This window comes from Saccostrea cucullata, unplaced genomic scaffold (assembly GCF_032062105.1).
Source record: "Saccostrea cucullata isolate Sc308-1 unplaced genomic scaffold, CSIRO_AGI_Scuc_v1 ctg632, whole genome shotgun sequence".
In the NCBI taxonomy this organism is placed as follows: domain Eukaryota; kingdom Metazoa; phylum Mollusca; class Bivalvia; order Ostreida; family Ostreidae; genus Saccostrea; species Saccostrea cuccullata.
The window spans coordinates 281,977-396,711 of record NW_026929605.1 but is presented as its reverse complement, the minus strand read 5'-3'; the positions used below and the strand labels follow the sequence as shown (position 1 = coordinate 396,711).

General features: G+C 33.1%; 5 protein-coding genes and 2 long non-coding RNA genes across 7 annotated transcripts; 3 read left to right on the top strand and 4 right to left on the bottom strand.

Moving 5' to 3' along the window:
- Window positions 1-15,845: 15,845 nt before the first annotated feature.
- LOC134281391 (uncharacterized) lies at window positions 15,846-19,801 on the bottom strand. The gene is made up of 3 exons (XR_009995081.1): window positions 19,641-19,801; window positions 19,430-19,505; window positions 15,846-15,961 (listed from the first exon to the last, which is right to left on the bottom strand). It is a non-coding gene; the product is annotated as an uncharacterized LOC134281391 (long non-coding RNA).
- Window positions 19,802-22,238: 2,437 nt separating this feature from the next.
- On the bottom strand, window positions 22,239-24,022 carry LOC134281390 (carcinoembryonic antigen-related cell adhesion molecule 6-like). The gene is made up of 4 exons (XM_062763856.1): window positions 23,920-24,022; window positions 23,355-23,759; window positions 22,905-23,255; window positions 22,239-22,580 (listed from the first exon to the last, which is right to left on the bottom strand). Exons 1-4 carry the CDS (start codon window positions 23,972-23,974, stop codon window positions 22,258-22,260), a joined length of 1,134 nt encoding a protein of 377 aa, XP_062619840.1. The 5' UTR covers window positions 23,975-24,022; the 3' UTR covers window positions 22,239-22,257.
- A 4,849-nt stretch (window positions 24,023-28,871) lies between these two features.
- On the bottom strand, window positions 28,872-89,317 carry LOC134281393 (collagen alpha-1(XXII) chain-like). The gene is made up of 38 exons (XM_062763859.1): window positions 88,613-89,317; window positions 69,976-70,505; window positions 69,281-69,349; window positions 68,939-69,010; window positions 67,448-67,568; window positions 67,080-67,123; window positions 66,872-66,943; window positions 65,994-66,236; window positions 65,356-65,605; window positions 65,117-65,202; window positions 63,451-63,513; window positions 62,961-63,170; window positions 62,525-62,725; window positions 62,230-62,346; window positions 61,927-62,094; window positions 60,732-60,866; window positions 60,519-60,611; window positions 60,211-60,318; window positions 59,797-59,937; window positions 59,656-59,707; window positions 59,427-59,479; window positions 58,705-58,815; window positions 58,283-58,414; window positions 58,115-58,129; window positions 55,778-55,813; window positions 54,349-54,417; window positions 53,963-54,154; window positions 53,592-53,704; window positions 53,209-53,406; window positions 39,694-39,862; window positions 39,452-39,543; window positions 39,034-39,163; window positions 38,338-38,480; window positions 37,932-38,014; window positions 36,874-36,931; window positions 36,447-36,558; window positions 36,142-36,301; window positions 28,872-30,676 (listed from the first exon to the last, which is right to left on the bottom strand). The coding sequence occupies exons 1-38, from the start codon at window positions 88,692-88,694 to the stop codon at window positions 30,603-30,605; spliced, it is 4,797 nt and encodes a 1,598-aa protein (XP_062619843.1). The 5' UTR covers window positions 88,695-89,317; the 3' UTR covers window positions 28,872-30,602.
- Window positions 33,153-34,955, top strand: LOC134281401 (uncharacterized). Its single transcript, XR_009995082.1, has 3 exons — window positions 33,153-33,422; window positions 34,108-34,205; window positions 34,314-34,955. It is a non-coding gene; the product is annotated as an uncharacterized LOC134281401 (long non-coding RNA).
- LOC134281389 (uncharacterized) lies at window positions 40,915-46,662 on the top strand. Its single transcript, XM_062763855.1, has 4 exons — window positions 40,915-41,031; window positions 42,961-43,473; window positions 45,772-45,845; window positions 46,126-46,662. The coding sequence occupies exons 1-4, from the start codon at window positions 41,010-41,012 to the stop codon at window positions 46,660-46,662; spliced, it is 1,146 nt and encodes a 381-aa protein (XP_062619839.1). The 5' UTR covers window positions 40,915-41,009.
- LOC134281398 (uncharacterized) lies at window positions 47,822-50,142 on the top strand. Its single transcript, XM_062763864.1, has 5 exons — window positions 47,822-47,909; window positions 48,033-48,104; window positions 48,199-48,381; window positions 48,792-49,034; window positions 49,134-50,142. The coding sequence occupies exons 1-5, from the start codon at window positions 47,858-47,860 to the stop codon at window positions 49,793-49,795; spliced, it is 1,212 nt and encodes a 403-aa protein (XP_062619848.1). The 5' UTR covers window positions 47,822-47,857; the 3' UTR covers window positions 49,796-50,142.
- An 11,442-nt stretch (window positions 89,318-100,759) lies between the features above and the next one.
- Window positions 100,760-102,351, bottom strand: LOC134281392 (uncharacterized). Its single transcript, XM_062763857.1, has one exon. The coding sequence runs from the start codon at window positions 102,311-102,313 to the stop codon at window positions 100,760-100,762; it is 1,554 nt and encodes a 517-aa protein (XP_062619841.1). The 5' UTR covers window positions 102,314-102,351.
- Window positions 102,352-114,735: the final 12,384 nt, after the last annotated feature.

The window sequence follows — 114,735 nt, the reverse complement described above, 5'->3', positions numbered from 1 at the left end:
CTTAGTCATTGGGAGATCTTTTTATTCCAAAAACTCAAGAAAACAATCAAAGTAAGAATTTACAATTTAAGGTGTGTCAAGGAGAGTGCAATTCATCAGTGTCTTTAGAGCATCTGTTGAAAAGGCCATCGTAATTGATTCATTCAATCATTTTACTGTAGATTTTTGTTTCATTTCTGTTATATCCAACAAAATCTCCAAAAATAACCTGTCGATCTTCAAATGTATGGGTACATATAAGGCATGGATTTTACACCGGAAATCCTCCTACAATATTACTGTGAAATATACATGGAAATGTCAATGTAATTGACCTAACATGTCTCATACAAAACAAGGGAAACTGAGAAAAAACGTAATCTAATTGACCTCAACACTTATCTCTGTTACTTTAGCCCTTCTGTTCCCCAGAGGAATACAATCAGCCTCACCCCAAGGCCATCTGCCCAAGTTAAGGGTTTCTGTTTATGTTGAGCGGAGTGGATCAGAAACCCTTGACTTGGGAAGATGCCCATACGCCCGAATCTTTGAAGATTAACTTCACATTTCGTATCGGTAACGTAGCATCGTTTTTGAAAGAGGGGGGGGGGGCAGCCAAGAAAAAAATACTTACCTGAAAAAGTTTAACAGCCAAAAAAAAAAAGGAGAATTGCCACTTTTTGACGTACAACACTACATTTCCCTTGTATCATTTTACTGTGGTAAGAAGGGGGGGGGCAACCAGCCTTTCAATGAACATTTTCAATAGTAATGTTGGGGGAAAAAAGTGCCCCCCCCCCCCCCCCCCCCCCCCCGTTGCTACGTGCCTGCGTATGTAGGTCGCTAATTTAATCATTCCAAAATATTTCTTCTGGAAATTTTCGGACATTGGACCATCTAAGACCCATACCAGGACTTAAAGGGCAATTTTACAATATTGAGAAATAGACATGTATTTTCACTGCCATCATGCAAACAGTAAACCACTGTCAGCCCCAGTCTTTCAAGATGTGAAAGAAAATTCAAAAAAACTTTTCATATGTGTATTTGAATTTCATTATAAATCCAACTTCCCATCAAGGACCTACATTTAACCTGATGTTATGACGTTTAAATAAAAACAAAATTATAGCAATTTTCTATCTAGATGAGACAAAATTCCATCCTTGAGAAAAGTAATGATGGATGAGGGGGTGTGAATTCTATGACATTTGTAAAGGACTTGGTGTTAATTATTGACATTTATCCCAACAGTTCGTCTGTACATACAACAGTAAAGTAGATGTGTGTTGTTTTTTAAATACGTTACATTGTACATATATATCAAATTAATCCTTCCCAGGATCACGAATCCTAAGTAAAGAACTTCATAATTTCCCGCGGGACCTATGGCTTTCAATCATGTGATATTTTGATGCAAAGAATATAATTTTTTCTAATACATGTATCCATTTTTTTTAATTCGTCGAAATTAGCATACCTTGTAGCCTGAACGAAAGGAGCATGAATTTTTCATTGTACATAAAGGGATCGTTGCTTATAATACAGGTAATTTAGCAAAGTTTGATTTATTGATGTCGATAAATATTTGCACTTATGTTTGTTTTTTTAAAATCATATTTCTTAGTTTTCAGCAAAACCATGATCATTTTTTCTCCTTCTGCCCATAATCTATATTTATACCCCTGCTTGAAAAGCAAGAGGGTATAATGCGATCGGGATGTCCGTCTGTCTGTACGTCCGTCTTTTATGCTTTGGGGTACACATCCCTTATCCGCAACTCTTCTTTTACCGCTGAATGAAATTTAATGAGACTTTCATAAAATCTTTTGTTATGTAGTGCCATTGCTACCTTTTATTTTACTTTTGATCGGACACATATTTTGGGTTTCCAAGAACAAAACATAGACACTGCCATTCTTTCTATAATATTGAAGGGTACCCATCTCTTATCCCCAACTCCTCCTATACCACTGAATAAAATTTAATGATACTTTCACAGATTCTTTATTACTTAGTGCAATTGTACACCTTTTTTAATTTTTGATCAGAAACACATTTCGGGTTTCCCATAGCAAAACATTGACACTGCCATTTGTGGTAACGCACTTTGAAAAAATTACGCAGTTTGAAAAATTTTTTCAAAGTGCGTTAAAATTGGGACAAAATCAACGCACTTTGAAAAATTTTTTTCAAAGTGCGTTAAATTTGGGAACAACTCAATGCACTTTGGAAAAAATTTTCAAAGTGCGTTAAGAGTTTACATAAATATATTTTACAATGGAAAAACTTAACCGCACTTTGAAAAAAAATATGTAAAAAACAATTTTCTGAATTCAGATTTAAGAAATGGAAAGCTTTGATTTTTAGTTATCTATCAAAAACTTATGCATTGATTTACTACCGTCGGGAAGAGCGGAAGACGGGTAGAAGTTCTCTGAGCCCAGCAATTTATCTCTTCATTATACAAGCGTCGGTAGCAAATAAAACAGGGAGGGGAGTAATAAACCCCAGAAAGGGTAAGCTAAATTTTCAATGCCTATACGATGTATATTTTTCCAAAATAAATGGGGGACTTAGGTTTCGATGCCTATGCTATTACATTAACATGTATATACCTAGTATGGCGTTGACAATTTCAACGAATGAGTTATCTTTAAATAGATGAAACCTAGAAATTTTTAAGTACATTAAAACGTTTCATAGAGAAAGAATTTTCATTGTTTCGAAAAATCAAATTGTCCACTTTTCTTATGAAAAAATGCGATACTTTAAGTTGTTTACATCTACAGCCTCATACAAATATACTTTTTAAGAAAAAGAAAGGATTCAAAATAATGATATCAAACAATCATCTTTCCATTTTTCTAAAAGACCCATTATCTATTATAACATTAATCAAAACCTACAATATTTAAAAGGTCAATATTTCATGACCTGAAGTGACCTTGTCATAAAATAAGTTAGTCAACCAGGATCGATTATTTATCATACCGATTATTTGTTAGAATATTTATCAAGATTTGCATTTTTTTTCAAAGTGCGTAAATATGGTCGATATCAACGCACTTTGAAAAAAAAAATTAATTTTTTCAAAGTGCATTAGCTTGGTCCCAAATTTAACGCACTTTGAAAATTCTTTTCAAAGTGCGTTGTAACACCATATTTTCTATAACACTGAAGGGTACCCATCTCTTATCCGCAACTCCTCCTTTACCACTGAATAAAATTTAATGATACTTTTCACAGATCCTAATATTACAAAATGCCTGCCATTGTGCACGTTCTATTTTACTTTTCGATCTGATACTTATTTCGGGTCTCCCAGTGCAAAACATGGCCTTTACCATAATAATCATTCGGAGGCGAGGGGTATCATTTAGTGAGCTCAGTGCTCACAGTACCTCTTAGTCTAGTTTATTTCGTATGCTTAAAAATTTGCATGTTTATACAATATTTTAATTTAAATATATGATGAATATTTTGGGGTTTTTCATCAAGATTATTTCAAAAGTTATATTGATTTGAAATTTTGACTTAAGTCTGTTGATGGACTTGGGGCCTGATTTACTCCTGAGACTTTTAAAGAAGGTCACAAAAGACGTCATACAAATAAACTGAAAATTTCTAACATTTACACTGAGATTCTCTTCAAGTTCATAGCACAGTTAAGAGTTTTATTGAAGAACTTCAACAAATGAAAAATCATTTAGATAAAAGACAAGATTAAAGAAATTCTTATCAACATATTATATCTACAAGAAGGGCATCAAAAAGCAGAACCATGGCAAAATATTCATATAACATTAAAAGTTAGGATTACAACATGGAGTTATTTGGATTTTTCCTGTAAGCATCAACTCATCTTTGTTTTGTCTTAGGAGTCATTGATTTTTTTTCTTTAAGAATCATGCATCTCTGTTTTGGAGTTACTGTATCAGATGTATCTTGTGAATGAAAATCTCAGAAAGGCAAGTTTGTGTTCTACGTTTCCCGAAGTGAAAAGTATCTCAAATTTGAGGACATTCTACCAGAATTGAGTTCTGATTTTTTACATCAAATAAGGGGCCAGATTGGGCCGCTACCATACCTTGTCCTTTACCCACATCGTTAAGCTTTGATTTCTTTTTTCATCTAAGGTCATGCTCACCAACAATTTTAGTAGCAAATGAGGCCATACAGCCTTAAATTAGTATTCCACCGTGTTGTATTCCAACATCGTTAGGCACGTACACACAGACGACTTATACCATACAACTATCCCCTTGCAATTTGTTTATTACAATAAATGTTCTATTAATGGTCTGAAAAGCAATAATACCGAAAAATTATTTTTCTCTACAGAATTTTACTTTAAATAAATTGACTCCTAAATCTTCTGTAAAATTATATTTCCTTGACAAGAAACACATATGGAATAACTTAATGGCCATATTTCCTCGACTTTATATCTTAAAAACAACCGGATTTATTCAGCACATAGGAAACTCATGGCACATTAATTTCAGCGATAGCTACGGACAATCTTTAAACGAAGCTTATTTGTTTAAATTAAATTTATCAACTTGTAAAAAACATGAATATTCTAATCCTCAGAGAAACATTCTAAAAAAATAAGCTTATTGTGTTGAGTGCGCGCAGTCTTTGAGATAATGGAGACAGCTTCACTGAACATGTAAAAACATGTGAATATGGAAATTTGGGTGATTAAGAAAAATCCTAACCTTAGAATTTTCATAACGTAATTTTAAAATTAACACATCAGATAAAGACAGGAAACTGGAACATTGTGATATATAAAATCTTGTCAGATTTTATTACTATCATAGATGTTCAGAAAATATCATGAATCGATTAGAAGAATTCATATTAAATTTTAAATATTTTCATTTCTTTTGACATTATTGAATGAAAAATATGTTATTCTAATTTTTACGCCCTTTGTCCCACAGGCACCTGAAGTATGGATAATATCACCCCTTTTTTATTAAAAAACAATGTAAGAGTATATAATACATGTACCTCAAAAATATATAATTACCCCGTCAAACACATCTATATGTCGATATATGCAAGCAGATTGTACTTTTTCTCACGTTTAAAGAATGGCCCTATTCGGTATAATAAAAATAAACCCGTGTGTATTTTTATTATACCGAATAGAGCCATTCTTTAAACGTGAGAAAAAGTACAATCTGCTTGCATATAACGACATATAGATGTGTTTGACGGGGAAATTTTATATTTTTGAGATATTAGACACTCTTACATTGTTTTTTAATTTAAAAAAGGGGTTAATTATCCACATTTCAGGTGCCTGTGCTTTGTCCTGGTGATTGTTATTTACGATGAGTTCAGAAAGGTACAATAACAGTTTTCCTTTTAAGGACAGATGAGATAAACATTTTTTTTTCTTTGGAAGAGACTTAGTTTAGAAAAGTGGATAATTCTTAGAATTTTTTCTCCTAAGAACTGGAAAATGAAATAGACTTGGAAAATATTAGTAGTACAATGTATTTCAATGAAATTACAAATATGGACAAAACACACTAAAGGTTTACAGATGAAAACAAATTTTACCTTGGTGCTAAAAGTGTAATATAAACTTTTGAAAAGTATACCAAGTCAGGTGAATTTTATCAGGAAAAACAAAATGACAAAAAATCAGCAGTATCATATGGGCTGATTTTTACCATTTTGCTTTTCCTGTTAAATTTCACGATTTTATTGGTCGATTTGTTCTAGAGTCGCGAAGTAAGGAGTTGATCCTTCCGTTGCGGGTTCGAATCCCACTGTGGAACGTGGAGACCGGACCTTCGAATAAGACCGAATAAACCGAGGTCCCGTGTCGCAGTAGGTGCTTTGTGATTAGTGAAAAATTCTTGAGAGAATACAATCAATCAAATCAATCGAATTGTTCAATAGCGGTCTTCACGTAGGCTTATGACGTCCTGCTCCTGTCTTTTCTTTTCATCTTCATTTTTCTATCCTATCGGATAACCAGTCAAGTCTACCCAAAACCCCTTCAACTAGAGATAAACCTGTTTCCCAAAGTTATGTTTGTTTTTTTATGCCCCCATAAACGAAGTCTCGGGGGTATATAGTTTTTTGTTTCGTTTCTTGCCCATAACTTTCTGGGTGGGGCTATGTCTGTTTTTCACAGGTGTATTCAATGTGACAAAACATTTCCTTGCCCATAACTTTTGACCTTGACCTTGGGCTACCTGCTTTTACATAAAATTCACTTTAACTTTGGCCATAACTTTTGAATGGTTGGAGCTAGGACTTTCGTACTTGATATATGTATTCCTTGTGGCAAAACCTTCCATTGGATACCAACAACTTTGACCTTTTGACCTTGACAATTTACTTACTTTTAAATAAAACTTTAACCTTAGTCATAACTTTTTAAGGTTGGTGTTAGGACTTTCACTTGATATTTTTAATCCTTGTAACAAGACTTTTCATTGGATTTCAACAACTTTGACCCTTTTGACCTTGACCTTGGAGTTTGACCTACTTTTAAAGAACTTTAATTTTGGCAATTACTATTGAACGGTTGGTGCTATGACTTTCATAGTTCACTTATGTATTCTTTGTGACAGGACCTTCCATAGGATACCAACTAATTTAATCTTTTGACCATCACCATGGATACTGACCTACTTTTAAAAAAAATTAACCTTTGTCTTAACTTTTGAACGGTAAGGGCTAGGGCTTTCATATTTCGCATATAAAATCCTTGTGACAAGAACGTTCATTGGAAGCCACCAACTTTGAGCCTTTGACCTTGACCTTGGAGTGAAACTAACTTTTAACAAACTTTAACTTTGGCAACAACTTTTGAACGGTTAGGGCTAAGGCTTTCATACTTCCCATAAATAATCTTTGTGACAAGGCCTTTCTTTAGAAACCAATAGCCTTGACCCTTTGACCTTGACCCCGGAGTTTGAACAGGTGGTACTAAGGTTTTATATTTTTTATATTTAAATTTCATTTGTATTTCTTGTGACAAGACCTTTCCTTGGGTATTAACATGTTTGAATTGCATTTGAGAAAATTTAACCTTCGGTATGTTGCCATACGGGGGCATCAGTGTTTCACAAACGTAGGCTTGTTTTTGATAAGAAATTGAACCGATATTTTATTGTGATATTTAAAATAAATTGTAATGTCTAACTTTATGACAAATCCTTGATTTCATATGATACAAATTGTGTAATGAGTGGTGGTAACAAAGGTAACCTTTGACAGGTGTTGCGCACTGGATTCAGGATAATAAGAAATTAGAATTGACTAAGTATGGATTTGCATGTATGCACGTAGTAAAATTCTTTTTAATAAACGAGTTAGCATAGAAAACAATAGAAAACACTGTACATGTATATATAAATAGAGAAATCAACAACAGTTAATGAAAAAGATTAAGGAAACGTACAGTGATCGAACTCAGAAATCTACAAACAATACAAAACTGTGAACAGGGCATAAAACACGGGATCTGATTGGATATTCCAGAGGTGGGATCACGTGCCTAGGCGGAGTAAGTACTTTCTGTTAACAGGTCACATCACTTGCATTGATCAGATTGATACACCATTCATTCCGTAGACATATTATCGCCTATAGGTGTTGTTTCTATCGAAGGTGGCTTTTGGTTTTTGGGGGTTGGTTAACTAAAAATATATTAAAAAATTAGACCGTAAAAGGAGTTGTTTTCAAACCGAGAAAAAGTGAAGAAAACAAACAGTGATTGATCTCATAAAAGTGACACAAACAATTCAAATCTGTGAATATGACATAAATACGGACCCCCGGAAAATCTTACAAATAGTGTATGAACCAAAAATATGTAAAACCAGCCTCCAAAATGGATTATGAAACACTTTATAGATTATAACAAATATTGTGGAAAGTCCTTACACTGCTTATTCGGAAAATAAGCTATTTCTCTAAATATCTCTCAAGAGTAAAGGGATATTTTTTTGTATGAAATAAAAAGAGATACCGGGGTATTCGTGTTTAAAGACATAGCTCTTTTTCAAGTTTATTAGATTTATATACTTATTAGATTCATGTACTAAAGCGAGAAAAAAGTTACCTTGGACCCACCTCTGAAAACGCAGCCCCCCCCCCCCCTGGTAAACGCGAATATGTGTTAAATAACATTTGAAGAATTAGGAGTCATCGACCCCCCCCCCCCCCCGAAATAGGTTTTTAGCTCACCTGACCCGAAGGTGAACCAATGGGCCAATTTTAACCAAACTTGGTACAAGGCATCCTTGGGTGAAGTGGAGTTTAGGTTGTTAAAATGAAGGGCCAAGTCCCCTTACAAGGGAGATAATCAAGAAAAGAGAAAAATAGGGTGGGGTCATTAAAAAATCTTTTCAAGAACCATTGGGCCAGGAAAGGTGAAACTTGTGTGGAAGCATCTTTGGGTAGTGTAGATTTTAAATTGTTAAAATCATGACCCCCGGGGTAGGGCGGGGCCACAATAGGGAATCCAAGTTTTAATAGAAATATATAGAAAAAATCTTTAAAAATCTTCTTCTCAAGAACCACTGGGTCAGGAAAGCTGAAACTTATGTGAAAGCATCCTTGGGTAGTGTAAATTTTAAATTGTTAAAGTCATGACCCCCAGGGGTAGGGCGGGGCCACAATAGGGAATCCATGTTTTACATAGAAATATTTAGGAAAAATCTTTAAGAATATTTTTCTCAAAAACCACTGGGCCAGGAAAGCTGAAACTTATGTGGAAGCATCCTTAGATAGTGTAGATTCTAAAGTTTTAAAATCATTACAGGGGAGGGGAAGGGGGCCATGATAGGTATAACAAGAGGGGGAATCTGGTAAAGATTATCACTCAACTCAGGTTTTTGTTTTGTTTTTTGTTTTCCGTTTTTTGTTTTTTTTTTTTTGTTTTTTTTTTTTTTTTGTTTTTTTTTTTTTTTTTTTGTTTGTTTTGTTTTTTAGCTTCAAGAAATTTCTTGGTTGCATTTTTTTTTGGACTGGGGTGGATCCCCCCCCCTCCTGGGAAAAATTTCTGAATCCGCGCCTGGGAGTTTGAAACATAACCCTGTAAGTAAAGTGGGATCTCTTTTTGTAGTCTAAGTTCAAGAGATATATCATTTTATATTGTTTTTGTCCTGTCTGTTTGTCTCTTTATCTGTTTGCCCGGATCGATAGATCCGAGGCATATATCGTTTTTGTCCTGTCTGTTTGTCTCTTTATCTGTTTGTCTGTCTGTTGTCAACTTTAACCTTCGCCATTACTTTTGAACCACGAGAGATAGATACTTTATAGTTTTTGGTAACTTTTGGTAATTATTGGTAACTTTTGAACCATGAGAGATAGAGACCTCATATTTGGTATGCATGCAACACTAATTAAGCTCTTTCAAATGGCACCAAGATCAATGACCTTGTGATCTTTACTGTAACCTATATGCTAAAATTAGTTTTCGGAACTTTGTTGCCACCGGGCGCATAGTGTTTCACAAACAATATGTATTTGTGAAACACTGATGCCCCCGTGGCAGCTTTTGGCGAAGGTTATAGTTTCTCAAATGCAAGTCAAACACCAAAGGTCATTTAGGTCAAGGTCAAAATTATTGGTATCCAAAGGAAGGGCTTGTCACAAGGAATACATCTTGTGTAGGAAAGGGGGGGTCAAACCTTAAGGTCAAGGTCAAAAGGAAAAAAAAATAACAAGAGGCCCATGGACCGTGCATCGCTCCTCTGAGCACTGTGGCCAAGAAAAAAGCAGAAATTAGTTGAGTATCGAAAAGTTCAAGTCCAATTGTGGTCCCAACCTACCCTTTAAAGTGAGGGGGCCACAGTGTATGTTTTAAACAAACTTGAATCTACACTAGTAAGCTTTGACTAAATGCGGCTTTTTTGCCCTTATAGTTTGAATTTGAACTTACTTCCCCCATGTCATGATTTGAGCAAGTTTATGTCTATGCTACCTATGCAAAAGTTTTAGTTTGGTATTTTTTTTTTGTGTGTAAAAGTGGGTCACACTTCATGGTGAATAGGTCAGATTTGATTGTAACTAACGAAATGTTTTTTCACAACAAAATACACTTGTGAAATATGAAAACCATGGCCTACCCACTCAAAATTTATAGGCAAGGTTAAAGTTTTTGCAGACTAAAAACAGAGAGACAGACGTACGGACGGGCAGGGCAAAAACTATACACCCCTGAATCTTCAATTACGAAGGAATAAAAAGCGTCCAACGTCAGTAACCAATAAGTTGATATTGTTAGCTACTGTTGTTAATTTGAGCATTTGTTAATTGATTGAGCTAATTAATTTTCGGTGGATCTATTTTTGTATTCGTGTGAAGCAGAATTGTTCAGGTTCCTTTGCGTGAATCGAGGGAGGTATTTGCTGTTGTCATTAATTTGACTTTGATATAAATTATATCGACGACGTATTGTCAGTAACAATGGATATTTCTGTTCTTACGTCGATACGATATATCCCGGTGATATTTAAATGGGGGTGCCTCGGAGTCTGACACATCTGTTTAATATTTGAATATTTAGCTAGAAAGGAACGTTGATGGTGGTCTGACGACAAAGCTTTATCATAAACGTGATGGATTTGACTTTTAAATCGTTGGCTTCCTTGCTTTTGATGCAGTATACAGTACATTTGTCACATGCATGCGGTTTTTCTATCAGTTGATTCAATGCGCAAAAGCTTGATCTATGAACAGTTTCTTAAATGTGGTAATTAGGCTGTTGAAAAACAAGTTGATAAAACAAGAATACATGTATCAACAGTCTCGCTTATGGCGTGTAAACTTTGCTTTATTCGATAATCTTGTGATGTATATCCAAAATCTTGTGATGTATGTTCTACAATCTTGTGATGTATGTGCAATATCTTGTTATGTATATTCAAAAATCTTGTGATGTATGTTCAATATCTTGTGATGTACATTCTATAATCTTGTGATATATGTTCGAAATCTTGTGATGTATATTCAATGTCTTGTGATGTGTATTCGAAATCTTGTGATGTATATTCAAAATCTTGTGATGTGTGGTCTATAATCTAGTGATGCGTGCAATAATATTGCATTATGGGTAATATGACGCAACAGTATTCTAAGAAAGTGAGGACAATTTTCATTGGTTAGAAATAATGAGCGTAGCCTTAGCGGTGGTTCTACTAAACAGAGTACGCTAGAGTACGTTAGCATACGCAGGACAAAATGTTTTAATTTAATACAATTGGATTGTTGATTTATGTAAATACAACTTCATTTAACATTATTATTAAATAATATTGTAATATTTATCTCCAATATTTGTTTTTTACCGATATTTTGACAAGAAACAATATTCATGATTCAGTGCATTAAAGATTATTAACACCCCTAGATTACTATTTTGTTTTAGACTTAGTAATTTCAACTAAAAATTTAATTCATAAAAAATTATATTAATTGCATTACGTACACTAAATATTTTTCACATTAAATACATTAAATAAGATCGGTATCGGTATCAAACGATAAACCGTGACCTGGAATCAAAAATTGAAATAACTCATAAAATAAGGAAACATACACATTTTATTTAATATACATTTATTATGTTAAACTAAAGAAGAAAAACATACAAAAAGCAGCTTAATTGCATTAAATTATAATTAATTTACTAGCGTACTCTAAAGTACTCTATCGTGCAAGTGTACTCTGTTTAGTAGGACCGCCGCTCCGGCTACTTTCATTTTTCCTAACTAATAAAATTGTCTTTACTTTCTTAGAATACTGTTGCGTAATATTACCCATAATGCAATATTATTGCACGCATCAGTAGATTGTAGAACATACATCACAAGATTTTGAATATACATCATAAGATTATCGAATAAACATCACAAGATATTGAATATGCATCACAAGATTTTGAACATATATCATAAGATTATAGAATATACATCACAAGATTTCGAATATACATCACAAGATATTGAACATAAATCACAAGATTATAGAATATACATCACAAGATTTTGAATATACATCACAAGATTTTGAATACACTTCACAAGCTTATCGAATAAAGCAACGTTTAACAGGCCATACTCGCTTTAAGTCGTCATTTTCTTTGTTGTTATGTTGTTTTAAGTTCCTCTCTTGGACGCTTTACTCATATGAAGACGCCACTACTTGCCGGTGAAGAGTTGCAAATGCTGACCTTTACTCGGCACTCAGGACCATTGAACATCTTTTGATAATCTTTTTTGTGCGTTTACTGCCACATTGTACTTCAACCGAGGGACCGATCTCCACGTCCCACTGTAGGATTCGAACTATGACGTAAGGATAAACTCTTACGCTGCGACTCTTAGAAACTTAGAGGTTCTACCATTGAGCCACGCTAGCGACCACAATTTCATAAATTCTATGATCGATATAATGACGTTGTCAACAAATACAATCTATCATTAAGTCAATTGATGTTTTATGTTTTTCATACTAAGTATTAGACCATCATTTTCACACTGAATTGTACACGTGTTTTTTTTAATTATTCCCTGATCATGACAAGGATCATACGGCGAATGTGACTGGTGGGAAGGGATGCTTACTCTTCCATGGCACCTGATCCCACCTCTGATAGAAGCCCGTGTTTGCCTTGCTCCAGCTTTTTATTGTTTTATAGACTTTTGAGCTTGAATATTGTTTGTTATCTCCGTTTTTTTTAATTGACTCTCGGGTTTATATACAAAATTTGACTGACAGTTACCAGATTTAATATAAATTACATGACAAGATTTTTTTAACATATTAAAAAACCCACAAGAGCAAGTAACCATTGATTTAATGCAAAATGAAGATTACGATTAGTAAATGAGCTGAATATAACTCCACTGAAACAATACAAATTTGGAGCAGAGCATATTCCACGGACATCAGAGGAGGGATCAGGTGCCATGGAGCAGTAAGCATTTCCTCTCAATTGGACACACCAGCCGTATGCTTCTTGTCATGACCGGGGAAACGGAAAAATCCATTGACAATGCTTTGTGAAAATAAGGACAATCATTTGTATGAGAAATGCTAGTCAACATTCAATACATTTTATTTGCTGTAAAGGGACAAATTTTGATCAGAAAAGCTCACTTGAGCCTTCGGCTCAGGTGAGCTAAAAAAGCACTTATTCATTCCATGAAATAACAGTTTAAAATGTATCAATAAAAATACAAATCAAACAACTGCCTCATTCTGAAAACGTATCTACTTCCGTGAAAAAAAATCTTGAATGGGACGTAAAACAGCGTATAATCAATCAATCATTTATTGAGAACACATGCCTGCTGTTCAATCCACTTCATTAATTTAAATAAAATATATTGAAAATTTAGTTTTGCTGCACGTTTTCAAAGTACATTATTCAAATTTTGAAATTTTGAGTTAATAAATTGAAACAGACCACTGCATTTTAACACACACAATAGTACTTATTTATTACAAAATTTATCAAATGTTATCAAAAATGTATAATAAAATATTTACAAGTGCTCTTGTGTATTTTTTAAAGTAATCGAGTAAAGAATTACATTTATTTTCTAATTAACAGGATGATAATGTATTATACATGTATACGAGGGGCGTTCAATAAATAATGTCATTGGGGCTCGGAAAGAAACAAGCAAATGCTTTTCTATGATGTAGTCTGAATGAATTATCTAAAATATTCTCTTTTAATTAAGGAAGACCCACACTTTTACGGATCCGGTCCTAATTTTACACATCAATATAAATATATATATTTTCACTTGTCTATTGATATAAAATCTTTTTGGGTGATTGAAAATTATTTAGCAAGTATATATTTGTTAATTATAGTGTTATTGTGCATAAAAAGCATTTAATATACATTATTTATGGAAATTAACACAGAGTGTCCATAAGATCTGTATGTCATTTAGTACATACACAGACACAAAATTCTTAATTGCTTTTATGGACCTAAATCTTTTTTGCAAACTAACCCGAGATCTATTTTTATTGATTTGGAGCCTATAGCATCCATTTAATTTTTACTTTTTAAAAATTTTGCAATGAATAATTGAAAAAAATTGATATTCCAAAAATAGGGGTATACGTCTTCAAAAGACTGTTTTGTTAAAATTCTCGGGTCAACCATAATAAAGTATGTGTTTTTGTTAACATTAGATATAATTCTTTATAGTTTTAAAGAAAAAATGGCATCTAAACAGTTTGGATTTAGAGAATTATAAAAAATAAAGTTATTTTTAGATTTTTTCTGAAAGACATGGACAGATTCAACATCAATTTGTTAATGTTTTGCAGTAAAGATTTCAAATATTCTCTTGGCAAATAAATATTTTTTTATCTTCATAAGTTTTAACATAAATTTGATGTGATTTGGTACATAACTAAGAGAAATATGATATCACACTTTTTTATGTTCAATTTTGGCTGTTGAGTTTTTAGAGGTATGTGCTCTGATACATGTTGTATGAAAATTAACCTGCAAAGATATGTCTTTATGGGTGTTTTAGTTAGTTTAAGACTTATTCAAGGTATTCAAATTGAAAAATTATTAGTTTGACAGAAAATTCTGAAAGTACGGACCTACCTTAATTAAAACACATGTCTGTAACATTTTTATTCAATTTCTAATTGTTTTTAGAACACATTTTTGAGTATGACCCTTCATATACTGGAATATGGCAGATCCTATGATTTGCTGTACTTGTTTTTTTCTTTCTGATAGATGTTTATCTAAGTTTGGGAAATGAAACAAGTCAAAGGTTGAAAGATCTGGCAAATTGTGTTGGTGTGACAAACCATTAACTTTCTGTTTATCCCCAAAACTCCTTTACCCTTCATGGCCTGTGGGTTTGGACGCTGTCATGAAGAAATTAAATCTAGTGAATTGCTCATTCTGTTTCCTTCCTCTCATAAACCTTTCATTTTTTTGCAAAAAATTTGTTTTCTAGTCTCCTCCAGAAATTGCACTTCCTCCCCGAATATAAATTTGAAAAATAAGACCGCTTATATTTAAGAAAATAGCATATAAAACTGTTGTTGTGCTCTTGCAATTCTTTGCTCTTTTTAGGCCTTTCCAGTTTTGTCAAGTGCATCTTATTGTAAATTTGTTTTGAGGGTTTAAAGCAAAATGGATTCAAGTTTCATTATCTGTTTGAATTTCAGACAAACGTGGATAAGTACAATTTTTGATTTTTTAAAAATAATTGTTAAGATATTCCTACACGCTGTTGCTTTCACTCATTTTTCAAAATATAGGGTAACCTTTGAGCATTAAACTTTTTTACTATCAAATGTTTCTTTAAAAAAGTGTGAACTACCCCCAAAATGATTTCTATCAATTTTGCTATGTGTCTTAGAGTCAATAAAACATAATCAGTGATAATTTGTTGAATATACATTGGTTATTGTAAGTCCTTGTTGCCAAGGACGGTACCCGTTTTAGATGCCCATTATATAATTTTTTGTTTATTGAAATCCACCTGTTCACGTGTCTATAAAACAGACATTGGTTGCTGTAAATTTCACATATTTCAGTTAATATATTTTTGGGATATTAACAAGTTTTACAGCTGCTTAAATGAAGCGTTTAATTTTACTCTAGTTTACCGATTCTTGACCATTTATTTTTAATGCAGTGTCTCGAATAGCCCTTGTTTTCCGGCTTCCCACAATGAAATAATGCGATGAAAAGTGGTCATATAAACTGTTACCAATTCATTAAAGATTCAAAAATGAGAGAAAGTCAAGCTTAATGTCATATGATTTCTATGTTGTATGTCATCTAGCTAATGACATTATTTATTGAACGTCCCTCGTACAAATTAACAAGATGAAGACGTGCCTACATAATACTTCAAAAGGTTTCTTCTTAAGAAATTCATTAAAGAAATTAGCACCACGAGAGGAAAACCGAGATTGGACACGCTGAGGAGGACCACTAAAAAAGAAAAATAAATATACATTGCGAAAAACAAAATTAAAAAGAAGAAAATTCACTAAAACAATTATGCATTTATGCTTGTTTGTTTGAAGATTAATTGAATGTCAAGGGTATAATACACGTAGTTAAATCGTGTAAAAGCATTTTAAAAGCATGAACTGACAATTACTTTCATTTCCTCTGGATGAATTATTTAATTGCCCTGTAGATAAGATAACCAAAAGTCTCTGACAAGACTGTAGCTCTATAGCTGCAGATCTGTAGCTCGCTGGTCTAAAAAAAATGGGGATGGGCGACCAGAGAGCTACAATGCCAACCATAGAAAAGACTAATTATTTCCCATCCAAAATGGCAGTGTTCATAAGCAAAAGTTTCGAGAGCTTCCATTTCAGGTCTAGATAGGCTATTTATAGCTATTTATAATAAAGAATATATTGTGGTGGAATTCTAGTATGTTAAGAACACACGGTTAGTTATATTTTGAGAGGGTTTGAAAAACATGGAGAAATAAATCGAGAAACAGCGAATTTTTTGTGCGCAATGAATATGCACTTTTTTAATGGGTTGCACTGTAGCTTTCTGGTTTGTCAATATATATTTTTTTCGGAGAGCTACATTTCTGAAGCTAGTAGCTCTACTGATATGAATTCATAGCAAAGTAGCATTAGGACTTGAACCTTTGCCACAACAGTCCTTGGTTTAGTCAATTGCAGTCAGACTAGAACTTGTTTTATTGCATTCAGATTAAAACTATATGAGAAGAAGCCTTTTAAAAGAATTTTACAGAAATTACATTTTTTTGTAACCATGGGCACATCATTCATCAACAAAAAAGCATATAGTATCTCCGCGTAATTTACTTGAGTGCCGAGTTATACTGAAAAGAGACCATACATGTAACTGTAGGAGGTGTAGTGTTTTGGAGGCTTTTTAAAGATTTTTTTTTATTAGTTAAGATGCCAACAAGATTCATCGAAATCAACAACCAATAATAGAAATAACGCATCTCAGTGTAATCTTCTAGTTTGTCAAATTATATTGAAATCAAACTAAACCTGTAGGAGCAGTAGCATTTTAAAAGAAAAGCGTTAAAAAATTTTCAAGAAAATATCTTATTTGAGATACCCTTGAAACATCGCTTATCAAATCAAAAACCGATAAACACAATTATGTATACATGTATTTGTGCAGTGTATTTGTGTCCCATGTTATTCATATTGAAATTAGATAAAAACTGTAGGAGGAGAAGCATTTTAAAGGAATTTCACAGGAATTTCTATTTTAAGTAACCATGACAACACCATTCATCAAAAGTAAAAAGCCGATGCATTAATTAAATTATCTTATTTAATGTTGTTGAAGTTTGTGCTATATATTGAAATCAGACCAAAACTGTAGGAGTACTATTTTAAAGGAATTTAAGAATTATGTATCTGAAGTATTCTTGTGTGCCACGTTACAATGAAATCAGAGAAAAACTGGAGGAGGAGCAATTTGAAAAATTGCTTACAGACAGACGGGCGACGGACACCAAGTATTATCGCATAAGCTCTTCTGGTCTCTCACCAGTAGAGCTAAAAATCACAGAATTAAAAGAATATACAGTCAAACCTCGTTACATGATTTCAATGGGACCGAGCAGGCTGAAAAGCCAGAGCTGCATAAGACACTGCCATTACTTAGAGCTTATACATTGGCTGCCACGGTCAGGCTTTGTGTTCTTGAAAGAAAAGTTCTCGGTAAACATTTTTATTCTTTAATTTTTATTGTCAGTAAAAATATGCTTTGACTGAAGCATCGATGTCTTGCCTTAAATTCAATTTTATTTTCATCTCCCCACCTACATTTATATCTATTGCGCTCTATAAAAATGAAGAAAACAACTCATGGCAAATATGGCTAATGCATGTACGCTGGTTTTAAATGAGTTTTTCTGTAAATCTCTTGGTTTTTTTATAGGCCAAAATTGACTTCGATAAAAGAGACATCCCTAGCTGCTGTTTCACTTGACACTTTCATTGCTAAGAACAATTGAAGTTACGCATGTTTTGAAGTGAGATGGATTCTATTTCCTTATCTACCTACGCAACAGAACTGTGCAGAGGTGTATCAACTGTAACATTAATAATATAATTTAAATAATATCCAGAAATTGTACAAATACGTTAATTTGGCTACCACGCAAAGCGTTGGTCCAATCACAATATATTTACGCAAACTACAAGCATCGACTCCTTCCGAATTTGACTCTTGGTCTTGTTTTTTCTAACTATGAACTTCACTGTCTTTTGCCTGGCGCGGCCTCATCTCTTCCCAGCTCATTTAAAATTCCTATCCAGTTTTTTTCCGCATAATGTGGAAGAAATTATAATGCTACAAAAGAAAATTTCACTTTTCAAAATCTTATTTGAACTTTCTAATTATAATATTTGGGAAAAAAGTTTGAATGCATAATTGTATTTTTCAGTTGCTGGGTAGTCGTACCCTATTGCATTAAGTGGTGTCTGACACGATGTGTCATTACTACCATTTACAGATGTCGCCCAACGCGCAGTGGTGAGAGCGTTTGCTTTATAGAGTGTTGGAGTGAGTAGTTGGTCCTTATATACGTTGCGGGTTCGAATCCCACAGTGGGATGTGGAGACCGATCCTTTGGATGAGACCGTATAAACCGAGGTCCCGTGTCGCTAGATGGTGCTAGGACGAAAAAGATCCCTCACTGCTCAATGGCCCTGAATGCCGAACATAGGTCAAAATATGCAAGGTTCCCACCGACAAATGTTGGCATTTCCTTATCAGCGAAAATATCTCAAAATAGGTTTTAAAGAACAAACAAAACCATTTACAGGACATGGAATGAGAATACAATTAAAACAAACCGGGTTTGCTAAGAAAGAACTGGAAGAATCCAAGGAATGAAATTATCCCGTTATGAAAGTGACCACCTTATGATTTTTTTCATGTAGAGATTTCATATTTTTCAAGTTTAAAATTTGATCTTTTGGGTGAGAGATGCCAACTAAACGTAACTTATATATCCGCTTAGACATTGTAAACAGTAGATGTGATCTCCACATTTATTACAAGAACGTTGTAGATGGGCATAAAAGCTATAAAAAAGTATTCGGATATGTACTTTTTGTGTAGAGATCTCATGAGCGGATCAAAGGATCTGATTTTAATCAGATTGTGTATACAGAGTTATTTTCGCCCCGCTTTATTTTAGCTCTTTCAATTTAAGTACTACATTCTTTGAATTCGCCCATTCGAGGTAAGTTCGAAAGAGGCGAAAATAAAGCGGGAGCGTAAATTTCCCTGTATACAGTATTGTGTATGGCAAAAAAGGTTTTTGTCTTTAAATACCAAATTTCTTCATGTAGTATTTGTTTTATAACTTTACTTGTATATCTATTTCAACAACTGTTACCCACCAGTTCATTGAAAATTAATGAAACATCTACCCACTTTTTGGATGCAGTAATTTTTTCATTGAAATCATTGAAGGCAACTCTTTCGTATAGGATATTCCAAAATCTTCTTTCTGCAAAATGTTTGCAGAACATAAAGAAATCCCATTCACTAATAAAATTGGTGAGGTCATGATATTTTGGAAATTTAAGGTAGTTATATTCCTGAAAGTTCCTAATATATATTTTGATTTGGTGTCATGACTTACTGTATGGCCTTGGACTTTCCCGTGCAAAACAAAGCACCCTAATGAAGACACATAAACCAATGGAATTCTCAAACTAATTAGAGACTTGCTAATGTTATTATCGGAATATAAACTCGATCTGCAAAATATAATGAAAATAATATGAATCTTAAGTTGTTTTTTCTTTCTTTTTTTTTTTTTTTTTTTGTATTTTTTTGTTTTGTTTTTTTTTTTTACATTCAACATTGTACGTGAGATTCTTAAGAAGATATCATAAGAATTGTAAAGATTTAATCACTCACAATTGAAATTATTATGAATTTATATGCATGTAAAGCGAGCATATTGCCAGGCAGTACGTGATATAAAGATAGGCAGATAAAGTGGTAGCCTCACACTACTAACTTTATTGATTTGGGATGGATTTTTTTCGTTGATTGCTGCCAAAGTATGAATGAGCCATTGTAGAGATTTTACCGAAATTTAAATTATATCTTACGGCTGCACCATCATTCAGTTGTAGAATAGTGAGATGTACTAGTATTGTAACATTGTTTATTTTATGCAAAACGACTCAGAATTAAGCATTTTGAGTACTTTATGAAATTTGAGCTTTCGCCATTTTGAATCGCCAATTTGAGCTAATTACTACAACTTTCAAACTTAAAAGACTAAATTTTCCAAATTAAAGTGATGTTAGTGCTCCATTATCATTTTCATAGTTGCAATAAGCTTAGTAAGACTAAACACCTTTCTTTCCTATTTGAATGACATTAAAAAATAATAAGAAAAAAATGGATATCCACCATTTTGAATTGCCTTTAATTTTGACTTATAACTCACAGCTGCACCTTCAGTTGTAGAAAAGTGAGATGCGGAGGAAACACACGAATCTGCAGTGTATGGATATTTGCAAATGTAAAATTCTTAATAAAACAGAATATAGAAACAATAGACGGAAAAATCAGAGAAAATTCTAATTAAGTGTAGAAACTACTTAATTTTCTGAGCTAACGTAATAATGTTAGCACTCTTTTATCATTTTTATAGTAGCATTACACGAAGTGAGATTTTTACACATTCATTTTCCTGTTTGAGCAACATTTAGAAAAAATTAGGAAAATTGGACGTCCGCCATTTTGAATCGCTATTTTGACCTTCTTAACGCCATTTTCATGAAAGCCAGCATATTTATTCGGTTTCAGCATACCAGAATTAGGTTTTAAAAACTATGCTGGACCAAATAATAATTATTTGCCTCTAGAAGTAAGTTTTTTCTATAAATCGGACCAGACTATTCACATTTTTCATTGAAATAATTGAAGGCAACTCTTTCGTATATGATATTCCAGTATCTTCTCTCTGCAAAATGTTTGCAGAACATGAAAAAATCCCATTCACTAATGAAAATTTGGTGAGGTCATAATATTTTGGAAATTTAAGGTAGTTATATTCCTGGAAGTTCCTAATATATATTTTTTGATGTGGTGTCATGACTTACTGTATGGCCTTGGACTTTCCAGTGCAAAACAATGCACCATAATGAAGACACATAAACCAATGGAATTCTCAAACTAATCAGGAACTTGCTAATGTTATCATGGTTATTATCGGAAAATAAACTCGATCTGCAAAATAAAATGAAAATAATAAGAATCTTAAGTTGTTTTATTGTGTTTTGTTTTTGTTTTTGTTTTTGTTTTTTTTTTGTTTTTTACATTCAACATTGTATGTGAGATTCTTTAAAAGATATTATAAGAATTGTAACGATTTAATCACTCACAACTGAAATTATTATGAATGTCACATGGGTAATTTCTATACTTACGATAGTGGTACGTTTGGTTACCTGCTGAGTGTTATAATTAAGCATAAAGTTAAATTTTCAAATGAAAAAAAAAGCTATATCTTTCTGTTATCATTAAAATCTTTAGCTGATACAGATTTTTGTTTATCAAATAAAATAATACGTATTATTGTTAATGTATACATCATCAAATCAAAGAATTAAAATATAAGAAATGTACATACAAAGCTTAGAAGGAACAGGACTTGTGTTCGGTTGCAAAGAGGTTTGGGTAAGGTTAAAGCATATGAACATAAATTAAGAAAGTACAATGTAAATAAAAAAGGTTCGGTAAATTTAAAGTACATTTATCTAATACTGTATAGGGGATTAATTTCACGGGTTGTAATTTTCACGTTTTTCTCTTCTCTGACACTGTCGCGGTTTCTTGAATTCGCGAAATTGGTATGTAAGAAAAGTTTCCTCCCTTATCTATACATATTGAAAACTTATTCACTGTTTCTTGAATTCACGGATTCATCAACATCGTGAATATAGCGAATATTAACACCGCGAGTTATTTTCCCCCTATACAGTATACAATTTTTTCAAATTAATATTCAAGTAATATATTTGTATCATGAATATAAATTAAGAAAGTACAAAAGAAAAAAAAATAGTTCAGCAAGTTTAAAGTACATGAATCCAATTATACATTTTTCAAAATTAATATACAAGTACTATATTTAATTACTAGTATTTTTATTTTTTTATATTTCTTTTTTTTTACTTTTCACTTTTAATTAACAAGTATAAGTTGACTTACGCTTGATACATATAATTTAACTATTTTTAATTATTACCTGCATGAATATTGATCTCCACATGATTGGAGCTGCTGAAATTCTTTCCGTTGAAGCTATTATGTGCAGTACAGGTGTACCTCCCTGAGTCCTTCTCTTGTATGTTTTGGAGAGCCAGTAGCCCGTTATTAGAGGTCAGTATAACGTCATCAGATTTACCCCGGGGCTTGAATGTCCAGATATAGTAGTTGATGTGGTTGTCAATCAGAGGACTTGGGTTGCCATCGGCGGAACAGTATATTGTAATGTTACTCCCCTCTTGGTACTTGGAATAATTTGGTGTTATTTCGATAGAAGGAGTGCTAACGGCATCTGGTCAAAAAGTGAAATGTATATATGCGATGAGTACTAGCATTGTGAAAAGCTTTTATAATTTTCTGATAATCTCTACATGGATAAACAATTCGTAAATACCAAAAAAAAAAATAAAAAATTGGAAACTACAAAAAGAAACAAACTTTGATCTCTTAATACCTCGTGAGTATCAGATAAAATGAATTCTTAGATTTGGTTCGGCTAGATATTTGGCCCTATAGGCCAATATGCATCAGTCCAAGTAAATAGCCGAGCGAAATCTTAACCGAATTTACTCTTCTTATCTCAACTGTACAAAGAGTATTCTTTAACATTCCTTACAATAAACTCGTATTTTCTTCGAGTCTTCGTGTGGTTTCTCGTAGTCAGGATAAGCTGTGAGCAGATTGTTGTTAACAGAGCATCTCCAAACCGATTGGTCGTCATTCCTAGACATGGTTAGCGCAGAAATAGAGCTAGTCAAGTTATATGCACAAGTATCTGTCTGCATCAAGGGGGTAGTGTTCGATTCCCCCATGAATTCAGGCACAGATTGGCCTTTTCGGAAGCGCCACCATTTAATATTTCCTGGGGGTTTCCCGACATTGGCAGTACAAGAAAACTGCACTTTCATGCCCTCTTCGATGTTATCTGGATTGGGCTCCGGGGGGCTGTATGGCTTTTCAGCAGGAGCTAAAATTGTGTTAAATACAAAATTAAACTTTTGATTAAATAATATTATACAGGTAGAAAAACTGATGTATCTTAGAAATCCAAGAAGTGTTTCTTTACCCGTCACAAGCAAGGACGACTCCGAAGTTTCATTATATGTGTCTGTACCATTGGAAAACACAACCAAACACCTGAAATTCCCTTCGTCTTCACACCGCACTTCGTACACTCTGAATACGGCAGAAAACGTGTCCGAGCCTTCGGCAACAACATCAGGCAGTATAGATCGAGTTTTGAACGCCGAACCAATCGGCGTCTTGGCGAACTGGTTTGGTTTAGTGGGAGAATACGTCGCAATTGTTTCGAAGTTCCCACTTCCTTTTACTCTTTCTATCTGCCAGGAAATGTCCCCATCACTAACACTTTCATCTGATTCTAACGTGTAGGTACACTTAAAGTTAATAGGATGCCATCCCATCCGTGCCTTGAGGAACGACTCTGTTGTTACTGTGCCTGCATCACAACCTGTGTTAAAGAAATTCGTCTTAGTCTAAATTTTGAAACAGTAGCGAAAAAAGGCGAATATACACATTAATAATATTTCAACACTGTAGAAAGTTGAAACTGTAGCAAAGCTCGTGGATTTTTTTTTCCCGTTTGGTTGACGTAAGTCAAATATACTCACATTTTAAAATAAGAATAATGGGTATAAAGGTTAAGAAAAAACGCTGGAAATCCATTTTACTGCAACTTCTGAGTGATTGTCTTAAAAACTTAAATAATCTTTATCTTATCAGAGTCTATGACACGTAGTGCAATGTGCACATGGAACGATTATGCAGCAAGTTCATACACTAACCCCAATAAGGCACCAAGGAAAAGTGTAATGTAGTTCGAATTTTGAAATTCCGGTTTTGTAGCCAAGCAACTTACAGCTTTGTGAATTGGTATTGGGGCCGTAACGAAAGATGGAAAAAGACCTAATTTATCTTTTTTCTAAAGCTATCTTGGTAACAGTTTCAGTCGTATATTATTACACCATTGTATTTCAAATGGCTGTTTTTGTTTGCTGTTTGCCTGACTTTGCCAGAAACTAGTGTTTTTGTTCTCCTTAGGAATAAAGGATTGCAATGGCAACACAGGTTTTGAGCTTCAGGATCACCATGCTCCTTGGCCATAAAGCTTAGACGAGCTCACTCGCTTGTTATCCCATGTTTCCAACTATCGTTGATGCCCGACATACCCAACAAACTAGGCAGTGATTCCTTTAACATTTAAATAAATAATGTTTGAACTTTAAATTAGACTTAAAGTTTATATATTTAAACTTTTCAATATCAAGTGCTCAGCTGGATGTGGAGGTTTTTTTTACGAATAACAAAAAAAGGATCAAACTTGGGATATCTTACAGTTTGTGCCCCCCAATTTCGCGAAAGCGAGGAATATTAAATATCATTCGTCTGTCAGTCTTTCCGTCTGTCACAAAAACTAAATCGTTGGTCATATATTTTGAATAAAAAGAGACAGGACTTTAATATTACACAAGACCTTTCAAAATACAGTGAGTGTTTATCCCGTGACCTTCACCTTAGAGTTTTACCTACTTTTCAAAAAATTAAACATTACTTTAAATTGGTCATTACTTTCGAAAGAGAAGAGATAGGGCTTTCTTATTTAAAATGTATAATACCTGTGACAAGACCTTTCTTAAAACACTGTGATTTTTGACCTTGTGGTTTGACCCACTTTCCAAAAAAAAATTAACCTTGGTCATAACTTTTTTTTAAATAAGAGATAGGCCTTTCACAGTATATAACCTGTGACAAGATCTTTCTAAATATACTATGATTTTTGACCCCTTGACCTTGAAGTTTGACCTACTTTTCAATTTTTTCCCTTGATAACCTTTGATTGAGAAGAGATGGGGCTTTCATATTTGACATGTGCATTACCTGTGACAAGACAATATATTTCCGATTATGCTATGATTTCTAACCCCTTGGCCTTGACTTCATGTTTGACCTAATTTTCAAATCAACTTTGGTGATAACTTTTGAATGGCATATGATAAGGTGTTCATATTTGACACAATGTTCCAGAAATAATGAAATCTACCCACAAAGACACCGAAAGCGTGGGACCACAATTCTTTGAATTTGCTTGTTGGAAAAATTTTATAGCTGCAATTTCTTCGCTAGCCAATAGTGATGATTCGCTCCTCTTCTGCTCCTGAGAAGCTGATAATGCATATGTGTGACTGTGACAGAATGGTAGAACAAGGTCTTAGAGATGCAGGATATAATTATACTGCTATAGACGACTGTTTGGCAGAAAAAGGACGAGATCCTCTCACAGGAAGACTGGTTCCGGACAGGAAACGGTTTTCCAGTGGAATCAAGGCTTTGGCAGATTATTTAGGTTGAGTTCTATACCTTAAAAACTTGGTAGTCTCTTCATGCAGGTAGCATGAAAAAAAATTTATATATGGTAACGTTTAATCAAGTATCACCTGTTCAGTTGTCATCAATGTAATTAAAATTAGATCTTTGATCCGCTCGTGAAAAGTGTAGCAATCTAACAGTAGCGGATCAAAAATCTAATTTTAATTCGATTGAACTGTCATCTGTGTTTGATAGTTTTGAGGGAGCTAGAGGGTGGCATGGTAGTGGTGGTGGTGGGGGTGTAGTAAAGATCTAAATATTAATTTTGATAAAGGTTATACTCTTTGAGACAAAGCTTTATTTCAAAAACCAAGGACTCATTGGCCCATGGAATGACATGTATGTAATTTTAATGTAGGTGTAGAATTGTGTCTGATCTAGAATTACACATTATAGAATCATAAAAGTTTTTATCACACTAGTACATATGTAGTTCCTTAAAGTTCAGCAAGTAGCTGTCTGCTTTAAAGTTTATTAACTAATAAGTGTTAAAATTATAATGTTATAAAACAAATTATGTGGGCACTTTAATTAAATGATTCGGGACTTGTAAATTAAGTATTTGTTTGTTTTACCTAATTCTCATTTCATGATTCCGTCTGGAGGAGGGTTATGATTTGATGAGTCAGTTGTTTTCAGTCGATATTTAAACTGATTCTATGAAAACAAATTTTTAGCTGTGTTATTGAAACTCAGCTTGGGACATAAATGTTGACAGTTCTGTAGGGCATTACATTTTAGTAATTGATATACACCTGTACATGCTAAGAAAATATATTTCTGGACTAGGGATTGAACCCTTTAAGTCCATGAATCACAAGTCAGATGCTTTAATATATACTGAGCTACTCAAGCCAACATCCATGCATACATGAACCAAACTATTAATTCCAAACTGTTTGCAGTTTCAAACAAAAGGGGGGATTTTAACCTGCAAATTTCTTTAATAATTAGTAAATTAAAATATATGGAAATAATTTATCCAGTAAAACAGTTCTTAATGCACTGATAACTGATAAAAAAAAAGTAAAGTATATTTACAACACTGAGTTCACAATGGATTTGCAGTTTTTTTTCTACTAAATTTAAAAAAGAGTGTCAGCAAAGAATGAAGCTTTGCCTTCATGGTGACATGGGTACAGAGACTTGTAAAGGCTACCAAGGCTAGGCATTCTACATACAGACAGGTGCACAAACCTTTGCTGGCTGATGGTGTTGAAATGTTCAAGTTGGACTGTTGTAATGGAGGCAGTGGAATGGAGGAGGGTGTGTACATAACTTTACTTGTACAAGAGCAGTTCAATATTTGACTGCTCATTGATCATGGTGTTTAAAAGTTATATACATGTACTAATATGTATAGCAGCAATATTGCTGCAAACATTTTACTTTGGTAAGGGTTACTAATATGTTAATGCTAATGGGCAAACTTAAAATGGGCCATTGACTCACCCAAGGAATCACAAACTCTCTTTTAGCAAAAAAGTGCCTGGTTCAGATTTGATTTAAAATAGAATGAAATCTTTTGCCAGTGAGATAAAGCAATATAACATGAATGAAAATATATGAGTGTACAGCACACTAGAGTTACTGTGAGCAATGAGCATGTCATTATGTAACTTCATCTAAAATGACTTTTTTGTCATGCAGGACTGTGTACTAAATTCAATAAAAGAAATGTAAATAATTAATGTTTTACTAGTTGCTCAAAAATACTTCTTGTTCTTTGAAGACTAAATTGTGACCTGTAATAATTAAAGACCATTTACTTTTCAAAATAATGGCAATTTAATGAATGCACTTAAATTTTTATATTGTCGGTAATTGCACAGTCAGTAAATTGAGTCCCTCTGGTGCACAAATTATTACAACAGAGATAGGATTTACTTTGCGTTTTAATGAATTATTCTATGTTAACCTATGTTTTTATCTTGCTATCAGGATTTTTATGGTGATCGACTTTTCCTTTTTTAATATTAATCATGACTAATTGTTCACAAGGATGTATGGTACACTTACATGCATACTCAAAAATAAACTTATACATGTATCAGTACTAGTTGTAAGTTTCAAAATATCTTTGAATGCCCCACTTATAGTTTCTTAAAAATGAACCTTATAATTATTATTTTATTTAGAATCAAAGCAAAGCTTCATCAACATAAGTTGATTTTTGAAAAAAGCCAAGCTAGTAGATCCAAATGATTGAGGAATGTCATTTAAAACATAAAAGTCCTGTTTAATTTGCTTTAATATTGACACAAAAATTAAAATTTAAACAGCAAAGTTTCCATTTCTCTTTAGGAATTCTATCCTCTAGCAAGTTAACTTGCATAGTAAATCAGGTGCTGTGAGGTTGCTAAAAATGTTCCTAATGGTTTTTATGAATTAATGATTATAAAACTTGGATGAAGAAAAGCTGACATATGGTTCTGCTTATGGAGTCATATAAGGCCTTTGAAAAAAACAAGCCATTAATAAAGTATGGAGAAATTTTTGGGTCACTTTGAACTTGGTATCTTACTAGTTATGTCATGAAAAATATGAAAATGTCTGGCATAATTACCGGTATCTATTCCTTAGAAGAATAACATATACACTTATGAGCAATTAGTGGTCATTAATTTTAAATTTCAAGAAATCGTAATATATAATGATATTTTAATGGCATTAGGATAAGTAACAAAAATTTGCCAAAGAAAAAGAGTAGTCATGATAGAAAAAAATTATTTGATTCTATTTTTGAAAACTGCTTAACAAGGAGTCATTGTGGTTTTATATTTTTGTCTTGGTAAATAATATTTTTTGTGTGAAAATAAATTTTTCAATAACCCAGTATAGGTAAAAATGAAATAAAATCATCCCAACCATTTTTCACCATTTCTTAATCATCTCCCCTTGGAAGAGGTGTAGCTTTTCATTTGAGCAAATCTCCTTTACCCAAGAATACTCTGTGCCAAGTTTGGATGAAATTGGTCGAGAGATTCTGGAGAAAACTTTGGCTCAGTTGAGCTTACAACTACATGTTAAATATTCCTTTTTATACTGTTTTTATCCAAATTTGTAGCTATGTTTTGTAACTCAAACTATTATTTCTTTTGGATAAAATTCAGATTTTTGAATCAGATTTTCCATTACAATGTTAATTGTTAATAAATCTGACTTTGTCAACATTAAAAAAATTTTAAACAAAATATTAAGAGATCCTCATTTTATTGTATAAGCCTTATAAATACAACACAGAGATTTCTTATTCTCAGAATGTATCCACCAATAAAAGGAGTCTTCCTGCATACGACAGTTCAACAAAGGGAAACAACTGTTGTAGCTCACACAATCACACCACTACTTACATTATACGTAACTTTGTATTAAGTAAGTACATACACACTCATGAAGTTATGATGTCATGAAGTTGAAATGATTGGTAGAATTAACTTTACAAAGAAAATTCTAATACGCCATATACATGTATAGTTTACAAAATTGTTATATAAGTTAAAATTTAGTTTTCTTTCCAAATGCATGCACACATTAAATAAATGGATTTTTCTGGTGTACTGAATGATGGAAACAACAGTAACTATTCATATTATGGAAGTAAGAAGTTTGTAATAAAAGTATTAAAAAGGTATGTAGCTTACCGAAAATTGTTATATAAATTAAAATTTAGTTTTCTTTGCAAATGCATGCACGCATTAAATAAATGGATTTTTCTGGTGTACTGAATGATGGAAACAACAGTAACTATTTTTATTATGGAAGTAAGAAGTTTGTAATAAAAGTATTAAAAAGGTATGTAGCTTACCCTTTCTGGAAAGTGAACAATCTGTCAACATCTTATTCTATAAATTTAACTTGAAACTGTACATGTACACTGTATACAAGGGAAATTGCAATGGAGCATGCAGCAAAATAGATGGCAAACAATTTTTGTGCCGTCTTATTCCATTTATTCAATGAAGCAAGCATTAATAAGTAAATTACCACTTCCCTTCTACATGTATAACAGACATTTTCATATTTCAAATAATTGTTAATATTGTCAAAATTCACATTGATATAACCCATATCCAGTACTGCAGCCACAGTAGTTGGGTATTGGTTTAAATTTACTTTCCTAAGAAATGTTCAAAAATCAGATCAATGAGTGTTGTGCCCCCTGAGTAAGTTTCGTGAACTATTAAAAAATACCGTAAATGTTTAACCAGTAACACATTCATTCCCAAGACTAACTTCACATCACTGCATTCACACACACAAGAAAATATTCTATAATACTCAGAAATTAAGGAGAAGACAGGTCAAATTTGATCTTTTTTGTGATACAGAAAAAAAAACATAGTATAAAATTATTAAATCATAGTTTTGATTGTTAAGTTAAGAAAAAATTAATCTCTTGTGACAAACTTGCTTTTGAAAAAAATTTCTCATATACGTAGTTCAAGAACATAGAACAAGAAAAGAAAAATCATAATATTAGGAAAGAACTGAGTCATCTGGAATTTCTTTGTCTCATTTATGAATATTTTAACAAAGAACCTGCTTCAATACGACGTATAAAATTATAATGAGTTTGTTGTCTGAATAAAAACTAGATTGTAAATAAAAACAAAAATTCTGTAACAATCAATTTTACCAACTTCATCATTTTAAATATACTGTATTATGGTTCAAAATGGTTTCAACCATAGAAATAACACTTCATAATTTGCACCTTTTAAATTAGGAATACTTATAGAAAAATAAGGACATGCAACAGGAATTTACGATAACAAAATAATTATCTTTAAATTTGTAGACAGAAAAACATAGTGTGGTCACTACACAGCATTCAAAAACATGGACATCCCATTTTCGTTGAATATAACAAAAATATGACTTGTTTTTTAACAATACAATAATGGCATCCTACATTGCACTTTCATCATGCGAACATACTGGCTTGAAGTCCATTGTATACTACTTGCTTGGAATCTTGTTTTAAAATCTTAATTAAAGCTGAAAAAGAACATAAAAAAGATTAATGAAAATAAAGATTAACAGATCAATTGACAGAAATCTTCTACTACATTATTTTGAACCAAAGTTGTCCACAAGTATACCTTCCTTGTACCTCTCAAAATCTACATAATTTCAATATGTAAACACATGCAGTAAAGCACAGTTATAGTGAACATGCTTATAATGAATTCACACTAACAGCAATTTTCAATCCCTGTAGTTTTAAATAGAGAATAATACATACCCTTTTCCATATCACATCTTGTATCAGCCCGAGACACCAATATCAGCCAGAGGGTCGAAGGCCCATAATATCAATATATCAAAAAATAATACAGAAAAGTATATTTTTAATATATTTTTAATACATTCATTTTTGTACTTTCTTAAAATAATACAGAAAAAATATATTATTTTCCTATCACAAAAAATTCAGTATATCATTTTTGTATTAAAATTTGACATTGATTTTGTACAGTATATTATTTTTGTATTTGTTTGGACTTAGATTATTTTCAGTGTATTATTTTTGTATTTTTTTGGACTTAGATTATTTTCAGTGTATTATTTTTGTATTTTTTCAGGACTTATTTTTTTCCAGATGTATTTTTTCTGTATCAAATTTGAACTTAGTAATTTTACAGAAAAGTCTATACAGTTAGACTGTATCATTTCTGTATTAAATTTGGACTTAATAATTTTACAGACAGTTTGTCTGTATTATTTTTATATCAAATTTAGACTTAGTAATTTTACAGAGTTTGTCTGTATTATTTTTATATTAAATTTGGACTTTGTAAATTTATAGAAAAGACCTTACAGTTAGACTGTATTATTTTTATATTAAATTTGGACTTGGTAATTTTACAGAAAGACAGTCAGTATTTTTTGTATCAAATTTGATTTTAGTACATTTACAGAAAATTCCATATATTTGGTCTCTATTTCTTTTTGTTGTTGGGGGGGGGGGGGGGGGGGGGGGTAAATTTAGACATATTTTCTATTTACATTTGTCTCTATGAACTTTATAAATTTTAGAGAAATTCCTTGCAAAATGTCTGCTGCTTTTTTTATAAGTTTATAGCATACCCGGTACTTAGAAAATTTTTATTATATATTTTTTTCAGGAATCTTGGTATCCAATTATATAGAACTTAAATAATTAATTGGTACTAAAATTTATGTTAATCTCAATCAGTGGTAATCCAGAGAAATATTTCCGTCTTGGGCATGAAGATTTTACAGCGGGTTTACATTGACTTTTCAGCGGGTTTACATCTTTCACGTGTTTACATCTATCACACAACAGGTGGTCTTGCAGGCTAACAAATGATTGCATCATACTACAATTCAGAAATTACGTGATTTACCTGTGCACATGGAAAGTCCCAACTAGCTATTACCATGCATACGATGTTTTCTTCAGATTTTAGTATATATATGTGCATTTTTTTCACTCAGAGAAGGAATCATATTCAAATTATCGTAAATAACTTTCAAGAAATGAGCTGACAATGTTCAAGTCTAGAAAGGGATGTGCAAGTAGTAGGTTTCCTAATTTAAATTATCAGTGTGTTTAAGATAGATATTTACGCTAGAGAAAGTTATTAAAGTTTGGAAGTATTAATTTTTTTAACCTGCTTGGACTGTGTTATTTGTGTAGTAGTACAGTCAATTTAATTATTCTAGTAGTTGTAATGTAAGTTGTTTTTATTCAGATAAAATATCAGTTTTTCTTCAACTCTGTGTTTAATTCTACTCTCAGTTTAAAAAAAAAACGATCCTGATTTTAATTAGTTAATAATTAACAAGTTAATTATCTTTGATCTTGGGCTAATTCTTGCATAATCAATGCAATCAAATGACAGTTTCTCAAGTTAAATCTTCTACCCTGACAGCCTGAGGCATGTTAATTAGCCAGGTGGCTGTGTGCTTGTGTTCAAGCGTGAAGTGATTTCCTGTCGTGAATTCACACTTGGTTGCGTTATGTAAACAAGAGATTATCAGTATGCACTGAATAAACAGAACAGCTAAGGAATATTGCCTACACTGGGAATATTTATTAATTTTTTGTTAGGAAAATAGGACATGGCGCCGAGAAAAGGGGACATGGCTCTGTGCCTTGCTATTTTGCTTTAGATTTAACACTAAATTGACCCTTCTTCTTGAACTTTATGGTCTATTATACGGGTCAACTTGTATACTAGTGATTAAAAAAACAAAAACAAAACAATATGGCTGACCAGAAATCTTTCTCATCTGTAATCGGAACATTTCTTAAAAACAAAAATAACGATTATAAGAAATGATTCCTAATAATTATTCTAGTAATTATCAAGGGTTTATTATATTGATTCCATATTACTTATTAGACTTCGTACATAAGTAAATTTCCTTAGACTGTTAAAAATATTTTATATTTAAAAATCGGCAATCTTCGTAAATAAGGAGCTATTTGATTGGTCCCAGATTTTAAAATTTTTCTTTGCTTTTCTCTGATTGGTTAACGGTAATTTACCCACGCCATTTTGAAAAATAGATCGACGAACCGAATTGAGAGAGTTGGTGATGTTTAATAAAATTTAGCCAATATTCGCTGATGAAATTGGTAGAAAATAGATGTTTAGCTACAGCATGTTAGCATGGATCACATTTATAAACAAAGAAAAGCGAAAACGGAAGGAGGTTGGCGTTTTTCAAGCATCATGCCCTGGCTTTCCTGGTGTAAACAACGCCATATGCGGTAAGAATTTACATAAAATAGCACAGTAGTTTCAATTTTTAAAATGTGAAATGTAGATTAATAAATGTTATCTTTTATAAACAATTTATAGTAGGTCAAATTAAATGCAGATATATTGGATTTGTGGCGAAAGAGAGTTTTGTAATGCTACTTTCTATCTTGAATTGTATGGATAATTACGGGCTTTCAATGGTAAATGATATTATTTACATGGACCAAAAATGACTTAAAAATTAATTTCACCCTATCCCTCAGGCCTAAACATGGAACAATAACAGATAAAATCATCTTGGCATACAACCATTCAAATTTTGAAATGTGAAGGGGGGGGGGGTAATCATTGCAACTAAACTTCATGGATTTATGGTTTAGCATACTTATAATTTGTTTCAAAAATGACTTGAGAAGAAGGTGATAAGAAAGATTTTTTTTGGCACAAACTAATTATTTTTTATATCAATATATGATGATCTGTATTTCCCTTGCCCAATATCACTTTAAGATTTCAAATCAAATGACCCCCCCCCCCAATAAAAAGGGGGGGGGGGATAATGGCTCAATTTGTAGAATATTTTGCCATGAAAAATTCCAATCAGGTGTATTGGCAGTTTTATATTTTCATTTTTTAATGCTCTGTATTTCTACCTGTTCTGCAAAACATTTATCAGCATCGTTACTTTTACAGTTTGAGTGCCTCTGCAGAGCCATAGAAGAAAAGCTGATTAGTTATAGAGGAATAGGACACCCACCCACCCTCCCACCCTACCCCTTGAGGCATTACAAGTGTGTAACATTGACAATATCAGCTAATCATGTGAAGATTTCTTTTTGTGTGTGTCTGTGCATCTAATTTTGATACACCTCGGTACATTTTGATATTCTATTTTGTAGATTATGCAGGACCAAGCAGGATGACAGTGAGAAAACTGGAGATGTACTTCTTCAACAAAGTAAAGTGCTGTGCAAAAGAAACCCCAAAGCAGAGAGAAGATCTAGACTTTTGAATTCATATCTCATTATAAATGCACAATTTACAAAGACAATAAGATTGATAAAACATGACTTAGAAATGAGGACAATTGAAGAGTGAATACTGTATGTAAGACAGAAAAGATCAAGATAATTGCACAAAAAGTAACTAAATCAGTAATCTAAAGACATTTCTCTTTAAAATCTGATTGAAAGCTGCATTTAAGAAAAAGTTTTTCACGTTTTTAGTACTTTTCTAGGCACTGCTTTGTATTATTTAAAGCTTTTTTATGTACTTTTTGTCTATCATTCTTGTACCTTTTTTGAACTCCTAAATGTATTTTTTTTGTATTTTTCAGAATGTATTATTTTTAGATTTTTTTGTTTTAAATGCAATTTTAATACAGAAATAATAGACTGATACAAAATTAATACATTTTGTATTATTTTCCTATTTTTTTTTTCAAGGTGCTCCAAATAATACAGAAATAATTGACTGATACAAAATTAATACATTTTGTATTATTTTCCTATTTTAATTTTCAAGGTGCTCCAAATAATACAGAAATAATAGACTGATACAAAATTAATACATTTTGTATTATTTTCCTATTTTTTTTTCAAGGTACTCCAAATGATACAGAAATAATAGACTGATACAAAATTAATACATTTTGTATTATTTTCCTTTTTTTCAAGGTGCCCCAAATAATACAGAAATAATAGACTGATACAAAATTAATACATTTTGTATTATTTTCCTATTTTTTTCAAGGTGCTCCAAATAATACAGAAATAATAGACTGATACAAAATTAATACATTTTGTATTATTTTCCTATCTTTTTTTTTTCAAGGTGCTCCAAATAATACAGAAAAAATACATCAAGTGTATTATTTTTGTATTTTTACTGAGAAATAAAGTATATTAAAAATATATTTTTTTGTGTTTCATTTCTAAGAAAGTGTATTATTTTTGACCTAATTTGGAACCAAGATAAAAAGGGTTCCAAATTTGGTCATTAAAAATATACTTTTTTTGTATTATTTTTGTATTATTTAATCTATTATTTTTATATTTATTTTCGATATGGGCTGATACAGGATGTGATGTGGAAAAGGGTATGTTTTATTATATTTATTACATACTTAGTAATAAAATACAGAACACATTAAGTTGAGAAGAAAATAAGTAAATAATCATGCACTGACTTCTTAAAATGAACACAGTCTATTGTCTCATACAGTTTTGGTTTGTTTCTGCATGCACTTCTATTTAATTCAAATGTCCTCAATCCGTAATTTTAAAATAATCTATCATTTATCAGTTAGATTTTCATTACATTCAAAAAGTTAAAATTAAGAGAATTATGTTGCCTCCAAAATATATTTATGATCACAAGTACTGTTTTTTGAGGTTTAATTTACTAGGGTGTGATATTGATCCATATCAGCCCTGCAGGGCTGATAACTTATATCAGCCCCACAAATCCATATCATGGCTATTGTGACGTCAGCCATATCGCATATGCAAAAATCCTGTATTTATTACTAAGTATGTAATAAAACGTAATATTGTTATCTTCATGAATATAATGAATAACGTATAATGAATCAAAATTGCACGTCCCTTGCACTTCGTTATAAGCGAAACTTTCACTGTTTATCATGTGTAGCCATTTATTTTCTTTAAAAGTGTACCTGTTTCAATGGTCTGTAAACAATGTAAATTTCAGCGTGTGTATTCTTACCTTCTTTATCCTCCTCTGTGAGGGTGCCTTTGGGAAACTCTATATCAAATGTTATAAATAGCTGTCCTTTCACATTGTTGTTCTCATAGTTTGGCATACCCTCTCCTGCCTTCCTCATGCGGGCTCCGGGCCATGTTATTTTATCTCGAACAACATGTACCTAGTGTAATTAAAATATTAGAAATATTTTACAAAAATTTACATTTTGTTTTTTTTTTTGTTGATAAATTACACTTCAAGTGAATTTAATAAAAAAAAAATATGACTTTACTCATACATATTTTCCAGTTAAAATGAAATCTTACCAAATGACCATCTAAATGCTTAATGTCCATTTCAAATCCTATAAGGGCATCTTTGAGAGTGATGGTTACATTTGTATACAAGTCGTCTCCCTTTCTCTCAAATCTTCTATGTCTGTCAAAAAGAATTAATCAAAAGTAGGAATTAATACTTTAAGATTTTAAAAAATGTTCATGAAAAGTGCAAATGCATGAATATATATAAACTTCACAGGGTTGTCCCTAAGACCCAGGAACCAGGGGAATTCGCCCTAGTCAATTGTACATACTTGTATTTTTTTTGTTTTAGGCAAGTTTAAAATTAATGTAGCTGCTCTGGAGAAGAAGTGGAGAATATTAATAGACAGACAGACACTCCTCCATCAGAAAAGCTGAGGTCAGCCTTTGTTTCTTGTGAGCTATAATTCAAATGAAAATTACAAGCTCTTACTTTTGTTGTCTTATTTTAAATCTTAGGTCACCTGGTTCCCCATCAATGTGAGGTTCACCTGAAAAGAAAAGCATACACATAAAGATAGCTCTGCGGACATGAAAAACAGAATATTGTTATAAAGTACCTGTATAAAACTAGAACTGTCCAAACGGGACAAAATACCCCCCGCTAGGTTTTTCAGAGGTAAGTTTTTCCATAATAAAGATATGTATCACACATGAATTATGAAATTTTTCTTCCAGTGACCTTGAAGTTCCCCAAATGACCTTGGGTCAAGGTCACGACACACCCTTGGGTCATGGGCAATCTTTGTGTGAAATGAGAACCTACCAAGTTTATCCATAAGAAAGATATGGACCAGAAACAAATTATGAATTTTTCTTCCAGTGACCTTGAGCTTCTCCAAATGACCTTGGGTCAAGGTCATGACACACCCTTAGGTCATGGGCAATCTTTGTGTGAAATGAGAACCTACCAAGTTTATTCATAAGAAAGATATGGACTGGACATGAATTTTGAACTTTTTCTTCCAGTGACCTTGAATTTCCCCGAATGACCTTGGGTCAAGGTCATGACACACCCTTGGGTCATGGGCAATCTTTGCATGAAATAAGAACCTACCAAGTTTATCCATAAAAAAGATGTAGACCGGACACGAATAATTAAATTTTTCTTCCAGTGACCTTGAACTTCCCCAAATTACCTTGGGTCAAGGTCATGACACACCCTTGGGTCATGGGCAATCTTTGTGTGAAATAAGAACCTACCAAGTTTATCCATAAGAAAGATATGGACCGGACACGAATTATGAACTTTTTCTTCCAGTGACCTTGAACTTCCCCAAATGACCTTGGGTCAAGGTCATGACACACCCTTAGATCATGGGCAATCTTTGTGTGGAGTAGTAGATTCTAATGTCCCTCCGTAAGAAAGATATGGACCGGACACGTTTGCACAGTCAGACGGACAGCTAGACAGACGGACAAGGTGATTCCTATATACCCCCCCCCAAACTTCGTTTGCGGGGGGTATAAATACCCTGACTTTAGCTGTACCTTCTGCTACAAATGGGTACTCTTGACCATCTCTCATACCAGGTTCTATCTCAATTTCCAAAAGTTTCTCCTCAGGAACCATTCTGCAAAATAGCATGTAACACAAATAGTATCAGCATATAAAAAATTTCATATCTAAAAGATCATAATCAGACTTAACTCAATATGAGTTAAGTCCCGTTATGGAGACAAATAGAGATATGGCCCAGGAAAGATAACTCTCATGCAAATGTACATAATTCACATAGCCACATCCATTACGCATGTGCATTTTGCTCTTAATGAAACCAAAATAGCTCATTTTACACATGACATCTAAATAAATCAAATAGGATTTATTTGCAAAATTATAGTTGAATTACTTCATACTAAATTTTGAGTTTTTGAAAATCTAACTAGGACCTACTTTACATTTGGACAATCATCACAGACTTGCTGCTGGGTCATCTGGAAGCGTCCAGGTCCGAGTTGTTGCGTGACCATTTCAGTCCGACAGTTACACTTCCTGGTTCCCTTGGCTGGCTTGGCCACTGGTTTGTATCTAACAACCTAGAACAGAGAGGTGGCTACTCACAGTTTATGGGTTACAATTTCCGATACACAAAATAAGGAGAGCAGAATAAATTAAGGGGAAAATTAGTCAGTGCTCAATATAAACAATTCTTCAACATATTTGGTTTTGAAATGGAAAGATCTTAAATTTATGTCATATATACTGTATACATAGAAATTTTTGCCCCCGTTTTATTTTTGCTCTACTTTCAGTTGGGCATGTTTAAAACAGGACAAATTAAAGAACACAGTATAATTTCTTATACAAAACTATGACTGGGCGAAATGAAAATGAGACGAAATTGTTTGCAAAAGTGAAAGGGCGAAAATAACCTGGGGTAAAAATAACCATGTATACCGTACTAAGGACAACTCAAGTACATGTATAAACACATTCTGTTATAATTCCATAAATAATTGATTATACATGTATCTATACTATTGGCAATTTTGGCTCTGTATGATTATGAACTATATGACTTTAAGTCAAACCACCTGCCAAGAGCAGTAATTCAAACTCAAACATTTTGCACTTATTTTCAATACAAACCTCTACAAAGTTTCCACTGTATAATTCCTCCAGTGTGACATCTAAATCCATCACAATATCCCCACCCCGGGGGATCTCCCGGTCTTTGTGTCCCCCTCCCCCTCCAAAGAAACTAAAATCTCCAAAGAAGCTGAAATAAACAAAACTCCATAATTTTTCATGCTTAATCAATGGAAAGTCTGTAACCACAACATAAATTCGCCAGTCCTTTAAAAAAAGCTATGCAATTATACTATTGAAATACAGAAAAAAATAAATATGTAGTGAAACCAATGGCTCCAGAGAAATTAGGCAAGATTTTGGATTAGACAACATTTAATAAATTGAATTTACTCCAAAAGACTTGAAGTTAACACTGTATTAGACAGGATATTTGGTTACACAACACCTAGATTAGACAAGTTTCACTGTAATTTACCTGGAAAATGGATCTCCTCCCACATCCCCCTTACTCAAACCCTCCTCTCCATGTTTGTCATAAATCTTTCTTTTCTCTGCATCAGATAAAACCTGCAAATAATGATTTCTCAATTGATTGTCATCTTTCATCGTTGGCATCAGCAACATAAAAAAAATCAATAATAATGTAAACTGGTAAAGATAACAAGAAAGATAGCAATACAATACAAATGCAATAGATTTCACGTATACTGTTCTTACTTCGTAAGCAGCCCCCAGGTCCTGGAATCTCTTGTTGGCTTCCTCATCACCCGGATTTTTGTCTGGATGCAACTCCTTAGCTAAAGTTCTGTAGGCTTTCTTAATCTGATTGAGTTTGGCATTTTTTGATACTCCTAATATCTTGTAAAAGTCTCGACTACAGTACAAAAAGAACATGGTTCTAAAATTAATATTTCATCATTTCCTTGCTACTACGGACTGCTAAAAAATATAAAACTTGTATAAAATATATAAATATAATAAAGTGATTAACTGAAAAATATTAGTATCATGTTAACAGAATATTTTGCCAATTTATTCGAGATGATTTATCATAATAATGTGACTAGTTTATTCAGCTGAAAAATTGTAAAAAAAAAAAAATGTTAACAGCTGTGTATCCGATATAAATTATAAATAAATCCTATAAAAATTTGGACAGCTGTGTATCATATACATAAATCCTAAAAAAAACTTTGACTTCAAAAATAAAATCTTAAATTGAACATTTAAGGCAACATAAAATCATTCATGAGCTTTAACTGTTCGAGACAACAGATCTGGTATCAGATTTTATATTATTTACATGGTTATATGTATAATTCAACACCCACAGCATCCATCCTAACATTTCAAGGGGGGGGGGGTGTCAGGGAAAAGGGGTGTGTGCAAGTCAAGAGAAACAACTTTCCTTCAAATTACCACTTTTACTAGGTGTATTCATGACTTAAAATACAAGTTTGACTTCTTTAATATACACAATGACTTAATGAAAACTTCTTACATTTCATCCAATGAAATTTCTACAAGTGTTCATAACTGTAAACATTGACAATACCGGTGTTTTTTGACAGTGTCATTCACATAAATCCTCACAATATTTTCAATGTTGAATGGAAATAAATATATATTGAACACCCGAACAAGATCACAGTGAATACATACCCTGCAAGAACTTGAAGAGTAATTAAAATTAAATTAAATGCCAGGAAGTTCCATGCTGCTACAGACGCCATGTTGATATCTTACTACTTCCGTGTAAAAAAAAATAAAACTCGACTTGCACACTAAGAACTTGTTCCGGAATAATATTTCATATTTTCTAGAAAAATTCTAGCCTACTTTCGTTTTGGATAAAATGCGTAATAACATTGTAAATGAACTAGAATTTTTTAACTGGATATAATTTAATTAAAGTGATATTTATGTGATGACAGTATACCAGTTTTTGTAAATAGGGTCGCAAAATTGAATTTTCTCCTATTCTACAGTTTCCACTGCAGAGTTTCTGAACACAGCTGAACTGCCTGAAGAAAATGACCAGTCAACGAAATCAAAGTAAGGAAATTTCTTTGCTTCATTTTTTTTAGATCATTGGTAAGATACAAATAAATTTTTATTGATTAAAACAATCCAACAAGCTATATAGTCAAGTAAAACTTTTTTTTTTATAAATACGTATCTTGATTAATTATAATCCAAAAGGGTCTCAATAAACAAGTGGAAGTTGTAAAAACATTGAGAATGAGTAATAAACAAGAATGGATATGGGTTACCCCATATCCAAAGATATTCGACTTTTAGATTTAATATGTTAAACAGTGTTGAATGACTTTTAAAAAAAAAAAACTGCACTGTCTAGTTATGAACTTGTGTAAATTTTGCGATTCCGTAGCATTACGGTCACCCAGTCTCTTAAAAAACAGTACACATTACCTGTATCCGCAAGACCAGTTAGCCTTGGTCTACACACATGCGATGGAGTTGGCAAACGCATCTACCGAGCTCGGAGAGTTTTACGCGTTTTGTTTTGCCGAGAAGTAACGATGGCATTCAAAAGTTTTTTTCTTAATTAGATCAAATGAATACAAATTCTGATTAATAAATATTATACAATCCCGAATGTCACTTTAGAAATCTCCAGCCCAGTTCGGGTTTTGTTGCACATTTTATAGGTACCCTCCCTACAGTTTGTCTACACAAGTGCAGGAATCTGCTCAAGGATAGAAAATTCCGTGATTTAATATAACAGACACGTAGAATGATTAATTTTTTTCTCTAAGAGGAAACTATAAGATGATTAACGAACAATTAACATGATTATACTACAATTGTTGATATGGTACATGTATAATCAATTCATCGGTGAAAAAATATCAATCGAAGAATGACCTCGATATTCTCTGTTATCAAACATGTTAAAAAAAAAAGCTGAGGAGGGAGCGAGCGTAGGAATATTAATATTTTTTATTGGCATTTAGGGGGGAAAGTGATCTTTGGAGAAAAAATTTACATTAATTTTGGTTTCTTTTACGTATGACATACACAGCATTATTCTTATCATGAACAATAATGTTGTATCTACTTATCATGATGGAACTATTTTCGTCGGAACAATTTGTGTGAGTCGCCGCTGACTACAGTAATATATCTTGCATTAATAGTAAGCACTGATCGAATATATTAAAAAGTTACCCCCTTTCTAGGTCTAGCTGAGGACAGTGAGGTGCAACATGCATGGACAGGATCTTTATATGACATATCAGTATTTCAGCTATCTTGTCTGTCTATTTTACTTTTTAATAATTTTTTTTTTGATGTAACATGATCTGGTACAAAAAATTAAGGCCAAGGTCAAAGGTTGAAAGTCAAACATCAAGATCAAGGTCATGAGAAAAGAAAATATCAAAGTGGATTCTGAAGTCTTCACAATATTGATACAAGTAAAAATATGGAAGTCATATCGCTTACAGCAAAGGTTTAATTTGTTTTGAAACTGGTCAAATGAAAGGTCAAGGTCATGAAAGTAAAAAAGTGTACATTCCAGATATCTTTTCACTGAGGCAACTCACATGAAAAGGTGGTCAACCTTATTGTCAAGGTCATGAAGATTAGTTCCTCTGGAAAGTCTTTTCAGTCACAAGTATATGCACATATGAAAAATATGAAAGCTTTATCTGTATTTCCTGTTGCAAAAGTATTTCAAAAAGGTCATAGAGATAAAGACAGCATGAACATGATGAATAAATGATTTTTTTTTTTTTTTAAACTTGAATTTTGATGACTAAGTGTGTAGAATGTTAATATAAACAGCCATATCATTCTATTTCATTTCTTTCTTCTTGTTTCAAAGTTTTCAAAGTTGAATCAAGACATAAAACATAATGAATTATCACTTTTGATAAGAACTAGGTTTCCAGCCAATATTTTCCAATCAAGATGTATGTAAATTCATAGTGTTCATTAATATGAAAAATACGTTTATAGATGGGGGACCAAAAAGAGTGAAGACTAAGGTTCTTGCAAACTTAGATTATCCTGAAATCAACAATGCTTTGTTTCACACACTGAATGTTGCCAAGAGCATAAATCCAATTTTCTATGGGTTCTCCTGCCATGACAGAGGAGGGACTCTGGAAATGTATAGGACCAGAAACCAACCCATTCCAGGTTTGCCGGTTTGCTTCAATTCTATCCTGTGCCACTTTAAAGACAGATGTGCCAATACAAAAACCCAGATTTGCACCAGGACAACTACTTTTGGAATGTACGTCAAGCAAAAGTATGAGTGCATCATGCAGATTTTACGAGGATCCATAGTTTTTCAGCTTGAATTTCAGAATGCAGAAGGTTACCAGAGATATCTGAATGACTTCCATAATGGGACTTTGAAGCAGGAGATAATAGATTTCTTCAAGGACTGCTACAAGGATTTTGGTCTGGATCCAGATGACCTGGAGTTTAATGTCTCTTTAGAGGATTTGTCTGGAAATCCAGAAGGTAAGTAAAGGGAATCCAGAGGGTATGTAAAGGGAATCCAGAGGGTATATAAAGGGAATCCAGAGAGTAAGTAAAGAGAATCCAGAGGGTATGTAAAGGGAATCCAGAGGGTATGTAAAGGGAATCCAGAGGGTATATAAAGGGAATCCAGAGAGTAAGTAAAGAGAATCCAGAGGGTATGTAAAGGGAATTCAGAGGGTAAGTAAAGGGAATCCAGTGGGTAAGCAAAGGGAATTCAGAGGGTAAGTAAAGGGAATCCAGAGGGTAAGTAAAGGGAATCCAGAGGGTATGTAAAGGGAGTCCAGTGGGTATGTAAGGGGAATCCAGAGAGTAAGTAAAGGGAATCCAGAGGGTAAGTAAAGGGAATCCAGAGAGTAAGTAAAGGGAATCCAGAGGGTAAGTAAAGGGAATCCAGAGAGTAAGTAAAGGGAATCCAGAAGGTAAGTAAAGGGAATCCAGTGGGTATGTAAAGGGAATCCAGAGAGTAAGTAAAGGGAATCCAGAGAGTAAGTAAAGGGAATCCAGAGGGTATGTAAAGGGAATCCAGAGGGTAAGTAAAGGGAATCCAGAGAGTTAATAAAGGGAATCCAGAGGGTATGTAAAGGGAATCCAGAGAGTAAGTAAAGGGAATCCAGAGGGTATGTAAAGGGAATCTTGATGGTATGTAAAGGGAATCCAGAGGGTATGTAAAGGGAATCCAGAGGTTATATACAGCTCAACAAACTTTCTAAGCTCACATGGTTTTTCGCACAAATTAAGGTCACATTGTTTTAATGAAAAATTTCCATTTTCGAACTGCAGTACAATAACATAAGCCTTCATTATATTACATATATAATGTCAATCATAAATGTCTTTTAAAATTATTATTTTAAGTTTCCAAAGTGGATATTTTAAAGGGTAATTTAAAAAGAAATGGTAGAATAATTCGACTTTACGATTCACCGTAGGTTTTTACAAATTGTATAAATCGAGCTTTCCTTGATACCATGTAGATGAACATTTTTAATTTTCTTTTTCAAGGTGAGTATTTTTAAAAAATCTTCACTCATTAACCATTCTCCTCCTGGTTTTGTCGAAATGTAGCGTCGAAAAGGAATAACATTGCAGAAGGAAACAACATTTAAGGGTAGGATAATGAAGTATTGTTTATATTTTTTATAGTAAACTCTTTCTATGAAAAGGAAAATTCTTCTGCATTTACGGTTTGAAATTTTAAAATTTTGCATTGGGATGAATCCCTCATAATTCTAGATTTTAGAAGTTGACTCTGAAAAATTCCTTCTTATTAATGTAGAAAACAATCAAACAAATGAAAAATTCTATTACCACCCCGAGTTAAAGCGTCAAAATGTACAAAAAATACAAGTTACACACGCTGTGCTTTGCTCATGTCTACGTTTCTGCCAAGAGCTATTGCTTTCAAAAGAACGGATAAAAAGACAACTGAAATTGGAAAGAAACCACAAAAATTCAAATGAGAATAGTTGCTATTTCTCAGCAATGAATATATTATAGTTCTGCCTATTGATTTATGTGAATGATGTTTTAGTAAATGAAATAAAACTTAAATTATGTAAACAAATACTTTTAAAATGCATTTTGTTGTCTCGATACACAATATTACATCATAACAATGTGACCTTAATTTGTGCGAAAAACCATGTGAGCTTAGAAAGTTTGTTGAGCTGTACATGTATAAGGGGAATGCAGAGGGTATGTAAGAGGAATTCATAGAGTTTGTTAAAAGGAATCCAAAGGATTTGTAGAGGGAATCCAGAGTGGTATGTAAGAGGAATTTAGAGAGTATCTAAAAAGGAAGAGGATCTATCAATGGAAATTTAAAGAATACAGTGTATGTAAAGGGAATCCAGGGGGTATGTAAAGTGAACACAGAGGGTATGTAGGGGAAGTACTGATGTAAGGGAAATCTAGGATATTTAAAGGGAATCCAGAGGTAATGTGAAGGGAAATTTTAGCTTTAAAATTTTGCTATATCAAAAATGCAGTAAAAAGTACTCTTTGAAGTCTGTATTTTTGAACGCATTCAATATTTAAGTTGTTTTACATGTATTTATAAGAATATTTCACTTCATTTGATACTATTGAATGTGCTCTGTCCTCTAGATACTCAAGGACATTTGTATACCCATTCCAATTAACACAGATTTAAAACAAAAATGACTGGTGTGATATAAGAATTTATTTAAAGAATCTATTTATTTTATTGGAAACTTGAAATTAATCAGTACACCCAAAAGAAAATGTTTTTGAGTGATCACATTTTTTTTAAAACAGACAACAACAATCTGCCATTTTCTGACAGGAATCTGACAAGCCAGAATGAAAATACAGCAGCCCCTGGGGAGCAGGTATAAACAATATACATCACATTATATTGCCTGTATCTTCTTTATGTAAAGTTAAAATAATTTATAAAAGGAGTGTTTATAATCCATCTGACATAATTCATAATTATAGGGACAAATATCACTTTTGGTGCTACGGTGTAATCTTCTGTTGATAGTTTAAGGATCTTTTATGGTTGCTTGAGCAGCTTCATATCTAAACTTAATAATGATTTTAAGAGACTTTTCAAGACAATAATGAGAATGGAATAATTATCAATTTTTGTTTTTTATTATTATTCAGGTCATGGAAATATCTCCATCAGAACAGGCAGCAAGAAAGCAACATGATGATTTATTGGAGGAAATATCGAAAGAATTCCTCGGCGAAGATATTGAAAATGGTCAAAATCTACGGAAATTCAAGAAAAATGTCATGCACATGTTTCCAGAACTTGAAGTGGAAAGTCTGTCTGTTCCTGAAATTTTCAGTGTCCTTGATGACAAAGGTCACCTTAAGCCAGGATCTTATGATACTTTAGTGACTCTGGTCAAGGACATTGATTCAAGAATGGTTAACAGTATCAGAGCAACAGAGCAAATTATGTCTGAAGAGGCAGATTTAATGGAGGAAACAAATAATGAAGATAAAAGCAAGTTTGCAGGAGAACTAAGGGATGCCAGAGAGCCTAGAATGTCTGAAAGCACACCGGCTTCATCACAGTCAGCATCATCAGCTTCAGCACAGAAAGTTCCTAATGTTAAAGACCAATCTGAAGAAGAACCAAGTGGTACGTCTGCAGGCACATCCTCTGCACAGTCAGGTGAGGCTTATCTCTAATATGTAAATGTAATTTGTCAAGATCAAGGAACAAGCAGCTAAACAAACGTATGAACCCAAACAGATATTTAACAGATAAAAATCTTTTTCTGAGAACAGAAGGGATAAGATGCCTCAATGAAGCATTGTGACACATTAATATTAGTGCAGGAACTGTGTGCCAAAAAATGAGAGTTTTGTTAGTAAATTGTCATTAAAAGGCAGGGTTTCTTTGATTTGCCAATAAAAGTTTACCTGCCATGTTGGCCTATAAGGCCATAATGGCCGATTATCTTCTGTATCTTTAATTTTTCCTCCATTCAGATCCGATGGTTTTTCTCTAGGGGTACTGCCGATTCAATCAGCCAATGACATTTTGGTATAAATAGATCTTGACAAAATACTCATAATCCAAACCCAACTGCAAGGAGCATAAAGTAGTGATTGTTTAAAACAGTAATTATTTTTACCGCCATGATTGAATATGGGGCAGGCAAGGTTTTACTAAGGGAAAAAAATAGTCTAGGTAATCTTTAAACATAATTATACATTGAATATCATCAGAGATACTGTATTTTTGGATTACATTTTTAAAAATTGTAATCCCAAGAAATAAATTACATTTACATGTAATGAAAGGTGGGACATATATTAAATACATTGAATGGAATTTTAAAAAAAACAATTACCATTCTGTTTCAATATATTAATTTTGTTTCAAAGAAACAAAATAATATTTCCACCATATTAAAAGGAAAATTAATATACAAGTTTGAATATTTTATGTAATAAAATGACTATTTTGTAAAAGTCAATCTAGTTAGTTTAACTTTTCTATTGGCCTATAATTTTAGGAAGTTTAGGAAGAATGGCATAACTTTTCTGGTAAATATGCTAGTGTCCTGTAGGAAACCCTGAAAGGTGATTTAAAAATAATTTGGTACAGTTGTTGTCTAGTCAGGAGGCTATACTTTAAACTAGTTAAAATGTTGCAATTTCTAAGATTAAATGAGAATATTCTTTTTATTGTTGAAAATAATACAAATCATGAGCTTTTCTTCCATTACCTACCCGACCCGAGAAACCCGAAACCGAACCTCAAAAAATCAGAAAAAAATTTTGTACAGCAGCAGGCTATGTAGCAATTAACTGTTTTTATCAATTGTTGTGTGTGTGTAACAGTTTTAATGTTGGAGACATAACAGCTAGTGGAGGAATGGTGGCATTTGGAAATTCTGGTCGTGTTAGATGCAAGATAGAAAGTACCAGTATGTATGTTTTTTATAATTATTGTGTGGGTATATTATATTAATTGCTGTATTAGGCTGTAAATATATTTTTTTATTCAAGATATTCCTATACATAATCAGGTATCTTTTTTGCTTCTTTAGGTAAACGAGACAGATCTAAAACAGATGATGAAGGACAAAAATCCCCAAAACGTGGAAAAATTGACTTTGGAAGTAAGTACACATTATTTACATTAAGCCATTGTCAAATGAATATGATCAGCTTATTTGTAAGTGAACATTTCTATTTATTTTTTTTTTGTAACAGCTTCCTCAGCGGAATTCAGAAAGGAAAGAGATGACAGTCTGAGGGGGAAAGAACTGAAGAATTTTTACTCTGAATGGGACAAAAGTGTGGGGCATTTATTGTGTGGGGCTAAGACGGGGACTGCATTCAGGGTCGGGGACAGCTACCTGATGACAGCCTATCACATCATCAAGGAGGCAGTGGGTGAGTTAGAGGCAGACTTTATAGGGCATGTGAAATGTAGTTTAAAACATATATGTATTTACTTATTCCCTTATAATTTATGAATTCCAGTGACTGAGGACCTTTAAGTGACTTTTGTAATGCTTAATGATGCAGTATGCCACTTTTACATCAAATTTTGAGGAAAAAACATTGAAAACCATATTTTTGTATTTTTTTCTTTGAATATTTAATTAACATAAGGATTTTCTTCATTTGACGTGTTTTCAAAACTTCTGCACTGAGCACATATAGAACATGCATCCTTTGAAAATTATTATCACTGGATGAAGGACTTGGAAAGGTTCATATGTATGATGCTTATGACCTTAAAATGATCAATTTGCCAAAATTATATGAACCAAGTCAATATACTTGATTAAAATTTTCAGTTTGGTACCTTGACACCATTATAACAAAGGCCTTAAGTGACCCAAATCGTGTGAACTGTTGTACACAATTACTGGAAAATTTGAGGAAATTGGGAACAGATATTGAGATGGCCAGTTATGGAACAGACATTGAGAAGAAGATAGAAAATGGGATTAAGAAATGGGCAGAAAAGAATATTGACAGCATTAACTTCAGCAGATTATTAGATGTTCTAGGAGATTCAGGATTCTCCCTAGCAAAGGGTAATGAATTCTTTTATAAGTACACTACCTAATATATACATGCACATGAGATACTAATAACAAATTTGTAATAAATGATATATACTTCATTCTTTATAGTCCAAGCTTCAAAAGAAATCACACAAAACCGTATGTCTGTGGTTTTTGGTCGATTGAGTGAACAAGAGGATGTTCTACCATACCCCCTAAAGCTTGATGTACCTTTCTACAGTAGTAGTGATGATGTAGCCATCCTGGAAGTTGACTGGACAAGCTTACCTAAACCATTCAGCCTGCAGAGATCCAACACACCACCCAAATCAGTTCATATCATTGGCTATCCAGATTCTCACAAGAGCGAACAAATCCTTGATCCCCACTGTCCTCTGATTTCATTGGCTGAAGCCAAGTCGACTTGTCAAAGAGCAGTTGATTGGTGGAGGAATGCTTACCCAAGAGAAAATGTTGAAGATTTTAGAAATGCTTATGGTTCAGCATTCAGGGGAAAAGGAAAAGTACTGTTCCACTGCTCAGAATCTACTGCCCATGGTGCATCTGGTAGCCCTGGTTTAATACAAATGCATGAAGAGAAACCAGTTGTGTGTTTGATGCTACAACAAGGCTTCCCATCCTTTGTGTACGAGCAAGAACACCAAGATTTACTGAAGACAGTTCCAAAGCAGTTTCTTATTGAAAGTGGTATCAGCATGTCGAGAGTATACGAGATTCTTTCCGACAAGCCACACTTGCAGACCTTACGCAATAACATTTTTCACACTTGACAGTACGTGAACATGCAAAGCATTATATCGATACTTGTGAGAAAAATGTAACATTGAAAATCAAGGATTCCATATCCAGATATTTCTATTGATTTTTTTCTTCGATACCAATTTGAAATTGTCTATATTGATAACTGTTTATACGCATAGTGCATGTACTAGTATGTTAAATTATACATGTGTATTTATTTATTGTTTTAAAGATCAATTTTACAATTTATGCGTTTTTTTGTGCAAAACATGAATTTAAAAAATAATATAGTGCATACATCATTTTATTCTTACATGTATAACTGCTCCTTGTTTTAAATCTAATTTTTTTTAAAGAAATAAAGCTTCTATTCATAGTATGGAATTCTTATGGTTTGAAGTTGATGTTTCTTTACCAGATGGGGGGAGGGGTATGACTTGTAACAATTTCCGATACCTGACCACTTATATCCCAAGACTAGGATACATGTAGTGTGACTTAAGTGGATCTTCCATGATTGCGTCCCAAACACCCAAATGCAACAAATTTAAGGTTTGATGGCCCAAAGAATTGGGGTATAAGCTGAAACAAGTCCAATTGCAGAAATTGTCCTGCAAGTGTAGGTTACTTTGGTGCATTTCAAAATGAGGTCAAGCTATACCCCCTGTTCAAGAGTTGGTGTTCTGGTTAAATTTTTATGGGCATGTCCTTGGTCAAGAAAGTATATAAAACCAAGGCTGGACCAAAGCATTTAAGGATACTGGTATGCACTAAGTAAATGTACTTCACTTGCTTAAGATCCTGGGTCAGACCTACATTTATCAGATGAGTGACCGCGGGTTCAAGTTTTGTTTTTGTTTTGTCATGTCTAGTCCAAATGAGGTAACAATTAAGTCCTTTAATGACCAAACTTGAATGAATGATGCATTTCAGGATGAATAGTATTAAGCAGTGTTTCGGTCCAAGTCTAAGTAACTATATGCCTGGATCAAACCTGCACGAATGATACATCTAGGAATGCACACTACCAGACTTGCTTTGGATTCTACATCTGAACCACATTTTCTGGATTACTTGAAAAGGTTTTATGTTACAGAGTAGGTCCATTCCCAAATTATTGGAAACCCTACCTGGACCAAATGCATTACCAAGTTGTCAGATGCTAAATATGACAATTATATTTTCGTAGTGAACAGGTTCAAAGCTTTTAAGCAGGTTCCTTCCAGGGTAATTATAAGCCTGGAGGTGACCAAACTTCCAAGGATATTGATTGGATTTACATTTCCATATTTGCTTCTAATGTTGGATCTGACCTACATTTTGAAGCAGGTCCATTCATTTTTATTCACAATTTTGGAGGAGGCATTCTTGCTCACCAAGTCTCTGCACTTAGTTTGTCTGGATAGGGACAAGTTTCAGAATTTTAACTATGATCAAATGCAGAATTCTTTCATCAGCAATAATTTCAGCAAGTGGTATCGGAATTGATTTGGCCAGGATTAAGAATCCATTTGTTAATGTATGTGTAAAATCCTCTATAATCTCTCTGTCTCATTATCACAAGAAGATGCAGACTTGAATATTATTAAAAGCTTTTATTATGTATATTTGTCATGAAGTGATTAGCAGAGATACATGTAACTGGCACAGAATTTAGGCTTTTAATAGGGAAAAATACAAATATAGTACATGTATCAATGTAAGATATTCATTTAAAAATCTGTTTACATACTTTCATAATATAAATCAAAATCCAAACTATAGTAGTAATTTTACCTTGCTGAATTTGCAATATATGATTATATAAAGCAACTTTGAAGCATTTAGGTACCTTTTCAATATTTGAAAAAAATGGAGATTTACTGTTTTCACAAATTCACTAGCTCGATCATTAGTCATTAAAATTCTTGAAAGAAATTTCTTTTCACCATTTCAACATAGGATATATAAAGACAAAGCTAACATATGTTTGCATTTTACACTTAAACAAAAATGAAACAATTTTTTATGACAAACAGTACACCAACTTTAATGCTTGTAATATATAGGGTATATTGTAACATTTCAGAATGCAATACTGTTCATAAACAAAGCATCTAAAAACTAAATGCATATGTCTGAAGATCAAACAAACATTTACAACAACTAAATGCCCAACAAATATTTTATCATTAAAAAAAAGCACTCAAAATCTTTTCAAAAATCACTTATTTGTTCTTTTTTTTTTAAAATCATTTGGTTAAAAAAATTTATCTAAGATACCCAAAAATTCTTTTCTTTACTCAACATATTTTTCATCTTTATCTTCTGCAGCAGCCAAGATTATCTATTTTAATTGTTATATAAAACAAGTAAACACAATGATTTCACACCACTCAAACATTCTGCACTTGACCAGGGCACACAATAGTGTCTACATATTACATATTTGACAATACAATGAATGATATATGGGGTACTACTGAATACTTTGTAGAGTAAAAACAATCAAATGTAAAATGTGATTTTCATACAAAATACAACCTTTCTGAGCATTTAAGCACTTTTTTCTTAATAATGAAGTGACTTAACTTTACTTATATATATCATAAAGCTAGTATTCCATGTATTTTGTTCAGAAATTTGGGTATTCAAATAACAAAGCATGTACAATATTTTCAAGCATATTAAAAACCGTAAGTTACATGCAAGAGTAAATAGCTTGAGGCCAACAAAAGTTATCTATTTACAATACTTAAGAAACATCTGGATATCTTTATATGATGAGAGTAAACCTATCTGAATGTTACAATTTTGACTTTTTAAGTATACAGTTGTATAAATGCTTTGAAGGTTGAAATTTTTTTTTCACCAATCAATCATCATACACATTAGATGAGGACATAGAACTGGTACAAGTAATCTGGCATAAATAATCTACAACAATATGTTATTGGTTTAGAGTCATCGGAGGACATTCATTTGGTGTTGGTAAATTATGGGAATCAGCTACTTCTATATGCACACAACAGTGTAAAAAGTTACTACAGAACAATTTTGATCTACAGCCACTGATTTCTTAAGAAGAAAATACATCTAGAAATTCTAACTTTTTCTAATTAACAGAGAAAAATGACTACATCATTACGGTTAAATCTGGTACAATAATAAAAAGTATATTTTAAAATCTTGTCATTCTTTGGTGGGTGATTAATATTTGTTCCAAAGTAATATCACAGCTGTCTAGTTGGATTACTATCCATGTTAAAAAAAAAAATCAAAATTTCTCATTTTTGTTCACATATAAAAATACTGACCAAAGAAATGAAAGTGGCTAAATTCTTTACAAATATATACTAAAATGGTTAAAAAAAATTGTAGAAGGTTATAAGAATGAAAAATATAAAATGTACAATTATAGCAACAATAACATGGCACTTTTTAATTGTAAGGTTTTTTCGGAGTCTTTGGTAAAACCTCAATACACAACACAACGAGTTGTTTTCTACAGCTGGCCTCGTTCATGTCCACTAATTTTCCGTCCCGGAGAGAACCGGCGTAGCCTACACGACTGGAACTGTCTGACCGCCAATCAGAGCATTCCTTGTCGTTCATCTTGTTTCCGTTGCTGTCAGCACCATGCCATACCATCTTCTCTGGCCTGGTAATAAATGGATTGTCATTATTTTCATTTCTTTTTTCCAACAACAAATACAAACATTATCTTTGAAAATCCAATATTTTAGCTGTCTTAAAAAATCCCCTTTTAAATGATATCTGTTTTTTAAAAAAAAGAAGGCAATACATGTATTAGCCATAAACTTTCCAAATTGTCAACTGTCATACCATTTTGGACTTGACATTACATCCTCTCCATCAAATGTGTAGATCCTGACATTTCTGTTAAATCGTCCTCCAGTCTTTAGCAGTTCATTGAAAGAACTGAAGATTATTGTATCCTACAAACAAATGGCAAAACTTTTACCTTCCTCCACAACATAAAAAAATTCCATACTCATTTAAAGAACTAACAATTATTGTATCACATAAATACACTGTAAATCTCAATCTTTTTACCTTAATTACTCCAACAACTGAATATTTAATGTGTACAAGCAAACTTTTATATATATATGTGAATTTTAAATTTTTTACCATTTCTCAGACACTGTCTTTTTTTATTTTAAATAATTTGAAATTATATTTTTATAACTTACGTTTTTGTTGACAATAGGAATATTTTTGTCGGACACGATGGAATACAGGTTCTGGGTCTTGGAAGCCAGGAAGGCCCTAAAGGTTCGTCCATGCATCCCCGAGTAGTAAGCCTCCTTGTAACAAGCATAGTCAGCTCCCGTCAAGCCCCGTAGTTTTCCCGATTTGGGAGCATTCAGGGCGTACATGTACAACTATAAAACAGAACATCACGTTAAACATTCATTTGTATAGATAATCCATGTCATTAAGGTTATGCGATTCTTAAAAACAATAAGATTTCCCACGCCCTTTTCACAAAGTTCGTCAGTGTCATTAAGGTTATGTGATTCTTACAAACAATATTTTTCTGATGACTTTTAGGATTATTTTTAGCAGTCATATTTACCCTGGGTTGATCTGCCTGCATTACACTGTCAGGTCCAGGAAGTGGAATAGGCTTGGGTGTAGAAGCAGGCTGTAAAAATTAAACAGAATACATAATTATTAATACATAATAAATTTTCTGCATATGAAAAGTTTGCATCTCAAATATACACAACAAACTAAAATGTTAACATTGTGTATGCTTTTTTTCCTACTAGCAATGATGTATTGTACACAATGAAATTAATGAATAATACAAAATACAATGTATGCTTATCATGTACGATATATTTTAAATATTTTATCTCACTGAATGGGCACAAAATTACAATTTTTTTCTCATATTATACCTATCTCATTACATGTGTATTTTTGTTTTGTTTTAGTAAATGACAAAAGTCTAAAGAAAATGCATGCACAGAAAAGTAGTCACAGTAAGATTAATAGCCTTTCGTACAAATGTCTGCAAAAAAATATTAGATTAGCAAGCTTATTATTGTAAGTGGCACTGAAAAATGATTGTCTGATACACTGTCTGGCAATAAACTGCTGTGCAAAAATAAGCAAAAAAGAAACAAAAGCTACCAAAACCTAGACTGCATGTACATGAAATCATTCATATCTTTCTAGTGCTGCAGTGTTTCAGAGTTTAACTATTTCTGTAAATTAAAAAAATATCTGTGTTTGGAGGGAGAATGTGACTTTGTAGATAAAATGTGTTAGCATGACAAACATATAAATTTTGTTGGCACAGTTGCATTAGGATTTCTAATATTAATACAGTAAGAACAGGGGTAAGGATCTGGAGATCCTTTGTTAGTATCTAAGGTACTAGATTTGGTAATTTTTACAAACCGAGGTACTAGTGATTGTACTAGTAGTAGTGGAAGAATTTTCTGTAAGCTAGAAGGAAGAGATGGATTGTCCATGTTAAAGTCTTAAAAACAACACTTCTTTCACTCTTTATACACTTGTCAATGAAGCCTGTCTTTGTTTCATATTAAATATACAAGGTTCATGTTATCGTACGTTATTGAATGTGAATTATTTTAGAAAGAAGAGAGCAGCTGCTTTGATTCAGTAGTACACTTGTCATTTTTGAAATTTTATGATTTTTGAAAACACAAATATGATGGAATCAATTTCATGTACTTAACAAATAGATCTACTTCAAAGTAATAAAGATAATCAATATTACAAGTCGATCAATTGAATCTATAGTACCAGTACAACTGGGTGTGAATTGTCACAAGTAGTTCATTATATACTGATTTTGTACAGTCTTCAAAGCTCCTTCTGTAATCAATATATTTCAATGATTTCTATGATAATTTATACAGTTAATCAGCTGTATACATGAATGTGAACATTAAAATTATTAAGCTCTCAGCATTGAAAATTATTAAGCTGCCGTGGCAAGCAGATTTCCATCTCTTAATTCTGACACTTACCTTTTCTGCAGGAAGTCTGATTATGTTGGAGCTCATCTAAAACAGAAATTTTGCTCAATCATATATGACCAATAAAGGAAAGTCATTGACCCTCATAATATTTTCAATCTACTTATCCTGTCATTAAGATCTTTGAAATTTCAATTAAGAAAGTTGTATAAAAATATTTCTCTAAAATAAATTTTTTTTTTTAGTTTTATCTCCTAATGTTTGGCATTTACAACTGTGGCATAATACTACAGAATATATGATTTTTTAGTAATAAAAATACAATAATACTGATATATTTTACTGACATTTATAAGGTTTTTTTCAAAAAATGATTTTAAAAAACATACATTTCACAATTATTTCCGTACTAGTTTTCAACTCCCTACAAAACTATAATGAAAGCAGTAAAAGCAGATTGTGAGAGAATAATTTCTCAAATTTTATTTCCCCTAAATTATCTGTGCAATGCAAGACTCTTTTCTTCATCTTGAATTATACATATATTTTTTGAACAATAACATGCTTACAGATATACCTGTGCATTAATTTTCAATGTAACCAAATGAAATAGAAAGCTTGTGATACACGTATCATATTGTATGAAAAAATGAAATTCAACTGACCAGTATGTCAATATTTAATAATTTTGCTTTTTCTTATTTAATCATTCAATTTTCTTTCATAAACAACTTTGAATATTTATACCTTAATTCAACACATATGCAACTAGAAAACTGACCAGTCAGCAAGGGCCCCGCCATGGGGTAGAATTAAAAGGGTGCAGCTTACAGAATGATTAATAAATGTACGAAGAATAAGCAACAGCAACTGTATTCTTAAAATTTCAAGATAATTTCTGAATATTCAAAAACCTGAAAATAATATCCTTGTATTTACATTAGGCAGTAAAGAACAACTTAATATTAATAACTTTATATTTAAACAATTATGAAGCTTGTGTTATATAAAATGCCAGCCTTCAATAAATGCAAATATCATGAAGGCTTGACCTTAACTTCAAACAAACAGCAGTTGCAGACAAAGGTTTTCATTAATCTTAAAGTGACAGATAAAGAAAAGCCTACTAAATTTTCTGCAGCAGGCTAGATAATTAATCCCAAGGGATTAATTGTACCTCTCTCATCATTTTCTTCTAAATTTACAATAAGACTTTTTCAGTATTAATGATAGAATGGGGTTTTTATACAACTACATTTAAAATTAATAATATTCTTGAATTAATGTATTAAAAAAAAGTGAAAAAAGTAAATCAAAAAATCTTCTTTAATCTATTTCTTTTTTTTAGAATTCAATGAAATCATAACTATCAAACAAAAATAAATAATAAAAATTTATATTTAAATCCACATTTCAGAGTGTTCATAGGATTCCAAATTGATTTAACTTCAAAACAAACTTCATTTGCAGACAGAGGTGGTAATTAATCTCAATGTGACAGATAAAGATAATGCTCTGGATTTTCTTCAGGAGGAAAGCTAATTAATCCCAATGGACTCCTAGCAGCATTCATTTTACAATGGGAACATCTTCAGCAGTTATCTCTCTTTGCCAATGCAATTCTTATATAAAGTTAAGGAATCTACCCCACCACCCCAGCTCCAAACCAGGGGACATAGAGAATCAAACTTAGCATCAAAATATGTATTTCTGCCTACTGAACTACGGTACCAAATTTGTACTTGATTGGGCAACCATAAAAAAAGTTGTCTGTTCATTCTTATGCATAGTTAAGGAATCTACCCCACCACCCCAGCTCCAAACCAGAAGACATAGAGAACCAAACTTAGCATCAAAATATGTATTTCTGCCTACTGAACTACCATACCAAAATTGAACTTGATTGGGCAACCATAAAAAAAGTTATTAGAAAAAAACAGAAAATTTGTGGACGGAAGAGTGACAGACGGACAGACAGACAGACAGACAGACAGACAGACGGACGGACAGAGTGATTACTATAGGGCACCCGCAAATCCTTGCGGGGCCCTAATTACAAAAGCTCCATAATATTTTGGTAAGCATTTTTACTCCCTTTTACATTTAAAGTTAGTTAAAAGCCCAGTGAGAGTTCATGCTGTTTTTATAATCAATAAACTCGTGATTTTTGCAATATTTAAGCTGTATGTATCTGGAGAAAACCATTACAAATACTTTTGATAAGCAAGATTTCAGTAATTATCTTTTAACAGAGATTTCTGTAAAAATAAAAATATTGAAAGAATAAAGCATTTATCCAGAACCACAATAGAAGCTCTGCCCTTTTTTTGTGTTATCTAAGTAATGCTTAAGCCACAATCATTTTTATAGCGTACAGTGATAACTCACCCTGATCAATCGTCCCTGAACACAGTATTTGTAAAATCAAGGTCATGTGCAAATATAAAATCTTAATAAAATCTCAATACAATCAAAATGCACCTGAATTTATAATTATATTAAAGCTTTCTAACACACCAATACAGAACTATTGACATTCTGATATTCTTGAATTACCTGCAACTGTTTAAATCCCTCTGTCACTCTGACATAAACTTCTTCCTCTTTTAGGGTAAAAGTCATGGTACCAATGGGAAGATTCCTTGCTGCATACAGCATGTTGTTAAAGTCTTTAAATGTCAAAAGCCCCTGTAAGAACAAACAAAATTAGTATTCAGTGTCCCAAATATCCAAAAAGACCATCTATATAAATTATAACAATTGTACTCAATGTTGGAATCAAATATTTAATAAATAAATTTATCACTGCATGGCTACAAACTTATTAAAACTCCATTTTTTTTTTTAAACTAGTATAACAAGGTCAGTAATCCTCTTAATCCCTCAAGAATGATCTATTGAATTTCTTTCAGTTTGCTACAACCATAGATTTAAAACAAAATACAGAGATTTCTGCTGTAAACACCATAAATGCTTACGCCACCGTTCCCATTTCCACCAGTTCCAGGGCGCCCAGGGGGGCCAGGTGGTCCCTGGATATATGAAGGCTCTCCCTTTCTTCCTTCATCACCTTTGTCACCCTTCTGGCCCTGAGAGAAAGAATTATCTTCATGATAAGTAGAATCTCCCAGCAAAATTTAGTTATGATCTCATTTTAAAGGCCTACAAAAACTACAAAACACTATGGCCCAAATAGACTAGGAAACTTGTATATTTATAATTTCCCTTTTCTGTGGAACATTTAAAACTTTTCATTGATCAATTACTTGAAATGTTGATGAATTCCTTTTATTCACAGATAGTACAGGATTTAGTAAAATTTTCTCCTAAAAAAATTACAGAGGAGGTCTACTTTTAATTTCCAGGTTAATTAGAATAACTTTTTATATTAAAAAGAAAAGAACATGTAGGAATTGGAATCTGCTTATAAATATTATATTACATGGTTTCTTAACCTCTGAGGTGGAATCAAAGCCCAACAAATAAGAGGGTTGACTGACAATTAAGCAGTGAATTGTTACACAGGAGTTATACAGTAAAATTCGTCACTGGTTCAATTGACAACACTCCAGATTATCAACATTTTAACCAACTGAATTTAATGAAAGGGCCATAAAGTTTACATCATATCATAAGAGATTTCAGAATGTCCAACATCTGAATCAGACAAGTTTCACTGTATATACATTATGGTCCATACCGGTAGTCCAGGTAAACCTCTGGGGCCTGGTTGTCCAGGATAACCTCTTTCTCCTATCATATTAGAAATAAAGATAAAATGAATCAATTCTGAGAAAAAATTCTACTAACATTCAATTTTAAGCATCGTGGTTTGCAAACAGAAAAAAATCTATTTAAAAATTGAGTCCTAAATATTGAAATAATTTATTTTCAGAAGTATTGCTCTTGTAAAGTGGAGGATAAAATACCTGGTGCTCCTGTTCCAGGAATGCCTGGTAAACCTCTCTCTCCACGATCTCCCTACAGCAAAAAAGGTTCAAGCATTAAAAATAACCCAGAATTTATAAGAATCCCAATAAATTGTGACAGAACCATTACTTTTAACCCACCTTGGCTCCACGAATGATTTCTCCACTTGGGCCCAAACCAAGTCCAGGGGGACCTGGAGGTCCTGCATCTCCTTTATCTCCCTTGAATCCTCGAGGTCCAAATCCACGGTCACCTTTCCTGCCTCGGAATCCTCTACGACCCTAAAACAACAACACTCTCAATAAAATCTGTCATCTTAAAAGGAAAACATGAAACATTATTTTTTCAAATTAAAAGTAGAGTTAAGATGCATCTTTCGTGTTCCAGTTTACAATTTCTGTAAATGCATACAAATTTTTTTTAATATTTCATACATCTCCTCTTGAAACGGTTCATGCAGGACTTGTTCATCACTTCAATAATTTAACTGACATTAATATCAATCACTAAGGATCAACCAGAGTCTTAGATGACTAATGCTAGAGGATACTTACTGGTATTCCTGGCATTCCAATGTCTCCTTTACGGCCTGGTAGACCACGCGGTCCTATTGGTCCTGGCAAGCCTGGTTGTCCAGGCACCCCTGGTTCTCCTTTCAGACCCTGAAAATAATTCACACAGGTCACTGTATATTCTCAGCTGATGTTCTTACAATATCTGGAGGTTGATTAAGACTAGTACAAGGTGTATGAATTTGTTCAAGAAAGTCTAGTATAAAATATATGAATCATCTCTGCAGCTCTAAAATAATTCAAGAGAAAATTCCATAACAAGTGGTTATATAATGTCAATAATATCATACCACCAGAGGCTTTCCACTTCCCCCATCTCCGGGTAAGCCAGGGGGCCCAGCTGGTCCAACAGGTCCAGTTTCACCTCTCTCACCCTTGGCACCCTGAGAAAGTATATATAGTTTACATCTTCAAGAAATTAATACATTGAAAAATTAAGTTATGTATAGAAAATTTGCACCAGGTATCATCAAAACAGCATATTAAAGTATTAATTAACTTACAGTAAGTCCTTGAATTCCAGTGTCTCCCACAGACCCCTTTTCTCCCTGATCCCCTTTGTCCCCCTTCTCTCCGTCGTCACCTGGTAATCCTGGTGTGCCTGGGGCTCCCTGGAGACCTGTGTCACCCTTCTCTCCCTACAAGGTTTCAATGCTTACAATCAAACTCAATGAAAACCCAAAAAGAAATTCCAATCATATTTTCATCCACTGTAAGAGCTAAACAATATAGGCATAAATGCCTAATAGTAATATTTTCTCTCCTCGTTCCCAAACATGTATACAGTTTACTTTTTTTTTTAAGTTTTCATTCAAGACAAAATAAGTTAAGTGAATACACACTTTTTTCTGAAATCACAGTCCGTCACCCAGTAGCACAAAATAATGTAACATATATGACCTAACCAAAATGTTTTCGTACACTATGAGAAAGTTTATTACTGTAAATACCTTTATCCCGCTTCAGACAAATTTGTAGATTACTGATTGGATAAAAGCTAATCAAGTGACAACCTGAAATTTGCCGCATTACGTTGCCGTCATGGAGTAATATTAAAATCGGGCACGCGTTTCCGTTTGAAGCTTTGTTATTGTAAATAAAAATGGCGGCTAAGAAACGTTTGAGTCCACAGGTAGTTTACTTAAATTTCTTGTTACGTTATTTTATGTTGATTATTATTGGACTAAAAATTGATATTTTTGTAATATGCATAGATTTCTTTATTATTTAAGAAGGTCTTCAGCAGGATAAATTCATAACACAGTCAGTTAGTGACCTAATATGGAGTCATACAGGGTGTGAAATGGAAATCCGTATTGGGACTTGGCTTCGCCTCGCCCAATATGGATTTCCATTTCACACCCTGTATGACTCCGTATTAGGTCACAAACTGACTGTGTAACTAATATCATTTGTTGGTATGAAAAGAGGTATATTACTGTAAATACTTTTATTTGCTGGTATGAAATACATGTATTCATTAGTTTGGCAACATTCATTTAGCAGCAAATAATTCTAAATGAGAACAATTGTTTTTATTGCCTATTCATGTAGAATAATACTTCAGTATTGGAAACAAGTTGTTGCAAAGAGACTTCAAACTGACAAATTGCAGATACAACTTGCTACAAACAAGAATATCATTTTGACTCATTTGTTTTCAAGACTCATTTTTTTTTTCATCAAAAGTGATTTTACCTTTTGACCAGGTGATCCATCCCCACCTTCTACTCCACCTGACCCTGGCTCCACCACACTGATGGCTGGTCCAGGGGGCCCTGGGGGTCCAGGAGGCCCGGGGGGTCCCTGTGCCCCATCTTTTCCATCTTTACCTGCAACTCCAACACCCTGATCTCCCTTTTCACCCTATATAATACAAAATGTTTAACAATTGTTATTTTTGGAAATACATGTAGTTCTAATGACTGTACATGTACGAGTAATTTTGGCCTTTGTTTAATGACTTTCTTTACATGTGAATGAATAATAAACATTCATTACCTTTGGTCCCTCTAGTCCTGGGAGACCAATTTCACCTGGTACACCTGGCAAGCCGGGGGATCCCATTGCACCTGTCTCACCCTGTGGCCCCTGGGGCCCTACACGTCCAGGCTCTCCCTGGTCAAGAAAATTAAATATAAGCTCAGTCAAATCATCTCAAAAAACTAACATATATCCTTTTATTTCATAGAAAATTTCCTAGCTATATTTTTAAAAATCATTTCATATTCTTACAAAATAATGATGAACATTAACATCTTCTTATGGATATGAAGAGACATTATTCTGTACTAACCGTGGGACCTGGTTCCCCTCTTTTGCCTGCAGGTCCCTCCTTTCCATCTCGACCCTGAAGTCCCCTCTCTCCTTTCTCTCCTCGGGCTCCTGGGGGACCAGGTAAACCTCTGGGTCCCATTGTGCCATTGATTCCATCTCGTCCTGGTGTCCCAGTACAGGTACAGTCTCCACCACATCCGTCCCCAGATCCCGAAAATTCCTGGAGATTTATGTATAATGATAAGTAAAAATGCTAAACTTGAAGAATAACAAGCTTGACATACATTTTAATAGACACAAGCAGCTATTGATATTCATTTTTTCAATAAATGTATTTCAACAAGAACTTAGTTTTCTTAAAAATTACCAGTAACAATTAATCTTTCATATTGAAATTTATTTTAGTAATGACTAAAGATGAAATTTGTTTGTTAATGAACCAATACAATACTAACCAGATCATCACCAAGCCCTGTCATATCCCCACGGATGGGAGAGGATGAACATGTTCCCGGGGGTCCTTGGAGTCCAGGCACACCTGGTACCCCTGGGGCTCCAGGGGCTCCTGGCAGTCCCCGTGGTCCAGCAGCACCTGGTGGACCTGAGGGTCCCTCTGGTCCAGTCAGTCCATCTCGTCCATCTGTCCCTGGTTCTCCCATATCTCCCTGAAAACAAACAAATTATAAAATCACTTAATACCTTCTGTTTTATAAATTTTTTAATAATTAATTCACGTAAGAATATTTATCATAAGATTTGTAAAAATTTAAAGTACAAAAATTTATACTTTATAACACATGTATCACACATTGTCATCATAAATAACTACTCAATGATACAAAGCAATATAAATTTGTGTTTTAATGATAATGCTACTGCAAATGTGAAATTATGCTACTGCAAAAATGTGAAATGATTATGCTACTGCAAAATGTGAAATGTTACCTTTTGACCACGTGGTCCAGCTGGTCCTTCTTTTCCTGGTATTCCAGATGGTCCTGGCATTCCCTGGAAAGTAATCAAGTTATAAATAAATAGCCCTTCACTCATTTTTAAATCTCTCTTTTTAAAAGGATATATTTCTGCTTTTTTAGTTGAGATGAACACTTGTAAAATAAACTTCAATATTCATTTATTGATAAAACGGACAATAAACTGCGCTGTCTGTAAGGAATCACTTTCTTTGAAAACACTAATATACTTACATGTAAATGATGTTTGAATTTTGTAAAATACATCAAGAAAAAAACAACATAACCATTATACAGGAGAAAGAATCCAAATAAGAATGCACCAGAAGCAAAACAAAAATCTTACAAAGCAGGAATGTAATCAGTTTTTCTATCAACAAGTAATAATTTCAATAAAAACACAGTTCAGGTAAAACTCCTTTACCTGCTCCCTTTGTATGAAAGCAAATGGAAATTGAGAGATTGACATCAGTTGCACATTTCTAGACATGACTCTAACAAAACATTTAATCTGTTATTAAAAATAATATCCACATAAATATCATTTTCATTATTTATCAATTAAAACGAGCACCAGTACTGATGGTCTACTTCAGGGCTCCCACTGGACTGAAAATATTTTTCGCCACTTTTCGCAACAAAAGGAAAGGCATAATTACATCTGATTTCTCGACAATACAATGCGCTTTATGTTATACAATTTTTTTTAATTAAATTTATCACAGACATTGTTTTAAAATTGTAAAGTTTAAAGCTTATGATAGTATCCATTTAAAATAAGAAAAAAAAAAACTACTGTTGGAATTATACAATTAATTTGATATTGAATTGATATTAGCCAACTCTTGACAGAAAATCTCCTCTTGATTTTAATATTTTTGCCTGGAAAGGAAGGGGGGGGGGGGGCTAAAGACCTAGTAAAAATGACATTTTTTTTTAAAAATGGAAGTTTTCATCATTTCATTAGTTGTGAAAAGAAGAAAGAAATTAAAAAGTAATGAAAATTAGGTTTTGAACTTTATTTTAACAACTTGGAGACTCCGGGGTTTAATATGCAAGCTCATGTAAATGTAAATAATTCAGTGTAATTTACTAAGATAATTCTGTTACCAAACCAATTTCTTTTTCACTCTTTGTCAGTTTATGGTATAATGTACACATTTTTCAATTTTCATTAGGTAAAATTTGAAGCCATTCTTTACAATTTTCGTCATGTTTCCTACTTTCGGTTTAAAATACATGTACATAATCCATATTTTGTTGATAAAGATCTTTATTTACAAACTTCATCTCCTTATAACACTTTATCCCCTTGTTGAATCAAATTATATTATTTAAAGCAATTTTGTAACCCTTTATTGCTCCAGGCTTATTACCTAATCAGCTGTGTTCGTTCAAGCGAGACGTGATTTCCTACATGTAGGTTTCAGTTTTCACACCTCTGCTGCATTAAATAAACAAAGGGACTTATCTGTATACATTGAATAAACAAAGGAGCTAATCAAGTCTACACAAATTTTGTACATGGTACATCTAAAAAACTTCATTTTCGCCACTTATGAATTTCTTTTCGCCACTTTTGAAAAAAATTCGCAATTGGCGACAATGGCGAATCACAGCTCGAGCCCTGGTCTACTTACAGGAAGTCCAGGGTCTCCAGCCTCTCCCCTCGGTCCTTCAGGTCCAATGAGATCTTTGATGTCACCATCAAATGTACCAGGCTCTCCTGGAAATATTGTAAAGGAGCATTTTCAAAGTATTTAACCTTGCATTTAAATTCACTATCTTTTTAATTTTTTTTTTCAAATTGTTAAAAAAAGGTGACATCAGCATATTATCCTCAGAATCTACGTAATTCTGATCCCCATGTTTTCCTCACCTTTAGGACCCTGGGGTCCAGTTTCTCCCCTCTCTCCCTTCTCTCCTGGGGCTCCAGGAGCCCCCGGTTGGCCTGGCTCTCCTGCCGCCACCTCCCCTGATCCCTCCACTACTGTTCCCGGGACTCCTGGGGCGCCAGGGAGACCCCGCAGTCCCTGTTCTCCTCGTGCTCCCTTCTCACCGGGCAGTCCTGGGATGCCATCTTTACCTGGAGGTCCCTGGGGTCCTTCTATAGAATCTCCTGGTTCACCCTGGTAATAACATTCATGATTCAAATCATTTGCATATGCAAAATAGTGAAAAATTTCTTACAAGTAAATAAAATACATGTACAGGTAATACTGATCTGACAAGAATGAAAAAGAACGGAGTTAATTTTGAAGGTCACATTTCTTTTTTACAATTAAGTTGGAAGATAATGACTATAATCTGAGCTAAATGCAAGTTCTGATATGGAAGGTATGACTGATGTATGAAAGTAACAATGTCAACCATATTTATAATTTTTTTGCTTTCCAGTTAATCCAAAAATGCTTTTATTGCTATTTCAATGTAGTAAATGAGAACTTTGCAAAAACTTTTATGTGAATCCCAAAGTTTTAACAATTTTTTATCAAATATCCTATAAAAGTTGCAGACCTTAAGTCCATTGGCTCCCATTGGTCCCAGCAAGCCATCGCTACCAGGTAATCCTGGCAGTCCTGTATCCCCTCGGGGACCAGTTTCACCCTTTTCGCCTTGATCCCCCTTCTCTCCTTTCTCTCCATTGCTTCCTGCACCAGGAAGTCGGGTCTCAATGTAATCTGTTATATCCTTCATGTTGATGACAGCAGGTGCCCCAGGATCTCCTTTGGGTCCCTGTACACCAATTCCTGGTACTCCCTAAGAGTATTGAGATATTATATTTTTTTTTAACTTATACCAAAACAGATGCCTAACTCCTTTCCCAGTTATAAGCCTGGTCATTATGACTTTCATGGCATGTAAGTAAATCAATATAAAAACATACTAGCATCTTGTGTGAATCTTAACAACATACATTATATGTAACAGTTGAACTTTTAATCAGTATATCGATATCCTCCTTTAATGGAGAAGACAGAAAAAACTGATAAAGCAGGAGACATTTTGTACAATTTTAATATTATTTTTTTCAAGTTAAAACCAAATTCTTCACCCTAAATTATTCATTATTATTTATAATGAAATGAAACTAAACAAATACTAACACAAAAACCTTTTATCAGATATTTCAAGAATTGTTCATTTTTTTGTAAATTTAACTTTAAAAAGATTTTTCGACAGTTTTCACAGTTTAACTTGGGGAAATTAATACAAAGAACTTTCTCATAACCAAATGTGATAAGATTCGGTAAATAAACAACCAAAGTTGTTATAAACATCCTAAATATATTATTTGGTCCAATCAAACAAGGTCCTTACAAAATACTACCTACCACTCATATGAGTTAAAGCAAAACAATTGTTTCTGATATACGTATATGATATAAGCTTACTGAATTGCCTGGTTCCCCTGGTTCGCCCTTTTGGCCTGGTTCCCCATCCCTGCCTGGGAGTCCGATTTCCATTCATTCATTTTCAGTATATAAGTACCCCCCCCCCTTCTATGGTACCCCTAAATTCCGTGTCCTCTTCACCAAATTATTACAATTGTGGAATTATGGGCCCTTGTCCATCATAACTATATTGTAACACCTGCTACACCATATCTCCCTTTGGTCCTTGTACTCCAGGCTCTCCCTTCTCACCTAAGGTGTAAAGTGAATTTTATATCTCATACGACTTCTCTTTAAACTAGATGGGAGACTCTTCCCCAGAAAAAAATTATTACTTAATGTAATTGCCTTTTCTTCTTGTACTTGAAATAGTAAATTTACGAAACTTAGGAAGGAGACACCTTTGTAACACTATGTACAACTCTCTCCAAATGGCCATCATACAAAAATGCATGTTCACAGTTGAATCCATTACGGTGCTAAATTTTTTTTGTACAAATCTGACAAACAGACCAAGTGGCAAACAGTCACTACATGTATATTGACTTGGTGACCTATTTAATGCTTAGTGCTTACCTTTGGGTCCGGCTCCTGCAGCTTCTGCGGCACTGCCAGGTAGTCCCTGATCTCCCTTGTCTCCCTTCAAACCCTGTTCTCCACGCTCACCCTTTTCTCCCTTGACAATTGAAGGTGGAGGCTGAAACAAAATTAAGTCATCTGTGATTAAGAATTTATTACCAAAATGACAAATACAGTAGATGTATTCAACAGTTTTTCAAATGACTTCAAAAAAAAAAATGCAGTAAAACACCCTTAACAAAGTGCAAGGCACAGACAATTTTGCTTCATTATAAACATAATTTGTTATATCCATAAGTTCATAATATATCATAATATTTTAAGCTATGGGGAACTATAAAAGCATCAATTCATTATAAGCATGTTTGCTGTAAGTATGTTTTACTATAATTGGTTTTTACTCCAGCACAGTAATCATGCTTATTGTAATTTGACTCTTAAGTTATATGAAGCCCACTATAATCTATGAGGACTAAAAAGAGTTCTCTAAAAGTTCTGGGACGAGTTCCTCTCATACATGTATATCGACTTGTCAGCCATGTCCCAAAATGCCTACTTTCCCCATGCCTCAACCAGAAAAAAAAACTCCCTTCAAACAGCTTATGCCATCTTGTGAAATTATCATACTGCAAATTCCTATTGCCTGAATCTTTCGGAAATGTAATACATGTAATGGCATGAAGGTTATTACTTATAATCATAGTAATGGTTGTGTGAAGTATTCATCCATAGTCAATTTTTAGAATTAAAATGTCATGGCTCAAAAACAATTTTTAAAGGTTCTCAGATATAGGTCTCATGCAGGTATGTTTCTTCTGTTTTCTATTTCAAAGTTTTGGCTAAAAAAATATAGGTAATGTAATACAAAAATACCATGTAACCTTGTTGACCTTGTCTTGTGACCTGGGACTGGGTCAAAGCACATCACTGGTCACAAGGTCCCCTTGTATTAGGTATAAGCCTCTGAGGATGTTTAGTTACAGTTATAACAGAACATGAATTTCACACAGCGTATTCTGTCATTGTCACATATGACAAAGTTACTTCATAGATCATGGACATCAATAATACATCACAACTGTTGGAAACCTCATAAATTCACAATATCTCACAGGGCCTTTTATATAATATTTTTCATTTCTCACATAGTTTATGCATACAAACCTTGTTAGCTCAAAATTAAAAGGACAGAGAAAAAAATTTGAGATGTGCAAGTGTTCAAATTGAGGGATAAATTAGTTAATGTGTTTGTGATTTCAAAACCATCATGATTTATCTATGGAATTCAGTTAATTAGAGTTTGAGATACCAAGTTCATCTGTTTATGTATTTGCACCTTTATATTGCATGATATTGCTGTGCAACTCAACAATTCCACATTTCAACAGTTTTTGAATGACTATTTGAAATGTACTTGGATATTATTAAATCGTACTTGCAATACTTAATTTATGTCCCTTGACATTATCATTAATCCAGTATACTTACAGGAGTTATGATAGGTGGGATAATTTCTGGTGCATCTGTTGTCCCTGAACCTGAAGATCCACTACCGTATAACTGTAAAATAGAACAATTCATTTATTTCTACTACATAAACCTTTAAAAATATCAATGACAGATCACTGAAAAGTAATTTTTAGCTGGTCTGAAATTTACTCATAATGCCACTAGAGCTATAACGGATATACTTCTAGAATTCCCATATGTGAAAACCACCAGTAATATTTTTGCCACTAGTTTGATTTAATTTGAAAACAAAATGCCTGCCATTTTTCGGAATTAGGACATAAATCAAATAGCACTGAATGATGGTCTGTGATCCCCTACCTGGTCTTCACAATCAAAGTTCTCTGCCTCTGCTGGATCAGCGTAAATCTTCAGCTCCTGAATGACTCCCTACAAAACAAAAACAGAGAACAAACTGAAACTTAACATGTCATTTTATCTGATCCAAAGTGAAGAAGACAAGACTCAGGTTTTGTAGAGAAGTGTGCTACTGACAGAAACTGCTATTTAAGAGCCAAAAATCTGTCAGATGAGAGATCTGTACCTAATCATAAAATTTCTTCAGTGTCATTTTGTACTCAAAATTTCTGTTTCATGACTAAAATGCTGAGAACAGAAGCAAGTGGGTATTGACTGATGTATAGGTTCTATAAATCAAGACAAAAATATAAATAATGTCTGTCTGATTACAAGCCCTGGAATCTTGTCTTTTTTTGGCAGTTTCATAACAATGGTATGAAAAAAAAGAGTGGTGACTAAATGGAATAACTGGAATTCAATAAAGTTGGTACATGTTGGTACATGTATATTAAATGAGCTATTGGACTAAAAATAAAAAATCTATTAATCCTCCACTTTAAGTCTGATACAGGTTCAAATAGTACATACAAGAAGTGGATTTTAGACTGCAGGAAATGTAACTATGAAAATTCTCACTGATATCTAGAGTTGTGTCCCTTCCTATTAATCTAATTTTGCACTCCACTGAAGGCATACTATATTTATGTAAAACTTACTGTATATTTATTGCCGAAATTTTCTCCACCTTGGGCGATATACACTTTAGCTCCATCTTCTACATCTAACGGTCCGTTTTTCCCCGTTACCGTTTTAGTTTCCACTTTGGCACAATTTTTATATAACGTCACTGTATCACCTTCTACTTTTAAAGACAATCTGGTCCACTTGTTATAAAAATCTCCAATGTCAAAAGACACTAACTGATTAGAAGATGGTGCAAATCGAACATTTGCAGTATAGTATAAAATTAATTTGTTCGGAGTCAATTCTATACCAAATTGTACTATAGTGTTATAAAGATTTTTCACTGCGAATAAAAATCCACCAGTTCTTTTGTATGGTTTTATAGTTATGCCAACTGCAAAGTCTTTAAAAATTTGTTTTTTGAAAAATGCTTGAGCAGGCTCTTTAATGACAGCATCTTCTTTTATTTCAAAGGCTGGGTAGCCATCCACTCCACTGGCGTAGCTGACCCCCCTCCTTGCACCTGGGACTCCAATGGCTCCCAGTAAATCTATGTTAGCATCTAAAACAAAAAAAAAATAAATTGGTTAATTCTGAAAGAAATGCTGCAATGAAGCAAACCTTCTAAAGTCCTGCAAAAACACATACAATGCTTGAATAAATCTTGAAAAATAAAAAGATAATCATGATAATATGAAACATTATACTTCAAATAATATTTTACATTTGATTGAATCAATAATGATGCAAATTAATGGATGAATCTGACTGATTTTATCTTTTGACGAGGTTAAAAATAACAATTAAGATACAATTTTCAGAAACTTTTCAAACATCTCAAATTTAGAAATACATGTATTGAATGACGTTTTGTTATAAACATGGTGCATTACATTGGGTATTTATATTTGAAATCCAATTATATAGCAAAGTAATACTGTATACGCAGAATTTTTAGCGAGGATTTAATTTTGGGATTATTAGCAAAGGTGCCAGGATTGCAAAAATCTAATATTGCTAAAAAATTTTTGCGCTTTATTTGTAATAGCTTCCTTAATGAGCTTTTTAAATTCACTAAAATGACATCTTGCTAAAAATAAAATACCAATTTTTAAGGACAAATTGCTAAATTTGCGTCTCGCTAAAATTTCCACTTATACAGTAATTGCTTGTCCCCAAGACGTTGCTATAACCAAGTTTTACTGTAGTAAAATATGTAGGTATATTGTATTAATGTTGTGAATATTTTACTATTTTAATATTCTAAACACAGCTTGATAAAGATTTCAACAATCAAAGCACAACTTTGCTTGTTCCTCATTCATCTTTGCAAAATACAGCCTTCAAAAAAAGTAGAGATCAGAGATTCGAAACCATAGCACTAGATTTTTGCAGGCATTTAAAAGTAATCAGAAATTACCTGCATGAGCATGCATGCATCATTTTCATTATTTAGTAGATATGGTGGGGCCATGTAGTTCAAATGCACTTTAGATAAATCACCATTATGAACATTAATTGATTTTGTTAACACACACCCAGCTCTCTGTGTATCATAAGAATGAAACTGTCATTTCCTTCAACTTGTCTAGTAGCTATTAACCTTTACTTATTCAGAATGTCTTGTAAAGAGAAAATCTTTTTTATGTGAAAGACAGTTCCTCCCACACAAGGATATTTTGTATTAAAATCTGACTTAGATGAATTTGTTTAATTAAAATTCAAAACAGCACTGTCTTTGAAAATGGTTCAAAAGACACCAGAGAGAGAGAATGAACGAGAATGAGAGAGAGATCTTAAATCTTTAAGTCAGAGGTCTCTCACTGATGGAATTTATAAAAGTCTCAAATTACTCAGTAAGTAAATAACCTTGTCAAAATTTATTCTTAAAAATTTTTTAAATTTGAGTCAGTGGTTTCCCTAGGCTAGGTGCGATACCGGGACACTTTAGTACATGGGATTTAACAGACAGAGGGTGTTGCAACCAATGTAAATACAGACAGCCAGACACTGTGACCCTAACATCAAACTGCGTACACCGTGTTAAAACCACACAGGTATTCAAATCTTAAACAAATTATTGCTACCTGGAATACCTAATACTTCTTATTTAAAGACTCTTACAGGAGACCTTAAACAAATACTTTATGGGACAGGAAAGTGCTTGTACATGGTATTGGTTTTGAAATTCATCCAAAAGCGTATATATTTTTTTCAAATCAGAAAAAAGATCTTTGAAAGGTCACTTGTATTTATTAAATTGCAAATAAATGTGCAGAAAACTTGATAACTTTGGTCCTTTTTTCTGCCATATCAATGGGTTTTACCGACATGACTCAATACGGTTTTCAACCGAATCAAAGCCAGTTTATGTGTCAGTCTAGTCAAAACCAGCTCTTTCCACTCCCTCAATGAAATTTTAATGCCTCTGAGAAGTTTAAACTTTCTTTTATACACTATATAATTTTCAATACAACTATTACTTAATTTCAAAAGTCCTTTTGATACTCATGACCTGATGAAGCCCTCTTGAAAACTACCCATTCATGATTTATAAACCATGACAAAATTGATTATTATGGAATGATAAGAGAGTCAGAGACAATTTCTGTGAACATCAATGCTTGCAATCATCCATGGGCTATAAACTCTATAAAAGCTTCCTATGCATTCAATGCACCATTTATTAACATCCACATTCCAAATATCTTATCAATAAATGAGATACCTTGGCTACAAGATAGGGGTGTGCAATATTACCGGGAATGCGGGTGGTTTCGCTCCGATTGCGTGTTCGCGCCGAGTGGTTTCGCTCCAATCACTTGTTCGCGCCGAGTGGATTCGCCCCACGTGGGTTCGCGCCACTGTATTACTGAAAATACATGTACCTCTTATCGGGTAGTCGTTTTATTATCGTTTGATCGCTAATGATAAGCAGATTAATTAAAAATAATGATGAGAATAATCATCGTCTTCATACATAGGAATCCTTGTTCTACATACTTTAATGTTGTAAATCAAATGAAAAACAATGACAACCTTCATTGAAAAGTCAACGAGATTTGTGAAATAAATATATTTATTTTAACATCTTTTTAAATAAAATGATCAATAAAATCAATATTTTCCCATAAATATATTTAGAATTTTAATAAAATGCTTATAAAATTAAATCTCTTAAGAATACATTAAGCTAAATCGGGTATTCAGAGGTAAATCCAAACCAAAAATCAGACTATAATTGCTATCAAAACACACTTCATACTTATTGTTTATACCTAATTATCAAATGTGTGCAAAACGGGAACACACCTGATTTATAATTACAGGTAATCGGGGGGGAAGCCATTCTGTATACTACCCATATCTTACCTGTAGATAAACGGGGCGAAACCACTCGGCGCGATACCACTCAGCGCGAACACGTAATCGGCGCGAAACCACCCTGCACCATTACCGGTATATCGGTATATTGCGGTATTATCCACCACGATAATATATTGCGATATGAAAATCAGATACCGGTATTTCACGATATTTATAAGAATATATAAAAACCTCCTTTGTTGTAGAAACTGTTAAAATAAAACTGGAAACTTCTAAGTCTTTTTCTTTCTCGTTGAAAGAATTCTTCGTCAGTTTCGTTCGGGAGAGAGAAAGAGAGAGGAGATAGAGAGAGGGGGTGGAAGCTTTTAATTCACTGTTGCAGTTTTGAATATCTTACTTTGAAATAAAATTACTAATTAATAAGACTTTAAAATAAAATTTATAAGGAAGAAAATATATAAAAAAAAATTTACAGGGTGTATACCATATGCATTGCGGTTCACAAAATCTAACATTGAATCTCCACGATCGACATCGCGGTGAAATGTCAAGTTCAATATACATTTACATATTAAAAGTAAATGGTCATCCATGTTTTCACTTGTAGCAGTGTTGTTTAAATTATTCTTAATAACTTTCATGCCATTTTAAACACCTTATGCTATAGCAGGAGCATGTATATATTAAAACAGCTAGGCCATTTCCTGATTGTACGTCTTGATGTGAAATTAGGTCGGGTTAGACTAAATTACCAAAACGCACGAAAACAGGTCACAATTTCTTTCTGGTTTTTTAAATTTTATTTTGTAACCACAATAAAATTATTTTCATATAGGCCTAATATGTATATTGTTTTAATCTTTAATAACATTTTATGCTACTTCATTAACCCCCCCCCAAAAAAAAAAAAGAATTCAATGAAAAAAGATTATGTAATCTGTAAAAAATTTATTTCAATGTGAAAATTCTCCAAGAGAGTTCATCTTGTTTTACTATTTTACCTGGAATTTGATTAAAAGTAATGCGTTAATTTGGTGTGCAATCAATGTCTTATCCCTCCTCCCGCTTTTAAACTTAAAGATAAATTCAAATAGTCTTTGAACTTGACAGCATTTCAAACATTCTGCTCAAATTTATTAATGATAATTAATCTACAATATATTGCAATATATTGCAATATTCAAAGTAAAATATTGCAATATATTGCGATATGGATTTCCTTCGCAATACCCAACTCTACTACAAGACATAAAGCATACTTCATCTTCCCCTCTCTGTTGGGCTTTTAACACTAATCTTTTCCCCCTCAAGGCAGACTGGGTTTATGGGTAAAACCAGTCTTGTAGGGCAGCAGGTTTTAGCATCCTCTCTGGATTCTTCCATCAAGAAGTGATCAGGTTACAATATAATTTCTGTTTACCTCCCCACAGGTGGCAACAGCAAAAAACAAACAAAAAATTTTCTTGAATCATGTTGCAGTGGTTTGCTGGTCGTTCACATATTAATGCTTTCCTGCTCAAAGTTCAATCACTGTCTGCTGACCGAATAAAAACAGCCTCCTGACTGAACATGTTGGCATGTAATTATTAAGATATAGCCAATTGAGAAAAATCACAAGCTCATGCAGTATCTTATCAAAGTTTTAGAAAACTTTTGTCATCATCTTAATATTACATTTCTTTACTAGACAAAGAAATTGTCATGCCACAGCTTTTCAAAAAGCATTTTTTTTAAGGGGGAGGGTGCAATCTCTGCACTTCTTACACTTCTAACAAATTATCAAAATGTAAATCCTTTACAAAAACATAGGTAATCAGAGATTACAGAGCTCACCTCAACGTGTGTTGTCTTTAAGTAAGGCTAATTAAGTCACACAATTAACCAACAAAAAGTGTACATCCAAAAATGCAAAATTTATGCAATTTTGATACTTTGGAATAGACCTATATAAAAACTAAAAACTAGTTCTTCATCATGAAAATGTCATTAAAATCCAGCATCTGAAGCAAGATTGAGAGTGTTCATCCCTTGATGCATCATTTAAGCAACTGGTTTATATAAGCCTTATAGTTTCTTGGTGATAGACTTGCACCCATAACTTTTACGAGGTCTATTATCTGGAAAATGTATGTCGAATTCAGCATCTGAAGCAAGTCCATTTGTGTGCATCCTAAGATGTATCATCCATGTAAGTTTGGTCAACATAGGGCTTAAAGTTACTTGAATGAAACCTGTATAAAAAATTAACCTTTCCACTAATCCAGAAAATGTAGGTCAGATTCAGCATCCGAAGCAAGTCTGGTAGTATGCATCCTAAGATGTACCATCCATGCAATTTAGTCATTATACGGTTCATAGTACACTGTACCTTGAAAATGAAACCTTCACCAAAAACTTTAACCTGTTCACTCAACCTGAAAATGTAGGTCAGATTCAACATCCGAAACAAGGCTGGTAGTATGCATCCTAAGATGTATCATCCATGTAAGTTTGGTCATTATATGTCTCATAGTAACTTGGAAATGAAACCTGCACCAAAAACTTTAACCTGTTCACTCAACCAGAAAATGTAGATCAGATTCAGCATCCGAAGCAAGACTAGTAGAATACATCCTAAGATGTACCATCCATGCAAGTTTGGTCATCATAGGGCTCAAAGTATCTTCGAAATGAAACCTTCACCAAAAACTTTAACCTGTTCACTCAACCGGAAAATGTAGGTCAGATTCAGCATCCGAAGCAAGGCTGGTAGTATGCATCCTAAGATGTATCATCCATGTAAGTTTGGTCATTATATGTCTCATAGTAACTTGGAAATGAAACCTGCACCAAAAACTTTAACCTGTTTACTCTACCGGACAATGTAGGTCAGATTCAGCATCTGAAGCAAGCCCGGTAGTATGCATCCTTAGATGTATCAGCCATGCAAGTTTGGTCATCATAGGGCTCAAAGTATCTTCGAAATGAAACCTTCACCAAAAACTTTAACCTGTTCACTCAACCGGAAAATGTAGGTCAGATTCAGCATCCGAAGCAAGTCTAGTACAATACATCCTAAGATGTATCAGCCATGCAAGTTTGGTCATCATAGGGCTCAAAGTATCTTCGAAATGAAACCTTCACCAAAAACTTTAACCTGTTCACTCAACCGGAAAATGTAGGTCAGATTCAGCATCCGAAGCAAGGCTGGTAGTATGCATCCTAAGATGTATCATACATGTAAGTTTGGTCAACATAGGGCTTATAGTTACTCAGAAATGAGACCTACACCAAAAACTGCACCAAAAATGTTAACCTGCACCAAAAACATTAACCTGGTCATTCCTTTGCTGAAATTTCAGCATCTGAAACTTTGACTGGTACAATGAAACTCACTAGCAACATCTTCCATGCATGTCTAATCAATATAGGACATAGAAGTACTTAAAAAGAAAACTGCTCCAAAAAACTTAACCTTAACCCGGGACGCCGACGCCGACACCGACACCGACGCCGACGCCGAGGGTATCACATAAGCTCCCCCCAACTTCGTTGAGGTGAGCTAAATATGAATACAAGGAAATTGTTGAAGTGATCATCCAGTTAAAAGTCCCACCCACTTGTCCATTATGTAGCTTACCCTTAATCAATATCTCAAACCATCTGGTATCTCCAAGCTTTAGTTCCTTGGTTCCATTGAGTTCAAGATTAACTAGGTTTGACTGTATATTGCATGGCTTTAACATGTTAAAGATGGGAATGACAAAATTTTTCAAATGTTTATTAAGCAGGAATATAATCATATAATTAAAAAAAGTTTTATCTCTGTTTTTGAAGGGTTTAAGACATAAATCATTTTGACATACAACTAATCACCATATTTCTTTGATAACCTTATTATTTTTTCTCTATTCATCTTGGTGAATTTGTGAGAGACCTGCTTTCAGCTAGCTGAAATGAAACACAGCGGGTTTGAGCACACCTTATTTCAGAGACTAAAAATAAAGTTAATTGTATCATAATCTATAGAAGTGATTACCCTTAGATAACTACAAATTAATAAATGCAGAATGCTGATTCAACCACTGTTGCAAAATTCTAATTCCTAAAAAGATGAAGATTCTTTATAATCCAGAACTTGTGTAATAAGTAAAATTTTTTTTTTGTTTATAATTTTTTTTTTTTACCATTATCATAACTCTAGTTTTATATTCAACAGATGTTAACATTAGACTTTTTCAAAGCAAAAATGCTAGCTTCCTCCAAGGAAAGCAAGTTTAAGCTGTAACAGTTCTCTGACTGATTCATTCATGTATCTTTAACAATATAAATCTTCTAGACCCCTCACATTTTTAATGAATTTCTCATACTAGTTCTACACAATTTATAATAGGCTATTATACATTCTGAGATTATCGTGGCCTCAAATTAGCTCTAAAGTGGGGTCAATGACCATCCCCATTTAAATTTGAATCTATGTCACTCATCTATAATTAAATATTGTGGAAATGAATAAACAGTAGAGGTGTTTAACAAATGATTATGCCATTCATGGTTTTGTATGTAAATGTCATTATGTCAATGTTTTTTTAAATAAAAATTTCACAATTATATGTTGAGTATTACCCTCTTTTCTCAAAACCTGTGAAATATGACCCAAGTGTTATCTTCATTTCCCATCTATTTTATCAAATTGTCTGATTAGAAGAGAAAAACGTTGATTCCAACATACTTAACATATAATGATCTTCATATCAGTTTGACGTTTTGAATACAAAGGTGAATTACTCAAACTAGCTCATATTAGTATTCTGCTCTAAAGACTATTATTGTGCTGACACTGGCACATTTGTAATTATATGCACCTTGTGATTTGATAAGGATGACGGTAAGCAATTTTTGAGGGATTCCAGGATCAAAGTCGAGATCTTTTTTTTTTTTTTAAAAGGAATCCCTTCCATACAACATTGTTTCAAAGAACTATATGCGGTATATTGCATATATTTGCCCCCACAAAGGTCAAATTTTGAAAACTTTCTGAAATGTGCTGAACTCAATAAATTGTATGAGAAATATAAATTAACAGAAAATGTTATAGTGTCAAAGCAGTGTATTCACAATTTTTGTTTTTATGGCGTCACAACTAGTCCATTTTATATCCTTTTTCAAAAGAGGACAAAATGGACAAAATTTCAACAATTTTAGCTTTAAAATTTATCCAGGAACAATATTGACATATTTCATTGATATTATCATTCTACACATTATATCAAAATATTGATCCTGAACACACATGCGCTGGTGATTTGATAAAATATCGACGAAATATGTACATTTTTCTGTAAAATTCATAAAAAAACTGAAATTTACGTCATGTTTGTGACGTCATTACGTACATATGGCGTCATTACTTGTGAAAATATTCAGTGCTTTGAAGTCAGCATATACTCCCCTGTTTAAGAACTTAATTAAATATATCTCCATCAAATTTTGATTTTGGGGGCAAATATATGCAATATACCGCATATAGTTCTTTGCTGTTGTCATTACTGCTTGTTTTAAATTAAGTCAGAGAACCACCAATTAGTAACTTGATCTCTTTTAGTCAGATCTCTCATTTATTGCATAACATGGTTGTCCCCTGCAAGACTTGCAATCTGATGACAGAAGGCAGGCCAGGTACACAAAGATTTTGATAGCTCTAATCTTTTAGATAAGAAAAGCAATATTGTTGACAGTTACATTCCCAAAATGCAGTTAGAACAGCTACTGATTCTAAAACTCCAGGTCTGTTAAGGATTTCCAGGGTAGAGATATTCAGTATGTTTCAGCACAGTTATCTCTACTGGAATGTCATTATGTATTTTATCCTCAAATAAGAGGCCCCTGGGCCACATTGCTCAGTGGGCACTCTGGCTAGGAAAAAGAAAATCCATTTCACTATATAAATAAAGGTTAAAAAATCAAAGGGACAGGATTTGAATAAACTTGAACCTACACTGCCTGAGGATGATTCCATATTATAAATATGACCAATCAAGGCTTTACTGTTCTTGAGAAGATTTTTAAAGATTTTTCTTTTGATTCATATATAAAAACATTGAATGGCCACTGTGGCCCCATCCTTCCCCTGGGGATCTTGATTTGAACAAATTTGAATTTACTTTACCTTAGAATGCTTCTAATTTTCATAATTTTTAGCCTTGTAGTTTGTGAGAAAAAGATTTCTAAAAGACATTGTTTTTCACTAATTCGTAATTATTTCCTCTTGGAAGAAAGCATTACCCTTCATTTGTATGAACTTGAATCCCCTTTACCCAAGGATACTTTGTGGCAAGTTTGATTGGAAATTATTTGATTGGTTCCTGAGAAGTCCAAATTGTGACAAATTTATATACAGACAGACAGAAGCCATACAAAATGTGATCAGAAAAGTTCCCTTCAGCTCAGATGAGCTAAAAATGTAACAACAAAATGATGGGTACCAATCTTTTAGTGTCTGTTGAGTGTTGACAGAACCTTTCAAGGCTCTCATGTTATACTTATAGTTTTTTGAATGTACAAAGATTCATAACCATTTTTAAGGATTTTGTATTACAAAGATATTTAACAAAACCTATTGATGATAGATATAGGAGAATGCTTACCAAGATTAGATTATCAAACCACCAATTAAAAAATGAAACTGGTAGATATAATAATACACTTAGATCTCAAAGAATTTGCACACTTTGCGCCTGTAATGATATTGAAGATGAATTTCATTTCATATTAAAATGTCCATTTTATGAAAATTTGAGGAGTATGTACATTAAGAAATATTATTATGTCAAACCAAGTAAAGTTGTAGGTTTAATGAGTAGCGAAAATGTTAAAGAATTGTCTAATTTGGGGAAATTTTTATATAAAGCTACTGCTCTACGAAAGTCGAATTTGTAACTACTGTCGATATCTATATCCTTTGTGTATTTTTGTATATATAATATTTATTCTGTTCTCTTTATTATGTTTATATGTTGTACATGTAAATCTGATGAGCCTTTGGCTTAAAGAATAAAGAAAGAAAGAAAGGCAAAAATATACCAGGTGTCCAATTGCAGGCCATTATAATTAAACTTAATTTTTAATCATTCTCTGGTATTAATCTCATCTAATTAACATGATATATCAAATTTTTGTGTAAATTTTTTGTGTTGTTTTAGAGCATTGGGAATTCTTGTGGTCTCTGAATGTTCTGGAATCAGATTTGACAGGTGTAGAAAAAATAATTGCACCTGTACATTCATGAGACATGGATCAAATTTCCACAGAAAGTTAAGGTTTACTGGTTCACCTGTCCATCACATAAAAAGACCAGGCACAAAGTGTTAAAAATCAACTGCCTTCTTTTCACGTCTTCCCTACTTGGGTCAATGCTTCTGACTCATGAAATCAAATACAGTGTGAAAACCTTAACTGACATACGAACTTAACTTGTGAAAAAAGACGTAAAATCATAAATAACACTTCTCTTGAGTAAATATGACCAGCATGTCACAAGTTTAATTTGCCATGAAACTGAGAAAATTATTCAGTCAGTGACTTTACTCAAGGAAGGAAAAAAGTCAGAAAATCCATATGTACTTGCTTCCTCTTGATCTGAACCTGAGCACAATATACTGTAAAGCATGCAAAAGTACAACAATATAAACAGACCAATTTGCAGTGACCAGGGGTTCAGAATCATTTAGATAATCTAATATGTCCTAGCTAGCTTCCAAATTTTCTAAAGAGATAATGAGGAGAGAAACAGCAAGATCCTTTCCTTTCATCCTAAACAAAAATGTCTGATAGACTGTTCCTGAAATGGAGATGTCAATACAAATTAGGCTACAAAAGTGTTTTTGTGAAATAGGTTCCTACTCTAAACTAAATTCTTACTTTTCTCATTATTTCTCACTGTAACATGTATTTGACTATTTGCTAGCCAGGATTAATATACAGTCTAATCTCTCCTATAAAGCTTGACAAGACTAACTTCAAAATATATGTGAGGATCTGAGATAACAGATTAATAAACAGCTTTGCATGGAGAAAAGGCTTTTTACCTGGTTACCCTGAGTCTTAAATTGATAAATATAAGGGAAAAGTTGTTTGGACACTCAACTCACTTTGACATATTCCTGGTATTCAAGATTTCAGCTGTGTTTGAGATGACATATGTATACATGTAAACCAATTGTATTTCCAACTACCTTATTGGGTTAACAAATCATCTTAAGTACTATATGTTGGTTTTTCAATAACATAACATTTGCTAGCAAATATATTTTTGAGATATTAGATAAAAATTAAATGAATCAATCCACAAGACTGATCTAAATTATTCTCAAAATTCTAAAATTAGATGTTTAGAAATTTCAGCTAAAACTATTTCAGTATATAACTATAAATTTAGATACACTGTTTATAAACACCAATGCCTCAATCCCTGGAAACAGTCAGAAAAAAAAAAACAGAGTGGGAGTGACATCTGGTACAACTCTATTTTTCCCAGTTCTCAGACCATACCAACCCAGTCACCAGACTGATATCAGACCATAAAGCACCTGACATTGGGTGCACCAATCACCCAACAACCTCACAACAGCTATTTACCTTCTTAATCACCAACAAAGGATATTTAAATACTGATTTGGAATTAAGCAATAACAATAAACACTGAATGAATGAAAAATAAATGTATAAGCTTCATTTTCACCTGTACTTTCCAACATTCACACCCAAAAGGGGATCTTAAATATTTAAAAATTCTTTACCCAGCCAAAGTAAACTTTTGTTTTGCCTTGTGTTTGGGCAATCCTTACATCTTTACTGAGCAAAATGTGTGGGATTATCAACTAACTTTATACATTATCTATCTCAATTATTACACCAGAACCAGTAGGAGTTACATTATAATACAATGTGGTTCAATTTGAATCTCTTCTTCATGCATTTAAAAATTTCTTTTATGATGCAACATGAATCTTTTTATCAATTCTGAGAATTATAAAGCAATATATTTTACAAGCTTTCCACCTAAAATTGTTTTCAAGCCCAACAGTAATTTCAAAACCCTCTCAAGCATGCTTGGTAGTTGTTATAGAGAGAGTGAGAGAGAGAGAAGGGGGCAGTCTGCTTTATTCTTAAAAAAGCTTCTGTGAACAAGTGTGAAGTGACCAAAATTCTCTGATGAATTTGATCCTCTGCTGCCATTTTGGACAGAGTTATGCCCCTTGGATGTAGAAAAATTCCAATTATTTGCAGTTTCTGTCCATTTTCTCTGCAGAGGTTGCACACAATGAAATGAAATTTGGTATAACGATTTCTTTCTGTACTTGTCTAGAATCTGTCATTTTAGGTATCTGTTAAGGCTTTAATTAATACCTTGACTTTTTAAAGGAATAAATCTGTCCATACCAAAAATAGATTTATGAAATCAAAGCTTTTGAATGACATCTTGCATTTTTCTAACTTTTGAGTGTGTCTTTTAATATTTGTGTTTGTTTGTTTTGTAAATTGATAGAAATATGGGTGGATGCTAACCAAAGAACAAACTTGGAATGGCCTAATCAATAAATGACATTATTTTCATAATAGTTAGATTATTTATATAAATTAGTACTGGTATGGCCAAAACAAAGAAACCATAGACAACAAATACAATGGATTTGGAGCACTCACATGTGAGCACTATTAAAAGAGATCAGAAGTTTATGCTAGCAGGACAAGATGTTCCTGCCAGACAAATGCTTTGTTATAACAAACTACTTACACCTAAGCCATAAATCTTACAGTTAACTACCAGTACTTAGAAGAAGGCTCATATAACTTATGCAGTGCAAGCAGACATAAACTTGTTTGCAACACCAGCTAGGTCAGAAGCTTTTAATATGTTATCCTTGCTTGCAGAATGTGATTTTTAAAATAAAGATCAAAAACCAAAAAACATTATGTCATATTATATTAAAAAGAAAATATTATCTAGCTGCAAACATGTATAGTGTTTCAGAGGAAGTCTGCCTCCCTTTTTGTAAATAGATTTTATTACTTATGCCATATGATCACCTTTATCTGCATGTTTACTGGGTATTCTGAAACCTTGCTCTCCACGTTACAGTAGCACTATAATTGTAACATATTTTACTATAATACATTATATACTTTACTATATATATTTACATAAACAAGAAAGCAAGGCTGTCAATTTGAGTTCTGTAAAAGGACCCTGTATGGTGTTTTAAAAAGACATTTTCCATTAATTTCCATTAAAAAAAAAAATCCTAATTTCTTCAAAATTTATAAAATTAGTCTACATGGTACATATGAAAATGTAAGAGATGGGTTGGAACAATTTAACAGCAAATTTTTTTTTTTACCAATTTAATGATAAATGTATTGATATGGGGGGTCCCTGCTGGCCTACGTACCAATCATAAAAGTCCTGTGACTGCCTTGAAGGGTTGCACAATGAACCCCTCTAGTAAATATGTTAAGTCCAACATGTATTTATATAAATAAAGTTAATTGCATTTTAAACTCAAGTGGTTAGTGTTATCGTTGCTCATTAACAAGAAAAAAAATCCCATAAAGATATTACGGCTCAAGGTCCTCTAAGTTCCTCTTTTTCAAACACTGCATCCATTGAATGCACGTAAAAATCCCTTCAAAACCTGCAGAAGTTCTCACAGCAAGGAATTAATTGAGATGTACAGGTGCTTGGAAAACAATTCATTTTGATTACTTAATATGCACATGTTGTCTGACGCCCCAGCACTGATGTAATTTTTAAACAGCACAATCAATTAGTCTGCTGAGAATTCCACTGTTAAATTTATTACATAGAGATTTGCATAAATGATTATTTTCAAACATGACTGAAGCAGAGAATATAAAGGTTGATTAGTACCAATGATTAATTTTTTTAAAGTTCATTCAGATAGTACATTTTTATTATATAATAACATGAAAAGATAGAATGTTCTATAATTAAAAAGATTTTATCTAAATTACATGCAACTTATCACGAAAACCCTCCTTCTCCACATTTTCAAACAGACTTCTAAGCAACAAGAAAAAATAAATCAATTAATTCTTTTTCCAAAAAACCTTGTATAAACATTGCATGTACTCAGTACTGCAACATAAAAATAAAATGAACTTAAATTTGGGCAGATTCCCAGGTCAGATTGATTTCAATCTCAGAGCTATATGACAGTATATTGAAAATATTTACTCTGTGAATTTAAATGTAGAATAGGTATTCCAATTGAGGTCAACACCTGCTGATAAATTGTTCTGCAATCTGTGGATCCTCCCAGTCAATGTCCCCAAAAAAACCTACAGTTATAGGTTCATTCATATAATGTCCTGGCAGGGTTCTACAAAATCAATCTTGAATGTGATGAGGACAATCTTAACAAGGTTAGAAAATTCTGACCCCAAGACTATCATCTCAAGTCATTATTCCAGAGGGTTTTAACAAGTTTAAATGCACCATATTCAAAGGTGTGTCTCGATCTAGCTAGCAATGCCAATAGACAAAGGTAGATCACATGCATATTAATTCTAGTTAATTATATTGTCATCTACTTTGGCATTAATAGTATCTTTTCCCATTGTTCTGTATTTTGCATACCGAAATCTGTATCTAATTCTCATTCTTTGCAAAGTAATATCAAGATTAACATATTCAAAGCACTGAAGTTTAAACTAAAGAGAAAATACACACAAATGCCCAAAGATCAAGGTAAAAAACGTTAGTCAAGAAGCAACTACTGTGCAAAATTCATTGATAATTTTTTTTTAGATCTGTTTGTGCATATCAAGGCAATAAATTGCATGACTGCTCATTAAGTGTATCAGATTGCAGAACCAAGCTCTGGAAAGGCTAGTAATTACTTCTAATTCAGTTGACTTCACTCTAAATCACAAATTTGGTATTTAACTTTCTACATTATATTTATCTATATTTCAAATCTGCACATTAAAATGGATTACTGGGTGTGCATCTTCATGTAAATAAATAGTTGAATTGTTAATAATTTTAAATAAATATGATCATTATAAACATGGGAAAACTACATTCCAAAGCTGGGCTGGAATTTTTTTTCTCTTACAACTGTTTGTCTTTGTTTTTGAAACAATTGACTGGCTAGAATTTGCCTAATCCCTTTGACATTATGCCATGTGGACTACATCTGTTCATGTTAATCTATACTGTTCATTTACTTAGACATTTAATTGTAATTTTATGTCTCAATAAATGATGCAGGGACAGATTTGACCTAAAAAAAAAAAGGACTAAACACTTGTATTCAGCAATGCTTACAATGCACACTAGACCAACATACTACACAGATATTATCATACATCAATTTCTATTGCCTATACCAAGAAATTACAATCCAGAACTCTTTTATGTTGTCTATAAGAAACACCACAACTTTTTCACCTGTGAAAAATCGATCAAATTTATTTTCACTGAATTTCCTTCGCAAGGGTTTAGCAGAGGGTAACATCCTTAATATGTTGGTAAATAATAGGGTACATACAATTTAGATTGTGTAACATGATCTAGGAGCATTGTTAGAGAGAGAAAGCTTAGTCCAGATCTGGTCACCTAGCTGTAATGTGACCACCCATAAAACAACATTTGTTAACCTCAAAAGAAAGTGGACTCTGGAAAACTGGTGTGGGTTTATCATGTTATCAAACTCCTGTTATGCAATATGGTATCAAAATTACATATCCAGAATCTCATAAGTAAAGTTTCAAGCTTCCCACGACCCATATAATACCTATTAATTTGTCACTCATCCTTGAGCAAAACTTTTTTAAATAAAATCAATATATACTTATTCAAATAAGGTGTAGGGTTAACATTTCACATGAAACCTGTGATGTTATTTGTTCAAACCAACATGAGACATATCCATGCAATGATAACATATATTGCTGCATGGTGCAACTTCATCCAAAATATGTACAGATTATAAATTGGTTTTGGAGAATCTACTTTTAAAGTGCATGACACTGCACTGTGGCTGAAGTGACCTACATCAAATATAATTGGCCACATCAACTCTAAATTTGCAGCGTAATTATTTCAAAACTCAGCAGGACAACAAGAGACTTCCTATCATTAGCCGACATTTCACACTCAAGTTTAGCACTTTACCTTTTACAGAATAATCATAACATATGACAGACTTAATGTCTTATATACAAGGCCTGCTGTTTACAGTCTAGACATCAACATATGACCAATCATTTCAAAACTGTCTGCCAGCTGCAAATTATGTACAGAGGTTGCAAGTTACAAATTTCACTTTGATAACACCCAGTTTGAAGTTGAATTTTCAGAAAGCATTGATATACGTATTCATGAACTGATACATAAGTCATAAATGTATCAAAACAATCATTTCAAAACTGTCTGCCAGCTCCAAATTATGCACAGAGGTCGCAAGTTAAAAATTTCATTTTGATAAAACCCCAGTTTGAAGTTGAATTTTAGAAAGCACTGATATTATATGAATTCATAAACTGATACATATAAATTCACTAGTTCTAATAATTATGTATAATATTACAATCCTTTTAATATTCCCTGCTACATGACAGTAACCAGAAATTTTTCAATGAATTAAAATTAACATAAAAATGCGAGGATGGATCTTTCCATCTGATATTTATGAGTCAATAAAATCTATGTCTTTTTATTCACACAAGGTCTGAACATTTCTCACTTTATGGATAGAAAAGATTTCAATTCTAACTTCAGTGTTATTTTAAATCCTACTTCAGTATAAAACATTTCCTTATTGTCTCTTTATTTCATCATTTTCTATTTCTGCAAACCTTGTTTCTCACTTTTAACTGCTATTACTGCTTACTGTGCAAAAAATTACCACTGATTTCAATAGACCAATTATTGTCCTTGGAAAATTGATGACCATTCAACATTTTGATTTTTTTTTAAATTGATCACTATGCCCATGAACATTTTTAAAATTTTCCTTTTAAAACATGAACAAATGACTTCTTTGATCATTTTGAAGACATGCCAAGTAAATGAAAATCCTTCTGACCTGTTACATTGCTAGGAAAGTCACCAAGTCTGACATTTTGTCTAGTATTTTCTATTTCCTTTTATTCACTTTTTGCTTGTTTAATATAGATGTTGCATAAATTCAAAGAGTAGATTTTTATCTTAAAGATTAACGGGTAAGAACAATGACAAATCGTTTATAAATTAATCCTCTTTATGTATACATTTATATGTATATAGGGAGAATAGAGGTCAGTGTTACAATTCTTGCAACACTTCTTGTAGACAGGGTAAAAGATGGGGAGATGGCTGGGACAAAAGATGGAAAAGATATTCCCTTCTATTTAACCATGTGGCCATGTTTCTGGGGAATTCAGCAAAGCTTTTACAACAGAGCTTGCACAAGTTAATGTGTCAGAGAACAATGCACTACACACATGCAGGAAACACATTGGTCAGAAGGGGTTGGTCAATTTATCATTATGCCCAGACTTTTCCACAGGATTATCAATCAATGTGTAAAATTTTCCTTCAGTCCTCATGTTTTATTACAAAAGCCTTGTCAAAAAGGAATAAAAGCACTCAAATTTACACAACTTTCACACACATGGGATTCAGTGACAAGGTTTTTTTAATGCATTCATCCAGACAGCTATATGCTTGCTGTAATTTGAATACAGGGCTGAGGGTCACACAAGTTGAGCGCTAGGAGCCGCCTTCTTTAGAACATGCCTGATAACATGCGAAAAGCGAATGTATTATGGTATGCAAATTGGATTGGTTTATGTACATGAAGTCCTTTATGAAAGTCTGAACATACATTCCCTTTTGTTACATAATATTTACCTGTTCTTAATATTATTCAGCTAGACAGGTAATAGCGAGTTCCATGAATAATAGATGTCCTAAACTTACACATGTAATGAGCTAGATAATACACAGTGTGGGAAATATTTGCCAAGATCAGTGGAACACGCAGATGGTCAGAGAACACTTAATTAATGTAAATACACTTTGAAGATGATCGGACTACCTGTTGGGATGTGATAAATATGTGTGAAACAAGGTCATATTTATCAGGCCTTTCACTTTGTGTCATCAGGTCAGAGTGGTCTAAAGAACAGTCACCCTCACAACTGTCTAACGGCTTTGTTTTACAGTAAATAACAAAAATAAGTTTTGTCTTGCTTCAAACTATGACTTTGACAAATGACACTGCAGCATGCTCTAATGAATACACACCATTTTATTATATACCCCCCTGAGGTCAGAAATAAACTACCACGTACCTGACTCAAATTGTCCTCGCACCGGTGCAAGTAAAAATATACTTTGGGTTAAAATCAACCCCAATATATTCCCATACCACATCGTAAAATAAAGGATCCCAAATAAAAAGTCAGACTGATTTAAAAACCATTCAGAGGCTGGACCGCTTATCCACTGGTGACGGTGCTTCTAATATAAATCATCCAAGGAAATAATTTTTCACTTCTAATTTTTTGGCGAATCTTGATCTGTGTTGGTGTCCGTTGGAAAGATGATAGCTGATGGTAAATATTTTTTTTAATCACAAAACATATCTGTCTTACGGGGTATTTTGTTCACAACACCGTGCTAATCGCACATGCTTATAGCGTAGCACCCCTATCACCAACTGTCAAATGTTAACTGCAATATTTTCGAGAGCACGTGTGATCTCAGGACGAGTCGACTCTAGGGGGAGTGGAAGGGTATGACGTAACCACTAGCACATAGGTAAAAAAGACTGTCAAAGACTTTTAAAAGTTCCTGACAATATTTGAAGAATTTCCACAAATCACGGTTCAGATATCTTATAATCTTTTTCTTGAATGAATCGAACACAAAGTAGGTGATCCATGCAAAGATAAGTTCACAAGGGCAATGGAGTAGAAATATTGTCGCAACTTGCCCGTGAAATTCAAGTTTCGTTGAATTAAATACTATTTAATGTGTCTGGAAGTCTGGTTTGTATCAGGTCATACCAGCTTTTACTCCACAGAGTAAATAAACAAAGATTTATTGACAAAACATTGTGTTCTCGTGATTGAAATACCTTCGTTAAGTGGCTGAGTCGGGAAAACAATATTATTACTGACCAAGAGATTTATTTTAAATTCTTGTAAACAAAGATACGATAGTCAATTGTCCACAAAGTTTTGTGTTTGGAAATGCCTGTAATATGATAACTAGAGTCAGTATTTTTGAAGGAATGGACAAAGACTCAATTAAATTGGAACTTGATTTCTTGACCTCATTTTCTTTGTCCAACACCTCAATTAATTAAATGAAGTTGAAACTAACACTTTAAGGCAAATGTTTATACAGGGACCCTATATACGTCCCTGTTTAGGTAATACCCAAACTCCGCTAAAGAACACTTTCGACATTTTTTTTTAATTACAATTATTGTTTTGAGCTTAGGTCTATATGTTATGAGCAATAAAATCATTCAGTTGTCTAGTATACTTGTTCAGATACTTTTATTATTTTATTTCTGTTAATTCATTGTTACCTTATGGAGAAAGAAAACCTTCCCCTCGAAAGGACCGCAAACAACATGAACATATTCACAGCATCTTACATAAGGTGGACACTATAACTGCAATGAGTCAAATAAAAATGAGTGCTGGTAAAAGAGTTTATAAGGACATACGCAACGTACCTATACCTTTTGATAATTTTTCAAAGTATTCTTTTTTAATTTAAAAAGAAAAATATACAAAAATTACTTAACACACATTATAGACGTTCTGTTTATCTAAACTGGTTTTGGAAGAAGTGTACAACACAACAACAGCATACATGTATATAGACATTAAAATGTAGCACAAGCACTACTTGTATTGGAACTCGTTAACTGTAAGGAAAAGAACAATAAAGTTCAAACTACATTGCGTACATGTATACATGTCCTTAATACTGTATCAAGGCATCAATAAGGAATGTGGTTTCTTCACAATACCTTTAATTTTTATTTATATTGTGGTGTATTTTTCCCTATGTTTGAGCTATTTGATTTTTTATTAAATTTGATAAAAATAGATTTTTTACTTACGCACATGTTCTCTCCATTCCCCATATTATACATGCCTCCACTGCAAAGTATAAAGCAGGTTTTAATAAAAAATCATTCAACATGGTAATCTTCTATCTATTGTACAATACAACACAGTAATTATAAAAAGCCTCTTATGGTCTGTCTAGTAGATAGATGTTCCAAGGACCCGGTTTGAGGACTTGCCTCGAGACGCAGTTGGATATGGTAATGCCTTTGAGTTTTTCTTGGATTATATTATCTGAATATTTTTAAATTAATTAATTTTAATCGAATACTACACTAGAGTACATTGTCGTTAATGTAGATAGGCCTAAATAACTTATAATAAGAAACGATCATACTTTTCGATTATAATTTTTGTATATCAAAAAGTGAACTAATTACACAAGGATAAATATTGAAACAGTAACTGTGAATGCATGACATTTCATTAAGTGCACGAATAAAAGTTTATACTTGCCTCTTAAATATGGTCAGAGGACACATTGCATTTTTTTTTCAAAAAGCCGTAAATTCGTCTGCTTTTCACGGGAAACGGTATTGCGAAGATAAAAGTAAAACCGGTGACGTTACACGGTAAACGGAAACATACCGAAAATGTGTGCATTTATTGTCTATTTTTGTTGTTGTTGTTTTTTTTTTTTTGTTGTTGTTTGGTTTGGTTTTGTTTTTTTGTTTTTTTTTTTTATCCTTTGGACAAGATCTTTCTTTGGATACAAACAATTTTGACTTATTACCTGGAACTTGAAGTTTGGCTTAAATAGAAAAATACTTAAATAATAACCTTTGTCATAACTTTGAGCAGTTGGTGCTATGTCACGTGTATTGCATGTGATGAGAACTTACCTTCGGTACCAAAAAATCAGCTTTGACCTTGGAGTTTGACCCACTTTAAAAAAAAATATCCTTGGCCATAACGTTTGAACAGTTGGTGCTTTCATATATCACAGGTATATTTATTATGAAACACATATATGCCAAATGCTTTCTTTCTTTTGGCAACACCCTTTCTGATTTCTTGACCCTGACCTTACAGTTTGACTTGCATTTGAGAAACTTGAACCTTTGCCATGCATAAGCAGCTAAAATGAGCATCAATGTTTCACAAACACATCTTCTTTTAATTTATCTGGAGGGAGGCGCATCGTACCTTATAAATGCATATGTGGGTATTGTGAACAATCAATGAGAATTCATTTTGTTTTTCTAAGGTAAGACATGTCAAAGTTGCGATACTAGATATTTTTTTTTCATTTGTGTTGTATATATTTTTATTCATATTGTATATTTTTTGTTATGTAATTTAATTTCCATTTGTATTTTGTAATTTTACATTTATATCAAAGAATGTTTTATTCTATAATTTTTAAACAGTCAATTGTATTGTATGATTTTTATTTGGATTCTATAGTTTTTAAACCGAGTCAGGCTACTAAAACATAAGTCGATATTACATAGATTTCAACAGCCTCGTTTAAAATCGGTATGTCTTTAATTCTAAGGTTGTTTTTTTTTCACTCTGTGTTATATTTTGGTTGACTTATTTCATAACAATTGTTAGGCCTGTTTTTTTATTCCGAATTTGAGTATTGAAAGATCTGTCTACATGACCAATACATAGGGGATGCTTACTCCTCCTATAGGCACCTAATCCCAATCGTGGAATTTCCAGTGGCTTGTACTTTATTCATTCTTCACAGATTTGTGTTGTTTATGGATTTTAATCGATCGATCAATGTTCGTTAACTTCTCCCTTTTTCATTTGGATAATTCTGTAGTTCAAATACCAGTTTCTGTGAAGGAAGATTTCATTATCATTAAAACAATTTACCATGTGAGTAAAGTTATTTGTCAAATGTCTGGAAAAAATAAGACTTCAGACATAGAATATAACTCAATCAATTAACCAATCAGTTTTTTTTCAGTTTAAACCATAGAGCATGGTACATAAATTAAAATGGTAAATTAACCTGCTGCACAACTTGGAAACGGAAGATTCCGTAAAAGTACATCTAGATAATTACGTGCCATATGAGCCCTGTCATGATGACACAACAGCTGCCCGCTTTAACGAAGAGTTGGAGCTCAAGACGTAAGTTCAACAAATGAAGCATGGACTGAAACAACAGCAAGCTGTAACCGCTTCGTTAGGTCAGTGCCACTTAAGGGTGTAGCTTGTCCCGAACACAGACAAGTTTTACTTCCTCTTCAAAGATTGAAGAGGTACATAAAAACAAAGGCATATTGTAATTAAAAAGAAATTAATGTATATTTGTGAACAAATTCAGAGACCGAAGTAAACACAGCTTGCTTATTGTTTAACAGCAATTTCAGAGCATGTATATAAACCTTTCTTTTTAGAAATTGCATGAAGTGCTGTCCGCAAAAAATAAGAGCGGATGTTTATTCGTTGAAGAAGGCTGGTTTGGAAGTTTACAAAAGTCGACGATGTTTTCAAAGTGCAAATGCTAATGTCTGAATTGTTCTCATTTGTGGAATGACAGGTATTTCCTAAGCTGTCGAAAATTTCTAAACACAATTACTTATACATGTATTAAATGGTCACAGGGGAATGTTCGAAGTTGAAAGACAAACTAGCGTAAGTGTAATCGAGTGAAGGACTTAAATATATTTACTAATATGGAATTTAAACAGGTTAGGGGGAAACGTAAATTCCGCTATAATAGTGGTATTTCACTATTATAGTGAAATTACGCTATATTTCCCGTCGTGGATACCCTCAATTTCATCCGATACCATGCAAGGCGTTTGAACCGCAAGTCATGGTGGGTATTAAAATGAACAAAAACTGTCATGCTTGCATGTTTTGAATTTTAATTAATTTTCTACCGTTGCGTTTCCGACTCCAGATCACTTTACCCTAATAATGCGAGCACTTTTCTTTTAACGGAAGTTGCATTTTTAAAATAGCAACCGATGATTGCAGTAGTATCTAAGCCTGTTTGAATCTCACTTATTGTTCATTAACGTGCACAAATTGATGCTTGTTACAATTGTCAACTTGCACTGAAAAGGTTTTATGGAATTAAACAATAAAAGGATTATTTCTGTCTGCATGGTTACGGGTATGGAGGCTCGTTATGGAAAACGAAAAGACACATTATGGCAAAAATAAAAAAAAGAGTGTAATGATAAATTCGATTTCTATCCTCTTTACAAAATCAATTTATAATAAATAATCAAAAAATTACTTTTTTGAAAAATAAAAACGATTCTAGAAAATATATATAATTTTTAATTTCTGCTGGTTAATTGTTTATTTCAGAAAAAAGACTCAATTTATTTTGGTGTCCGGAATATTTGACAAGAGTGCCTAGCTGTAACCTTATTTTAAACATGTTCAAATAATTATGATTGGAACAATCTTTTTAACTCTGCACAAATGAATCTTATTTAACACTTTCTAGTTAGGTACTTAGGCAAGAATGATTTAACTTTAAAACCTGAGAGAAATAGCTGTAGTTTTTTTCTTGCTATTTAAAAATATTTATATCTAATTATATTCTAGGAAATGAAAGAATGTAACAAAAATCACACCAGAAGTATTAATTTTTCAAGCTTTTCGAATTATGCTATTGTATTATTGTTTAAAACACAAGGAAACTTCAAATAACCAATCACCACTGCTCAATATTCAGCATAAGATGTGTCTAAAATATCTTTGACTCAATTCATATTTTCCACAATCAAAAATTTACGTCAAGACCAAATCGACCGCAAACAATTTAGCATTTGATAAAGTACTATTACAATTTTGAATGCATAACCATGCAATGGAAGTATAAGATATTCAAAGCTGAACTAGAATCACGAGAAGCCTATATTATCATTTTCAATCAAATCTTTTATCACTGACTTCATATGCGTCAGAACCGGGGGAGGGGGGCTTAGCCCCCACTTTTTTTTTATTTTGCAGTGATAGACATTTTCTATGTATTGAAAATTGAGGTTTACCTTTTTTATTGGTTTACTCCCCCCCCCTTTCAATTTGCTTCCGACTCCTATGGACTTGATTAATCCATCTGATGAGCAAATGCACTTAAATATCTATGTGCGTATTTATTTGAAAAAAAAATATTTATTTATGTTGCTTTGAAGACAGTCTGAAATAAAAATGACCGAACCACGTGTTCCCTGGGTCCTGATCACGTGATAATTCCTATCGTTTATGCAGTATAGGTTATGCCGCAAGGCGCTTTGCAAAATATGGAATCGAAATTATTCTTTTATCATTCACAACATTCGCAGGTCTGTAGCATATTCAATTTTTATGAGCTGAACAGTTTTTGATTTTTTATTAACCATGAACTATATGTACCACGTCGTTATGATGCAACCGGAAATTCAAAATTTCCATTATTTCTATATAGTACCTTTTGTAAACTCTTTTTATATAGTCAAAAATTATCAAATATCTTGATGAGAAATAACAATGAAATTGAAACTGTATAACAATAATATTTTAATTTTGTTTATTAAGCATTAAAAAAATATTTTACTTATGATTTTCTACATGTTATCAAAGAAGAAGTATTATGCTGAATTATAAAATAACTTCTCAATTCTGAATTATAAAATTACTTCTCAATTCCCATGTTCACTATCTAACACAACCATGCACAGAAAGATCAGCCGCTGCGATAATAATGGGTCTTTCCGTTTACCATAACGGGCCTCCATACCCGTAACCATGCAGACAGAAATAATCTTTTTCTTGTTTAATTCCATAAAACCTTTCCAGTTTAAGTTGACAATCTCAACTTGTGCACATTAATGAAATAAGTGAGATTCAAACAGTCTTATTACCCCCGAATCATCGGTTGCTATGTTAAAAATGCAACTTCCGTTAAAAAAAAGAGTGCTCGCATTATTAAACGCAACGGTAGAAAATTAATTAAAATTCAAAACATGCAATCATGACAGTTTTTGTTCATTTTAATACCCATCATGACTTGCGGTTCAAACGCCTTGCATGGTATCGGATGAAATTGAGATATTATAGGAATTTCACTATAATAGTGAAATACCACTATTATAGCGGAATTTACGTTTCCCCCCAACCTGTTAAAGACTGCAACATTTTAATTACCTTAACTATTGTGAAAGAATATATAATTTTTGGCAAAATATACTATAACTAGTATATTACATCTTTATGGATAACTTTTTGTTTGGGGTCTTCAAGCTCATGCATTCGCTTCTGTTTTGTCTATGCAGTGGCGTAGCATCGTTTTTTTTGAAGTGCGGCCCACACATTTGCCCAAAGTCGAAAATCCTATTTCGATAGAAAGTTTATCTTCAATAGGTATTAACATTTGCTATAGTATAGGTAAGGTTTTGCTACGCCCCTGATGATTTCCACTTTCACTTGGCCCTACTTCAAAATGTCATGACAAGGGTTGTTTTTTTCGGACACTATTAATAAAGTTTTTATATATTAATTAAAGTACTTATTCATCTGAAGGATTTCTTAATAACTCAGGAAATGGCCGCTTTGTTCTTTCCTGCCAGCAGAAAATAACCGTTTCTTTCAAATCAGTTTTTGCTATATTTTTTCATCAAGAACCTTTGCCAATGAATTTGTCATTGATAAATATTAAGGTTCTTAAGTCCATTTGTAATTGCAACATTTTATAAATCTCTGATCTTATTTTTTGTGGGGAACCTTGTTTTTGACTGAGCGCGGCCCACACATTTTGCTTCGACAGAAAGTTTATCTTCAATAGGTATTTGCAGAAATTTTGGGAATTTCACGGCATGGTTGTTTTTTACATGGAAGAACATCTGTCAAGGAAATTCGCTACTGAATTTATCACCAATTGTTGCAACATTTTATAAATGATCTTATTGGCGGATTTTAGAAGGGGCAAAGGGCGGGATTACGCCCCCTTTTTGCCATCATTATAAGTGCAAGTAGTATAACTGGAGAAGTTGGGACTTTGGAAAAGAATACTATCAAATATTAATCCGTGACAAATACATATCCTGTGTACTCAGTCAGGAAATAAACTGTTGGTCATTTAGGTGTATAGCTAAGCATAAAGTCACGTTTATAAGCAAGATGGATGCCTGAATGATTATAGTCATATAAAAATATTTGTGCTACACTAATATGAATCTTAGATCACATTCAGAATGAAAAAAATTTTTACTAAACAAGGATCAAATTAAATCGGGGTTTGGGAGTGAGTGATGCTGCCTCATTCCTATAGCTGCAGATCTGTCAACAGAAAAATATGGGTTGGGTGATCTGGTTGTTCATCCAACTTTTTAGACCAATGAGCTTCAGAACTGCAGCTACTCAATTCCTCTTTCTTTTTTATCAAATAAAATCATGCGTATTCTTTGCACATCCTCATCCCCCTTGCAATAATTTTGATTCGTCACTGGATCATATACCGTACTACACAATTCTCAGCTCTTTGCAAATTTTAGCTTTGATAATTTTTATGACAGGATGAAAAATCCATATTGTATAAAAAAAATTAAAGAATTTTATGCTACGTTTCATAAAATATTTCCGACAAAATGTTTATGAGAAGAAGATCTCTGTCTTCCTTTGCCAAAAAAATCTCTGTCTTCCTTTGCCAAGTATCATGTTGTAAATTTTGCATTTACCTCCCCCTAGTAAATTCAAAATTTACAACATGATACAAAGAGGGAACATAATTCTTGTGTTGTCATATTATTTTTTGGCCGTTGTGTTGACTGATTTTACTACACAATAGTTTGAGTCCGCAGACACTTGACAAATCTTAAATAAAAAATATATTCAACACCATCCCTTATGTATGGGATTATTTTTTTTTATATAAGAAACATAAGTAAAGTCAGATGCCTGTGTTTGGGTCTATCAGTGCTGCTTCCGTCTCTTTGTCCAATAATACTGTATATATGTAATTCAAGAAGGACTTTATTTTTGCGTAGTTACACGAGTCTGTCTGTTCGCAAAAAAATAATTCTCGTTTATACAATGTACATGTATTAGTAAGGATTATATACAACAAAATACAACAAAAACCATAGCTCGCGAAAATGTTGACTCGCCAATAAATAACAAAATCGCGAAAATAAGGTGTCTCGAAAAAAGTGATAATATAGTGATCAACAGTATTCCTAGCAAGTGAATTATCTTCAGATATGCAGAGAAGTTTTAGAATTTCAGTTTCTTATATCACAGAATATTTACATATTTGAAAGGGTATATGGTTTAGTTTTTTATATTTTGATATCCTTTAACTTTTACTTTTTTCTCGCAGATTAGCAATGACATATGGATGGGTAGTAAAGATTCAAATGTGTCAATCTCTTATGCTTTTTTTCTAGATGGAAGAACATTCTGATGTGCATGTACTAATATATATTTCTTAGCAAGCCATTTTCATGTATACCGAGGCTATACCACAACATTAACAAGTCTGCATACTGGTAAAGTTACATCTGTTTGAACTGCAATTACCCTTATTTTTTTTTATGCCACCGTAATCAAATATTCGGAAGTATACAGTTGTTGGCTCTTCGGTCTGTCTGTTTGTATGTCTGCAAAACATTAACCTTGTCCTTAACTTTTGATATGTTGGATCTGTGGTTTTCATATTTCACGTATGCATTTCTTGTAAAAAAAACACTTTCCTTTGGGTACCAACACATTTGACTTCTTGGCCTTGGAGTTTTACCCCACTTTTACCAAAATTTACTAAACTTTAACCTCGGTCATAAATTTTGAACACTTGGTTTTAGGGCTTTCATGCTTCACATATTGTCACATATTGATTGTGACAAGACCGTTCACTGGGTAAAAAGTAATAGCTATTTTTGACAGTTTACCTTGACCTTTGGGTTTAACCCACTTTTAAGAAAGATTAATCTTGACCATAACTTTTGTACAACAAGGAATTTCATATTTCAAATATTATTTATGACAAGACCTTCCCATTGACACCATAAATATTGATTCTTTGACCTTGACCTTGGAGTTTCACCCATCTTATAGAAAATTTTAACCTTGATCATAACTTTTTTATATTTAGGACAAGGACTTTCATATTTCATAGGTACAAGACATTCCCATTGGCACCATAAATATTGATTCTTTGACCTTGACCTTGGAGTTTGACCCACTTTAAAGAAAATTTTAACCTTGATCATAACTTTTTTATATTTAGGACAAGGACTTTCATATTTCATAGGTGCATTCCTTGTGGCAAGATAATTCCCTTGATACCATTAATTTTTACTCTTTGATCATGACATTGGAGTTCGACACACTTTTTAAAAAAATTTAACCTTGATCATAATTTTTGAACGGTTGGACTTTCGTATTTCACCGAGTTTACACAAGTTTGAAGAAGAAACTGAGAAAGTTTGCTTGCGTGAATAAAATACATAAATAGATGTGTATTTTGTTGGCAGTAACTGACAAAACCGGTTAATCTTTTGGGGGTATTGTATGACCAAAATAAGCACTCTAATGAACCTTTATTTAGAAGAAAAACATGAAAACTGTGTCAAAAATGTATTAAAAGTTTAAGAAAATACAGACTGTTTATACAAAATTAAACGACGAAAATCAACATGACAGTTTGCAGTAAAGCTTTCACGTCCCTCGCCCAATGTTAACGCCTATAGTGACAGTTCTTGATGAATAAAGAGAATAAATATCAGGAACAGGTAAAAATGAAATTGCTGTACCAGATTATAACGTTGTCTCTTGAAAGGATGTTCCACAGGTTTTCCTTAGACAGTTTAATTACATGTAATGTATACAAACACAGCGGAGACTAGGAAAACTGCAGAGACACGTTTCATCTTAATAAGTAAGACTCGAACTTCTTGGGACCCCTGCATGTTAACATACGATATGCTTTTAAGTCGACAAACATCTCCAGTTTATTATCATGCAACCTCTGAAAGGGTCATTGAGCAGAAAGTCTTTGTCAAAATGACATTGCATAACTTGGAATGAAGTCGGACTTTTGCGTTCTTAGATGTCAGTAACCGTATATAGTACTGTCGAATTATAAATAAACTTCTGCTCGTATAGTTCTCATCTTTATTTATATTAGAAACAAGAAACCAAGATATTTCAAGAGAATGTTAAAACCTGGCCATTTTACGGTAAAGTGGTTACAGAAAGTTAGTTTGAAATATTGCATACGAGCTATTTCTACTATTTAGTAAATTTGCATATACCCCCACCCCCAACCGATCCCTCCATTTTTGTTGCTGCAAGTAGGGGGTTCAGGTATAAATTTTCGATGAGATATATTCAAATAAATATATTCTAGCATAAATATAGACACTTTAAGAAATATAATAAACTTTACTTGGTGAAAAAATTCCAAGTAGAACGAAAGTTATGGAATTTTTAATGGTGTGAACAGTAGCATTTTATGTAACTAGATTATACTATACAGCAATAGGGAATGATGGCACATGAAATGAGGTTCAAGTCTAAGAAATTGAGGATTTTTTTTTAATATATCGTCTAAATTTACATTAAAGTAAAGCAAACTATATATTTTCTGAAAGTTCTATGCAAGCTCTAAATTTCTGTTTCAATGCTTAAAAAAAATTTCCAAGATGGCGGCATTATTCAATATGGCCGCCAAAAGGTAAAATAGCCAACAAAGCATCCTTTAATAAAAATGCTTTAAAAATCATGAAAACTGGCAACTATTGGGTTTCAAAAAGGAACTTTGTAATAATTCAATTAAAATAATGCTTAAAAAAATTTCCAAGATGGCGGCATTATATTCAATATGGCCGCCAAAAGGTAAAATAGCCAACAAAGCATCCTTTAATAAAAATGCTTTAAAATCATGAAAACTGGCAACTATTGGGTTTCAAAAAAGAACTTTGTAATAATTCAATTAAAATAATGCTTAAAAAAATTTCCAAGATGGCGGCATTATATTCAATATGGCCGCCAAAAGGTAAAATAGCCAACAAAGCATCCTTTAATAAAAATGCTTTAAAATCATGAAAACTGGCAACTATTGGGTTTCAAAAAAGAACTTTGTAATAATTCAATTAAAATAATGCTTAAAAAAAAATCCAAGATGGCGGCATTATATTCAATATGGCCGCCAAAATGTAAAATAGGCAACAAAGCATCCTTTAATAAAAATGCTTTAAAATCATGAAAACTAGCATTTATTGAGTTTCAAAAAAGAACTTTGTAATAATTCAATTAAAATATAATTGCAATACAGTGGCAGAAATCCAATTCAGCCAAAGAAAGAGAGAAAATTTTGTAAATTTTCAAAATTATGAGAATGGGTAAAAACTGATGAAGAAAAAAATGCAACAGTTTATTCAGTTTAAATCAGATTCAACAGACAATGATATCACCTTTTTCAATATCAATTAACAAAGTGAAAACGCAATCATCTTCATCTTCATACTTCACACGATACCTACTTTTCCTCCCATTCTCTCGCTCTAAGCTTAACACCTCTCCCCTAAACCATTCAATCTCCCTTGATTCTTCCAATCTAAACTTTTGTTTTATTTTCTTTCCCACTAATAAATCTGGTTTTTTGATATACTCTGGTAATAAATGTTTTTGTTGGTCTATTTGAATTTTTTTCCTGTTTTCCTCTAATTTCAACACAAGTTTTTCCTTTGCCAATTTGATATTTTGACTCACCTGATCTAATGGTTTGTACTGAATTGATCTTTCTTCAACAATTTCATTCTCTAATTCCTCATTTAATGTAATTATATCAATCAAATTTTCCTCCAATTCTTCCACTGTAAATTGATGACCCTTTACCTGCAGTTGAAACTTCTCCTTTGGTCCCTTGCTCCCAAGAACCTGCTTCCTGAATTGTAGCTGGGTTGTAAAAGCATCTTTAAAAAAATTACCTGACTTGTCTCTGTTTTTCTCTTTGAAGATCAAGACCTCGTCTTTTGATACCCACAGCCCTCCCAGTTCATTAACCTTCCCTGTTAGCTTTACTTTCTGTGTATATAACTTGTTTTCCTGTTTTGCCTTTTTCTCTTGTTTTTCCCTTAACAACTTTAATTTAGTGTTGAACAATTCCTGCTGTTTATTTTTAAACGCTTGCATCATTTCTGGGGCAGCCTTTCTACTGTTGTTAATATTTTTCTCCCTCTCTTGACTGTCAAGAGAGGAAAGCCATTTGCTCGTCTTGTTATTGGTCCACATAATTATGGACTCATAACACTCTGTTGATGCAGATGGCTTTGCTCTCATGAGCATGTCAAGTTGGGCAAAGTCTCGTTCAGAGCAAGTGTTGGTGGGAGGAACCGAACTTGCTCTGAACTGGTCAGTTATAGGGGGGTCAAAAAACTTACCTCCTGGCAACTGGTCCTTTGCCTGTCTCTCTAAAATAAGGAGCATCCCCCCAAGGGCCAGTTCTAGGGCCATTTGAGAATAGGTTTCTATAACAGGGTCATCGGTTTCTGAAAACAAACTTTCATAAATTTGATCCCTCTTGATAGCAACATCTGGAAAAATAGGCTCACCTTTCAGAAGGGGACTTGCATCACCACACAATTCAGATAGTTTGTCTCTCAAAATAAGAAGATAAGGATTTAAGGCTAAAACATTCTCAACTGATTCAATAAGTTTCCATAAAGGGCCTGTAATCATCTTGTCTATTATTCCCAAAGCTCGAATGCTGGAAATGTACCCCTTTTCTCTAATATCAAAGGAAACACTTTTCAAGAGGTCATTGGGGTCAGCCCAAGATGACAAAAAGTCTTGTATATGTTGTCGGTGATGGTAAACGGACCCGGCAACACAAAATAAATGATTAAATCTATGACCCCTGAAAGAAATTAAATGATTTTGCTCTCCCTTTTCCTTCAAAAAGGTCATGAAATGACCCCCTACCCCAGATTTTTCACAACCCATCATTGTGAAGGCCTTGCTTACCGTTCTAGTCAGCCTACTACCCCCACTTTCTTTCCATTCAAAAGAAAAAGGATTTTTCCCTTGTGCAATACTGTCTTCAAAAACATTGAGACATCTGTCAACTTCCCCAGCCATATTTACAAAAATGTGCATTTTGCAAAAAAATGAACTGATTTTACTTAGCTCAGACCTTGTTTCTAAAGTCAAGTTGTCCCAGTTCTCAATGATTTCTGGCATACAGCTTTGTTTGAGATCTTGCAACTGTTTGTTGAAGACAGGATTAGTTGATCCTTGATCAGACATAGTAGATACAATTGATCCAACTAATTTTGAAAGGGTTTTGTCCAAATCAGCTTTGCCAGAATCTTAAGAGCTTGGGACAACTGACCGATTAACTCTTTAAATGTGTTCATTAAAGAAGTGGCATCACTACTGCCAACTTCACATAAACCCAAAGAATATGTCTGATTTTGTGTTGTTGTGACCTGAAATGACTGAAAATGACGATGGAATTTAGATGTGCCATCTTGATGAAGGCAGTTACCCTCTAAGTTATTTTCATTTTGTTCTGCATCTTTGAGCATTGCCTCAGCAACTTGCAACTGAGCAATGCGCTTAGCCTCTGACAAAAGTCTCAACTTAACACCGGTACTTGGCAAACTTGATAAAGACTTGCCTGTGAGGTTTTTTAAAACAGTTTCAATTACCCCATTGACTTTTTTTTGGCTCACCCCAAACTCTGTAACAAGGGTCATAATTGTTTCTCTAATTTCATTGGTATACTTACCTTCATGAAAAGTCTGAATGACATCATTGTCAATGCAATTAATAATGTCCTCCAACTCTAGAATTTTGCGTTCTTTGATAGAAATTTCTCTTTTCAAATCTTCAATCTCACTCATCAACTTTTCAGACATTCTATCTTGATCTTTTGACTTACTTCTTGATCTTAACCTACAAACTTTAACAAGTAAATTTCTCTTTTCTTTTCTCATTTGCTCTAGCTCTGTAGTTTTTTTCTCACATTCCACTGACTTTGAAGCCAATTCTCTCTCACTTATTTTCAAATCATCACTTTGTTCAGCAATTTTTGTGTCTCTTCTCTTCAGTTTTTTTGTTGAATTTCTTGTTACTGACTCAAGTTTATCCTTTTTCTCCTTCAGTTCTTTCAATGTGTCTTCTAACTTGTCTGATAATTTATTGTACTTATTTTCCCACTCTTGGCTTCTTAGTTTGATTTGTTCTACACTTCTGGAAGATTTAAGAGATTCCTCATTTTTTCTTGTTGTTTCTTCCAGTAATGATAGCAGGATGTTGACTTTTGTTTCAGCTCTAGTGATTTGTGTTTCTAAAATTGAATATTCTTCTTCTATGCTTTGGATGTCTCTTTTAAGGGAGCGATTTTCAGTGACAACCTCTTTTGTTTTTGTGGTTAAAATATTTAGTTTTTCTTTTTTGACATCATCAACAACTCCAAAGTTTGAGGGGTCTTTTCTGGAGAGAGGAAGAACGAAATCAGACTGTAAATAGACAGCTAACTCCTCTTCATTTTTGTTTCTTTTTAACTCTCCGCTTTTCTTTGCTGTCCTTGAGATTTTTGTTTGTAACCCCTTCCTATCTACATTTGAAAACTGTTGGCGGGTTTCATCACTCATACTTTCTAAGCATTGAGTAAAGGTCATTGTTGATGGAAATAGTTTCAGAATCTCTGAAATTGTTATTTTCTTTTGGACAGTCCCAAAATTTCCCCCTACATCAATATCTATCAAAGGTTTTGCTACAAAACAAGTATATATATATATTACATGGTAAAATATTGTATTACATGTGTATAATATTGTATATGTGTATATGATGAAATTTATTCACTTTGAAAAGAAATATAATTTAATATGAATTCATATTATGACTGATTTGTAATATAGCAATGGTTGAATTTCATTTCATAACATTTTTATCATCAGTATCCTTTAGAAAGCAAAATGAGTTTAAAAAAATTGGATTAAAAATCATCAATATCAAACACAAAATCTAAAATTAAAAAAAATAAACAAAAACAAAAACAGGAACAGATGCAGAATAAAAATACCCATACCCATGGCTCATAAACAGGTTGTCTGACCTGTATAAATCATTCAAATTAATTTAAACTAATGAAAAGATTTGAAATTCACTGTTCTGCAGTGTGACATGACATAAAGTCTTATATATTAATTGTAAGTTAAAAATCCCTTATATATTCAGTCTGAATCAGCTTGAGTTGAGTCTGTCTGCCTCGATTCTAGCACTCTCCAGCAGTCTATATATCTGTAAATGCTTGCTGTAATAAAAAATATTTAACCACAAAGTATCGTGTTCAGAAGCAAAACAACAAAATCCCTAATCATATGCTTCAACATTCACCAGAACTTGACAAATCAAATGTGTAAGTAATTCAATTTCTGAGGAAATTCTGGCTACAAAATTCAACACACTGATAAATAATATAAAGTCTAGCAAATCTCATATTGGCATAAAATATTTTTAATCTGACATTTATAATATTAATAGCCATATTACGGTAAAAAGTAAGCACGATACAAGTACTTTTCCACACTTTTCAAAAGCCGCGTCAGGGCTGCGATCTCCCTACTTTGAAAATTATTTCCGGGTGATGTGTTTTTACAAATTGTTACAATACAAACATATTCATGAAGTAAATATTCTCAGCTTTCTGATAGCATATGTTGCATTAAAATATTCCAATTGCTTACCGTGATAGACTGGATTTCTTTTCTTCCAAACAAAAAAAAACAAACTTCTGCTCATCGCTTCCAAATGCAACAAAATCCATATCAATTTACGATATATAAGCTTTCATATGATTAGTCCATATCGTACATCCCTTAGGTAACAGCTTCCGGAAAGCCAATCAAAAAGACGCTATCAACACAACGGAGGCTGAATTTTGGCGTCATGCAAAGATAGGGAAATCCGATTTCTAATTTTAGTACAACTTTGACTTGCTGAATTTTAATTGTAAACATTGTTTAATGCCATGATTTTCACGTCATACAAGAGTTCAAAGATTATAAAAATCATTTATTATTTCATTTGTACTTTATTTAATTATGCAGTGTTTAAATTATAAGTTTATAAAACGCCAATGAATGCGTATAAACAGCACCGATTACAGGTGAAAGTCACGTGACCTGAACCCTCTACTGCAAGGTCGAACACTGGCAAAATCCAGGATTTATCTAAAACTGTTCCCAGAAAAAAGAGAAAGGTTTCACCTTGGAAATATAGGGTTTTTTGAGTTTGAACATTTCACTTTTTAAAAACTTTTGCTGGCCCATTTTTGTTTTGTTTTGTTTGGAAGGTTGCTCCTCCTCCCCTCTTCAAAGAAACGTTGCTACGGGCTCGTGTTTACAAAAATCCAAAGACTTCTTACACATACAAGAACTTTTGTGCACTGTATTTAGACTTAGGGAAATCGGTTGCAAAGAATACTAGTATGCGATTTAGATGTCTATGGCTATGCAGATTATTTAGAAAACTTAAGATTTCTATTTTTATATATATGTGAACGATCTGAATACTAGTATAAAGTTGGCCAGATGTATAGACATGATCAGGAACTTTGTTTGGGGGGGGGGGGGTACAACACATTATCTGTATGTAACTGAACTACACATCTCTTTACGTCGTTTTCCTTCGTATATGTTGATCCATCTGACGAAAACAACAATTGCCAGATGCATGATTAATGCACATGTCTAAAATTCTAACAGAACTTCTACATAAAATCATGAAGCTCTTAAAAGGAAATTTATCATAGCAGACTCTTTACTTAGTGAGTGACAGCTGCCAAAATACTGCGTGTCCTTGTGCTTCATATGTATACATATACATCAATTTAACAACTTCCATGTACAACTTTTTCTCTGAAAGTGAATATATATAGAGTTCTGGACATAATAACGTGTTTTAAAATGATTTTAATTTCTCACGAGATAATTTGGAACTACTTAGTATAATAATTATGAATTGTAAGAATATATAAAGCTATTTATATGCTCTCATATATAAAAGCAGGGTCATTTAAGTAAATAAAATGATTTAGATTTTACTTCGTCATTATTACTTCTTCAAAATAGGATGCTTTTTTTATTGCATAACTATTAAAATTATGTTCTATTGTTCAAGATGTTTCATGCTCAATTACCTTATATATACGTAGTTTGTCTTTTTTAAAGCTTGCTATGAAGTAAAGACTGGCAAAAACAATTTTTTTTTATGTTGTTTGACAACAAAAGATTTTAAAACAATTTCTGAAGGGCTTGCACTCCATAGACCTCATACACTTTTGTGTCGTCGCAATTTAATTGTTGCACTTTATTGGACTTTCAATTTTTCAAACAATACCGATCACACAAAATATTTAACAAAAAAAAATGCTCTGCAAAAGGGAGATCTATATAATGATATGAATGAATATTGCGTGTGGTTGAAGTGAGATATGACTACAGTTAGTGAAATTGAAGGTTGACACAAAGCACCGGCAATTACTTGACAACTGATACATTTAGATGTTAAAATGTTTAAAATAGAAGTATGGAGCTTTTAAAGCATGTAAAATTGGTGGTATTTTCGAGGTACATATATTTTTACAGATACTATCTGACCTTACATTCATCGTGTTCCTTTGATCGACTCCAAAGCGAAAGCTTGCATTTCTCAAAGGTGTTCTCAAGGGCGGCCAAATATCTCCTTTGTTTTTTATTCATGAGCAGGTAATATTGCATTACTTAACGGTAGATAGATCTTGATTATATTTTTTGTGATTCTTATGTCCAAGCTTTTTGTGTAACTTAGCTAGAAATCAAAACCCTTTATGAAAATCGATGGGACAAAAAAGAATTAGGTCTCTCAACAATAGGTTGTAATATACATGTATATATAATATACATAAATCAGGCCAGCACCGGATTTGCTGATTAAGCATCAACATGGATTATAAAAAAAAGCAATGATCATAAACTTAACCAACGACGAAGAACATTATAGACACCGTATCAGACGGTATGACATTTCTATGAGCATACTTCAGATAAACGAATTTCCCCACCTACAATGCTGAATAAAAAAATAGAGCTTCTTAAATATCGCAAACTTCAGCAGCTGCGAGAATTTTTTCCCCCGCTAGTTTCTAACACAAAATCACACAGTGTTGCGAAATATTCACATTAGATTACATCCAGATTTGTTGGCAGTAATGTAAAACCTTGAATAGAAATATTATCTGTAAGGAATGTTGTTAATTTTGTTTCGTACTTTACTGCAGTGTTGCTCACATAGTCTTATCAAATATATGTTTAATTTATGCAGGGACTAGCTTAAATTGGAAAATACCGAATAGCCATAATTTTTCTTCTGCGGTGCTAGTGGAAGATGTGTTGATTTTTACTGGAAAGCTTACAGTAATTCAATAATATCTTTAGGATAATAGAGTTTTAGCACATCATTTGTTGTAATTTTATTTGAAAATTTATTTATTTCTGTGGAAAAATTAAGTTGCCCCATGATTTCTGTTAGGAATGACTGAAAGACAATTGGAGAGCAAAATTTTTGAATATACCTTATCACGGGTACACAAGCTTAATAGTTTTCTTGTAGGGTCATTCAAAAGCCATGCTTCGTGCAAAGGAAAAGCCAGTAATTGGCAATAAAATGCAATCCTGCATGCAGTGGCTATTTACATAGTGTAATATGTTATCAAACAATTTCGAAAGATGTGCCTTTGGCGACATCATTTTGTCAATTTAATCTCTTAATATTGGAAATCTAACAAACGATAAACACCTATTCTTCTACAGTCCGACTTACTATCGACGAAGAAGAAAGCCTCTACCTGTACATTTTATTTGACAAATATATGATTATGTAATGTAAACTCAGACGGTTTGAAATCATAAATAAGAACACTGCGTCTGGCTAAGTGACCGCGTTTGGTGTTCACAGGAAATGTTTATCAAAAATCGATTGCTTGTGGTGTAAGAATTTTTAAAATGCTCCTGAGTATAAGAATGGAAATATGTATTTCTGTTTTAACTTCTTCAAGATTTTAATGATAAGATGTATTTTCAAATGAAACAAGAAGTCCTTTTTTTTAAAATAAATTTTATTGATATTATATGCATGAAACCTATCTAACCCGAACATTGTGTATTCCGAAATCTTGCCCAATGCGATGATAACTTCAAGTCCCTTTCAATAAATTTCAATTGTTTAACGTACGGAATGTTGTTTAATCAGGTCAAATATCTTCATATTCTTATTTATTTTAATTAATCAGTGATGGCCAGATTAGACAAGTTTAACTGCCATACTGTCATATCAATGAAAATTAGTGCGTTTGTTCGAACAGTTTAGGCCTAAATAGCAAAAATATAAATCTGCCAAGAACACATTAGAACGGAGATCTTATGTTCAGAATTCTTGCCTGATACTTTGAATTGATAAACATTTCTTGTATTTAGATTTTAGATATGTAATTGTTTGAAATTTAAGCTCTGATATTTATGTAGATGGACTACATTATAGTTAAGTAGACATAAACTTACATCTTTTTATCAAATGAAAAGTTGGCGAAGGAATAAGGTATGGGGTTGTAAAAGAAACTTCTAGTAACCGAATTTCGACATATAAAATAGGAAACAAAGGACAATAAACCTTTAAGCAGAAAATTGCTGCAGAACTTTGATACGGGTTGGGCCATCTGACCATGTTACACTGAAAAGTTTGAGATCCGAATTAAGATGTCGAGGCGGCAGTAGCAATGCTGAATATATCTGTTAATCAGAACCACGTTCTTAATTGGTAATAGCTATAAAACAAAATCAACCATTTAATTGTATTTTATTCTGCTTGAATCCGATTTGGGCGCAAGTCTTGTCCTATTGTTATTTCATTTATATAACAAATAAAATTTGAAAGTTATTTGCTAAAATTAAATATGTCAGAAAGGACACTGTTATATTTCGTTGTTTTAATTTTTTTAGAAAGTATTTCTAACGATTGCTCATTGAAGATTTACGTCTTGTAATTGGGCATGGAAGATTCGTAATCATAATGATGCAAAGCATTTATACTAGAATTTGCAACCTTGAGAATAGCTTTTCAACCTTGAATCTTTAATCCAGTTCCAATATCTGTCATTTGCCCAAAATGTTCAACATCACATATTCAAAGATTCTCCATATTTAAAATAGTAAAATGTTGGGGAAAACGGTTTATACGTGTCTGAAGACTCCAGATGCAGGTAAAAACCGTTCTCGATCCAACTTTTATATACTACTGTAAAAAAACAGAAGTCTTTTAATGTCAATCCAATTTTTTTACAAGACATTTAATTTGCAATGCATGTTAACCTTTGATTCTGCTCCCTGATATATAGATGTACAAATTTTCTCATTACTGGGGCGTTTCCTAATTATGAGTTTTGTTTCTGCAAGTATACCATATCATTAATCATCTGGAAGTCGTTTGTGGGGTCTAGCCATGGTGATGGTCGACTGTTAAAACTTAACTACTCCCCTTTTGTCTCAGACATGGATCCCTGATGGTTTTTCTTGTTAGCATCTGTATTTCACATCTGAAGGTATCTGTTAGAGTGATCGAATTCGGACCATGAATCATTTCTCTAACTCCCCACATTATATTCTGTCATCGACCTGTCAGCTGGGTCGTATATCTCCCTCTCCATCTGATCCTCTTGCTGGAGGGGCATTATTCCGGTTGTCTCACCTCTCTGAAAAAGTCCACGTCAACAGAAGAATCAGATGGGGGTGATTATGAAATACAAACTCTTGTCAAACCCCCATTGTATTCTCAGATGATTATTGTCCGAGAACACGCAATGTAAGCATGAATAATGATTTATTATATTTTATAACCTGGTCCTTACATTTTCTTGTAACAGATACGTGTTCTTCTTACCATGAATATCAAACTCATATTATACTATTCACTTGTTGACTGAAGTTTTAAGTTACGAAATTAAGCTTAATAGTGTCATTTATTTTGGGTTCAAGACTGTACATTACATGCAGGCAGTGATCAACTTGATGCCTATTTTATGTAAATTTGTCTTTGCAAACTTAATCTGGGGTAATGAATCTGTTTTTTCACCTCGCATATTGCCTTATTGAACCCATGGACCTTAGAACCTCTGAAATGACCATAGAAAACAAAAGCGTACAACTGTTTGCTAAAAAAAAAACGAACTTAATGGAACCGTGTCCTATAGATATAACAGCTGAAAATCCTTAATGTTTCCAGTTTAATTAAGATACTTATAAAAGGCTTAAATTAATGTTTAATCAGATATTAAGAATGGCTGTTGCATTGGTGAAACATTGCAGTGCGGATAAATTAAGATTGAAAACTAAGCTGCAAATCACTGCAAGGGTTAAAAGCCTTTCAAACCACTTGTAGATGTTTTTGGTAGACGCTGATTAAAAGTGCAATTTTGTGCACCAATCCTTGTAACTGATTAAAAAAGAAATATGCATAAAAATAAGTATCGTCTAGTCTACAGGGAAATTCCAGGGCTTTTGAGCTAAAGATAACTTTAAGAACTTAAGTCTACCCATTATCAAGGCATCTTCTTGCAATTAGAAACATCGTTATGCAATAGTTTAATTGGGATATTTATGCAGGTACTGAATCTGTTATCAACCTGGTTCAACCTGCATGTCCTCCTATTTCACCAATCGTGCTCAAAAAAGTTTGAAAATTGAACAGTTTGGCCAATTTTAATTTGTTTTCTTTTGTTTATTCGGAAAAAGTATATAGCAAATATCATCTAACAAAAAGCCCTTTCACACGGGTAGCAAAAATGATACCAATTACAAGCTATTTATTGACGCAAATGTATACCAAAGACCGTTTGTGCTTTGATAAGAAAGAAACACGTTTGTAATGATTCATAAAAGAGTTAACCATAGAGAACCTATACGCCCTTGATTTCAATGTGGTTAGTTGAATAAATTCCTTTCTCTCTGTCTAATGTGCGATAATAAACCTCAGGATTAGTGGTGTCTCATCTCTGCTTTTGAAATGATTCCATTCTACTAATGAAGGTCATCCCATGCTCGTTAGTCTGGCAAAAGAATGTTTCCAAGTGCAGTTTACATTAGCCTTAAGAGTTTAGTTTCTTGAGGATCAGATATCGACCAAATCTTTCAAACTGGGTCCCCGGTAACATTAACAGAAAAACCAACACCCAAGAGTGATTTCTTCAATTTCTTTTGGAGTATCGTCTTTCTGAAAAAAATATACCCCATATTTCTTTTGAGAGTGTGGTTGTGATATCACCTGATATATTTGAAATCGAAGATGAAGTTAAAGCTGTAATAACAGCTGACAGGTGCATTTAAGCAGAGGACAGTCGCCCCATTTTGCTTCTTTCACAGACGTGTCAACTCATTTAAAACACCTCGGCTCACACGAAGATAATTTGTAAGAATATGCACCATAGTTCAACAAAATAATGAAATATGGTATTAAAGGATCTTGACAGACGTTACACAACATCAAATTTACTTAACTCGCATATAAAGTGAATATCAAATAAGTGTTTACATGCCCGGATTACATAATATGAATTTCGGTTACTTGCCAATGCGACCTCCCTCTTTCTCGTTGAGCGTCTCGATGTTATCATGGTAACTCGATTCCGGTCTATCACGGAAGATTGACACCTGTTGCAAAAACCGATTTTCCTTTATAAGCTTCATAAACTTTTGACGAACTCAATCTGATGATCATCTTTTTACATCAGGGGATATCAATACCATTCTATCGGAAAGCCATTCCTGTTCGTCTAATTTTTTTGCTAAGTCAAATCACAGGCAAATTTAATTATTTGTACGTACTATTCCTTAAAATTTGCTTTAATGTCTGGTTCAATAGCAGTTCATTCAGTCTCATTTAATTAAGTCTTAATTGGCCATTTTACAGTGCTCCTCAAATCTATATTCCGAAAACCTTACAATGATATAGTAGTTTACAATGTATGAGATCATGACCACATTAAAAAGCAAAATTTATTGTTACTTTTCTGGTTTGCTTTCAGCATTTCATTTTGCATTCCCTTAAGAGAAATTGACAGCTTTTGCTTACATCCACTTTTGTAAATTAACAGCGTCATGCCCTCAAATTTATTAGAACCTGGCTCTAATAAGGATGCATATAACACAAATTTCAATGCATGGATAAGTGTTTATATTTTAATTTTTTGACTGATTTTGAATAGGAATGAAACCCCTTTATAAATTCCTATATATGATGAAGAAACCATAACTTTGGTGCTCACACAGGCGTCGGAACCGAGGGGCTGGGATGGGTGGGTTAGCCTCCTTTTTTTTTGGCAAAGATAGGCATAATACAGCCATTGAAAATCTTACATATGAGATTTTATGTTGTTTTCTAAGTAATTCTATACAAAAATTCCATACATTTTTATCTCACCTGAGCCGAAGGCTCAAGTGAGCTTTTCTGATCAAAATTTGTCCATTGTCTGTCGTCGATGTTGTTGGCGTCGTCGTCGTCGTCATCGTAAACTTTTCACATGTTCATCTTCTTCTCAAGAACCACTGGGCCAATTTCAACCAAACTTGCTACAAAGTATCCTTGGGTAAAGGGGATTCAAGTTTGTTCAAATGAAGGGCCACGCCTCTTTCCAAGGGGAGATAATTATAAATTAGAGAAAAAATAATGGCATTTTTAAAAAATCTTCTTCTCAAGAACCACTGGCATCATCCTCGGGTAGTGTTGATTCAAGTGTGTTCAAATCATGACCCCCGTGGGTAGGGTGGGGCCAAAATGGCCGATCAATGTTTTACATAGGAGTATATAGGAAAAATCTTTAAAAACCTTCTTCTCAAGAACCACTAGGCCCGGACAGATGAAACTCATGTGGAATCATCTTCAGGTAGTGTTGATTCAAGTTTGTTCAAATCATGACCCCCGGGGGTAGGGTGGAGCCAAAATGGCCGATCAATGTTTTACATAGGAGTATATAGGAAAAATCTTTAAAGATCTTTTTCTCAAGAACCACTAGGCCAGGACAGATGAAACTCATGTGGAATCATCCTCAGGTACTGTTGATTCAAGTTTCTTCAAATCATGACCTTGGGGGTAGGGTGGGACCAAAATGGCCGATTGAAGTTTTACATAGGAGTATATAGGAAAAATCTTTAAAAATCTTCTCAAGAACCACTGGGCCAGGAAAGATGAAACTTATGTGGAAGCATCTTCAGGTAGTGTAGATTTAAGTGTGTTCAAATCATGACCCCGGGGGTAGGGTGGGGCCAAAATGGCCGATCAATGTATTACATGGGAATATATAGGAAAAATCTTTAAAAATCTTTTTCTCAAGAACCATTAAGATAGGAAAGATGAAACTTATGTGAAATCATCCTCAGGTAGTGTATGAAGGCATTCTCAAATAGTATTAAAATTCAAGTCCCCTTCCCACCCCCACCCACCTCAGTAAACTTTCAGTTCTGATCTGATATTTGCTTTTTCCTAGCCGATGTGCTCAGGTGAGCGATGTGGCCCTTGGGCCTCTTGTTAAAGGTTGTGACAAAATCTTAGATACTTCTCCCACTCTTACTTATCAAACTTATTCAGGTTACCTTTTTGAATTAGCTAAGAGAAAAATGATGCTGATTTCTGAAAAAGTCTGTTATTTATCCTTTGCAATCGCATAATATAAGGCCCTCATAGAAAAAATAAACGCGAAAATCTAACACTGCTCCCCACAGAACATTGAGTGGTGCAATAGCAATTTCTCGAAGACAAATCGTCTTAGTCTTGTCTTTAAAAAAAAAATGGTTTTAAAATGTGTTTCGGTAACACGATCTTGAATTTCAGAAATGCAACCTCGACGCAGAGAACCAAAGAAGTGGCCCAGACGGTGATTAAAATACCGCTCTATACATTAAACAGATATTAAAGCGTCAAATAAAACTTTCAATGCACATTTCTGTAATATTGAAATGGTATACAGAAGCTACCAACGACCCATTTTTATAGTCCTAGTTTTGATGTAAATATGTTTTAAACTTTGAAAGTACACGTAGCCTGTTAGAGATTTTTTTAAAAAAGGAAAATGTGTCTTTGCCCTAAATTTTAAAATGAAGTTGAAAATGATTTTATTATAACTCAGAATATATCATTTTCAACTTTAACATGACAGTTTGGTTAATGTACCAAAGGTTTCATAATATGAGGGATAGAGAGAAAGGGAGGAATATATGGAGAGAAAAATTGACAAGACCCAGAGCGGGCGCGGATGCAATTCTGCGAGTACCTGTTATGCAATATGCACATTTTTATTGCAATCAGGAACGGGTTTATCGACACAGACAGATGTT

Excerpts from the sequence above, each read along its gene's own strand:
- LOC134281390 (XM_062763856.1), bottom strand. The coding sequence starts at position 23,974 with ATGGATTTCCAGCGTTTTTTCTTAACCTTTATACCCATTATTCTTATT. Across the intron at positions 23,760-23,919 it reads CATTATTCTTATTTTAAAAT|GTTGTGATGCAGGCACAGTA; the intron begins GTGAGTATATTT and ends TCTTTAACACAG. Across the intron at positions 23,256-23,354 it reads GTCGTCCTTGCTTGTGACGG|CTCCTGCTGAAAAGCCATAC; the intron begins GTAAAGAAACAC and ends ACACAATTTTAG.
- LOC134281392 (XM_062763857.1), bottom strand. The coding sequence starts at position 102,313 with ATGATGGGTTGTGAAAAATCTGGGGTAGGGGGTCATTTCATGACCTTT.
- LOC134281393 (XM_062763859.1), bottom strand. The coding sequence starts at position 88,694 with ATGTGGTATGGGAATATATTGGGGTTGATTTTAACCCAAAGTATATTT. Across the intron at positions 58,415-58,704 it reads GTGGAAATGGGAACGGTGGC|GGGCTTTTGACATTTAAAGA; the intron begins GTAAGCATTTAT and ends TTGTTCTTACAG. Across the intron at positions 38,015-38,337 it reads GATGATTGTCCAAATGTAAA|AATGGTTCCTGAGGAGAAAC; the intron begins GTAGGTCCTAGT and ends GCTATTTTGCAG.
- LOC134281389 (XM_062763855.1), top strand. The coding sequence starts at position 41,010 with ATGACCAGTCAACGAAATCAAA. Across the intron at positions 41,032-42,960 it reads GACCAGTCAACGAAATCAAA|ATGGGGGACCAAAAAGAGTG; the intron begins GTAAGGAAATTT and ends ATACGTTTATAG. Across the intron at positions 45,846-46,125 it reads CAGCAGCCCCTGGGGAGCAG|GTCATGGAAATATCTCCATC; the intron begins GTATAAACAATA and ends ATTATTATTCAG.
- LOC134281398 (XM_062763864.1), top strand. The coding sequence starts at position 47,858 with ATGGTGGCATTTGGAAATTCTGGTCGTGTTAGATGCAAGATAGAAAGT. Across the intron at positions 47,910-48,032 it reads ATGCAAGATAGAAAGTACCA|GTAAACGAGACAGATCTAAA; the intron begins GTATGTATGTTT and ends TTGCTTCTTTAG. Across the intron at positions 49,035-49,133 it reads AGGATTCTCCCTAGCAAAGG|TCCAAGCTTCAAAAGAAATC; the intron begins GTAATGAATTCT and ends CATTCTTTATAG.